Source organism: Aquarana catesbeiana, linkage group LG01, assembly GCF_042186555.1.
Source record: "Aquarana catesbeiana isolate 2022-GZ linkage group LG01, ASM4218655v1, whole genome shotgun sequence".
NCBI classification, from domain to species: domain Eukaryota; kingdom Metazoa; phylum Chordata; class Amphibia; order Anura; family Ranidae; genus Aquarana; species Aquarana catesbeiana.
Window position 1 is genome coordinate 630035138 of NC_133324.1, and position 135052 is coordinate 630170189.

Here is a 135052-nt window from a genome sequence, read left to right on the forward strand (position 1 = left end):
CTCTGTACTGTACATTCCCTATTCTACATCATCTCATTCTGTACTCTGTACTGTACATTCCCTATTCCATATCACTTCATTCTGTACTCTATACTGTACATTCCCCATTACCTCATTCTGTACTGTACATGCCCTATTCCGCATCACCTCATTCTGTACTCTGTACTGTACATTCCCTACTCTGCATCATCTCATTCTGTACTCTGTACTGTACATTCCCTATTCCACATCACCTTGTTCTGTACTCTGTACTGTACATTCCCTATTCCACATCACCTCATTCTGTACTCTGTACTGTACATTCCCTATTCTACATCATCTCATTCTGTACGCTATACTGTACATTAACTATTCCACACCACCCCATTCTGTACTTTGTACTGTACATTCCCTATTCCACATCACTTCATTCTGTATACTGTACTTTGCATCCCCTATTCCATATCACCTAATTCTGTACTCTGTACTGTTCACCCCCTATTCCACATTACCTCATTCAGTACTCTGTACTTTTCATTCCCTGTTCCACAGCACCTAATTCTGTACTCTGTACTGTACATTACCTATTCCACATCACCTAATTCTGTACTCTGAACTTTACTTTCCCTGTTCCACATCTCTCCATTCTTTACTCTGCGCTGTACATTTTCTAGTCTGCATAACCTCATTCTGTACTCTGTACTGTATATTTCCTATTCCACATCACCTCATTCTATGCTCTGTAGTGTACACTCCCTATTCCACATCGCCCCATTCTGTACCTTTTACTGTACATTCCCTATTCTACACCAACTCATTCTGTACTCTGTACTGTACATTCCCTATTCCACATCTCTCTATTCGGTATGCTGTATTGTACATTCCCTATTCCACATCACCTCAATCTGTAATCTGTACTGTACATTCTCTATTCCACACCACCTTATTCTGTACTCTGTACTGTTCACCCCCTATTCCACATTACCTCATTCAGTACTCTGTGCTGTACATTCCCTATGCAACATCACCTCATTCTGTAAACTCTACTGTACATTCCCTGTTCCACATACCTCCAAACTTTAAACTTTCATAAGGAATACAGTGTTCACTTGAGGCTGCTTACCTACCCCTTCACGCCTGTCAAATTACGACATGTGGCTTGTCCGTACAGCCCCTGCATCCCCAAAGAGTAACATAGGTTGCCTGCATTCATCTTGAGGTGGCTTCAGCTGTATAAATAACTGGTGTATTCATGCAGTACAGGTCATACCACCGGTTTGAATTAGACCTAATAATTATGTAACATTGCCCCTTAAATTGTTGGTCAATGGAAATGAATAAATGCCCTGAAGTGAGCCATCAATGGGAAGGAAATGCCTGGTGTTATTGGTCAGTTGAAGGAAAATCACTCTGCCAACAGTGGAAGTGAAGAAATGGCTCAGGTTCAGTGGGAGGAAAATACCTGGTGTTACTGGTCAGTGGGAGGAAAAACCTGCCATCGAGTGGGTGGTCAGAGGAAGGAATAAAAATGCTCTGCTGTTTGTGGTCAATGATAGGAAAATTGTTGGCCAGTGGGAAAAAAATGTCCATGTTCATTGATCAATTGACAAAATATGCAGTGCTTTTATTGTCAGCAAGAGGGTCTGTACTGAGTGGTGTCAGTACTGAGGGGGTCTGTACTGAGGGAGGTATGTACTGAGGGGTGTTGGTACTGGTGGGGCTGTATGAGGGGTTAGGCTTTTCTGTACTGTGGTAGTGGGCTGGGAGGGGAGATTTAGTGTTTTGGAGGAAGATCTCTGCTGGGGGAGATTGGAGCTATTGATTGAAATCTTTGGGGAATATGGGCTTTCGGGGGCATTAGTACTGGCAGGAAGTGGTCTTTCGGCTGTAATCTGTGCAGCGCACTGTGCATTACTCTTCTCTGAGCCCTGTGTTAAAGACTAGGTACAATTACTGTGACATGTGTGTTGTCTATACCATAAGTAGGTTCCGGTTTTATTAACCATGTCCATTTAAGCCCCTCCTACTGTCTTCCTGGATCCCCTTCACTCTTTGTAGCTTCTCCTCTGCCGTTTACTTTGAATTTCCAAGAACTACATACCCCATGGTACCTTGCTGCCTGCAAGCAGTGATTCCTACAATTACCCTGCCTCTTGAAACTCCTCCTCTCAGCTCCTCTGCAGATCAGAAGCGAGGCTCTGTAAATTCTGTTGCACACCAGTAAAAAAAAAAAAAAAAAGATGGCGCTCTATGATGAAAGTATCGATATGCCAATAAACTTTATATACATCAGTGATGATTTGAAAAACATGTAAATCATAAATAAACCACACTTAAAGTCCTTGCATGTCATAAATCTTTTGTCTTTTGATTGTGAAAACTTGTTTTTTCCTGCTGAGTCCAATATAGTGATCTGCTCCACACCACCACAAAGTGATCACCCCGTACTCGCAGGTCCTCACTCAGCAGATATCCATGACCTCTTAGTAAAGAAGGTCAATACACGCTCAAGGTAATTCTTTCTCTTCCCTCACTCTCCCCTTATGCTGATCCTCAAAGAAATTCAAAGAAAAACACTGCCTTTCACTATCTCCTCCTCCTCACAGGTGAACACCAAACATGCATAAACTGTAATAAAATCTCATAATGCAGTATTTATTAGGTTGAGTTAAAACATTACAAACTATACTTTCCCACTCACATTTAATAGTGCTTATTCCGGGCACAGAACGGTCAGGCTTAGTGTGCAAAAAGGAACGCCGCCACTCCACTCTCACCGAAGCCGGCATGCTTTCCAATTAGCTAATAGAACCGAAGGTGACAACTGAAGACTCTGGCTCTTCGCATTTCGCCCACTCTGACTTTCTCATGAAGCTCTCTGACCACCATTTTGCTGGAGGCTTATATTGCTGAGGCTGATTACTGATTGGAGAACGAATTAGTAGTTATAATACCCATGTAAGCTGGCTGCATTGTTGAAGAAATGGGCAAACATTATATAAAAAATTGAATGGTACTGTTAGGTACCTGGTAGGAGAGCCTGACTGTAGGAGAAGACCTCTCATACAACGCTGTTTCAGGAGCCACTGGAGTGGGGACAGTGGTCTCCTGAGCGCAGTGGGGTAGGAGTGCCTGTTGGAGTATAGGCTCTGATGAAGAGGCAGAGATCCCTCCTGGGATGGCAGGACTGCAGGTGAGTGGAGACTGGAACAGCAGCAGACTTGACACACTGGAGGTGAGGGATCACAGGAGCTGAAGCTGAAGGTGCAACAGCAAGTAGAGCGGCAGGCACAAGCAGAGTCAGACAGTCCGGGTCGGCAGGTAACTGGCACAGGTAATCACAGCAGGCAAAGGCAGAGTCGGTGAGCAGGCAGAGGTCGGCAACGGTAGCAGATACAGACAGCAGGATGGTCAGGCAAGCCGGGTCGGGATTGGAGCAGGTCGGATGGTCAAACAAGCCGGGTCAAATCAGGTAGCAGACAATCAGATACAGGTTCAAGCAGAATCACAGAGCTGAGACGAAGCAGCGATGATCCCATGGAACAGGAGAACTTTTATGTGCTAAATGGTGCCAAACCGGCGCTAACGCGAACGCGCGCGCGCCCGTGCGCGCGCACGCCGCCGCGCACCCGCACGCCTGAGCGCCGCGCTGATGCACAGCAACAGCAGCAGCTTGCTGCCGTGTCTGAACAGGGGCGCGCCGACGCATAGGCGCATGCAAGCGCCCCGGTCTGGTGCTGGTAGATCCCTGACATTGCCCCCCCCAAGGGGCAGCCTCCGGATGCCCAACAACCTCTTTTTCTCAGGGTGAGTGGAAAAATAGGCGCGTACTAAACACTTAGCATGCACATTACTTTCCGGTTCCCACGAGTTACTTTCTGGGCCGTAGCCTTTCCACTTGATTAAGAATTGGTTTTGCCCTTGCCTTCTTCTACAATCAAGGATAGCCTCAACTTCAAATTCCTCGCTGCCATTAATTACAACAGGTTCAGGAGGTCTTGTCCCTCTAGCAGGAAAGGGATCAGGTACAACAGGTTTGAGCAGAGATACATGGAATACCGGATGAATTTTAAATGAATCAGGTAAAGTCAGTTCATAAGATACTTCATTGATTTTCCTTCTAACTGGAAAGGGTCCCATGAATCTAGGTGCCAACTTCTTAGAAGGACATGCTAATTTGATATTAACGGTAGAAAGCCATACCTGGTCTCCAATTTGTAAGTTCAGTTCCCCCCTTCTTTTCCGGTCGAAGATTCTCTTACCATCTGCCTGAGCCTTGGACACTGTTTCCTGCAACAACCGGCTGTTGTGACTGAGGAACTCCACTGTACTTTGTACTACTGGAACCGAAGACTCTGAAAGGAAATCAGGTAGAAAGGTTAGGTGAAAGCCGTAATTGGCGAAAAAAGGAGATTGACCGGTAGCAGAATGTTTGGCATTATTGTACGCAAATTCTGCTAAGGGTAGTAGAGATACCCAATCATCTTGCGTGAAGGATGTGAAACATCTGATATATTGTTCCAGGGTCTGATTAGTCCTTTCTGTCTGACCATTCGTTTGAGGATGATAGGCCGAGGACAAGGCCAATTCAATCTTTAGGGTTTCACACAGGGATCTCCAGAAACGAGAGGTGAATTGAACCCCTCTATCAGAAATTATGTTTACAGGTACTCCATGAAGTCTGATGATCTCCTTGATAAATATGCGAGCTGTTTCGGTGGCAGACGGGGTTCCCCTTAACGGTAGAAAATGAGCCATTTTGGTTAGACAGTCCACTACTACAAAGATGGCTGAGCAACCTTCAGAACATGGAAGCTCCACAATAAAATCCATAGAAATCATTTTCCATGGTCTGTCGGGTACAGGTAACGGTTTCAATAGGCCCCAAGCTCGATTCCTGGATGACTTATTCTGAATTCAGATGGAACAGGAACTGACATATCTTTCACAAAAGTCTTTCAGATTGGGCCACCAGAATGTCCGCTGTACTAGGTCCAGGGTCTTACGAACTCCAAAGTGGCCTGCCAATGGATGATCGTGGAGAAGTGTCAAAACCCTGACCCGAATATCTTCAGGAACGAAAATTTGGCTTCCCTTCCAGAACAGACCATCTCTTCTTACTAAAGAAATCCCAGTAGGCCTGGCTGACTCAGAGGATGCTTCCTTAATCAGGGAAAGTAAATCTGTTTGTAGCAGTAAAAAACTGTTTGCGGGTAAGATGGTGTCAGGAGTGGATAAGTCCTTAGGATTGTCATGCATACGTGATAATGCATCCGGTTTAATATTTTTTGAACCTGGGCGGTACGTGATATGGAAAGAGAAACATGAGAAAAACAGAGCCCAGCGGGCTTGACGAGGCTTCAACCGCTTGGCAGATCGTAAGTATTCCAGGTTTTTATGGTCAGTATAAATTAGCACTGGATGCATAGCCCCCTCCAACAGGTACCTCCACTCTTCCAGTGCAGTCTTAATGGCGAGAAGCTCTCGGTCACCAACGTCATAATTCTTCTCTGCAGGGGAGAGTTTACGGGAGAAGAACCCTACAGGATGCATTATCTCTTTGCTACCTTTACGTTGTGAAAGAATCGCACCTACCGCAATCTCGGAGGCATCAACCTCTAAGATAAACGGTAGAGATGGTTCAGGGTGACTGAGGATAGGTGCTGAAGTAAATAATCTTTTGAGATTTTCGAAGGCGTCTTGGGCAGATTGGTTCCAAGAAAAACGGGTATTTTGTTTGGTTAACTGCGTGATGGGTGCAATTATGGCTGAGAACCCCCTGATGAACTTCCTGTAGAAGTTCGCAAACCCCACAAACCGCTGAATTCCCTTCTTGTCCAAGGGTACCGGCCAGTCCAGAACAGCGGAAACTTTTTGTGGGTCCATCTTGATGCCCGTTGCAGAGATAATTAATCCCAGAAATTGAATGCTCTGTTGTTCGAACTCACATTTCTCCGCTTTTGCGTACAGACTGTGTAAGCGGAGACGACCCAACACCCTGCGGACATGTTCTTGATGCAATTCACGGGATTCTAAAAAAAAAAATATCGTCCAAGTATGCGATTACAAACACATCTAAGAAGTCCCTGAGGACATCGTTAATCAGGTGTTGAAAGGTTGCAGGGGCATTGCAGAGTCCAAAGGGCATGACCAGGTATTCACAATGCCCGAATCGGGTTCGGAATGCTGTCTTCCACTCATGCCCAGCCCGGATACGGATCAAATTATACGCCCCTCTCAGGTCAAGTTTAGTGAAAATGACGGCAGTCCTTAATTTTTGGAAGAGTTCAGGTATCAAGGGTAGAGGGTACCGATTTTTGACCGTGATTTTGTTTAGTTCACGATAGTCTATACACGGACGGAGAGACTTGTCCTTCTAGGTGACAAAAAATATTCCGGCACCAGCTGGAGAGGTAGAGTGGCGTATAAAACCCTTGGCCAGGTTCTCATCTATATATGTCTTTAGTACTTCCTGTTCTTTCTCTGACAATGGAAAAATGCGTCCGAATGGTATTTCGGATCCTGGCAGCAATTCAATGGGGCAATCGTAGGGGCGATGTGGTGGAAGAGAGCCTGCCCCCTTCTTGCTGAAGACATCAAGGAATTCATGATACTGTTTAGGTATGACCTGACAAAGTTTCTGGTCGGTGTCCAAACAAAGTAGGGTGGATGAGGAATCCGAATCTTTCTTAAAACAGTGTTCATGACAGTAAGAAGATGAGAATTTCACTTCTCCAGATGTCCAATGAATGTATGGATTGTGGGCCTGCAGCCAAGGAATGCCCAGGATGAGGGGAAACATCGGAGAGGAGATGGCATCAAGAACCAGCAGTTCCTTGTGTTGGGAGGGAGTAGAAGCAGGCAGAGGCAGGGTTTCCTGGGTTACTTGTCCTGATCTGATGCGGGATCCATCAGCTAGAAATACAGCGAGTCCATGGGTCTTGGTTCGTAATGGGATGTTATGCTGGCTGGCAAAGTTTGAATCAATAAAGCAACTGCATGCTCCGGAATCAATGATGGAGTTGATCGTTATTGTCCCTTCTTGCAGCTGCAAAGACAGAGGAATGGCAATGTGGGTAGAATTCGCAGACAGAGCAGAGAGACTGGTATACACAGAAGACGGGCACTTACTTATCTTGACTGGACAGTTCAGGACATAGAGGCACAGATTGAGTTGCCGGCGTCGGGCCCGTTCTTCAGGGGATAAGGCAGGTCGCATCAGTCCTAATTGCATAGGTTCTGCAGAGTCAGGCGTGGCATTAGCTGGATTTGAACTGGATGGGGGTACGTAGCGTGTTGCTGGAAGTGGTGCTCTGGCTGTCATCCAAATCGGGCGGGATTGTAAAGTAGATCGTTCAGATCGACGTTCCCGGATACGTCGGTCGATTTGAAGAGTCAAGTTAATAAAAGCCTCAAGAGTATCTGGTACACCCACTGGGGCAAGTTCGTCCTTTAATCCTTCAGATAGACCCAAGCGGAACTGGTGACGCAGGGCCGCATCATTCCACTGAGTGTCCGCACTCCAACGTCTAAAGTCCATGATATAGTCCTCCGCAGGTCTGCGGCCTTGCTGAAGCATGAACAGAGCTGATTCAGCTGTAGCAGTCTGTTGAGGGTCTTCGTATATTTGCGCCATGGCTTCAAAGAAGGAAGATAAGGACTGGGTTAGTGCTGAGTCCCCCTCAAGTAGACGATGGGCCCAGGTCTGAGGCTCTCCTTGTAGGAGGGAGATCACGAACCCCACCTTAGTGGCTTCCAGTGAGAAAGTCCGGGGCTGTAATGCGAAGAAAAGCTTACAAGCGTTGCGAAAGGCCCGGAACTTGGTCCGATCTCCAGAGAATCTATCAGGAGTGGGAACCTTTGGTTCAGGTGGAAGCATTACAACGGAAGGACCAGGAGTCGTCTGTGCCTGGGTTGCGGCTGAGGAGGAGGCCAGGGGGTTAGGCCCTGCAAGGTTCTGGACCTGTCCCTCCAATCTGTTGTAGTTATCCTGGAGGGCTTGCACGGCTTGAGTGAGGGCCGCAAGGTGGGTGCAAATTTCTTTCAAGGGAGAGGTATCTCCTGCAGGCTCAGTCATGGCTGCTTCGTACTGTTAGGTACTTGGTAGGAGAGCCTGACTGTAGGAGAAGACCTCTCATACAGCGCTGGTTCAGGAGCCACTGGAGTGGGGACAGTGGTCTCCTGAGCGCAGTGGGGTAGGAGTGCCTGTTGGAGTATAGGCTCTGATGAAGAGGCAGAGATCCCTCCTGGGATGGCAGGACTGCAGGTGAGTGGAGACTGGAACAGCAGCAGACTTGACACACTGGAGGTGAGGGATCACAGGAGCTGAAGCTGAAGGTGCAACAGCAAGTAGAGCGGCAGGCACAAGCAGAGTCAGACAGTTCGGGTCGGCAGGTAACTGGCACAGGTAATCACAGCAGGCAAAGGCAGAGTCGGTGAGCAGGCAGAGGTCGGCAACGGTAGCAGATACAGACAGCAGGATGGTCAGGCAAGCCGGGTCGGGATTGGAGCAGGTCGGATGGTCAAACAAGCCGGGTCAAATCAGGTAGCAGACAATCAGATACAGGTTCAAGCAGAATCACAGAGCTGAGACGAAGCAGCGATGATCCCATGGAACAGGAGAACTTTTATGTGCTAAATGGCGCCAAACCGGCGCTAACGCAAACGCGCGCGCGCCTGAGCGCCGCGCTGATGCACAGCAACAGCAGCAGCTTGCTGCCGTGTCTGAACAGGGGCGCGCCGGCGCATAGGCGCATGCAAGCGCCCCGGTCTGGTGCTGGTAGATCCCTGACAGGTACCTCAACGTACCTCCACAACACACCTGCATTGCAGTGCAACAGACCTCAATGTGTGACTTAATATGTGTTAATGCGTATGCATTAACTGAATGCACCAGAATGAACAGGTGTAAAAGGAACCCTTGGAGATGCTGCTTTTCTTTGCTTGAAGCGGTTTTTGCATTCTCATTCAAGTCTATGGGTATGCAAAACCCTCTTGAGGCAGGTCAGAAGATGGTTAAAGTGAGACATTAACTTACAAAAATAAAAATTGGCAGGATTTTAAATGCAGAAGAGCAATGCAATGTCTCTTCTGCATGAAACTTTTATTACCTACCTGTCTGTCTGTACTGTACACTAAGCTGCTCATGCATTGCTCAGTGTAGAATATCGGCAAAGCCAAAATCACATAATCTCAGGCTGGCCAATGGAAACGGCTAGGGATTGATACCTGGAACCTGTCCAGCTGAAGATGACAGTGGCTGGCAAGGAGTTCCACAGCACTGGAGAACAAGTGAGTATATTTCCACTAGGGATGAGCCGAACACCCCCCTGTTCGGTTCACACCAGAACATGCGAACAGGAAAAAAGTTTGTTCGAACACGCGAACACCATTAAAGTCTATGGGACACGAACATGAATAATCAAAAGTGATAATTTTGAAGGCTAATATGCAAGTTATTGTCATAAAAAGTGTTTGGGGACCCGGGTCCTGCCCCAGGGGACATGGATCAATGCAAAAAAAAGTTTTAAAAACGGCCGTTTTTTCAGGAGCAGTGATTTTAATAATGCTTAAAGTCAAACAATAAAAGTGTAATATCCCTTTTAATTTCGTACCTGGGGGGTGTCTATAGTATGCCTGTAAAAGGGCGCATGTTTCCTGTGTTTAGAACAGTCTGACAGCAAAATGACATTTTGAAGGAAAAAACTCATTTAAAACTACCCGCGGCTATTGCATTGCCGACAATACACATATAAGTTCATTGATAAAAACGGCATGGGAATTCCCCAAAGGGGAACCCCGAACCAAAATTAAAAAAAAAAAATGACGTGGGAGTCCCCCTAAATTTCATACCAGGCCCTTCAGGTCTGATATGGATATTAAGGGGAACCCCAGCCAAAATAAAAAAAAAAATGACGTGGGGTTCCCCCTAAATTCCATGCCAGACCCTTCAGGTCTGGTATGGATTTTAAGGGGAACCCCGCGCCAAAAAAAAAACGACGTGGAGTCCCCCCAAAAATCCATACCAGACCCTTATCCGAGCACGCAACCTGGCAGACCGTAGGAAAAGAGGGGGGGATGAGAGTGTGGCCCCCACCCTCCTGAACCGTACCAGGCCACATGCCCTCAACATTGGGAGGGTGCTTTGGGGTAGCCCCCCAAAACACCTTGTCCCCATGTTGATGAGGACAAGGGCCTCATCCCCACAACCCTGGCTGGTGGTTGTGGGGGTCTGCGGGCGGGGGGCTTATCGGAATCTGGAAGCCCCCTTTAACAAGGGGACCCCCAGATCCCGGCCCCCCACCCTGTGTGAAATGGTAAGGGGGTACTTACCCCTACCATTTCACTAAAAAACTGTCAAAAATGTTAAAAATGACAAGAGACAGTTTTTGACAATTCCTTTATTTAAATGCTTCTTTCTTCTATCTTCCTTCATCTTCTGGTTCTTCTGGTTCTTCTGGCTCTTCTGGTTCTTCCTCCGGCGTTCTCGTCCAGCATCACCTCCGCGGCGTCTTCTATCTTCTTCTCCTCGGGCCGCTCCGCACCCATGGCATGGGGGGGAGGCTCCCGCTCTGCTCTTCTCTTCTTCTTTTCTTCTCTTCTTCTCTTCTTCATTTTCTTCTCCAGGCTGCTCCGCACCCATGCTGGCATGGAGGGAGGCTCCTGCTGTGTGACGGCGCTCCTCGTCTGACAGTTCTTAAATAACGGGGGGCGGGGCCACCCGGTGACCCCGCCCCCCTCTGATGCACGGGTCATGACGGGACCTCCCTGTGACGTCACGGGGAATGCCACAGGGAAGTCCCGTCATGTCCCGTGCGTCAGAGGGGGCGGGGTCACCGGGTGGCCCCGCCCCCTGTTATTTAAGAACTGTCAGACGAGGAGCGCCGTCACACAGCGGGAGCCTCCCTCCATGCCAGCATGGATGCGGAGCGGCCCGGAGAAGAAAATGAAGAAGAGAAGAAGGAAGAAGAGAAGAGGATGAAGAAGAGAAGAGCGGGAGCCTCCCCCCCGAGGGAGGCTCGAGGAGATGAAGATAGAAGACGCCGCGGAGGAGATGCTGGACGAGAACGCCGGAGGAAGAACCAGAAGAGCCAGAAGAACCAGAAGATGAAGGAAGATAGAAGAAAGAAGAAGCATTTAAATAAAGGAATTGTCAAAAACTGTCTCTTGTCATTTTTAACATTTTTGACAGTTTTTTAGTGAAACGGTAGGGGTAAGTACCCCCTTACCATTTCACACAGGGGGGGGGGCCGGGATCTGGGGGTCCCCTTGTTAAAGGAGGCTTCCAGATTCCGATAAGCCCCCCCGCCCGCAGACCCCCACAACCACCGGTCAGGGTTGTGGGGATGAGGCCCTTGTCCTCATCAACATGGGGACAAGGTGTTTTGGAGGGCTACCCCAAAGCACCCTCCCAATGTTGAGGGCATGTGGCCTGGTACGGTTCAGGGGGGGGGGCCGCACTCTCGTCCCCCCCTCTTTTCCTGCGGCCTGCCAGGTTGCGTGCTCGGATAAGGGTCTGGTATGGATTTTTGGGGGGACTCCACGCCGTTTTTTTTTGGCGCGGGGTTCCCCTTAAAATCCATACCAGACCTGAAGGGTCTGGTATGGAATTTAGGGGGAACCCCACGTCATTTTTTTTTTATTTTGGTTCGGGGTTCCCCTTTGGGGAATTCCCATGCCGTTTTTATCAATGAACTTCTATGTGTATTGTCGGCAATGCAATAGCCGCGGGTAGTTTTAAATGAGTTTTTTCCTTCAAAATGTCATTTTGCTGTCAGACTGTTCTAAACACGGGAAACATGCGCCCTTTACAGGCATACTATAGACACCCCCCAGGTACGAAATTTAAAGGGATATTACACTTTTATTGTTTGACTTTAAGCATTATTAAAATCACTGCTCCTGAAAAAACTGCCGTTTCTAAAACTTTTTTTTGCATTGATCCATGTCCCCTGGGGCAGGACCCAGGTCCCCAAACACTTTTTATGACAATAACTTGCATATTAGCCTTTAAAATTAGCACTTTTGATTTCTCCCATAGACTTTTAAAGGGTGTTCCGCGGCATTCGAATTTGCCGCGAACACCCCAAATTGTTCGCTGTTCGGCGAACTTGCCATTAGCCAATGTTCGAGTCGAACATGAGTTCGACTCGAACTCGAAGCTCATCCCTAATTTCCACTTTAAAGTAAAATTTAAAGCAGAACTAAACCATCATATCCTTTTCAGCTAAGGAAACTGCTATCTTAGCCTTTTGTTTGATCTGAAACTGCCATGGTGCTGCACATGTGATCAGTTAGGACACCAGCCATTTGATGGTTTGACAGTTTAGTTGAAAGCACAAGTAAATGTGACAGTTGGCATTCCTGGTATGCCAGAAATGTCACTTTTTTTTAACCTGTTTAATTGATGGGTTTAGTTCTACATTAAGTTTTCAGTTTTCTTTAAATGGCTTGTTTGGGCCAAGCTGACTCACATTAACTATTTCCAGTAGATATTGATAGAACCACTGTGTGTGCTGCAATGTACTGTAGTAGCAATGGATAAATACAGTAAACTGTGCCATTTTGCGGCAGCAGTACAGGTCACTTCCAGCCTGCTACCAGAATTAAATAGTGTCAGCCTAAGTGCTTGTCCAGCATTCAAGAGAAGCCTTGTATTTTTATCATTGTAAATTATGTGAATGATGGGGCATGTCTGATGTGACTACGCAAGCCTAATCTGACTAGCAGACCAGTGAACGTTTGACTTTTATGCTGACTTTTATCTGGGTTTCTGTACGTTCTTAGCATCACTTTGTCTTAAATAAATATCATACAGTTTTACATTATGTGGGCAATTTCTTTCTTTCTCATGGGCTGTGAATTGGAGCAATGTACACTGTCAGTCATGACACCATCCGCTTCAGCCTAAAGCAAAGGGAAATGCTCTGAATTGTTGGTTTACCATCTACTGCATGTCTCATCAACCTAAAGAAGAGGGAATTGCTCTGATCGTAGGTTTACCTTCTACTACATGTCTAGACTCTTATAATTTGGAGTCTATTGATCTGGTAAGCAAGCATTTTCTATAATCCACTAAACCAATAATAAGTTTTCTATATTTACATTGCATCTTTTATGGACAGAATTATTACAGTGGAGATTTTGTGATCACTCACTGTATTTATCATTCATTTGCTTGTTTGCTGAAGCCCTAATTTAAATATGGATGTTTTTTAATATAGAGCCTCTCATAATATAAATACAGAGGAGGTCTTTACTACAATGGAAACTGTTGACTCCCAGCTGGAGGGGTTGTTTCTCAGACTCCAAAATCTGATAAGATCGGAATTGGGATATAGCATATCTTGAACAGTACATCAGTGAGCAGATGGTACCCTGAAGTCTTAGAAGGGCAGTCAACCCAAACAAAGGGGAACAAGAACTTGAGTCTTGGTTCATATGATTTAATGAAGCGGGTCTCAAATTTCTAAAATTTCTAACAGATAGAAAAAAGGTCCAACTCATTTCACTAGATAAAGAAATCAAGTAAAAATGGTGCTATTTAGAGATCATGCAAAATACACCTCCCTTTCTTCCAATTTACACAACACCCTCAAGAAAGAGGAACGTTAAGAAAAAAATAAAAAGAAAAGAAAGTATATTCCCGAATGTGGGAGATTATCAGTCGGGTGCCGTTTTTAAATGGAAAAAAAGGAAGATTTAGCTATGGAAACTCAAAATCAAGGGTTTGCCAACCAGGAAAGTGGCACCCATACTTGCTACTATGGTACCATCTATGAGTGCGTCAACAGGAGAGGTCGGTCTCCTGAGAGGGTACACCCCTCCCACCAACCACCTAGGCACAATAGCCATAGAACACCTAGGAATCATCAAACTAGGCCCTATGGTTACGACTCGAAGGAAAGTAACCACCAGACACCAAAATACTACTCTCATAATGGTTAACCTTACTGGGGTCATACCAACTCATATAATAGGGGTCACTCCACGTACCCCAGTAGAGGAACAGGGAGGAACCACGGAAGGAGGGGGGGTGGTGGTTCAGGGGCGCATCCTCCCTCCCCTTCCCCCACCTCTCCTATCTCCATATGGTAGACAACCTAGGCCTAATTACAGAGAACCATATGAACCACCAATGTGTAGACATGTGTCGACTCATAATAGATACTCCCCTATAAGAGATGACGATCTGGGACATTCATCATATCCCTTCATGACACAAGACAGAGACACTTACAACAAACCCCCTTACAATTAAAACTGGGATCATCCACCACAGAATGGGTGGGGTTTTCCCAAGGATTTCAGGGGAAAAAAGGGGCCCCAAACAAAGAGAGGGACAAGAGAGGGGAGGCGAATATGGAGGCAAAATGAGAAGGATGTAAAAGGGAATGGCATTTTCAACCGCAGCAAAACACAGGAGCAGGAGGAAACTCTTGTACTAGATAAGGGTCTGAAATGTGTTCCACCTATCAACATACAAAGATACATCCTGTCCAATCCAATCTCAGTGAAAACAGCTGGTGACATAGAACATTTGAGACATTCAGGTTTTCAAATGTTCCAGGTGGATTAAATCCACCTGGAAATTATCTCCATCGATTAATGTCTTTAGAGATTTAGTTCTAAAGGACCTAGAAAAACTAACAATAACCCCCCCCAATCCATCGGTCGATCTAGGCTTAAAGAAATAATGTGAGACAAAAGACTTTGTTATCATCCAGCAGACAAAGGGGGTGGCATTGTCATTCTAGACAAGTGTGGTTATTTACAAGAAATGTCCAGAATTCTGGGTGACCAGGATACTTACCAATTGCTGAAAAGCAATCCTATATATACATACAAAAAGAAACTTGTTACTCTTAAAGAATGAGGCTTCAGGACTGATATTTTGGACACAAAAGAATAGGTCTTCTTAGTACCCACTGCCCCCCCGTATTCCCACTATGTATTATTTACCCAAGATACATAAGGATACCAGTCATCCACCAGGTCATCCCATTATCAGTGGGATTGAATCCATTACAGCCAGGATTGTGAAATTACATTGACTTCTACTTACAGCCAATAGTGAAAAAAATGCTCACAAAAGACACAAAGGACACTATAAAACTCTTGAATAACACAGTATGGGATGGTGAAAGGTTTGCTGGCAATTGCTGACGTCGCATCACTTTACACTTTATATCCCATACTTTGGGATCTGAAGGTGTTACTTGTCCAAGGAATTGGATATACCACAAAATCTAAAGGATTTTATCATGGACTTGCTTACATTTGCCACAACTCACAACTACTTTTGGTTCAATCATCAATATTAGATTCAAAGGAAGGGTGTGGCCATGGGGGCCAAGTTCACCCCCAGCCTGGCCAACCTGTTCATGGCCAAATGGGAGGAGGATGTCATCTATGCCTGTGCCCAACCAGAGCTCGCTCTTTGGGTCAGGTACATAGACGACGTCTTCCTCCTCTGGAAGGGATGTGGGACTTCCTAAAACAATTCATGAATTTTTTGAACACCAATGATCGAGGCATTTCACTCTCCTATGAGGCTGATAGGGAGACTATTCCATTTCTAGACCTTGAGATCCGAGTAGAGAATAATAAATTGGTCACAAAAATTTGTTTCAAAACCTTGGACCGGAATTCCTACAGATAGTTGCCATCATAGAACTTGGCTTGAATCAGTACCTCAAAGTCAGTTCATCAGACTGAAACGTAACTGCACCATGGTCAGCGACTTTGACACACAAGTACCCCTTTTAAAGAATAGATTTATTGAAAAGGGATACAATTTAGCAATTTTGGACAAGGAAATTACCCAAGTTAGAAGTCTTATTAGGAATTCTATGTTAGCAGTCAAGATAAAAAAACAATGAAACTCAGAAATGTAAATGGTCTTTCATTACAACCTCCTCCAGGCAACATTACCAAATAAAAAATATTTTTAAAAAACATTGGTCCGTATTAAAAAAAATGATCAGATTTTGGGTCCAATACTCCCAGATAAACCAGGTGTTGTCTCTAGGGGACTACCCTCCCTACATGCAAGTATAGCTCCCAACATTATAGACCCCCCTAAATGGATGACTTTTTTTTTACAATTTAGTGGGATACTAACCTTGCAAAAAATGTGCAGTATGTAAAGTCAATAGCAGTGGTAAACATAAAGCATGCATCTTCTCCTCCACTATAACAGCCTCTGTGGGGAGAACAACCAGAACGAACATATCAACAATATCAGAAGAGGAAAAAAGGAACATACGGGGGAACAGGGGAACATCCTTTGTGGCGATGGATAAATACTGTACATGCCACCTTGGAGAGGAGGATCCACCAAAAGGGGTGTGTCTCAGATGGAGGTCAGGTGGATTTATGAGTTAAAGTATTATGTCCCACACAGTATGAATTTGGATTGGGACATAAATGCTTTCATCAATAATTCTTGACAGGTCTCATGTTTGCTTTTCTTCCACATACTACAGAAATGTATCTGCATTGTTTTTTTATATTTGGTTTTGGACTCTATTATCACCAACTATGTGGGGGGCCCTTGCAGAAAGAGGACAGTTAAATCTCTTTGTCTTTTTTAAATATATATTTTTTCACACATTCCTTTTGTATTTTTTATACAACATATTAATATATACAGTTAGGTCCATATATATTTGGACACAGGCACAATTGTCATACTTTTGTCTCTGTATGTCACCAGAATAAAATTAAAACGAAACAATGCAAATGAAGACTGAAGACCAAGTACAGACTTTCAGCTTTAATTCAAGCGGTTGATCATAAAAATCAAGTACAAATTTTAGAAACTGCAACCATTTTTATACACAGCCCCCCCATTTCCAGGGGCTCAAATGTAATTGCACAAATGAAGATAATCATAAATAAAATGTACATTTTTAAATTTTTGTTGAGAATCCTTAACTGGCAATGACTACCTGAAGTCTGGCACCCATGGACATTACCAAAGACTGGGTTTCCTCCTTTCTGATGTTTTGCCAGGCTCTAACTGCAGCTGTCTTCAGTTGTTCTTTGTTTGTGGATCTTTCTGCCTTTAGTTTTGCCTTCAGCAAGAGAAATGTATGCTCTATTGGGTTGAGATCAGGTTATTGACTCAGCCATTGCAGAATAGTCTACTTCTTTTCCTTCAGAAGCTCCTGGGTTGCTTTTGCAGTGTGTTTTGGATCATTGTCCATCTGTACTGTGAAGTGCCGTCCAATCAACTTTCCTGCATTTGGCTGAATCTGGGCTGACAGTATATCTCTAAACACTGCAGAATTTATCCGGTTGCTTCTGTCACATCATCAATAAACACCAAAGACCCAGTGCCACTGGAAGCCATGCATGCCCATGCCATCACACTACCTCCACCATGTTTTAAAGATGAGGTTCTGTGCGTTGGATCATGAGCTGTTCCAAGCCTTCTCCACACTTTTTTCTTCCCGTCATTCTGGTACAGATTAATCTTAGTTTCATCCATCCAAAGAATGCTTTTCCAGAACTGGTCTGGCTTTTTTAGATGTTTTTTGGCAAAGTCTAATCTGGCTTTTCTATTCTTCAGGCTTATGAATGGTTTGCACCTTGTGGTGAACCCTCTGTATTTGCTCTTGTGAAGTCTTCTCTTGATTGTAGACTGGCAATGATACGCCCACCTCCTGGAGAGTGTCCTTCACTTATCTGGATGTTGTGAATGGGTTTTTCTTTATCATAGAGAGGATCCTGCGTCTTCCATGGACGTCCAGGCTTTTTTATGTTGCTGAGCTCACCAGTGCATACTTCTTTCTTTGGAATGTACCAAACTGTTGATTTGGCCACTCCTAATGTTGCTGCTATCTCTCTGATGGATTTGTTTCAATTTGAAGCCTTACAATGGCCTGTTTTACTTGCATTGACAGCTCCTTTGAATGCATGGTGTAGGTTCACAGCAATAGATTCCCAATGCAAATACCACACTTAGAATCAACTCCAGACCTTTTACCTGTTTAATTGTTGAAGAAATAACGAACGACTAGCCCACACCTGGCCATGAAATAGCTTTTTATTTCAATTGTCCAAATACTTTTGGTCCCTTGAAAAGGGGGGATGGCTACTCTTAAGAGCGGTAATTCCTAAAACCTTCCTCCAATTTGGATGCGCATACCCTCAAATTAAACCCGAGTTTGCACTTTCAGTCCATATCTATTATATAACAATAGCTTGAATATGTTTTGGTAAATACCTAAAAAAAAAAAAAAAAATTATGTCTATGTCCAAATATATATGGACCTAACTGTATATATTTTTTGATTACTTCCCATTTTTGTTAACTAACATCATTACCTTATTGGCCATACATACGCATTTCAACCAATCAGTTTATTTACATTTGTTTCTGTCCATTTTGTAGACCGGGATTTGACCGGGATTTGTGTCCCAGGGTGACGTTTTAGTGTCTCCATTCAGAATGAGGTCCAGATGTTTCCATATTTTGACACCGGGGTTTGGTTTTCTATCTCGGTGCATAAGCTGCCATCTTGTTTTCAGAATGAGGCTTGGCTATTTGGCTTGCTATAAAGGCGACCATTTTTAACTTTCAGAATGAGGCTTGGCCATCTATCTGGATATAAAGGCGCCCATCTTGTTTTCAAGATGAGGCTTGGCCATCCATTTCGATATAAAGGCGGCCATTGGCTATTTGGCTTGCTATAATGACAGACATTTTTTACCCTCAGAATAAAGCTTGGCCATCTATTCCAACCTAACGGTGGCCATATTGATTGGCAGCTTGATTGGATTAGTGGTGGCAGCTGGGCTCTTTCTGCTCTGGATAGTATATATCTGCATGGTGACAGACATTAAATCCATGCCCCCGATGACGTCACTTCTGACAAAACATGTAGGACCAGTCCATGTCTAATGTGACCACGCATGCCAAATCTGTTGACTAGCAGATCAGTTCCCGGGAACGTTTGACTTTTATGCTGGCTTTTATCTTGATTTCTGTAAGTTCCTAGTGTCTTAAATAAACATAGTACAGTTTATCACTGTAAATACAAAGCTTCCTCTTCCTGGCCAAGGTGGAGAGGCAGGCAGATGATATCAAGACTTCCACCTCTGCCAATCAGAGGAAACCTTGTATTCATTGATAAAAATACACAGACTCTATTTAGTTTCGGCAGCAGATGGGAAGCCCCATGTTTGGTAAGCAAAAATCGCAATAAGTTTATATTGATTGGTTTGCGCAAAAGTTATAGCATCTACAAATAGGGGATAGATTTATGGACTTTTTTATGTTTTTGCTGGTAATGGCGGCGATCTGCGATTTTTAGCGGGACTGCAACATTGAGGCGGACAAATCTGACCCCAAGTGACACTATTTGGGGACCAGTGACATTATTACAGTGATTAGTGCTAAAAAAATGCACTGATCAATGTATAAATGACACTGGCAGGGAAGGGGTTAACACTAGGGGCCGATCAAGGGGTTAACTGTGTTCCCTTAGTGTGTTCTAACTGTGTGGAGGATGGGCTCACTGGGACAATCGCTGTTCCTGATCACTAGGAACAGCAGATCTCAGTGCCGTCCTCTGTCAGTACAGGGATCCACCTTGTTTACATAGGCAGATCCCTGTTCTACCTCTCTGTACCGTGATCGGGGGTGGCCAGCAGACATCGAGTCCGCCGGACCCGCGGGCGTGTGCCCACAGTATCTATTACACGAATAGATGTACAGGTACGTCGTTTAGCGCAATAGAGCCAACCTGCCGCAGTTTATATACTGTAGATGGGCAGCAAGTGATTAAAGTGGAACTAAATCATCCTATCCTTTACAGCCAAGGAAGCTGCCATCTTGGCCTCTGTTTGATCTGCAGTTGCCTTGGTGGTACACATATGATCAACTACAACACCAGCCATTAGACATTTATGATTCTTTCTGTTACGGATCTAAATTTAGACAAAATCTTTGTTAATGGGAGATTCGGATATATTTGAATCTCCGAGTCACAATAGTAATGAATTTCAACTAATCTAAAATAAATTATAACGAAACAACAAATTAATTCATATTCATTTGTTTCAATTCTGATGACATGATGAAAAAGTTTGGGCCTTTTATTAATGTTTAAAAAACATCCAAAATAAAGTAACGACATAACAAATAACCCAAATTGAATTGGATCCATTTCGTTTTTATTTTGCATCAATATATTTCATTATTATAAAAAATGCACTACATATCAAATGGAAACATATTGCAATAATACAGTGAAGTATAAAAGTGAAATAAGATCATGATTCCTACTTGTGTTTGGGTTGAACGGCGGTGGATCAATCAGCATCTCCAAATCATACTATAACAAATCCAAAATCCAAAATTAATTTAGTTCCATTCGTTCTTTTTTGATGCATTGGACTCCAGTCGATATCATCCATTCCATTTCTCTTTGTGGGTTGGGCTAGCAGGGATGACTCAGAGTGCATAAATAATCTCCCGAAATAACGAATTAAAAAGTTAAAACAAATATAGCCAATCTTTCAAAATAATTTCGAAAAAATACGAATTAATCAGGAACAACGAATATATGAAATCAATCTGAATATACAAAACAAATCCAAATATGCAAAACAAATTCCAAAAATGATCATTCTAAGATGATGAATGTGACGGAATGAAATTATTAACTTAAAGAGGAAGTAAACTTCCTCCGCTGACATTTACCTATAGGTAAGCCTATAATAAGGCTTACCTATAGGTAGTGAAGAAAACGCCTAAACGTGCGCCGTTTAGGAGATATTTACATTAAAAGCAGCCAGTGATATCACTGGCTCATGCGCTCCCTGTTTCGTAAGCGGCAGCTGCTGCGCGCATGAGCAGGAGTGACATCATCGCAGCTGCAGCCAATCACAGCGCCAGAGCCCGCAAACCCAGAAGAAACTTCGGGGGAAAATGTCAGCTGTCTCAGCGGTGTGCAGGCGCCGTTGCAACAGCTTAATTCTAAGGTAAATATTTCATATATTTAAATATTTTTTTTTCTTCGTCAGAGTCTACAACCTCTTTAACGAGTGAATCTGGAAGGAAACAAAACAAATTTTTTACATGTCGTGCATGTCTCCATCAGCCATGTGATAGCTTGATGGTTCAGTTTAGAGCAAATGCGACTGTGACAGTTATCATTCAGGGAATGCCTTTAACCACTTCAGCCCCGGATAGATTTACTCACTTCCTGAGCAGGCCATCTTTCGCGATACGGCACTGCGTTGCTTTACCTGACAATTGCGTGGTCGCGCGGCGCTGTTCCCACAAATAGAGCTTTCTTTTGGTGGTATTTGATCACCTTTATGGTTTTTATTATTTACGCTATAAACAAAAAAACAGCGACAATTTTGGAAAAAAAAACATTAAATTTTTTACTTTCTGCTATAAAACATTTCCAAAAAAAAAAATGTAAAAAAAATAATTTATTCATCATTTTAGGCCGATATGTATTCTGCTACATGTTTTTGGTAAACAAAAATCGCAATAAAAGTATGTTAATTGGTTTGCGCAAAAGTTTTGCGTCTACAAAATAGGGGATAGATTTATGGTATTTTTATTATATATATATTTTTTTTTACTAGTAATGGCAGTGATCTGCAATTTTTAGCGGGACTGTGACGTTGTGGCGGACAGATCAGACACCTAACTGACATTTTTGACAATTTTTTGGGAACCGGTGACATTATTATAGTAATCAGTGCTAAAAATATGAACTGTTATTGTACTAATGACACTGGCAGGGAAGGGGTTAACATCAGGGGTGATCAAGGGGTTAAATGTGTTCCCTGTTTGTGTTTTCTAAGAGCCCTTTCACACTAGGGCGTTGGAGGCGTCGGCGCTGTACCATCATTTTAGCGGCGCTTTTCAGCCGCAATTGGGGCACTTTCAACCCCCGCTAGTGGGCAAAAAGGGTTAAAAACACCCGCAATGCGCTGCTATCGCAGCGCTTTGTCGGCGCTGCCCATTGATTTTACCGCTCCTAAAGCGCCTCAAAGATGCTGCTTGCAGGACTTTTTTTTATGTCCTGCCAGCGCACCGCTCCAGTGTGAAAGCACTCAGGCTTTCACACTGGAGTGACAGGAGAGGCGATTTATAGGCACTTTGCAGGAGCTATTTTTAGCACTATAGCGCCTGTAAAGCGCCTCACTGTGAAAGGGATATAACTGTATGGGGGACTGTGTGACTGAGGAAACACACAGATCCGTCTTCCTACTTAGCAGAAAGACAGGATCTGTGTGATCTACCCTGTCCAAACGGAGATTTGCCTTGTTTACACAGGCAGATCCCTGTTCTGTCACTGCTGGGAACGATCGCGGGAGGCTGGCGGACATCGAGTCCGCTAAAGCCGCTGATTGGCTCCCTCGCTGGCCAATGGGACCAAAATTTAGTTCACCAGCCGACATACACCTACGGCGATTCGCGGGAAGTAGCCAACCTGCCGTATAATGACGGCGGCTAGTCGGCAAGCGGTTAACGTAACTGTTTTGGGGAACAGGTAAATTGATGAGTCTAGTTCCACTTTACCTGCAGGTCAAATACACCTGTCAATGAATTCTGAATGATCCCAGACGTGTTTCAAACAGATGTCAAACTGATGTCATCGACACAAGCCCGTCAGCAAAGGCACGGATTGTTTAATTATATTGTATAGCGCCGCGTAAACTGTTGGCGCTATATAAATCCTGTATAATAATAATTAATAATTGTTTTAACATTGTAATAATCCCCAAATTATTGCATAGATTAGATTTTAGTTCTAGACTTATAAATGAGGGATGCCCCCCCATTCTTGCAAAGACACAATGAAGTATACTTGTGCTTTCCCCCCTTTTTCATTTCTGTGCAGTGCGGTTCTCGTGATAGAACAGGCGTGGCTGGATTCTGCTTAAAATTGCTGTGATGTCATAATGTCACAAGGTACATCTGCTGCTATGTGCTGCCGCTGCTGAAGAGACCCTGTATGCCACCCCCCCATTAGGCTTGCTCAGCACATGTCTGCAGTAGCAATATCTGGAGAGAATGTCACCCTGCAATGTCTGTACGTAAGTCTTGATGCATGTCATTAACAACTAGTGTCTGCCTCTGGCTAGTCATGAATGCAGTACTGTTCCCTGTGTGTATTCCCTGCAGGGGGCAGTTGCTAGGGTGACCAGCATTCCCCCAGCTCAGCCACAATCACACACAAACTGGTTACTATTGCTTCTATTGTATGCAGACTGGAGGTGACGAGAAGGGAAGCCATCCAATACACTCTGAATTCTAACCACATATTACACACCCACCCTCAGCACATGCAAGGGGTTAATCATCCTGTCGTTTCTTTTTCACACCGCAAGCTAAATGAACTTTAAGCAAATGCTTCACCTGAAAGGACATAGTATGACCAAAAAATTCTATTTGCTTTAAGAAGGATGCCAAGGCTATAGAGCTCTCTCTTGGAACAGCCATGAATTCTTCCTTTGTTTTCAGCGTCAGAATGAAGAAGACCTGCGCTAAGTAGCAAGAATTAGGTAGGTGATATAAAGAACGTGACTCTCTTTTGTATGGAAATACTATAGCCTGCTGGGCTGTGTTTTTGGCTGCTAAGCGTATCACTTGTGGTATACATTCCATAGATTGTCTGACTGCATAACCCTTTTTTAAACCGGTTGCTTACATTGCAGAAGATTTGGGAAAAGGGAGGTTATGTACAGAGCAGGATTTTACACTATTTTTTTTATCTCTTTATTCTATAAAAATGTAAATGTAAAAAAAGAATATTGCAATAACGCATACAGGACAGCTTTGAGTTATAGCTATGGTTTTATAGAATTTGACTAATAACTAAGATTTAATCTGGCAACAAATGAACAGCCAATATTAGCAATATAAAGCTACGTATGTGATGTACAGTATATAGCAGCCTTTCTCAACCTTTTTACCCCCCCCCCCCCCTAGAAACCCTTAAAATAATTTTAATATCTGGGGGAACCCTTGCTAAAAATGATTCTATATCCAGCTCATGGTACATTAGCATGATTAGTAAGTTGTAGATGTAAAAATAAATAAAATAATAAGGGATATAAGTTATTTGGTGACTGTGACAACCAGGGCAGATCATGTTTTTACCACCCCAAACCATATACAAAATAGTTTTCAGTAAAAATCATCAAATTAAATATTAATAATATCCAGAGAAGAAACACAGACATTAAAAACTGTAGCGGCCTTTTACATTGGTGGTCAATGAAGAAGTGACCCCTTTAATTCAGTGGTCAGTGTAGGGCTTATTTACAATATAGATCAGTGGGAGAGGTACCCTAGATTAGTGGTCAGTGGGAGAAGGATCCCCTTAAAATTGTTGGTCAGTGAAGTGTCAGGCAGGAGATAAATCCACCAATGTCCCCACTGCTCAAGGAACCCCTAGAAGCTTTTGGAGAAACCCTAGTTGAAAAAGACTGGCATATAGTAACCTAATCAGGTAAGGTTAATCGTTTATAGGAGGAGGGTTTTTAACCTGTAAAGAGCAGTTTTTATACTTGTATGTAATTAAAACTACCTTTTATCTTGTCACGGACTTGAGATGATATCAAGGTATGCCTTGACAAGAGAGCAGTCAGATAAGCCTTTCTTCTCATTATGGAGCACACACGAATACAGAAAAACACGCGCTGTCAATATATCATTTAATGCCATTCTCAAGAAAGATCTACATCCTGTTCCACACTGGATTTCGTGCATATAGAGTATTTGTACAACATGAGCTAAATTCAATATATCTTTATAAAAAAAGATCTCTGCTTGTGAGCAAAAAAACATTTTTTACATAGGTCTGCATTGAGTTCCATAAATCATGGTGAAAGTAAGCCATTCCTTTAAGCTACAGTATGCTCTTCAAACATTAATACAGAAGTTGCGTTACTAGAACACACTAGGGTTCATTTACTAAAACTGGAGAGTGCAAAATCTGGTGCAGCCCTGCATAAAAACCTGGAAACCAGCTTCCAGGTATTTGTCAAAGCTTAATTGAACAAACTGAAGTTAGAAGCTGATTGGCTACCATGGACAGCTGCACCAGATTTTGCACTCTCCAGTTTTACTAAATCAACCTCACTTTATCAATGTGTGTAAATATTTAGCAGATAATTTACCTTCAGATTCCTCCCTGCAGTGACAACATCACAAATGTTACTGCTGGGAGTCAATGGAGGGCTCTTAGCAGTTCCTGAGTATGCAGGGGATTTATTATAAACCACATGCTATTTTTCATCAATTTGGGGAGATTTATTAAAATTAGTGCACTCAGAATCTGGTGCAGCTGTGCATTGTAGCCAATCAGCTTCTAACTTCAGATTGTTCAATGAATCTTTGAAAAAAAAAAAAACCTGGAAGCTGATAGGTTTCCATGCAGAGCTGCACTAGATTTTGCACCATGCAGTTTTAGTAAGTAACCCCCTAGTAGGTTTGGGTTGCTTGAGTTCACGCAGACCAATTTGAAAATAAATGGGCAGTTTAATACTACCATACATTGTCTGCACATAGTAGAGGCAGCACTACGGAAAATCACCAACCTGCACCAAAACCCGCTCGAAGGATGAACCTAAAGTATTCTTGTCACAAATCTGGGCAGTTCTCATGCTAGATCAGCCTTTCTCAACCAGGGTTCCTCCAGAGGTTGTTAGGGGTTCCTTGAAAAATTTGAAACTTCTGCTTTTCAGATGAGTAACCACTGACGAAAATGATCTTTTTTGGCTACCTGTAAGGGGGTTATTCCCAATGACCACAAATGTCACATCACACTAATGTACTATAAGCTGTAAATATAGTAATTATTAGTTTCCTGAAAGACATTTTAAATGGTTCCTCCATGTTAAAAAGGCTATGCTAGGTGTTTCACAAATATAGGGTCACGTTTATATACTTGATTTGCATTTGAGTTGCGTCTGCATTGCTTTGGGTGCATGCGGCCTGGGTTTATTTAGAGAAAGAACATCGTTTGAAAACACTTCAATGAAATCCACACTACAGCATTTAACCAAGTGCACTGAATGCAGCATTGTTCTGTTTAGGTGTGTTCAGCAGCTGACTGTAGTCATTGGTGAATCCTGTAGAAAAGAGCTCTTGATTGGTTTTTAGTGTGGAGAGGATGTGTTCACACTCACTATGCTACTGAGTTAAATTGTTTGTTGGCTTTATTAAACTGTACCAACATCCCACGGAATTGGCTTTATCAAATATGACCATTGGGAGAGCTACATTTAACTTTGCCAACCGCATACAATTTGTTAAAGTGAAGACCCTATGATAACTGGTGGCGTGAATGTCTCTGTGCTTTTAAGAAGTTTGGATGTAAAAGAAGTTATATTCTTCTGTCTTCCAAACCACTTTAAATACTAATCTGAAAACTAAAAAAGCAAGCAAACTGATTAAATCTGTGATTATATTGTGCTTTAGTAAACTATCACTTAAGTAAATAATAGTTGATTAAAGCACACAAATTAAACTTGAAAAGCTGTAAACATGTCACATAAACTTTGGAGGCATTCTTTAGTCTCGAGACCACCAGCAGCAATGACAGATTTATGTAAGCTTTGAGGTTTTACAAGGTACACCCATCAATACTTCTTATTAATTTGACACAACAGGTCAGATGAAATAGAGGATCCTTAGAATAGTGAGTTCTGCCACTGTTACACAGACTGACAAGATGGAGAAATATGAAAACTTGGGTCTGGTAGGAGAAGGTTCTTATGGCATGGTGATGAAGTGCCGACACAAGGAAACTGGAAGGATCGTAGCTGTCAAGAAGTTCCTAGAAAGTGAAGATGACAAGATGGTTAAGAAAATAGCAATGAGAGAAATCAAATTACTGAAGGTAAGCCTGGATTTTCCATGTTTGTAGGATCTCATGCAAATAGCATTGAGAATCTTCAGGAATCCATCAATTTTTACTATTTTCCAGTGTCAATGTGTATAGTATTTACAATGAATGCCTTGTCTTATTACGTAACATATTTCCTGAATGTGTAATTTATAACAGATAATTATTTGGGGATGGATCTTCATTCTAAACTCCACTGCAAAAGCAAACCTGCTCACATGCAGTACTCTTGGTTCTGTTTAATAAACACCCAAGGGAAAACCCTGTGGACTGCTATGGCAGTAATACCATCTCTGGCACATATTGTAGAAAATAGTTGGCTATAATTCATTCTGGGACGTGGTTCTGCTTAATAAAGACCTCAGGGAAGGCATTCTTTCCCTTAAATCCATAATAGTCCTGTAGAATGCTATGGCAGTAGTATCAACTCTGGTACATGTACTGTAGAAAAAAAGGTTGGCTATATAATTAAGTGTAATTCATTATGGGATACGAATTTGTACACTCTATACTTTTTTCAATATAAGTGGACTGAAGCAGCAAGAAACTAATATCTAATAAGTTTTGTGATCAAATATTTCTTGTTGCAGGAAGTTGAACTGGCTTTATTATGTGTACTATCCTCTATTTAAATAGTGGATACCAATAGTTGAAGTGACACTCAACAATATCAATATTTGTCAAAAAATAATCCATACGCAACCCGTACCTAATGGCACTGTAATCTTTTTTTTATGAAATAGTTTTTCTACTTCCTGATAATGTCCTCTGTGAGCTCCTGATCCTCTTCTTTTCCCCTTCACTTTAATTTGGAAAAAGCAGTGTATGTCACTTTTGCTCATGTACAGTACACTGCTCTGCATGCTATGTGGTTGATTTACTAAAACTGGAGAGTGCAAAATCTGGTGCAACTCTGGTGCTGAGCACACGCAAATATGCGGCCTCTCTGTTGCTGAATATTTCCATGCATTAGCGGCGATAGAGCTGTACCAGCAGCTCACGAAAAGCTTCTTACGATCGGGAGTTTTCCGAACATGTAACAGCCAATCACAGGGTCACAAGCCCCGTCCCGCCTCCTGGAATGCCAAACTCCTTAAAGGGCCAGCGCAAAGGGGTCAAGCTTTGACAAAAATAGAAGCTGACTGGTTTATATGCAGTGTTAAACTAGAATTTGCACTCTAGTTTGAGTCAACCCCTTTAAGTCCTATAGTCTATAGTCCCTAGTCCATCTCAGGAGTAAGCAAGAGAGGGAGGTGATATTCCTACATACAGTGGGACCATGGAGAACAAATGTAGCCATCCCGTAATAGAAAGTCAGATCGCAGCAGCAAAAAAAAGAGATTTGGAGATTTCGAGGAGGCAGAGAACAATAGAAGGTACTTTTTTAGTTAAGAATAAATACTTCAATATAATTTTTTGTTTAAATCAGAGTTTTGTGCCACTTTAACTGAATTATCTGGCTTCAATTCACCTTCTAGCAGAGAATCAGTATGAGTGAGTTAGCACCCACTCTTCTTTTGGGTGCTCACATTTAGCAGCACCCCTATCTGACTCAAACTTTTTTAGGTAGTTTTACCTGCAACATGTGCCATTGAGAACAGTGTTGTCCTTCAATTGCTCATCCCACCTATGTATAATGCCTAGATTTTCGGAAGTTTGAAAAGTCTTCCAGAAGCCTGTCCATCTTCTTTGTCCAATCCTGTAGACCTCGAAGTTGGAAATCTCAACCAGAATATCTGAACCAGTGGAACTAATCCATCTGATGCAGCACATTTTCAATATTCCCTGATTTCCACCATTAGACCCCTTTCACACTGGGGCAGTTTGCAGGCGTTATTGCACTTAAAATAGCGCCTGCAAACCGCCCCTAAACAGCCTCCGCTGTTTGTTCAGTGTGAAAGCCCGAGGGCTTTCACACTGAAGCGGTGCGCTGGCAGGAGAAGAAAAAATCTCCTGCGAGCCGCATCTTTGGTGCGGTCAAGGAGCGGTGTATTCACCACTCCTAAACCGCTCCTGCCCATTGAAATCAATGGGACAGCGTGGCTATACCGCGGTAATACCGCAGCTATAGCCGCGCTATACGAGGGCTATACGCTGTTTTAACGCGGTATTCGGCCGCTAGCGGTGCGGTTTTAACCCCCCGCTGGCGGCCGAATACCGCGTTAAAACAGCGCTAAAAATAGCGCTGTTTTACCGCCGACGCCCCTTACCGCCCCAGTGTGAAAGGGGCCTAAGACTCTGACTCGGCTTCATACCTCTTTATCCCAACACATTCATTTCTTTATCACAGAGAGCAGGTGCATTCTTCATAGACTGCAGATTTGGGACTATGTTGCTGTAAAAAAACATAGCAACCTCATTTGTGCTGATACACACAGTTGTAAATAAAAGATTTTTTTTTCAGAAATTTATTCAGTAATGCCAAATAATTATCTTTTAAATTTTTTAGTTAAACAGTTTATATGAACAGCTTGCGAGGCTTCTATAATACAGTCATCAAAACACAGGAATCTTTCTACACATATGGAGATTCATTGCAACATTTTACACACTAATCCTTGTCTTATCAAGTAGATGTGCGTCTGTAAGTGACCATTTCCTCCATTATATCATGCCAATAGCATGGGTCAGGAGCAGAATAAGAAAAAATGTTATGGAACTGAGCTACTTTTTTTCTTGTCTAGTCCTATTTTGCTGTGACATCCTGAAGAGCAAAGACCACATAAAATAACAAACTTGCACATTTCTGTTTATATTTCTATTGGGTTGTTTTTCTGAAAAATAAAGGGTTATATTATGTGTCCATTGTAGATGTCAGTAGTTATCATAATGGTCTATATTATGAAAGAATTATTGGGTAACAGGAAGACTACACACCTGTTTTATTCAAGCTCCAAGTGCCTGCTGTAGAAACCTGCCTGAGATTGATTCCTCTTGATGCATTTCACCCTTAACGGCTTAATCCTAGAAACAGGAACAATCTTAGGGAAGAGTGCTTTAAAACAGTATTTAATTAAGCCTCTTAAGCATCCTTAATTGCATTTTAAGGACCTGTTTACACCAGGTCCAGTAGGACTTCGTTGGGTGACTAATCCAACACAGTCCCACCGCAAAACAAAGCAAAATGCCTTGTCTCCTATCTATTTACCATGGTGTGCGCTGGATTAAAGTAGTGCAAATGCTAAGCTGGACCAATGTAATTATGTAAAAATATCCACACATGAAATTCTTCTTTAAGCATCCAAAATACTTCTCTACTACTCAGAAGGGAAAATTGGTCATCTTCTCTAATGGTGCGACCATCGTTTTCAATGACAATCGCATTCTAAACAACTCCACAGTGGATCTATGTTGTGTCACAAATTGAAATAATTATTATCATAAGGTACTGTAGCTGCTGACTTTTAATAAAAGGACAGGGATCCAGCACTGTCTTCACCGTGTCCGCTTCTTCGCCGGTCTTCTTGTCCCCTGCGCCGGTATGTTTACTGTTGGAGGCCGGCTGTGACTCCTTGCAGCTTCACAGCAGGCTTCCACTGCACATATGCGAGTCACTCTGTGTCTTATGAATGGACCCGCAGCCTCCTGGGACCTGTAACATGTTCCAAGAGGTTGCGGGCGGGGGGGGGGTTAACTTTCGGTGGGAACACCTAGGAGATTCCAGTGGAAGTGGGAGCAGGAACCTGTCAAATCTAGGTACTCACTCTCTAAAAAAAAAAAAATCCAAAAGCGGTTATAGAGTGGGGAAAGAGGACATAAAGCGGAACTTACCTTTTTAGATGCACTTGCACTTTAAAGTAGAACTAAAGGCAAATCTTTTTTTTTTCAGTTTGGATAGGGTTATGACCCCTGACAGTTTTTTTTTGCCATCTGTGTCCCATTGGGAGGATCTTTCCCAATGTAAAACATTTTGTCCCATAGTCAAAACAGGAAGTGAGAGGAAATCCATTCAAAGTGAGAGAATCCTTATTGTTTTGCCCTTTTGTGTAGGCAAACCCTTGTCTTTTTAGGATGGACACCTGATTCAGTTTGACGGTTTATTGTTAAAATTGATACAGACATAGAGCTGTAAGGATTGATGGCTGTAACACATGTATAGATAATACCTTGTTTCCTATACTACGGACACTATGCTTTCTTTATCTATCTTTTACCAAAGATGAATTAAAAAAATCTATGTTTGCATTGCATCTTATGGCTTGTACACACGATCAGAAAATCGTACGAAAAATACTGCTTTCGAAGTAATCGTACGATAATCTAATCATTAGTACACAGCTTTCTAGAGCCGCTCACGACAGTTCATCCGATATTATCCGATAAGAAAGGAAACAAAACTTTCTCTCATATCATACCAGATCGTACAATTTTCATTTAATCAGTACAGTTGTCGTTCGAAAATACAATACATCACTTCCAAATTTTTATTCTGTCGAAAAAACGGACGACCATTCATGCAAAATCACACATATGAAACTAAATGTGTACTTTGCCTATTCTTATCTTCTCGGGTGCAATTTGTATTAATAAAAGTTACTATTCTGTCTCTGATTGTTGTGAAGTGATTTATCCCTTGTGAGACCTCTATGCCTGGCCTGTATAAGATATAATCACTGAGGACAATCCTCATCAGATAGCTTGAACTCACCAAATAACGATTCCATCCACAAAGGTGCTTTTATTCTGAACATCGGGTTACAGCAGATGACAGGATATAAACAGATGAACAGGTTGTAGTATTTATGTGGTCAAAAGATGATATTGTCTGTAGCTTACTATGCAGAATACATCCATGACACAGGAAGTACAATCACAGGAAAAAGGGTGGAGCATTACATACAAAGGAAGTGTGTCATGACATAAGGGAAAAAGAACATGGGAACAAGTGCATTGCCACAAAAGGTCACTAGATGGCAGTATAGGAACTAAATATAAAAAAACGTCCATAGAAAACGGTTAGGGAACAATCTATATAGATTCTATACCCCATTGGGGCAACAAAGTTACCTTTAAAAAAAGTAAGGGCATCCCTGGTTGACACCAGGGTCACCAGAATTAGTGTCCCCAAAGATTTCCCCTCTATTCCCCAAAATTTTTGATTTTTTTTTACATTTTTACTTACAGTGATAACAGTAAACTAGACAGAGCGGAGGAATCTCCCTAACTCTGCCTACTCCATCCAAAACTAAAAAAAATGCTACTAGTTAAAAGAGAAGGAAAAGAAACATTATACTCACCTACCCAAACTCACTAAATCAAACCAGCTGCATCTGTCTCCCGCCGGCTCTGCAATGAGAACTGATCGATCATACACCACTGATCGCTCAGTTCTCCCCCTTCACTCTGAGCAGAGAGCAGTGACTGTCAGTCAATGGCTCTCTGCTCTCCCCTCTGGCACTCACTGAAGAAGTGGGCTGTGGAGGGGGCGGGAGGGACTGGCTCAGGCTCTCAGCGGGTCACTGAGATGCTGAACCAGGTGACGGTTCAGGCTTCTGGGTGGGTTCCAACCATATGGTCAGGATCTTTTCAGAGTATGGACTAGCTCTGTGATGTCAGCTGACAACGGGTCACAGGAGTGCAGAACAAACTACTCCTGTGACCCATAGGAGAAGTATGGCCAAAATAGTTTTGCCCATACTTTTCCTTTAAAGATCTTAAGAAGTAAGTGTGAAACATTGTATGCATGCAGAGAAAACATGTGACTGAATAATACCCAGGAAGCCAACTCTTATATGGGAGTTTTGCTATAACAGCAATTTTGAGTTTGCAGAAGAACCTGCACAGGCAAGATAACAAAACAATATTTCCATCCTCCCCACTGCTCTGTTATTGTGTTGGCATAACAGAAACAGAGAGACTATTAGACAGGCAAGATCACTCAGCGGTATTCACTTAGCACCTCTGGAAATGCTGTGTTGATGAGCTGGGATACTTTGTCTTACTAATTAATTACTTTCTCTTAGAAGGACGGTTGAAAAATGCAAACGTCTTATATTGATCAAACAGTTATTGTGATCCCTAATATATATTACAGAAACCAGACCTGTGACATACATAATGCAGTAAGACTTCAATTGATGAATTCTGTATATGTTGTTTTTCTGTCAACATTACATTTTATGTATATAGGAAAATTTGTCATGAGTGAAAAACAGGGTCTTTATTCTTGACTTTCTTTTGAAAATGCTAGTTGACAGGTTGTTTTGCTGATGCCTTGGTCTCTATTGTTTCTGATAGCCTGGAATAAAATTGTTTACTCTGATGTGTGCAAAAGACACTGCAACAAGTCAGACAGACCCTTTCTTTCCCAGTCTTACGTCCCCAGCCTGCCCCTTTCATTCATTGGATTCCAGTCCTTACAATCTAATTCAGCATTGTCTAGTATAGTCCCCGCTCCACAGTGCTGCTCAATCTGGCTGTAGGGACTGGTCTACTGTCACTTCTGCTGCCCTGCACTTTCTGCCCACATATTAAGCTGTTAAGGACAGTATGCAGCCACAGAGGAAGCTAAAGGAAAGCCCTACGCACTACCCTGGAGCAGTGGTGAAGCTAGACATTCTTCACCTGGGGCTAAGACTCGGTTCTCAGGGGGCAATGGTGCTTAGTGGGGGGACGAGCTGGGGCAGTGGTGCTCACTGGGGGGCAAGGGGGCACTGGTGTTCAGTGTGGGGGGGGGGGGCAGTGGTGCTCAGTGGATGGCCAAAGAGAGCACTGGTGCTCAGTGTGAGAAAAATGGGGCACCCGTGCTCAATCGGGAATCAAGGGGGGCACTGGTGCTCACTGGGGGGAGATGGGGAGTACTGGTGCTCAGTGGAGAGACAAGGGGTCAGTGATGCTCGGGGGGGGGGCAAATAGAGCACTGGTGCTCAGTGGTGAAACAAAGGGGGCACTAGTGCTCCATGGGGGGACAAGGGGCACTGGTGCTCAGTGGGGGGATGGGGGCCATTGATGCTCAGTGGGGGACAAGGAGGGCATTGGTGCTGAGTGAGGGGAGATGGGGTCCTGGTGCTTAGTGGGAGACATAGGGGGCATTGGTGCTTAATGGGGGGATACGGGGGTCCTAGTTGTTTAGTGGGGACAAGGGGGCATTGGTGCTTTGTGTGTGGGGGGGGTAGGGGGGTCTGGTGCTTAGTGGGGGACAAAGGGGGCATTACTGCACTGTGGGAGGGGTATTGGGGGTCCTTGCTTAGTGGGGGACAAGGGGGGGCATTAGTGCTAAGTGGGGGGAGACAGGGGGTGCTGGTGCTTGGTGAAGCACAAGAGGGGCATTGGTGCTCAGTGGGGGGAGGAAGGGGGTCCTAGTGCTTAGTGAGGACAAGGGGGGCATTGATGCTTACTGGGGGAGTCAGGGGGACCTGGTGCTTAGTGGGGGAGAAGGGGGGCATTGGGGGGAGGTGGAGGTCCTGGTGCCTAGTGGGGGGAGTGCCTAGGCTGCTGATCTTTCCTCAGATACAGTGACAGTTCAGATCATCACTGCTGCCACAATGAGGTGGCAGCAAAAGAAGACTTCCTCTACTCACTTATCTGCCGGGCTCTGACTGATGACATCATCCAATGCAAAGCCCAGTAGAGGATGTCAGTCATGGAAGTCTTCCTTCGCTGCAGGTCTTTGTTTAGTTGGCTGAACAGTCACTGAACTGGCATCCCCGGCATCCCTCCAGATGTGTCGGCCACAGGAATAATAACACTGCTGTCACTGCTCCTGTCACTCATGACACCCTTCTCAATGCGGCGCCCTGGGCATAGCACCCCCCCACACACAGTTTTGGCCCTGCTCACAGAGAGAGAGGAAGATGAAACTGAGCTGCTGTGGACTGTGGAAAGGAAAGAGCCTGCTGGGTGCAACTATGATTTGTGGGAGATGTAGTTCCCAGACAGATTGAGCCTGTACAGTTCAGCATGACCTTAAGGAAGATCTGTTCCCAGGTTCAAGGCAGATTTGGTCGGGACATTGTGGGAGACAGGCAGTGCTGAAAGCTGTTAGCACAATGTTGCGCCATCACATCAGGGATGCTGAGAGGCAGAGTAGTGGACATCTGACGTACATGAAAACACCACTGACCAATCGTTGGGGGGACTCCATTGTCGCTGACGAATGCTGCTACCTGATTGTTGGGGAGAACACCACTGTCACTGTCCAGTGATGCCACCTGATAGTCGGGAAGAACTACGCTGCCACTGACTTTGCTATGCTGCCAAAGGAGAACAAAGTGAGAGGTTGTTGACCAAACCCTACTGCACTCCATTGAAGAGGAACAGTATTGTTTGCTTGGGACACAGTGCAGTCGCCTATACCCAGCTTAGTAGGACCTTATCTTGAGCGCTCCAACACTACATCTGGGCCCCAATGTGCTAGTCAGCAGGGAAAGGGTTTAACACAGACTCACAGACTGTTAATGTAACATTGTACCTTATAGAGTTTAGGGGTCATTCTTTAGACCAAGCATCACTAAATGGCAGACCGCGGTCTGGATCCGGACCAAGCCAATGTCTCATCCGGACCCCTGCAGTCCCACCCTTTAGGAGTTGTTCTGCCCACAGCCATCACCACTGCCACTGTCATTCTCACAGAGCTGACAGCTGGAGGCAGGATGGCTCTGGACATAAGGCAGGGGGCTGCCTGAGTTAACAAGCAGGTGATTGGTTGCAAGGATGCACAAACATGCATTCAGACCTCTGCTGGAAGAATATTTTACCGACTGGACTTCCTTGAATTCTAATTCTATACCCCTGCTTTAGACCATTGGTTTGCTGCCAACTTTATACCCTACTGGCTACTGCTTATATATTTGCTTGCCAGTTGTATAACCTGTTTCCCACAGTTTTTTTGTTTTGTATTTTTTTGAGGTGTTGTTGCCATTTCAAATGTTCTGGTTGCTGTATACAGTATATATATATATATATATATACACAGTGGGGACAGAAAGTATTTAGACCCCCTAAAATTTTTCACTCTTTGTTATATTGCAGCCATTTGCTAAAATCATTTAAGTTCATTTTTTTCCTCATTAATGTACACACAGCACCCCATATTGACAGAAAAACACAGAATTGTTGACATTTTTGCAGATTTATTAAAAAAGAAAAACTGAAATATCACATGGTCCTAAGTATTCAGACCCTTTGCTCAGTATTTAGTAGAAGCACCCTTTTGATCTAATAAAGCCATGAGTCTTTTTGGGAAAGATGCAACAAGTTTTTCACACCTGGATTTGGGGATCCTCTGCCATTCCTCCTTGCAGATCCTCTCCAGTTCTGTCAGGTTGGATGGTAAACGTTGATGGCCATTTTTAGGTCTCTCCAGAGATGCTCAATTGGGTTTAAGTCAGGGTTCTGGCTGGGCCATTCAAGAACAGTCACGGAGTTGTTGTGAAGCCACTCCTTCGTTATTTTAGCTGTGTGCTTAGGGTCATTGTCTTGTTGGAATGTAAACCTTCGGCCCAGTCTGAGGTCCTGAGCACTCTGGAGAAGGTTTTCGTCCAGAATATCCCTGTACTTGGCTGCATTCATCTTTCCCTCAATTGCAACCAGTCGTCCTGTCCCTGCAGCTGAAAAACACCCCCACAGCATGATGCTGCCACCACCATGCTTCACTGTTGGGACTGTATTGGACAGGGGATAAGCAGTGACTGGTTTTCTCCACACATACCGCTTAGAATCAAGTCCAAAAAGTTCTATCTTGGTCTCATCAGACCAGAGAATCTTATTTCTTACCACCTTGGAGTCCTTCAGGTGTTTTTTTAGCAAACTCCATGCGGGCTTTCATGTGTCTTGCACTGAGGAGAAGCTTCCATCGGGCCACTCTGCCATAAAGCCCCGACTGGTGAAGGGCTGCAGTGATGGTTGACTTTTTACAACTTTCTCCCATCTCCCGACTGCATCTCTGAAGCTCAACCACAGTGATCTTTGGGTTCTTCTTTACCTCTCTCACCAAGGCTTTTCTCCCCCGATAGCTCAGATTGGCCGGACGGCCAGCTCTAGGAAGGGTTCTGGTTGTCCCAAACGTCTTTCAATTAAGGATTATGGAGGCCACTGTGCTTTTAGGAACCTTAAGTGCAGCAGAAATTTTTTTGTAATCTTGGCCAGATCTGTGCCTTGCCACAATTCTGTCTCTGAGCTCTTCAGGCAGTTCCTTTGACCTCATGATTCTCATTTGCTCTGACATGCACTGTGAGCTGTAAGGTCTTATATAGACAGGTGTGTGGCTTTCCTAACCAAGTCCAATCAGTATAATCAAACACAGCTGGACTCAAATGAAGGTGTAGAACCATCTCAAGGATGATCAGAAGAAATGGACAGCACCTGAGTTAAATATATGAGTGTCACAGCAAAGGGTCTGAATATTTAGGACAATGTGATATTTCAGTTTTTCTTTTTTTAATAAATCTGCAAAAATGTCAACAATTCTGTGTTTTTCTGTCAATATGGAGTGCTGTGTGTAAATTAATGAGGGAAAAAAAATGAACTTAAATTATTTTAGCAAATGGCTGCAATATAACAAAGAGTGACAAATTTAAGGGGATCTGAATACTTCTCGTCCCCACTATATATATATATATATATATATATATATATATATATATATATATATATATATGTGTGTGTGTGTGTGTGTGTGTGTGTAGCCATATTCCCAGACTCTAAAAACAGAGGAACCAAGAAAATAGTGGCTCCTTCAGGGTAAAGTGCTACACAAGGAATGCCCTTTCCTGCAGACTGACATCCAAGCTATATTTATATTTACATAACCCTCCTAAGAGCAAACACACTATTTGCATCACGAGAGTACTTATCTTGAGCGCTCCAACACTAGATCTTGGCCCCAATGTGCTAGTCAGCAGGGAAAGGGTTTAACACAGACTCACAGACTTAAATGTCTGTGCCATGCCATGATGCTTTCAGTAAGCTCTGTATGGCATCTTGCTAGCCCCCTCCCACCAGCCATAATCTGCATGCATAGTGCAGAGAAGTGCAAAGATCAAGTAATGATATCATAGGGTCTAAATTACGGTATGTTATGAAAATAAGTTTTATTCAAAATGTCTTTAGCATGTTTAAAGGACAATCCAGGGAAGATGAAATATAAGAGGATTATACTTCATCTTTAACACAAGCAATAGCCAGATGACCAGCATTTGCAGCCAGACAGATCTGCAATACCTCTCTAAAGAACATTTTTCAAACAGTTGCAACAAGCGCAGTTTTAGGATTCTTCATAAAAAAACTCTACTAACCACTCTTTGTAAAGTGGCCAAATAGCATAACACTATTATAATTTTATATATATATATATATATATATATATATATATATATATATATATATATATTTATTATAAAACCGTATCCTTTTCTGTGACAGGAACAAAATGTTATGGTGTCCTTGTGCCTTGTCTGCCATCTCCAATTACAGGGATTTGAATTTTTGTGTTTGCATGTAGCCTTGGCTCCATCCTAGCAAGGTGTTGCTGAGGGTGTCTGATATGAGAAAAGAAGTTCTCACACAATGAAGGTGTATTTTTAGATTATGCTGCTCTAAAAACAAGTGAATAATGATGATCTGCATCGGCTCACCTCTTTTTTTCACCAACCATGTTGCTAACTTATTACAGGATTACAAACAGAATGTGCTACTGGATGCTTCATGATTTCATGACACAGAACTGCAGAAAAGCAAATAATAAACTGTGTGTTATATGACCTACAGTTCTGCTACCCACAAAAGAAGCTGCTCCTAAGACCTCTGCAATTATGAACTCTCACTTTGGGGTCTTTTTTTCCTCCAAACCATTTAGCAAAGTCCGGGAGCCACACACCACTTCCAAGGGGTAAAATCAACTTTATTGTTCAACATAGGCATTCTATGATTAAAGGAGAAGTCCAGCCTGAGCTTGTTTGGTTGGGCTTCTCCTATGGGTCACAGGAGTGCAATTAGTTTTGCACTCCTGTGACCCATTTTCAGCGAAGAGCGGTTTGAAGTCCGCTCTCTGCTGACATCACACAGATCAGTCCAGGCACTGTGTTATCCCGACTCTGGGAGTCTGGATCCGCCAGGTGCCTGGACTGATGGCCGTCTCAGACTCTCAGCGAGCTGCTGGAGTTACTTCACAGCTCAGCGCTCCAATGAGCGTGGAGGAGCAGAGCAGGAGAGCTGCTGACTGACAGGCAGTAGCTCTCTGCTTGGGGAGCTGAGAGAACCGAGCCATCAGCAGTGTTTGATGGCTCGGTTCTCAGTGCAGAGGCAGCGGGGGGATGGATGCAGCATCGGACCGATGCTGCATCCACTTAGGTAAGTATGATTATGGGAAAAAGAAAATTCCCATACTTCTCTTTTAAGCACCAGTAGAGAGATAAACATGTTAGACAGGGAATCGTGGATGGAGTGTTTTTGCATGTGCTAAACAATAAAGTTGATTTTACCTTTTGGAAGTGGTGTGTGGCTTATTGATATATAAATGAAAAATGTTGCAGAATGTTGATCTAGGGCAGCCTTTCTCATTTTTTTTTTTTAAACATGGAGGAACCATTAAAATAACTTTCTGGTCTCTGGCAGCCCCAACTAATAAGTACTATATCTGCAGCTCACAGTACATTAGCGTGATGTTCACTGGGAAAAATGCTCCTTACATTTGTTGTCATTAGGAAATATACCCCCTTACACATAGCTTAAAAGATAATTGTCATCAGTGGTTACTCATCTGAGAGGCGGAAATTGCTCATTGCTCAAGGAACCCCTAGCAACCTCTGGATAAACCCTAGTTGAGAAAGGATGATCTATGGAGTATCTAAATGCTTATGTGGATCCTGTTCAAACAAATTGGACCATGTTTTATCTTTTTTTTTTGCCTTCTTCTGGATAAACGGTGGTATTTTTGGTTGAACTTGGTGGATATTGATGCAGATGACACATAAGCAATTAAAAAACTCCAGTTTAAAAATTACATTCATTAAAATGTACCAGTATCCATCATGGTGTTGAGCTAACCCCCAAAGCGCTGTTCCAGTTGCCAGCATGCCCTTTCTTTTCAATCTTCATATTTGTAGTGATAACAAATATGGATTTATAGTTAGTGGTATCAAAGGGTATTTTGCCCCCCCCCACCTTTCCCCCAGAGTTCCCTATTATGTTTGGACATTGTTCTGCTGTCTTCCACCTCATTTCTCAACCAAGGCTTGATTGGAGAGGAAATAGAGTTTTTCTCCTGGTTCTGGATCCTAAAATCTGGGGAGATCTACTTTAAAAATGGATTGACACAGCACTGGCTCTTGGAAGGTAAATATTATTGAAACTAAAGGTATTACATTTATTTTTTAAACTTGATAGGGTTTTTTGTGTGTATTGTTCCACACCCACCACCATAGTGAGCTGTTTAGAAGTTTAAAGGACCCCTAAAACAAACTCACTTAGGAGTGCTATTCACCAACTTCCTGCTCATGGGAGTAAGTGACATGTAAGCCCCCATTTGCCAGCAACCTAAACTTATCATATAAGATTCTAAGGAGCATAGAGCCTGGAGCCCATCACTCTCAGACACCACTGCTTTCAGAAGGGGCTCTCCACCTCACTGCGGTGAAAATATGAGCCTGCAAGCCTGGCATTCTGGGCTGGTGCTAACTGGAAAAGAGAGATGGTTTTTTTAAAACTTTTTTTTTACTTTAAACTGAGCCCGATGTCCTTTATATGAAAATACACATTTGCCTTGTTTAGTAATTAGGGTTCTAATTTTAGTATAAATGAAAAACTATTTATTTTTCGATCATCAGAATATTAGAAACTAAAACAGCATAGGCTGAAACAGGAAAGGGATGTGAGGAAACTTTATTTTGTACAAAATGCAGTGTGAAAGCACTGATAGCTAAAAGCTGATAAATAAAAGGAAATTTCAGATAAACTACATGCTCCGATCTAGTAATGGAGAAACTAGGGTACAGATCTCTTGTTCCCGAGAGACTCATCTTGATTCCTATGCTCCCATGACCTCAGTTGTGTACTTGCAATAATAGAGAGTGCGCTCAGTGAATGCGATGTATCTGCCTATGCAGAGCTCTGTTGGTTTGCTGAGATTTCACCACGTGTCCCCTCCACGTGGTCATTTGACATATCAAAGGGTCTAGAACAGGTGATCGGGCCTGTGTTGACTCGGTGGTTTGTAGTGCAGTGCAGTTTGTGGTGAGGGATGCAGCTCATCTATGTCAGAGTTCTCTCCATCAGTGTAAGTACACAGCAGGAAAATGAGGTGTTGGTGGGGGGTGCCTAGCAATTAGGCAAATAGGTATCATGGGAATGTAGGTCGCACTATATATTCATAAATAAGTACACTACAACAGGTTGGTGTTGAAAATGGCCGCGGCACCTTTATTGGTATTAGAATTAAAACAAATAACTTTATTCAAATAAATAATGAAATATCAATAAATATTCTTTCAGATTCAAAACAATTCTAACTCGCTCAGTCATAGGACTCGAGCTGTAAATAAATCATTTCAATAAAAACAAGTCCCCCCTTGATTCAAGGGTGACATAACCACATAATGGTGCCAGCGACAAGGGTGGGAGGGAAGGGAAGCTCAAGCTTAAGCCGCCTCAGGGCAAGTGTGAGCGGGTCTGTCACGCAGAGGCTTATATAGCCTCTCAGTCTGAGGAAAAACGTTTTTCCCGCTCCTTGCCTCGTGACCAGCCCGCCCTTTTTTTTTTTTTTTTTTTTTTTGAAAATAAAAACTTTATAAATAATTTCTTTTCTTTTAGCGACCACAATCCCATCATGCGGGCGCTTTATTGTGCCCACTATTCATGGGAATGTAGGTTGCAATATATATTCATAAATAAGTACACTACAACAGGTTGGTGTTGAAAATGGCCGCGGCACCTTTATTGGTATTAGAATTAAAACAAATAACTTTATTCAAATAAATAATGAAATATCAATAAATATTCTTTCAGATTCAAAACAATTCTAACTCGCTCAGTCATAGGACTCGAGCTGTAAATAAATCATTTCAATAAAAACAAGTCCCCACAAGCTGGGTTTTGAAAACAAAACCAGGCTACCCCAGCACCGCGGCCTGTTCAATGCAATTTTGAAGACCTAAATTGAAAATGTCAAGACCAACATCTGAAAGATGTACGCCATCTTGTCTGTAAAGACCGGGAAAACCTCCTTCCAAATCTATGTGACGGAAGGAAATCCCCCCAATTGATGGTAAAAATTTTTCAATTGAATGATTAATTCTCCGTCTTATCTTTTCCAATGGTCTGCTGTCTTTAGAGTACAACCAATGTAAGCGAGAGACCATCTCTGAGAAAACAACACAAGTATTTGGAAACATTACTCTTAAACGATGCAAATCTTGCTTTATTAGAAACATTAAATCTACCCACATCGTTACCTCCAATGTGTAAAATTATCATAGTTGGATAAGGCCAAGAATGAAACAATTCAGAAATATGAAGAAAAAAATGAGTGCATTGTAAACCACAAATTCCTTTCCATAAAATAAGAAACTTATCGGAAGGTAAAGATAGGTTGGAACCACAACAACGCTGTGAAGCTCTCTTATGAGCCCAATAAATGTATGAATGGCCAAATATCCATATGCAAGATTTGGCACCTAGAATCAAAAAGACAAGTTAGGTCGGATGTAAATGTTAAATCTACTAGACTCCCATCTACCCAATCTCATAATGACCTCATCACTCAAACCCAATCTAGCAGCTTCTGTAGCAGCTCCAATTCTGAAAGAATGAGTAGAAAATTTAAAAAGGGAAAGGCCTAAATGAGAAAAACAACGTCTTAATACTGCTGAAAACTGAAATTTTGTCATAGGAGAGGAATCCATATGAACAAAAAAAAAATGCTGACTTGAACTTGGGCTGACAGCAAGGTATTTTTTTTGGAATTAATAAAGGACAAAGAATGGAGTCCCCAAAAGCAAATAGATTGAGCCATTGACCTTTACCTGATCTATCCATTTTGGATTTTCTGACAAAAACAAGGACCTTATCTTCCGAAAAAGACACTTCTGATAAAAACAAACCCTCTAAACTGTGTTTATTATTTGGTAACAACTCAGATATACGAAAGCCGCAAAAAACATCAAAACAAAAGCAGCATGAAATAATATAGCCTCATACTCTGAGATGCAAACAAAAGGAGTAGCCAAACACAGCTTTGATAATAATTCCACAGTAATTGGCCTGCGCCTATCTGGAGTCAAGTTTTTCTTCCGTAGACCCTTTAAAGCTTGTCTAACAGAAAAGAAACTTACAAACTGGAAAATTATTCAGCTTCAAGAAAAAGGAGACTCCAGCTAATATTTTATTAATGTGGTTAAAGGAAAAATCCGATTGAATTAATGAACATAGAAATGCTAAAATTGAACTCTCAGAAGGTGGTAGACCCTTAAAGCCCAATTCTTTGTTGAATTTTAACCACCTTTCCCATGCAACTGAATAATCAGTCCATGTTTTAGGAGCGATCGAATGCTTAATAACCTGAATTACTGGATTTAAATTAAATCCCAAAGATGACTCGGGCAATGGTGCCCAACCAGATCTGCATGAGGTAATAGCTGTCTGAAGCGAGCCATCTGGAATCGAGATAAGGCATCAGCGATGACATTAAGATTACCTGGTATATGTTTCGCCTTAATCCAAATGTTTAATGTTAAGCATAATAGGACTAAATAACGCAAGAGTTTTATGACTAATACCGATTTTGAAGAAAGGCAGTTTAAAGCATATAATACACCTCTATTATCTGTATTGATAATAATTCTTTTGTTAGCGAGCTGATCACCCCAAATTTCCAAAGCAACTAAAACTGGAAAGAGTTCCAGTAAAACTATGTTCTTTGTAAATTTGTTAGCAATCCAAAGGGGGGGGGGGCCATGAGCCCGAACACCAATGTGAACGAAAAATCGCAGCAAAACCTTGAGAACCAGCAGCGTCTGTGAATAATTCTAAATCTGCTGCGAAAACAAAGTCTTCCTGGAAAAAAGATCTGCCATTAAATTCTTGTAGAATTTGGGACCATACCAGTAAATCCTCTTTAAGAGCACAAGTCAACCTAATGTGGGAAAAAGGGGATTTGAAGCCTGACATAGCCAAAGATAGCCTTCTAGAAAATATTCTTCCCATAGGCATAACGCGGGTAGCAAAAGAACCAGAAAAGATTGAAGCTCTTTTAATAAGATCTTTTTTCTGAGAAGGAAGAATGAGATAAAGGATTGTAACCTATAAATTTTTTGGGCAGGTAATTCAAACTGGAATAAGAGCGTATCAATCTTAATGCCTAAAAATTCAATGATTGGAGAAGGGAAAGTAGTTTTTTTTCAATTGCTAAGGGAATGTTGAAGTATTTTGTTAAACGGAAAAATAACCTGAGGATTAAGGTGCATATTAAAGAATTTGGTGGGCCAATGAACATGAAGTCATCTAAATAATGAATAATTCCAGTATGACCAGATTCAAATTGTAGCACCCACTGGAGAAAGGAAGCAAAAACTTCAAAATAATAGCAAGATAATGAGCAACCCATTGGAAGGCATTTATCATAGAAAAAATAACCTTCAAAACAAAAACCCAATGAATTGTAAGATTCCGGGGCAATGGGCAATAATCTAAAGGCTGATTGGATGTCTGCTTTTGCTAATAAAGCGCCCCGACCAAACTTTTGAATAATTTGTATAGCATCATCGAACGTAGCATACTTGACCGAAGTCAATAAAGGATCAATTTTGTCATTTAGAGATTGACCTGCAGGAAACAATAAATGGTGAATGAGCCTGTAGAAATTTGGCTCTTTTTTGGGTACTAAACCCAACGGGGAAACACGAAAATTAATAAACGGTGGTGAGATAAAGGGGCCAGCAATCCTATTAGCTGCAATTTCCTTTATTAATTTATCCCTAACTATTTCAGTATGGAGGGAAACTGATTTTAGATTGTTCGATAAATGACAGCCTGGACCTGTAAAAATAGGGAGTTTAAAACCTGTTGAAAAACCTTCAATTAGTAATTGAGCTTTCCCCTTGTCGGGGTATTAGCCATGGATGCATTTCGACTAGCCTCACAGGCGTGCAGGCCTTTTGTATGATCCCTGACTTGATTGTTAGATGTTCTTTTAAAGCATCTTGAGACTGGGTGGCTACCAAAACAAAAAGAACATTCATGACGATAACGACATGAATTCAACCATTTGCATTGATTTTCATTAAATGCGTAACATGTTCCTTTTTTATAAACTGTTGCTAACGCATTTGAAGTCAAATTTGACTGGGGCTGTGGTCTTGAATATATCTGCTTCTGTGGGATAATTAAGTTTAACCACAGCCCCACATCTTTATTACCCCATTTTAAATTAGGATATATTGCAATTTTTTGACGGAAAGATTCATCATAACTAAACCATCCTAAACCACCGAAACTTTTATAAGCTTCCAGAATATGTTCCAAATGTTGAAAAAGCCCAGTACATTTCTCTGGATGCTTTTCCCCCATTATTGCAGAGAATATACAAAATGCCTGCAGCCAATTAAAAAAGGATCTAGAAACAGGACGGCGTCTATCTCCTCAGATCTTTTATCCGTTTTTATGAAATCTTTCACAATAGGTAATAAAGATAATAAATCCAAGAATTCGCCTTTCCATATTTTTCTTTTACTGCTAAAGGCAAATGGAAACCTAAAGGAGACATTTCACAAGGAAGTACCTCCTTGAAACATGTCTCTGAAATAGAATTAGGAATGCTTACAGGAATGCTTGAATTTATAGCAACAGGATTAATATTAGCAGAATTACCAAACCAAACATTAACTGGAGAAGGAGATAAATTTGTGGACACAGATGTAGTATTATTATTAGATATATGCTCATTAAATTTATTTAATTAAACTAATTCTTTTTGAGAAAACTCACCGACTGGACTGTATTCAGAATGACTGCATCTGACTGGAATCTGTATACCTGGCGCTGCTTGACTAATATCACCTGTAAGGGAGGAAAGAGACAGAGGGGCTCACACAGCATCCAGCCTGGCTGGCCCAGGGGCGGATCCAGGGGGGGGCAACGGGGCAATTGCCCCCTCCGAGAAATGTGGGTGACTGTGAGAGCAGGGTGTGACTGAGAGAGAGCCCGCCGGCGGGCGGCTCCGTTAGTGAGAGAGCCGCTGGGCGGCTCCGTGAGTGAAAGAGCCGCCGGGCGGCTCCGTGAGAGAAGGAGGAGCCGGGCGGCTCCGTGACTGAGAGAGCCGCTGAGCGGCTCCGTGAGTGAAGGAGGAGCCGGGCGGCTCCGTGACTGAGAGAGCCGCTGAGCGGCTCCGTGAGTGAAGGAGGAGCCGGGCGGCTCCGTGAGTGAAGGAGGAGCCGGGCGGCTCCGTGACTGAGAGAGCCGCTGAGCGGCTCCGTGAGTGAAGGAGGAGCCGGGCGGCTCCGTGAGTGAAGGAGGAGCCGGGCGGCTCCGTGACTGAGAGAGCCGCTGAGCGGCTCCGTGAGTGAAGGAGGAGCCGGGCGGCTCCGTGAGTGAAGGAGGAGCCGGGCGGCTCCGTGAGTGAAGGAGGAGCCGGGCGGCTCTGTGAGTGAAGGAGCCGCCGGGCGGCTCCATAGGTGAGAGAGAGCCGCCGCTGACTGACATGTGCCGCTCAATGTGTTTGTGGGCGGGCCGCTGCGTGCTGGCCAATCAGGGAGCCGGCGGGCGGGGGAGCAGAGAGATGACATCATCTCTCACCGCCCGGCGCCCGCCCTGCATCCCTGCAGTTCCACTTCCCCTCCTCTATGCAGGCAGCTGCGGCAGCAGAGAGATTACATCATCTCTCTGCTGCCTGTCTCTGGGACACAAGAGACCACCTTAGCAGGTGGCAAGTGACAGGCGACGTGGCAAGTGACAATCCGCAACATGTGGCAGGCGACGTGGCAAGTGACAATCTTCATCTGGTGACAGGCGACGTGGCAAATGACAATCTGCATCTGGTGACAGGTGACGTGGCAAGTGACAATCCGCAACATGTGGCAGGCGACGTGGCAAGTGACAATCCGCAACGTGGCAGGCGACGTGGCAAGTGACAATCTGCATCTGGTGACAGGCGACGTGGCAAGTGACAATCCGCAACATGTGGCAGGCGACGTGGCAAGTGACATGGCAAGTGACAATCCGCAACGTGGCAGGCGACGTGGCAAGTGACATGGCAAGTGACAATCCGCAACGTGGCAGGCGACGGCGAAAGTGACATGGCAAGTGACAATCCGCAACGTGGCAGGCGATGTGGCAAGTGACAATCTGCATCTGGTGACAGGCGACGTGGCAAGTGACAATCCGCAACATGTGGCAGGCGACGTGGCAAGTGACAATCTGCATCTAGTGACAGGTAACGTGGCAAGTGACACACTCGGGGCTCCCACTGATTCTGCATTATGGTGAGTTAAACTATTTAATTTTTTATAACAATGTAATTATAGTAATAATGCGCTTCAATCATCCTGACACCATAACAACCATGGTGCCGTGATGATTGAAGCGCCAACACCAGCCATTTCCCCGATAGATGTACCCCAAAAAATATATTTTCTGGCAGTGCCCCTCCCGAGACTAGACTCTGGATCCGCCCCTGGGCTGGCCTGGATGCAAGTGATGCCACATTTGACTGAGGTATCTGCCTGGACTGACCACCAGCATACTGTGGCGACTGCTGTATTGTAGGTGAAGCCAGGCTTGCAGGTGGAGAGTCCGGCGAAACATCTGTTAAACTAGGCAAAGCTGCTTCATTCCTGGGCTGAGTTTCCCTGCATTGTGTTGATGATATGTGTGTTCTGCCCCTGCCTCGGCTATTACGGCTTGGAGAAGGGGATAAAACTCTCCTACTTCTTTTCCCCCGCCTGTTGCTTCTTCTAACCCCTTGCACTGACTCCGCTTGCTCAGTTATGGCTGTAATTCTTTGCTCACTCACCGCTGCTGTTTCTAAAAAAGAACGTTCTGAGGGAAAGCTCCGCTGAACGCTGTGAGTCGGTGAACGCTGTGCTGAGTCAGAGACAGCTGGCCGAGATTCACAGAGCGGCTCCATAGCTCGCTGTTCCGCTAAATTACCCGCAGGAGTGTCCGTTTCTGAGAGAGCTAAACACCGCTGGAGCCATTCATCACCTCCTTCTGCTGCAGCCCTTTCAAGGACTCTTCTTACTAGCGACTTCATGCCCAGAGACAGCCCAAGCCTGCCAGGTTAGCGCAGGGAAGCTCAAGCTTAAGCCGCCTCAGGGCAAGTGTGAGCGGGCCTGTCACGCAGAGGCTTATATAGCCTCTCAGTCTGAGGAAAAACATTTTTCCCGCTCCTTGCCTAGTGACCAGCCCACCCTTTTTTTTTTTTAAATAAAAACTTTATAAATAATTTATTTTCTTTTGGCGACCACAATCCCATGATGCGGGCGCTTTATTGTGCCCACTATTCATTACAGAGGAGGCACTAATTTAATTGCACTAGGGGTCTTATGTCACCACCCTAATGTAATGTCTCCAGAAGCAGCTTCAGCCTCTACTTGTAGTGCTGTAGGCTACACTGTCAATCACAAAACGGCCCTGAAGCCATTTATATCATATGACAATCTGACTCAGTGTATCGATAGTTTGGAGTAAACCTGAAACAGAATCAATGCTTTTACATTCTTCCTGTAGGGTTAGCGTTCCAATGACTTTACTTAGCAAACAAGTTTTTCCAGTATGAAAAAGACAATTACAGAGCAATTTTAACTAGAGATTATTACCTCTTTTGTTGTTCTACGAGCAGAGGACAAAAGGCAGAAATAGTTACCATTGTTTACACTTGTGTTTCCTATGTCAAAGCTTCTCATTGGTATGTGTAGGTATTTTCCATTTGCTTCTATTTCACATTTTTTTCCTGTTATTTTACAATTTCATTGCTCTAATTCATCAAAGAACTCATTAAAGAATTGCATCTCAAATTTTACTTACTTTTGAATATCTGCGCTGACTGTGTTCTATTTAAAACTTTTTTTTTTTGACTGATCATTGATCATTCAGAATATTTAAATCGTTCCTAAAGTATGCATACTTTTTTGTAAGGTGTATCTTTTTCATTCTTGATAGAGAAGTGAAGGGCTTTTATTGCTGTCTGGAGAAATTCATCCTCTCTATTTGTGACCATTACCACTGCAACTGAAAGTTAGGTAAAGTCCACACATTCTGAGATGTCACTAGAACAGGAAAAGAGAAGAAATTTTCCAAACAGGACACTTATTGCTGTAACAACTGGGATTTCCCTCAGTTTAGAGATCTGCAATCTCTTTCTTGTTAAACAAGCAAATGAAATATTAAATACCTTTAATTTTTATTATTTTAACCTTCATAATTATGTTCTTTCTAACCATATCTCCAATTAAACCAATAGATTTAAAAAATGATAATACTTTTAATTTTCTACAGCTACATAAACCTATGCAAGAACAATACAATAGGTATTACAATACCTAATACAATTTAAAGTGAAACTTTAGTCAGAAAGTTAAGTCTTGCTAGATCATTTTATGCAGGCCCCTTTTGCAGGTATTGCTATGTAAAACATTAAAAATAAGTGCCTATACTGTTTAAAACCCAGTGTCTCACCTTGCTGTGCACATGCTCAGTTCTCTATTTTTGTCATTTTTTGGCATTGTGCTGATCACTAGAGGTTGATCTGCTGATAGCAAAATGATTTAATGCTGTTCAGGTGCTCTGGGCTTCAGCAAAATGGCAGCCTCCGGCAAGAAGAAACGGGAGCAATTCTGGAGGCATTGTACAGCACACACTGATTTTGCTTGCCGACTAGAGTTGCCACCTGTGCGGGATTCACCAGGACAGTCCGGGTTTTGAATCATGTGTTTGGGTTTCAGGTGGACTGAAACCCGGACACATTATTCAGACTGGGCTGTGACTACCCAAGTAACCAAGATAGTCACACACAAATCTGTTGCCATCTAGGAGCTGTGGGCAGCTGTCTGGGGGCAGGTTTGGCATCACTTGGGGGCAGGGCGATGATGTCAGCAAGAGCAATTCGGCCACACCTACTGTTCACTGCAGCACGCTATGCACACTGCAATACTGATCTCCTTGGAGCACCCAAAGGTGTACCAGGTTGCTAAAGTGTTCGGGTTTGGCTGGAAGAAAAGGTGGTAACCCTATTGCCGACGGCAACCTATAGCAGTTTTCTGCTACAGGGCACCAGCTGTATTTACATGATCCTGCACTTCCGGGTACGGGGTGTGCGGCGGAAGCCGATGGGCAGGTGTCGGGTGTCGGGTACTCAATGTCTGCTGGCACCAGCCGATCGTCTGACAGAGAAACAGAACTGTAATCTGCCTATGTAAACAAGGCAGATTGCCGTTCTGATAGGTGGGAAGGGCTGGAGTTTGTGTCCCTGCAAATATAAGTCACTGAACATCACTATTACTAGTAAAAAAAAAAAAAAAAAAATGTAAAAATTAAAATAAATAAAAATATCCCATAGATCAGTGGTTCTCAACCTTGGGGTTCGGGACCCCCCGGGGGTCAAATTATGTTTTGCCAGGGGTCACCAAATCCTGGGGTGTTCCTGAAGCCAGCACTGCTGTCCCAGCCTTTTGGCGGCCACCCAGCAGGGCTGTCTCTGGAGCCTGTGGCCGCCCAGCTGGGCTGTTCCTGGAGCCCACGGCCACCCACCCAACCGCCCATTCAGTTCACGGCATGGCTGGGGGGCAGAGAGTAGAGGTCAGGAATGGTGAGGAATGTGAAGTGGGAGGGGCAGGAGGAGACCCTATCTCCTGATTTCGGCATAGGTGTCACTGCTAGGAGACACCACAAAGTTGGAGACACAGTGAGTAACACTACCTGTGATTATAGTAGCCAATAAAAGTCCCCACTACAGTTCTCAGATCAGCAGATGACCTTGATCAAGGCTGAAGTTGGCTGACCGGAACTCCACCCAGCACTGCCAATCATTCCAACTCCCCGCCAACACTGCCACTCATCCCATTCCCTCCCACCAAGGAGTAAGAGAAGGAATAAAAATAGAGAATACATGGAAGGGAGAGGGAAAGAGGGGGAGGAACAAAGAAAAAGGGGGAGAAAGAATAAGAGAAAGAGCAAAAAAGATGGCTAGAGAGAGGAATGGGAGAAAAAAACGAAATTAGGATAGAGGGAGATAAAAGGGAAAGAAAGGAGAAAAAAAGAGAGAGTGGTACATCCTAAAATGTACCATAAGGGGTTTTAATACTGTACGAGTGGAAGCGACTCAGGGAGCGCTAAATTTCCATTGGTTAGGGGCACAAATTACTTGTCTTGCCTTGGGTGCTGAAAACCTACGCTACGAAAATAATTTTACTGTTAGGGGCCCCCACAACTTGGGAAATTTTATCAAGGGGTCACAACACTAATAAGGTTGAGAACCACTGCCATAGATTGTAGACGCTATAACTTTTGCACAAACCAATCAATATACAGTACGCTTACTGGGATTTTTTTACCAAAAATTTGTAGCAGGACACATATTGGGCTAAATTTATGAAGAAATTAGATCTTTTTAATTTTTCGATTTGATATGTTATATAGCAGAAAGTAAAAAATATTGTTTTTTTTTTCAAAATTGTCGGTCTTCCTTTGTTTAAAGCGCAAAAAATAAAAACCGCAGAGGTGATCAAATACCACCAAAAGAAAGCTCTATTTGTGGGGAAAAAAAGACATTAACTTTATTTTGGTACAGTGCCGCACGACTGCGAAATTGTCAGTTAAAGTAACGCAGTGCCGTATCGCAAAAAATGGCCTGGTCATGAAGGGGGGGTAAATTTGACTACTGCTAGCTGTACCATGACTAGGATGAATGGAAACCCTCACAGACAACTTAATAAAGAGTTTATTGTGCCATTGTAATAGGATAATTATTTCCCACCTCAAAAAGCCCCTGGAACAGATGGGCTTTAAATATCTTGAAATCCTTTTTTAAGCATATTTCATGTTAAAACCTTCCAATCTAAAGATAACCAAAACTCTTGTCAGCATCAGTCACTTAAAACCCACGTTTCCATAAACGTAATCTAATTGGGGGGTTAAGGGACCAAATTAATGTGCAAGCTTAAAATTCATTTTATTAATAGTTATTAACCACTTCACATTCTGCCCATATTCATATGACGTCCTCGGCTTCCCGGCCGTACGGGGGGCACGTGCCGCGTCACTCAGGAGCCAGTGCGCGTGCCCGGCGGCTGCGATGTCCGCCGGACACCCGCGATTGCCCAATAACAGGGCAGGACTGTGGATCTGTGTGTGTAAACACACAGATCCACATCCTGTCCAGGTGAGAGGAGACCGATGGTGTGTTCCCAGTACAGAGGAACACCGATCGGTCTCCTCCCCTTGTGAGTCCCCTCCCCCTACAGTTAGAATCACTCCCTAGGTAACACATTTAACCCCTTTATCACCCCCTAGTGTTAACCCCTTCCCTGCCAGTCACATTTATACAGTAATCAGTGCATTTTTATAGCACTCATTGCTGTATAAATGTGAATGGTCCCAAAATAGTGTCAAAAGTGTCCGATGTGTCCACCGCAATGTCACAGTCACGATAAAAATCGAAGATCGTTTCCATTACTAGTAAAAAAAAAATTTTTAAAAATGCCATAAAACTATCCCCTATTTTGTAGACATTATAACTTTTGCGCAAACCAATCAACATACGCTTATTGTGATTTTTTTTTTTTTTTTACCAAAAATATGTAAAAGAATACATATTGGCCTATATATTTTATTTATTTTATTTTTATTTCAGGTACTTATATAGCGCTGTCAATTTACGCAGCGCTTTACATATATATATATTATACATTCACATCAGTCCCTATACCCTCAAGGAGCTTACAATCTAAGGTCCCTAACTCACATTCATACCTATACTAGGGCCAATTTAGACAGGATCCAATTAACCTACCAGCATAGCAAAAAGTTTTAAAAAATTGTGTTTTTTTTTCAAACTTGACGCTCTTCTTTTGTTTATAGCGCAAAAAATAAAAATGGCAGAGATGATCAAATACCACCAAAAGAAAGCTCTATTTTTGGGGAAAAATGATAAAAATGTAATCTGGGTACAGTGTTGCATGACCGCGCAATTGTCATTCAAAGTGCGACAGTGCTGAAAACTGAAAATTGGCCTGGGCAGGAAGGGGGTGAAAATGCCCTGTATTGAAATGGTTAAGGTTAAAATATTGGCAACATTGCACACAGTAAGTACTATAAATTTGATTCTGATAAAACTACACTTTTAATGATAGCCCTAAAATGTTTTTTTTTTTTTTTTTTTTTAATGATTGCAAACATGAACGCCTACAATTTCTGGAGTTCTACTTTAACTACTTCAATACCAGGCACTTACACCCCCTTCCTGCCCAAGCCAATTTTTAGCTTTCAGTGATGTAGCTGTTTAAATGACAATTGCGCGGTCATGCAACACTGTACCCAATCAGAATTTTTATCATTTTGTTCCCACAAATAGAGCTTTCTTTTGGTGGTATTTGATCACTTCTGTGTTTTTTTTACATTTTGTTAAACAAATAAAAAAAGACCTAAAATTTTGAAAAAAAGTTTTTCTTTTGTTTCTGTTATAAAATTTTGTAAATAAGTAAGTTTTCTCCTTCACTGATGGGCACTGATAAGGCGTCACTGACGGGCACTGATAAGGCGGCACCGATGAGGTGGCACCAATGAGGTGGCACTGACGATGGGCACTGATATGTGGCACTGATGGGCACTGGTAGGCGGCACTGATATGCAGCACTGATGGGCATTGATAGGCGGCACTGATGGGCACTCATGGGTGGCATTGGTGGGCACTGATGGGTACTGATAGGCGACACTGATGGGCACTGAAAGGCTGCACTGATGGGTACTTATGGGTGGCACTGATAGGCGGAACTGCTGGGCACTGATAGGCAGCACTGATGGGTTAAAGAAAAACAAAAGAATATCTTTCTTTGCAATTTAAAAATTAAAGCTGAACTCCAGGAAGATATTAAAAGACACAAATTAATGTAGTTCAGTATTAAGTAATAAATCATTAAAGAGGAGGTCCAGCCAAAAAAATAAAATAAAATGTAAAAGTCAGCAGCTACAAATACACGCAGTGTCATTAATCATTGAATGTCTTTTTTAATGGTTTTGAAAGACTAAAAAAATTGCATAGTTGAAGCTGTCTCCAGAAGTCTAGAGGAATATGACAATGATTTCTGAATGCACTGTAGGTCTCCATTTGAGTGATTTACCCTCATTTTCTTGCTAGGAAAATTTTGGCAGGACAGAAAGTGATTGTAAATCTCTCAAACGGAGCCCCAGGGGTCTGTAATACTTGCCAGGGGTTCTAACCTTTCTCCACTTGTCTGAACTTGTCTGGACATTGATTCTAATATATTTAAAGCATACCTAAAACAAAAACGTTGTATATTTCAGCTGAGCAGTCCTTGTATGTGGTGGCTTCATTACTTTTCACTTTTCAAGCTAGAGTAAGACCATTTTCAGCAAGCATAGAACATGCTTGTTGATCTAGAGCCAGAAATGCAGTGTCCTTGTCACTGCCTGTAAGATAAAAAGAAAGCACAACCTTTTCTTTCTTGTGTCAACTACTAGTCTTCTTAATCCTCCATGTAATCGAGAGCAGCAGAGGCAGGCAAAGTCTAGCTTGTGGGCCAGCCATGAAAAAGCATGAGCATAAGGGAACAAGAAGTGTTTTATTGCAGGAAAATAAAAAAAATGCATCAAAAAGGAAACTTTTGCAGGCGTTACATCTAAGGAGTAGTAAACAGCAAAGCATTCATTTTTTTGTTCTTGGGTTTAGATACACGTTAAAGGTTACTTTTCTATGTGTTTTCCTGCTGCTTTCCTACACTGTTTCTTCATTTTGCATCTGTTTGAAATTAACAGCTCCAAAGTGATATTTATCACTGAATGTGATCTGTCTCACTAAAATACATTGAAAAGGGTTAAAAGGTGGCTGTTATCGAAGATTATGCATTTAATTGAGTTCCTCAGTACTTTAAGGAAAATTACTATTAGGAATTAAAAATCTTTCAATTCTCTGAATGTGCTACAGTGCCTTGAAAAAGTATTCACACCCCTTGAAATTTTCCACATTTTGTCATGTTACAAGCAAAAAGGTGAGCATATTTTATTGGGAAGTTATGTGATAGACCAACACAAAGTGGCACATAATTGTGAAGTGGAAGGAAAATGATAAATGGTTTTCAATAATTTGTATAAATAAATATGTGAAGCGTGTGGCGTGCGTTTGTATTCATCCCCCTTTACTCTGATACCCCTACCTAAAATCTAGTGGAACCAATTGTCACCTAATTAGTAAATAGAGTCCACCTGTGTGTAATTTAATCTCAGTAAAAAATACAACTGTTCTCTGAAGCCCTCAGATTTGTGTTAGAGAACCGTAGTGAACAAATAGCATCATGAAAGCCAATGAACACACCAGACAGGTCAGGGATAACATTGTGGAGAATATTATAGCAGGGTTAGGTAATAAAAGAATATCCCAAGCTTTGAACATCTCATGGAGCACTGTTCAATCCATCATCCAAAAATGCCATAAGAAGTCCCGTTTGCAGTTTGCGAGAAGCCATGTGGGGACAAACACATGTGGAAGAAAGTGCTCTGGTCAGGTGAGACCAAAATTAAATTTTTTGGCCTAAAAGTAAAACGCTAGGTGTGGCGGAAAACAAGCACTGCACATCACCCTGAACACACCATCCCCACCGTGAAACATGCTGGTGGCAGCATCATGTTGTGGGGTGGCAGCATCTTCAGCAGAGACAGATAAGCTGGTCAGAGTTACTCAGAAGAGCCAAACACAGGGCAATCTTAGAAGAAAACCTGTTAGAGTCTGCAAAAGACTTGGGACTGGGGCAGAGATTCACCTTTCAGCAGGACAATGACCCTAAACATACAGCCAGAGCTACAATGGAATGGTTTAGGTCAGGGGTAGGCAGCCTCGGCCCTCCAGCTGTGGTGAAACTACAAATCCCATCATGCCTCTGCCTCTAGGAATAATGCCTGTGATTGTCAGGTTCTTGCAATGTCTCATGGGACGTAGTTTGCTGGAGGGCCGAGGTTGCCTACCCTTGGTTTAGATCAAAGCATATTCATGTGTTAGAATGGCCCAGTCAAAGTCCAGACCTAAATCAAATTGAGAATCTGTGGCAAGACTTAAAAATTGCTGTTCACAGACGCTCGCCATTCAGTCTGACAGAGCTCAAGCTATTTTGCAAAGAAGAATGGGCAAAAATGTCACTCTCTAGATGTGCAAAGCTGGTAGAGACATCCCCAAAAAGACTTGCAGCTGTAATTTCAGTGAAAGGTGGTTCTACAAAGTATTGACTCAGGGGAGCTGAATACAAATGCACGCCACACTTTTCGCATATGTATTTGTAAAAAAAAAATTGAAAACCATTTATCATTTTCCTTCCACTTCACAATTATGTGCCACTTTCTGTTGGTCTGTCACGTAAAATCCCAATAAAATACATTTACATTTTTGGTTGTAACATGACAAAATGTGGAAAATTTCAAGGGGTATGAATACTTTTTCAAGACACTGTATGTTGTGAATATATAACTGGGTCGACTTTGCTACACATATTATATATTTAAGTCACTCTAAAGGATATCATTATTTTACAAAAATAATGCATACAGATCCAATACTTAATGGCCCTCGTAATCTGTTTTTGGTTCAATCTGATTTTCTGCTTCCTTGTAATGTCCTCATTGAGCTTCCAAAACTCTCCTTTTACCTCTTACTTCCATTTGTTTGGAACAAGCAGTTGGGGTTGCTACAATCCTCCATACAGTGGGACCATAAGAAACAAACTTAGCCACCATCTGGCAGGACTTCAGATCACATTATAGTGCTTAGTATAATCCATTCTAGCATTATCCCTCTACCTTGTTATTTACCACAGGAAGCTCAGGGCAAAATGCAGCCTTAGCTTGTCCATATGACATTGGTTTAAAAAAAAAATAGAGCCTTTTTATTACTAAAACACAAAACTCCCTGCAGGAGACTAGAATATGTGTGGTTTTATACAATCAGCTACTAGACTGTCCTTTCTATTTATTTTCAGCTAGGTGGTATGCACGGGTAATACGCGGGTATTATTTTCTGTTACAAAAGTATTTTATGTTTTACGTTTACCGACTATGCAACTCAAAAACAACACTTGTCTATATAAAGGCTGCTACTAGGTTTTCCATATATCTTTATTTTCAGGTAAACAGATTCCAGTTTTCTTTGCAATGTGTGTCTGTGTTTTTTACATAACTGTGTTTACTGAGCATAGTACTCAAGTACGGCTCTAGTCTTGTTATGTAAGTGAAAATCAATCATTTCTCTGGTTTGCGTTTCTTGCCCTTTGCTGCCCTGTCTATTTTCTCTGTTAAACATCTAGTGAATAACACCTTGGCAACAAGCTTGAAATACACTACATGAAGCATGACGACAGTGGCTGTGCTTGGATGAATCTGGCACAAGTATTCTCCAAACTATGTGGCTTATATTGCCTTCTGCTTTGTATCAATAGAGGGGCACAATGAAGTGCATTTTGGGATTAGACTACTTAAACTAAAGGTAATCAAGAATGACTGCAAGGGGAATATGTGGCAATTAGAAATAATAGTAATCATCAGCCCATATATGCCTTCATTAACGCTCTGGGAGGCTCATAAGCCTGTGTTGCGTGGTGTATTTCAGAGACAATTTGCCTTATTTAAACGTAAACGCAAAATTCTTGCTCGAAAGCTGGAATCTGAATTTGACACCGCTTTCACATGCTTTCAAGATAACCCCTCCTCAGTAATGAAATCTCAATTAGATAAAGCCCACCTGGCATATGATCTATTTCTCACAGAATCTGTTGATAAATCCTTCAGATGCTCTAGACATACCTTTGTTATGAAATCTAACAATTCAGGTACATACCTGGCTCGCGCTCTCAATTCATTCAACAAACTATTCAAACCAATTCGTTTGAAACTATCCAAAGATGTATACACTAGCAACTCTATTAAAATTGTTCACAAATTTCACTCCAGTCTAGCTCCTTTGTATGCAGCAACAAACAAATTTAACTCTACCGAGGCTGACACATTCTTTTCTAATACAAACCTACCAGAATTATTCCATGCCCAAAAAAAACAATTTGAGGAACCCATTACAGCAGAAGACATAGCTTTAAAGAACTAAAAATGAATAAAAGACCAGGTCCTGATGGATATTCGGTCTTATATTATCGATCATTTACAGAAATTCTCTCTCCCATCTTAGCCGAAGCTTTTAATGTACTACTGGATGGACACTCCTTTAGGCAACTGTTTGTATGATCCCCAAGCCCCTCACTGATGACACTTCTTGTACAAATTATCATCCTATTTCCCTTTTAAACTTAGATATTAAAATCCTGGCAAAAATCTTAGCAAAGCGCCTTAACAGAATCATAAGCAGTCTGGTTCACAGGGACCAGGTAGGCTTCAAGCCAACTTGCCAAGCTGGGGGCAATGTACGTTGGCCAGTTCTTTTAGCCCATACCGCTAAAACTCGTCATATCCCCTCTTGCTTTCTCTCCCTTGATATTAAGAAGGCCTTTGATTCTGTATCCTGGCCCTACTTACATTACACTTTACAGAAATGGGGTTTTGGCCCACATATTATGAAATGGATCGCAGCACTATATGATAATCCTAGAGCATACATAAAAATGCAGGTTATAAATCCAACTCTTTCAATATAGAAAGGGGTACGCGTCAGGGATGCCCACTTTCCCCTCTGTTATTCACCCTCTTAATAGAACCCTTAGCCCAACAAATCAGAATAGACCCAACAATCACTGGTATAGAGACAGGGTATATATAGAGATATCAGCACAAGCTTTGTCTGTTTGCAGATGACATTTTGCTGTTCTTATCATCTCCACAAGTCTCAGGCCGTAACCTCCTGTCCATTCTCAGCAGGTTTGCAGCCTTTTCTGGCCTCTCAATCAATCTCAAGAAATGGTTGGCTCTTTATATTTCCCTTTCCAAGTTGGAATTAGATTCAGAAAAGTTGCGCTTCCCTTTACGTGGGCTGAGAAATCAGTTCCTTATCTCGGAATTCATTTGACAGCCTCTATTGCGGACCTCTTCTCAGCCAACTACCCCCCAATCTTAAAACAGATTACAAATCTACTGAAACAATGGGCTCATCTTCCATTATCATGGATAGGCAAGATTAATGCAACAAAAATTATGATTCTGCCGAAACTATTGTACCTGTTTAGAGTCTTACCATTCCCAATTCCTTCCTACTACTTAAGACTAGTTCAGAAAAGGTCAACGACATTTGTTTTGGGTTCCTCCAAACCACGTATTCCCTTACAGACATTGCATCTCCTTAAAACAATTGGAGGCCTAGGTTTCCCCAATTTGCAATCTACTATAAAGCTGCTCATATTGCCAGTCTTTCCAAGTACCATGCAACACAGGAAATCCGTTTATGGGTCATCATAGAAGCGTCAGAATGCGACCCACTATCAATCTCAAACTTATTATGGCTTTACCCCAAAGACTGCATAGGTTTGTGTAACCCCATCACTAAACATTATATATCCCTATGGGATGAACTCAAATTTAAACATCATTTATAGTCTTTACACAACCCCCTCCTATCCTTCCTTAAAAACCCTGCTTTCTACCCGGCATGGGTCTCTCCCAAATCATTTAAAATTTGGACCTCCTTAGATATCCTTAGACTACATAAACTTATCACTCCCACGTCTTTTTTTCCCTTCCCAACTCACTGTTAGATTTATAAATTACCACATTCTGACATTACCTTTTATAAACATTGACACCTCCTTGTCCCAGACTACTAACTTTGAATCTGTATGTATGAAGGACCCCCACTCTAGAGAATTGATTTCATCCCTCTACACCCAACTTTTAGTTAATCCCGACCTAGACAAACCATCCTACGCCCAGAAATGGGAGGAGATTGGTCAGATTGGTCTGAGATCTGGTCTGTAACTATATCATCTTCACCTAACATTCTGGTGGTGGAAGCTAATTATAAAGTTTTAACCAGGTGGTATCTTGTGCCTTCTAGAGTGGCCAAAGTTGCACCTACTCATTCAGCTCATTGCTTTCGTGGCTGCTCTGACTTAGGTACACACCTACATATTTGGTGGACCTGTCCGATAGCCCAAACTTATTGGAAAGAAATGTTTTACCTTGCCTCCAGAATGTTTGAACCAATGATAAAGCCAGATCCGACCACTGCACTGCTTAATCTAAAACCAGAATGTTTAACACATATCCAATTCCAACTCTTTGTTCAACTCCTTACAGCCGTAAAACAAACGATTGCAAGGGCATGGAAGTCCCCTGCTTTGGTGATGGCTGAGACAAAACATAGACTGAATGTGTCCATGTCTCACGCCAAAATGGTGGCGATCAAACAAGATCAACTCTCCAAATTTGAACAAACATGGTACCCCTGGATAAAATACCACCTTCTGACAGCATTTGAAAAAATCTTCCCTTCTGCCATGGTAACTGATTTAAATATTTAGATATTTAGATGTTTATTCATCTGGATATTTAATTGTTTGGGAGTTTATATGTTTGAATACTTAGATATTTGAATATATTTATAAAGTCATACCGTAACATACACTGGTATCTGGGCCGACCCTGTAGACTTCTCTTGTCTCCCTACCCTTCACTCTCCCTCTTTATTCTTTACCTTATTTTGTTTTCACAACTCAGTATCCTACTATATACAACCTGCTCCTCCAATATTACCGCAACATTTCCAATGGGTCTGGTTAAACAATTCAACATTAAATATATTACTACACAACTCTACACCAAACCCTTAGGTTGTATTTGATTATAACCTAATTGTACGATATTACATGCTTTCCTTTTACATATACAAATTTGTATATTGATGAGCTTCATTATTTCATTACTGTATTACCTCTTTTCTTATGTGTGTTTTTGACATACCTGTTATTACCTGTATAATCAATAAAACTTTTGACAAGAAATAATAGTAATCACCTATTGTATATCTGCAGGATGAAATGCTTGTCCTGGTGCTAAGATCATGCTTATCAACTGCTCTGAGTCAGGATTGGAAATTGGACCTTATAAATGTCACAGATTTTGGACGTTGATCAGCTTTTCTTTTTAATTTGTTCATTCTTAGCCATAATGTATTACCTTCACTTTCTATTCTTCAGCATTATTAGTTACCAGACTTTGTAAATTATTATTATTATACAGGATTTATATATTTATATAGCACCAACAGTTTATGCGGCGCTTTACAATGTAGAGGGGGGACAGTACAATTACAGCACAATTCAATACAGAAGGAATAGGAGGGCCCTGCTCATGAAGCTTACAATCTAAACAGAGGGGGAGCTGGTACAAAAGGCAATAGCTGTTGAGAACAAAAGGTAATAGCTGCGGGGGGGGGGGGGGGGGTGTGTAAATGTAGTGTAGGGCTGTGCCATTCTCTCGATCGCCTTCTGTACAACCAGCCTGTTGGAAAATCTTCCCTCAATCAGTGTTGCTGACTATAGCTGGTGGTGCTGATGTGTGTATTCTGACAGTGGAGATGTCCCCCTGCTGTCAGAATACAATAGCTCCGTGGAAGAGATTCCTCTATTCACCTTGAATGTGTGGATGGGGGGATCAATTAATTTAAAAATGAATCATGTATGGCAGGGATATGCAATTAGCGGACCTCCAGCTGTTGCAGACCTACAAGTCCCATGAGGCATAGCAAGACTCTGACAGCCATAAGTATGACACCCAGAGGCAGAAGCATGATGGGGCTTGTAGTTTTGCAACAGCTGGAGGTCCGCTAATTGCATATCATTGATATATGGGTTGTCTTACTTCCATGCCCTCAATCCGGTGATCATCAGGCAATAAGTTCTGCAGTCCCAATGCTTTGGCTGCTAGCATGCCACTCTGTACCCAGATGGAATAATTTATTACCTCCCAATCCCTTTATGACTATGTTGACAAGTGGCTGCATACAGTGCCATCTTAAGAACATTATAGGCCCCCGGGCAATACAGTGCACTGGGGCCCTGTCTACACAATCACGCACGAGAATAAAAATGCAAATTATCAATAAGGCTAATGGTGTGTGAGAGAGAGAGGGGCTGCAATGGTGTGAGAGAGAGAGGGGCTGCAATGGTGAGAGAGAGAGAGGGGCTGCAATGGTGAGTGAGAGAGAGGGGCTGCAATGGTGTATGGACCAGTGCAGCCTCACCAGTGCACATCTATGCAGCCTGACCAGTGCAGCCTCACCAGTGTACATCTATGCAGCCTGACCAGTGCAGCCTCACCAGTGCACATCTATGCAGCCTGACCAGTGCAGCCTCCCCAGTGTACATCTATGCAGCCTGACCAGTGCAGCCTCAACAGTGTGCAGCTATGCATCCTGACCAGTGCAGCGTCACCAGTGCACATCTATGCAGCCTGACCAGTGTGCAGCCTCAACAGTGTGCATCAATGCAACCTGACCAGTGTGCAGACTCAACAGTGTGCATCAATGCAGTTTGACCAGTGTGCAGCCTCAGCAGTGTATGTTAATGCAGCCTGACCAGTGTGCAGCTATGCAAGCTGACCAGTGCCCATCAGTGAGAGAAAAAAAATCCAGCACCTTAATTCTTCTGTTGTTCTCCCTCTGCATTTCCCTTCGTACTGGCCGCAGGCGGGAGTTTAGTGGGCGGTGCCACGCCGGAACGAAAGAGGAATCCAGCGATCGTTCTACCACTGCCCCATAGGCATATCACCCCGCAAAGCAGGAACCTGTTCAGTGGGCGGTGCCGTGATCGGAAGGAGGAGCATCGCTTTGTGGCTGCCGCCGCCGATTCTTTTCAGGTGGCAACAGCAAGCGCCTAGCCCAAAGCGGCCCCAAGGCACTGAGAGCAGCCGGCCTACTGGGAAATTTCTCGCTATCCCGGTGGGCCAGTCCGGCCCTGGCACTGAGTGCAGGCGGCCTTGGCTGGGGTCGCTGGGCAGGTGGGGCCACCCAGGCAAGTGGGGCCCCCGGGCAACTGTCCAGCGTGCCCATGCGAAAAGACGGCCCTGGCTGCATACAAAGCAAAGAAAATATTGTGAATTACTAGTTCAGGAACATTGAGTCTGCAGTAGTCTTAACAACACGTTGACAACAATAGCTAGTAGTGCTGAGTGTTTAGTGGGAACTCATTAAAGTAAAAAACCTTACATAGATGATTTGGCAAGCCCTTTCTGTTGCTTTTGTTGTAAATGACTTAAAGCCTTTGTTACCCCAACACTATATTCCTGATATTTGCCTGCTGTACTATGCACTCGTATGAAAAAGTATCCTGTTCTCTTTGTATTGCTTCCTTTATGTGAAATCTCTGGCGTTCCTGCTAGTCCCCTTGCTTTCCATTAAAAAGTGACCACACTAAGCAGGAGAGCACACCGTTGTCTGTTCTCTAGCCATGATAGGAACTAAGCCTGCTCTCCTCCAATGATCAGACTGGTCCTGACATGTCCCCGTTGCACAGCCATTTACTGGGAAGCTCAGTGTGCTGCTGTTTCTCCTCCCCAGCTCTTATGCAGCTGAGAACAGAGGGAATGTAATCATATATAAAAAGAAAAAAAAGGTATTTTTAATGTTTTTTTATATCTATACAAAAATGTTTTGCCTTTCATTTCTATCTTAAACTGAGTGGGTTGTTTTCCAAGGTTATCATTTACAATCACTTGAAACAATATTGTAAGCCTCATGGTTATGAAGTGTTATTGTGAGGTACATTGGTATGATTTGTTAAAAGTGGCTGAAAATAGAGCCCTTGGCAATAGTCAGGAAATAATGTGCACTGTTTATATGAAAAAATGGGGTCTATGCATAATTGCAGCTATTAAAAGACTTTACCTTGATATAACATGTACAATCCAAGCATTGTGTTTGAATAGTGACAAAATATTAATGTCCTGCTAACTTGGCAAAAGTATTTTTGTACAGGTCTTCCAATAAATCTCACCGTCTCTCTGCTTTTCAGTGGTCTGCACAATTAACAGGATTAGGTTTTTAGACATCACTAGCCATATGCTTCAGTGTGCTGTTGTAAGATCTCATCTTTTTAAATGGATATATGCAAAAAGGATTACAATATTTTACTTCTGGAATTTATATAACACCTATATATTACTGAAATGTTTCCTTTTTCAACAATGGATCCGATCATGTCATTGCAGTAGTCATACCCTCCAACTTAAAGGGTAAGTGCCCCCCCCCACCCCCACCTCCCGCTCAGCCGCACACGTACCTATTTCTGATACCCAATCCAGCCTCACCCAGCTGCAAAGTCTACATCCGGCCAGCCGCTCCTCTTCTTCCAGCTGCCTACAAGTACATGAACATCAGGAAGATATTGCCCCCCCCCCTCCTCCCTTGCCCAGGTAGACACCAAGGCAGGGTGCGCAAGAACTCTACAACAAAGCATGGAGCTTTGGGGGGTGCCTAGTTGAGCTCATGATGGTGGGGACAAAATGATATGGAATCTTTGTTTGAAATTTCCCTAGCCTTTTAAATTTACTTTCACCAATATGGTTTATCTCAGTAACTTTTTGGAACCTGTATCACTGCACTTAAGTAGACTAGGTGATATGCAACAAGACTTATCATGCCAAAAGCATGTTTCCACCTTAATTCAGTGCCAAAAATGAATACCGGTGCTTTATATTGTAGTATTTTAGAGCCAAACTGTTTGTAAAAGTCATCACATAAAACCCAGTAGTGCATACATTTTGGCTGGGTTCACACCTTTGCGAATTGGATGCAGCTATCCCCGCATCCAATTCGCATAGCAGGAGAATGTGACCGGCTCTATATGGAACCGGTTCACATATCTCCGTTGCGGCTGCGGAGCGCACTACACAGAAACACTGTGCATCTTTGGCTCCGTGTCAGGGCCGAATTCAGGCATAGATTTGGCCCTGATTTGTCCCTAAAATGGAGAACATTGACAGACAGCGTTCCTGTGCGATCTGCAGCTGGTTCCAGTGTAAACTGAGCCTTAAGCAAATAGCTGTTTAACTTTGCTTGCCTTTGCTTCTGCCATAGGTCACAAAACCAGATTTTATGGATGTTAACTTTTTATGTTCACTGCAGTTCTTATTTTCTTATTTCAGTAACTGCATATTTAATACCTGTTGTAATCAAAATGAAAATATGTTAAAATATAATTAAAATAATGACTTAAGCCCCGTACACACAAGCCGAATGTCAGGAGACAAAAAAAAAGGTTAAAAAAAAAAAAGCCAACATTCAGTCCGTTTGTATGCTACCCTGTCCAACAGAAGCCAGACGTTTGGTCGGCTTCTGCCGGATGAGCATGCTGGAAAACCAGCAGCCAATCGACTCCTGATCAGTGAATGGTGGAGAGCATTGATCGGAGTGTTCTGGTGGGGTGGGTCGTCCCCCTGTCAGAACACAACAGCTCAGCAGGAAAGATCGCTGTACTAACTTTGCATAGTTAGTACAGCGGCTCTGATCGGAGCTGACAGTTTTTTTACGGGTTGAACGGGGAAAAACAACCTCATAGTGTGTACCAGTTATAAGACTATCCCAATGTGTTGAAGCAGGTTGTTGACAAGCACAACGCATGGCACTTATGACTAGCAGTTTTATTTATAAACGACTTCCATGGGGATGGCGGAAAATCCTCTTGTTCAGTGTCTGAGTGCACGTAGAATTTCACTTTAGGGCTGGATGACTGAGCAGATGCCAGAAATGCCAGTTATCTGATACCAGGCAGAGTGACAAAATGAGCAAACTGCCAGCATCCTGCCTGATGAAAGTGTGACCTACACTTGAACTAGTTGAGCATGTTCCTTATTCCTGTGTTCTTTTTCTATAGCTTGTGAAAATCACGGTAACTGTACATTCAAATTAATCTGCAATTGCAATTCCAATAAAATATATATATATATATGTTCTACAAAAAAATCACTCTGCTAAAATAAATACTTAAAGGGCCTGGTAAAGTTAGTTTTTTTTGTTTTTTTTTTGCGGGGGGGTATACGCCACAACATTTTTTTTTTTTTCACACATTTATCCCTGCTGATTGTTTACATTCACCTGTCAATCAGGATTTCTGTCTGATAGCTGAATGTGTCAGGTGGAGTTCAATCACTGGTTGTTAGGATGGGTTCTGGCTACCTAACAACCAGGAGGAGGCTGTCACATTTAGCAGTGATAATAAGGCTCCATGCACACAGGATGTTCAAAAAAGTAGTTCTGGACGTTGGATTGCTGGCCCTGCGCCCCCCACCCCAAAGTACCTTGTCCCCATGTTGATGAGGACAAGGGCCTCTTCCCGACAACCCTGGCTGATGGTTGTCGGGGTCTAGCTCTTCTCCCTTCTCCGGTGATGTCTTCTCCCTCTGCTGGTCCTTCTCCTTCTCTGGTTCTTCTCCCCTCTCCGGGTTCTTCTTCTTTCTGAGCTGTCTTCTCCCTCTTCTCTCGTGTCTTCTCTCTCCGGAGTCTTTTGCCGGGTCTTCTCTGCTGTCTTCTCCCTCTGTTCTTCTCCTGATGTTGACTCGACGCAAACTGTCAGTGTAATGCTGGGTCTGCCGTATGCAATGACTTATATTTGCATGAGGCGGGGGCCACCTGCTGACATCATTTGAAGGCCCCACCTCCTTATGACATCACCATCTGGGGCATGATGGGACGATGACATCACAAGGGGACGGGCCTCCGAATGATGTCGGCGGGTGGCCCCGCCCCATGCCAATATAAGTCATTGCACGCGGTGGACCCAGCATTACACCGGGAGATCGCATCGAGTCAACACCATACTCATTCACATAGGGTGGGTGGCCAGGATCTGGGGGCCCCCTTCCTAAATGGTTCTTCCAGATTCCAATAAGCCCCCGCCCGCAGACTCCGATAACCACTGACCAGGGTTGTCGGGAAGAGGCCCTTGTCCTCATCAACATGGTGATGCCCCAAAGCACCTATTCAAATCAATAAGCTCCCATAAGGAAACATTGATTTGAATAGAGGCAGAGAAATGCCCGACGAGGCTTAACGCTCTGTATACAGTGTTAAACTGCATTTAACAGCTTTTAACGGCATCTGGTGTTTTTAGGACTGCTCTTGAATGCGATTTCAGGAAGTTCAGACAGCTCATAAACTCCCCTGCTGATAAACGTCCAAAAACATCCATGTGTGCATGGACACAAAGGAAAACATAGAGGGGAGTTTATGGGCTGTTAAAAAAACGCCCAAACTTCCAAAAAGATCAGTTTATGAGCTTCAGTATGCATGGAGCCTTATACTACTGTCACTTCACTTCACTCTACAGCTGAAGATTAGCACAGTGAACTCCTATTTGTTCGACTGTTTGCACAAGATTCTCTATAGACTGCACATATTTCATCATTTCCCCTGCTGGTCAAATGTCCTTAGCCTATAGTTGCCATATTTTCTCTATTGGTGAATGTTAACTTTCATTGTGAAATGTTCTTATGGGTATTTTTCTTTACTTATCACTAAATGCAATGTAACTTGCATGGAAACATTACAGATGTTCATCAATGCCAAGGGTCACATTAAATAACTAAAAAATTACATTAAGTGAACAATGTTATATGTAATATTGTAATATATATTTCATTTACAGAAGTACAGCAGAAAAACAGAATGAGAAAAATTGGTATAATGTCTAAATTGTGACACGAAAGCTATTGATGTTCATAGACATGACATTTATTTAATTTGGAAGTTTTCGCAACTATTTTTCTCCTGTGGGTCTGGTAGACACCCACTAAATGATGGATCTCTGGAACAGCCTTTCTCAACCTTTTTAACACAGAGGAACTCTTGAAATAATTTCCAGGCCTCAGAGAACCCTGCTAATAATTACTATGTCTACATATCATGGTGGGGGGCGTGGCCTAAAGCTGCATGGCGTAGGACATAGTTGAGCAGAGCTCCGTCTGCAGTGTCCTTTCTCTTTTATCCTGCTACCTATCCTGTGATCCTATTCACCTGAAAAACACTCACTAAACTTATGCCAACAGCTGAGCCATGTCTCCCCCTCACAAAACGGAATGCAGTCGTAAAACTAGAAAAATTCCACTGTCAAGACAAGAACTCGCAGGGAGAAAATGGCGACTCCTCTTGTTCTTCAAAGTGCTGGCAGCAATCTCTACCTGCCAAGTGACATTAACATCTAAGGTTGAGGAATTCAAGGTAGACATCTCCTTGATCCACCAGGATTTTCACAAGCTGTGGGACTGGGTCTCTGAGACGCAACACCGCCTGAGCCACGTGGATAATGTAATTCCTCCTCTACAGGCCTTTTCTGACCCAGCAAGCTGTCCCTTTACATCCACTGCCCTTCAGATGATTTTTGCCCCCCCCCCCCCCCCCCAGTGGACTACTACAGACAAAGGGGATTTTTCTTTTTCTTCAAGTATGCTGCATCTGTTTATGGTTGTTCTGTTTACTACACAGTTTGGGACTCACTTGCTCACACAAGTTGGGGTGTGTGTAGAACGGGGTGGAATAGGGTGACACTTATTTATGCGCAACACAGCTCTCCGAGCCATGATGATTATGTGCTAGTTCACACACTTGTCTTAATGACCTGTAACGTTTTATTTTTTGTTAGATATATGTTGACAAAACCTGGGGATTCCATCTCCACCATGCCCACATATTTTCCCTTATCCCCCACATGGTCCCCTTGAAATGTTTAACCTGGAATTTCTGCGGTCTCAGAGATAAACTAAAACACACTGCTGTTCTGTCATTTTTGAAAGATCAATGTGCAGATGTCATAGTGTTGGTGGAAACTAATGTCATTGACTCTTTGCAGTTTGTTTTGAAGAAACCCTGGATGGCTGGGTGTTCCATGCCACTCCTACCACTCATACTACCTACTCCAGGGGTGTATCCATACTCATTGCCAAATCAGTCCCCTCTGAAATAAGATCGTTGGAGCTGGATCCCCAGGGTAGATGTATTTTCTTACTAGCCAATATTTCTGGTAATCCCCTGTTGATTTTAGCCTGCTATGTACCTCCCTGTTACACTTTAAGCGAGGGCATTGCCTTTATGTCCTGATACTCATCTGTACCAGCTATTTGGCTGGGCGATTTTAATATGGTAGCCAACCCTAGCCTGGATAGAATGGGCCAGGAACCAAGAGTACCACAGCCAGATCAGGTGACCAGGTTTAGTCGCAAAACCAAGGACCAGAGATAAAGAGATGTCTCCCTGAAGATAGCAGTAACGAGGGTCAACCACGGTATATCAAAGATACAATTATAGAATAACAACCTTTATAATTTAATAATTCAATTATGAAAACAGTAACACTAGGGGTGGGATTCCACCATGCTAGTGGAATGCCCCCCCCAGGATATTCTATTAAAAACAGTCTACTAATAAAATGTTGACAACTTTGTCACACTAAGGCGCCAAATACTGGGCCCCACACATACACTCATGCACGCAAAACCAAGTGGAGTGACTGGAGCAGTTGGAGTGATCTAGTTTAATAGTCCACACAGAGCTTATCCCAGTAAGGACTACTGCAGTAATTGTGTAGGGAAATTCAAATGAACCGCTGTATTAATCTCTCAAACTAACATGGTACACTTATCAGGAACCAGTGATACTGACTTGCATTGATCAGCGTATAGCTCAAAACTGAAGTATGCTTATACCAGATACCATGTAAAAGCCAGATAGATGTCCCTCAATGTATGGGGATAGTAGAAGCCAAGCGTATGTAGGCAATAGCAGTCAAATAGCATTAAGCGCCTTAAAAGTGTTAGCAGTCCAGCATGGATATGGTATAGCGTATCGCTAAGAACTTGTCTAGCAAAATCGTTCTTCAGTCAGAAGAATGTTCCTTATATTGGTGGTCAGTGGGAAGAATTTTTCCTTACAATGAAAATCAGTGAGAAGAATGTTGCCCTTACAGGTAGTTAAAACAATCCTTGGTGTATTTGGTTACAGTACATATGTAAGAAGCAGAAATTTCTCTCTTCTCAAGCAACCTCTGGAGGAACCCCTGGATTCCAATAAACCCTGCTGAGAAAGACTGCTCTAGAGCTAGCCAACTGTCCTTTTAAATCTAGGAGCACTTTATTGCAGTAAACATTGTTTATCACTATGTTTATTGGTTTAAACTGGCCATAGACATTGGAGGGTGGTTGAATTGTGTCTGGATGTCAGACATATCTTTTGAATGGCTTGCATATAAACATGAATGGTCAAATATGCAGCGTCAGGGTCTAGGTCCCAATGTACAAAAGAACAGCAGGTCTTAGACATTAGCTTTCATGGGTGTCAAAGCCTTCCTTCTAGCCTTTTCCCTCTGACATAAAGCATTAAGAGATTCCAAATCAAGACACAGCTGAGTTGTCAAAATCATGCAATCAGGCAACTAGCAATTTTTCAGAGGAAGAATAAGAAATGGCAGCCTTCATGTTCCTCTCATGGTAGGTTTCTGTAGAACCTGGCACAAAATCCACAAAGCATTATATATATTTACACTAAATACACTTTGTAGACCAGGCATCACTAAATGGCGGACTGCAGGCCACATGCGGACTTACCCGCTGCTCCATCCGGAGCCTTTCTTTCTCCTGTCATCCACCACTGTCATTCTCAAGGCAGCGCGGAGAACGGGAGGCAGGGGATAGCAAGGAGAGAGTCGGGAGGCACAGTTGCACTGGATGGAGGGCGGGAGCTGCATAAGTTAAATTTTTCTATTAACTAGCAGGTGATTGAATGCTAGGACTCAAGCAACCAATCACCAGCTTGTTAAAAAAAAAAAAGTTAACCCCGGCAGCCCCCGCTGTTCATCCAGTGCTGCTGTGCCTCCCGGCTGCTCTCCACTCTGTGTAATGTAGGCAAAAGGACATGGCTGTGGATGGAAAGGCAGGGGTGATATGAAGGCGGCAGTGTTGTGTGTGTGTGTGTGTGGGGGGGGGGGGGTGATTTGAAGGTGGTGGCAGATGTGAAGGGGGCAGAGCACATTATTGTGATACAAGGCAGGGATGTGAAAGGAGAGCAGTGCTGTGGGGGGAGGGGTGCAATACTGTTTTAATAAAGTTAATATCATGCAAACTGAACTTCACTATGGGAACTGTTTTGTTTGTTTTTATGTCGGCTGCTATATGAGATCTGGCCATGAACCGTTGCTCCTGAGGGAGAAATAGGATCCAGGATACACATATTGAGACTCTGTGATCAGAGAACCTTGTGAATCTTATACTGATCTAATGTGGGTCTGACCACTATTTGGTGGTCATATATTTCTGGTAAGCCTCCAACTGCTGCACAAGGGTGGTGTGCTTTTTCTATCTGGGATCTTTAGATGGTCTTGAACCCTTCCTGCTGACACGTCTGAGTTGAATAGCTATAAGGACCTATTTCCCCTATAAACTAACATCCATATTAATTGGTTTTAGTGACTCTTACATCCTAGCCACATGGTTTAATTATTCCCTGAATTCAATAGCATTTTTTTTTTTTTGCACTTATTTTGATTGCTGCAAGTGAAGGTTGCTTATGCAGTTAATACAAACAAGCCAAGTCACATTGCATGTATAGTATCTCACGTTTAATGTTACAGAAGCCCTGCGCATTTATCTCTCTATATTGATATATTTTGTACCTAAGTATTGTGCTACCAGCTTCTTTTTATACCATTATACTAGCCATAGCACAGGAAGTATTTTTTTTTTTTTTTATTTTAAGTGGGGGGGATGTAAAGGAAGCAGTGCTGGTAGGTAGATTTCTAAGGGGGCAGTTCTGTGTGTTGTGGGGGGTGAAGTAAAAGGGGCAGAGCTCTGGGGGGAAGATGTAAAGGGGAGCAATGCTGTGGGGGGAGATGTAAAGGGGGGCAGTTCTGTGTGTTGTGGGGGGTTAAGTAAAAGGGGCAGAGCTCTGGGGGGAAGATGTAAAGGGGAGCAATGCTGTGGGGGGGGGGATGTAAAGGAGGGCAGTTCTGTGGTGGGGGATGTGAAGGGGGCAGTGCTGTGGGGGAAAGATGTGATGTAAAGTGGGGGCAATGCTGCAGGGGTAGGGGATTTGAAGCAGGTCAGTGCTGTGGGCAAGGAAATGTGATGTAAAGGGAGACAAGTGTTGTTGGGGGATGAGGGGGCAGTGCTGTGTGTGTGTTTGTTATGTGAAGGGGACAGTGGATACTAATATAAAGGAGAAACTGATGTAAAGTGGGTGACTGAGGACACTGATGTGAGAATGGGATTGGGATATAAAATGAGGGAAATGTGATAGGAAGGATCTGAGACATCGCAGAAATATGCAAAATCGGACCTCTGCGGGAAGAACATTTTACTGTTTGGACCTCCACAAATTTTAATTCAATACCTCTGTTATAGACCATTCCAACTACCAGTATATGAATATCACTTGTTGGGTAATATTTTTTAGCATAGTTAACATGTGATAGCAATATATTTAACAAGTTTGCATTCTATTCTCAATTCATTTGAATTCCTTTTTCTTTTCTACTCAGCAATTGCGCCATGAAAACCTAGTAAACCTATTAGAAGTTTGCAAGAAAAAGAAACGGTGGTATTTAGTCTTTGAATTTGTGGATCGGACAGTGCTTGATGACCTTGAACAGTTTCCCAGCGGATTGGACTTCAACCGAGTTCGAAAGTATTTGTTTCAGATTATCAGAGGAATTGGATTTTGCCACAGTCACAATGTGAGTAGCACAATAGCACAAGTTGTTGCCAGCAAGTAATATTTATTGATGTGTTGCAAATTGTTTCCACTTCAGTGTACCTTATAATACCTCATTTGAAGCCTGATAAAAGCCTAGATTAACATTTACCTGTCATAAGGTAAAAACAGGTTAACACCACATTCTGTATAGAAGATAAGATAGTAGTGGTGACTTAAAGGATTAGCAGGATTGGACCTGAGTGTAAATCCATACTTGGCTATTTTGCCATAGGGAAAGTGTCCTACCCAGATGCTTTCCACTGCACTAAGCAATGCTGTCATATGCAGATATACAATCCCGGATTGCTGGTCATACAGCTACTGTACATGGAACCAAATACGTGGTTGGTAATGGAATGCTGGAGCTCCCTTTTAGGCTGCTATAAACTATGTTAATGGCATGCAGGTCTTGGATAGTTTCCAAAGGCCTGTGTGCAGCAAGTCCAATGAGTGCATCAATGTAAAACCTCTGTTTAAGGTAAACCTGATTTAAAGGAAACCTGTATAAGGCTTGGTTCACACTGGTGCGACATACCTCCTGACATTGAGAGCACGTGTTGCATGATGTGTACAGATCAATGATTCCCTATGAGAGCCGTCTTAACTGGTCCGACTTTGGAAAAGGATTCCTGCACTACTTTGGTCAGATTTGGTCCAATTGCAGCCCATTGAATATCATTGAAGTCGTATCCAAGTTGGATCAGCATCTTAACTAATCCAATTTGTGACATGTGACTTGTGCTCAGAGGCATGTTAGCAGTGCAAAATGTATTGAAAAAACAAAACAAAATCAATACCAGACCTAAGTTGTACTCATCTCAAGTCGGATCCCCTTCATTGAAGTCTGACCGATGTTTGACAGATGTTGCAGGGCAAAGTCAGATTGGAAGTCATGAGACTTTAATGTTGGAGTAGTGTGAACCCGGCCTAAAGCAAACTAAGAATGGTGCAATACAGAAAGCACCACAGGGTGTCTGTTCCTATTTTGGCAACACCACATACCTCCCAATCTACAGCTGGAGAAAAACCCTATATAAATACTCTTTTTTTGAAAACCTGTTCTCTCGAGACAATGTTTGGGCTTCGAGATTAGCATCACTTAGACACTAATCACTGCATTGTGGGAGACTATATATGTATGCCCCAAAACTGTACAATGTTTTCAAGGGCTCCAGCAGTGCATCAGAGAGGCAGGGGTGGCTTTGACGAAGAAGGGGCAGATACTGGCATGTGTTGTATTGTGTTAGTCAGAGTTTGCTATATACAACTTTGATACAAATTAACCAGTTCCCGACTGCCTCATGTCTATATATGGGGGCCGAATGGCTCTCCTGCGCGAAACCCCGTACAGGTAAACACACAAATCCCTGTGCTGTCAGAGGAGAGGAGACATGTCGTTTGTTCCTACTATGTAGAAACAGCGAAATGTCACCTCTCCTGCTCAGTCCTATCCCCATACAGTTAGAACACACTGAGGGAACACACAATTAACCCCTAGTGTTAACCCCTTCCCTACCAGTGTCATTTACACAGTAATCAGTGCATTTTTATAGCACTGACCACTGTATAAATGTCAATAGTCCCAAAAATGTGTCAAAAGTGTCCGATCTGTCCGTTGCAATGTCACAATACTGCTAGAAATCACAGATCTCCGCCATTACTAGTAAAAAAAATTAAAATGCATTAAAAATTTCATAAATCTTTCCCATAGTTTGTAGACGCTATAACTTTTGCGCAAACCAATCAATATAAGCTTATTACGATTTTTTTTTTTTTTTTTACCAAAAATATGTAGAAGAATATATATTAGCCTAAACTGATGAAGAAATTAGTTTTTTTTTTTAATTTGGGGGATATTTATTATAGCAAAAAGTAAAAAATATTTTTTTTTTCAAAATTGCCGTTTTCTTTTTTGTTTATAGCGCAAAAAATAAAAATGCAGAGGTGATCAAATACCACTAAAAGAAAGCTCTATTTGTGGGAAAAAAAGGGACGCAAATTTTGTTTGTGTGCAGCCTCGAATGACTGCGCAATTGTCAGTTAAAGCGAAGCAGTGCCAAATTGTAGAAAGTGCTCTGGTCAGGAAGGGGGGTAAAATCTTTCGGGGCTGAAGCGGTTAACTTTAATTAAGGTGCATTTATATAGTAACAGAAGAGTATTCAGCTCCAGCACACCTCTTGTAATGAAAAGCTTAGCTTGTGTCTCGATGATGTTTAGATATATTTGCAGACTGGGACAAAATCGGTGAAATGCAGTTGTTAATTATATGTAGCCAATCATTATTTTCTCCTCTGGTTGTGCTACTAATACTAAATTTCAAAACAAGGTGGCACAGCATAAAAAATGTATACAGTGCAGTATCCTAATAAATTAAGCTTCCTTATGCCTTTAGTTTATTATGATTATTACTAATTTGAATAAATTAGGAAGAGCACAGTAGACTGTGCACTTGGATGTTCACATACATTTCTTTTTTTCGGGTCACATACATTGCATTATTGGTTTTACCAGGCTGTTACCATTGTACATCTATGCTCATGAACAAGCATGTATGTTTGATTGGAGGGGAGTTGCTTACAGATGTTAATCACTGAGAATTAACATGTGCATACTACCCAGTGGTCATTATCTAACAATGGCTTTATAAAGATCAATGTGCAGCATTGCGTGGCCACTTGTAATGACTGATAATTTGAACTTACAATACGTTTTATACAGTGCTATTTTTTTTTAAAACCCCATACCCTCCTGGATGGAGATGTATGTATACATTCTAAAAAGGCTCCACCATGGCTGCAGAAATCATCCTAAAAAAATGTTCATAGGCAACTCTAAACTCGACTTGTCTATTAAAGAACCTGAAAAGAGTTCCCACTAGCCCACAAACTCTGAAAGTCCAGTATTTTTGCCACATGCCAGAACTGCAAAATTGCCACTAAAGGCCTGCCACATCATTCTGCATGAGGATCCTTAAATAGAAACCCTAGATTAGTTTTCCTTAGGGCCAGTTCTTGTGCGTTCCCCTGCAATACAATTTGGCAGCGAATGGGCTGCCAATCGCACCGGAAAGCACAAAAAGTAATGCATGTGGTACCATGCAATCTGGTGCCTGCAAACTCACTGTGTTTACAATCTATGTTTGGGGTGTCATTAACAATGTAAACAACAACACATCCAATCGCAAAAGTTTTTTTAATACGGTGTGGGAAATGTGCACGGAACGCGCCTATCCCGCAGTAGGTTCTGGTGTGAACCGGCACCTAGGGAGAAACTGTCTGTCTATGTATATATCTCCATTATTACATACGTATTTGCAAAACAGGTATGCCTGGTCTGTTTAAGGGTAAAAAAAACATTGTATAACAAATAACAACAGTAGGGTTTAGACTTGATATACAGTACGTGGGTTGCATAACATCCATAAGCCTGCCACTGCACTGGCCACACTTGACTGCATCTGCAGGTAGCAACTTTTTACTCACCAAACCAGTGTTTTGTAAGCTGACAACATGCTGTATTCAAGAATAGGCAGGAGCTGCCAGAACAGTGACAACACCCAGGACATGGTAAGACTTCATACTATCATAACTTATCCTAATCTATCTTATCCTTTCATTATTGTAAAAGAGAAATACAGGAAGTAGTATGGAGTTTTGGTTAACTCCTTTATGTTGGCCATACGTTACTTAAATTGTTGCCAATTCCTGATGAATTGTCTGAGATTTGAGCACCTTACGTCACCACCTGGCTCTGCAGATTTCCATCTGAAAATCAAAGGAGCCTGGTGCAAACTTCTAAGTTGAATAGCCAATCAGATGCATTCACTTTTCAGGAGCAGCGGCTATCAGAATACAATAGCCAACAGAGAAGATTCTTTCATCCACAGGAATTACCTTTGTTAAGGGAATCTACTGATTTCTCGCATTCAACCTCCCCCGAGTTAAATGAGAGAAATCATGACATGTGTGGCTAGACTAAAGCCTATACATGGGTCTAAATTTTGATCCATGCATGGCCACTGTGGTTGTACAAAAGTTGATCTACTGATCGACTTCTATACAACCGCCCTGCTGGATTTTCCCCACTCAATCAGCACTGCAAGCTATAGCCCACAATGCTAAACTGTGTATTCTGGCAACTGTCAGAATACAATTTTGCAGCAGAGAGGATTCCCTCATCCACCTCATATGTGTGGATGGGGGGAATCTTTTCAGTTTTTTTAGCTAAACCCACTGGTTGAAATGGATTATTTCTATTATGTTTTATAAACTTTAAACTTTGCCTCTTTATCTAGATCATCCATCGAGACATAAAGCCAGAAAACATATTGGTTTCCCATTCTGGTGTGGTAAAATTGTGTGATTTTGGTTTCGCTCGTACATTGGCTGCCCCAGGGGAGGTTTACACAGATTATGTGGCCACGCGATGGTACAGAGCTCCAGAGCTTTTGGTTGGGGACATCAAGTACGGCAAGTAAGATGATTTTGCAATAATGTACAATAGTATAAGTTTCTTGATTGTGAAAGTTTTTCAGTAACTAATACTGTTGTCATTTGCTTACCAGAGCTGTTGATATATGGGCAATTGGCTGCTTGGTAACAGAAATGCTTACTGGGGAACCACTTTTTCCTGGGGACTCCGATATTGATCAATTATACCATATCATTAAATGCCAAGGTATATTTCATTTCATTATTAAATGCGTGTAAAACATAAATAACAGCAATTACAGTATTTCAACAATTGGTGTGCATGGCATTCATTTGTTATACAGTATGTACAGCTACTAATACTATCTAGTCCGAGCTGGATTTCCAACACTGAAGTCTGTAGGCACTCAACCAAAGTATCATCTCTTTGCTAGGATCACCTCTTTTACATAGAACACTTCTTTGCTTTAGTGGTCCTAGCCTGTTTCAGAATATTGTGAAAAATGTAAATAGGCTTATAAGGGTTGGCTGTATTTTTTACTGATCACGGTAAACCATTTGAGAACAATAATTATACAAGGAAAAGTCACCTCTTTGTCTCTACCGACACAGGCCTTCACTTCCTAAATCTGGCCATGTGCCCTGCAAACAAAGCAAATCTGCCTAAAGTGATTCTGTAGTTGAGTTTAATGTCAAAAAGTGCAACCTGCAAAAGAGGTTTATACTGAGTCTTTTGCAAAGCAACAGCCTGTTTACATCCAACACACTTCCAGGAGTGTGGCAGAGGATGCAAACATCTGACACTTCCAGAAGTGTCAAATGTAAAGATAAATGGAGTTGGATTTAACTCTCGTACAGACCTAAGATTGCAGGAATGGGTGGTAACTGCTTTAAATGAGAAAGTTCATGTAATTTTCCTTGAGACAGTGAGGATAAGGTTGCAAAACAACCAGTGGGTGCATTGCCGGTTCACAGAGTTAGGATGAAGAACTGAACTAGTTAGGAGATAGCCTCAGCTTCCTATGTGCATCTCAAAGTTAAACTGGAAACCAGTAAAGCAAGAAAGTTTAGAGGATAGAGAATCAGAAGACTGAGGGCTATGGAAAGATAGCAAGTCAAATGCTTATTGTGTTATGAATACATATAATCCATTGGTGTTGCACATTTTGAAAAGCTGGGAAATTAGATATTTATAGTAAAAATTATTACAATGATTAGATCTGCAGTCTTTAAATTTAGAGTAGTTTCACAATAGGACTTCTCCTTCTGTATTTGGTTAAGATGGTTGGGTCACTACTAACCTTCTGGACAGCATATTGAGATAATTGAGTGTATGCATCATGTGTTGAAGTTTTGGGACTCTTGGAAGTGTATTCAATATTTTTATTGTCCTTTATATCTGCCTAATGTGGTTTTGTGTCAATGTGCAAAAACAATCATGCTGATTTACTAAAGGAGTAACTTTACTCAATAAACTGAGCTCAGATTCACTTAATTTATCCAATCGTGTGAAAAACAAATCACATGTTTTTTGCACATGCTTGGGTATTCAAAGTATACACAGCTAACATTAATTGAGAGATTTTCATCTGTTTTAGTAAATCAGCCTCACCATATCAACTGTTAACAAAAGAAAATGTCATTGAGGATAGTAGGCCTGTTTATATGAGAAAATGTACACTTTTCTACAGCTATATTCACAAAAGAGTAAAAGCAAACAGGGTCACTTATCCAGCGCTCAAGATAAGAAGTAAATTAAACTAAGCAGCTGCTATAATCAAATATAACATTAAGGAGAACGCAAAAAAGTTCCAAAGAAATAGGTTCTTTCCATCTTAAGCAGCGCTGCTTAAGCTGGAAAGAATCTATTTCTTTGGAACTTTTTTGCTTTCTCCTTAATATAATATTTACATTATTATTATTATTATTATTATATGATATTAATCTTTTCTGTAACAGAAACATATTGGCTAGGGATGAGCTCAAGTGTGTTCGGATCCTAGTCTGAACCTGCCTGAGCTATCCCACCAGGAAGCTGTCACGGGACCCAGCCAATCATAAGCAGCTGAGGTTATCCCCGCCCTGCAGCCGCATGTATATAAGGAGCATGGAATCCCTGTTACAGTGACAGCTGTAACTATGGGAATTCCTCTCATATTAATCATTAATACGAGCAGAAAAAATATAATAAAAGTCAAGCAGTTTTTTGAATAATTTATAAAATTTCAAATGCATGCTTTGCAGGCTACTTACAGTAGATCACTGTCCATCATGGAATGTCAAAATAGTGAAGTTAATATTTTTGTCAGTTACAAGATAACACTATAAAATGACATAAACCCTGCTGTCCTGTGTCAGATTAATAAACACAATGGATAATGTGAGTTTGTATACAAATGTTTCATTAAGCGAGCACCACAGAAGACTTGGCTGATAATGATATGTCTGTCAATGAAATCATTTCACAATAAACATACTGTCATTACATTTACAAATTACAGATCACTTAACTGTATATTGTAGGTAACCTAACACCACGACTTCAGGATCTCTTCTATAAGAACCCACTATTCGCCGGAGTGACCTTGCCAGAAATTAAAGAGGTTGAACCTCTTGAAAGACGATATCCTAAGCTTTCTTCTCTCATATTAGATTTAGCCAAGGTATTACATAATAATATACAAATAACAATTATATGTTCATTATGATCAATGTTGTATATCTTATTCTATGTTTGGCTCACCTTTAAAATCCAGTGCAGAGTGAAGTGACTGTTATTCATAGTAAATAAACTGATTCTATCTATCATTTTAGTACAGATTATAGTATAAAAGTTAATACCCGATATGTTATTTAGGCAACACTACTGTTCACTCACAGCCATAGCTGGGGCCTAAAGGGCTGATTGTAATCATCTTTTGATTCCTGATATTTGGACAAGCTTTTCACTAAAAATTATAAACTAATGTCAGCATTCAACAGCAATGGAATCTACAAGTTTATGTCTACCAAAGTTCTTTCTTCAACATAATGTATTAGATTAACATTCAACATTGTGTAGGATTCTCAAAAATCTTTAATTGATTAAAATAAATATAATATCCCAGAAGTTGGCTCTGATGAAGAAGTGCTGTCTCAAATTGTGTTAGCCAGTATATTAGAGGCTGATCTTTAAATGAAGCACTAATGGATGTATGAGTCCATTTGCTGGTCGATGAGATGTTCCTTATGGAAATGAAAGGAGCATGTCTTTTTATAACTTTCGTGAGAATATATTTATTTAAACCAACTAAAGATTTTTTTGAGGATCTTACACTATGCCAGTGCACTATCAGTTTTATTTACGGTCAAGGTTTTGTCTCTTTTGGTAACGGACACCACCAGTGTGCAATACACCGCCTAATATAAACTATTCTAATTTCCCTTTAGAACTTCAGAATAAAATCATTTGTTTGCTAGTTGACATCTGTTTGTTTTTTCCTATTCAAAATTTTTTGAGCTTTTTGGAATCCTATGCTGGGAGAACCTTTTGATAGCGATCAGTGGGGCTTATTAACTAAACCTGGAGAGTGCAAAATCTGGTGCAACTCTACAAGGAAAACAGGTTTTAGCCCTCTTTTACACTGAGGGCGGGATTGAAATCGTACGAGTTCACCTGAACTCACACAATTTCAAACCCGCATTTCAGTGCGACTTCGGGGCGATTTGAAAGACATCTGTGCGGGTTCATGCACAGATGTCTATTGAAATCCCCCCAAAGTCACCAAAAGGAGTCCAGGAACTACTTTTGGGAATCGTTGTGGCGCCGCAAAGTCTGCATCGCACCGATTCAGACAGTGCCGTTGCTGGCAATAGGCTCCGATTTAGCATGCGATTGGACATGTCAAATCGCATATCAATTTGACCCAATGTGAACGAGGGCTTATTGCCAAAGCTTAATTGGACAAGCTAAAGTTAGAAGCTGATTCACTACCATGCACAGTTAGACCAGATTCTGAGTGCTCCAGTTTTAGCAAATATCCCCCACTGTTCATCAAATACACACTAAAAACAGGATCCTTCTAACTGGTATAGACATTTATACACATTGTGGAACATTTTGTTCTTTGTTAGGGGTAATGCTCATAGGTATACAATTTGCCAAGTACTGATCTGTATTTATCTGGATCTGAATGCGACAGTAATGCATGGAATAGAGAATCTTCGGATCGGCAGCACACCCACATAGAAGGTAAAGTATAAAGTCTTTTATTGACGCATACATATTAAAAGCACTGGATGGTTACAGGCAGGGGAAATGCAGGTAGGTTGATGCGTTTCACACTATAGAAGTGCTTTGTCAAAACCAGGTAGTTTTGACAAAGCACTTCTATAGTGTAAAACGCGTCAACCTATCTGCATTTCCCCTGCCTGTGACCATCCAGTGCTTTTAATATGTATGCTTCAATAAAAACTTTATACTTTACTTTCTGTGTGGGTGTGCTGCTGATCCAAAGATTCTCTGTACCATGTTTTCTGCTGCAGGGCATGCACCCCACCTAACAGAAACAACATTGGAGTTTTACCGATTGCATCACCTGTGAGCAGCGATCTCTTTTTCTCTACCCGTGCGGCAGTATTGCATGTTATGGGCTTATACACACTGCTCCATTTTTGATCCATTTTGGTCTGCTTTTATTTTTCATTTACAGGCAGACAAAGTTGGTTAAAAAAGTGACAGTGACAGATGTTGGGGTTTGTCTTAAATCCTGTCGCTGTCACTCTTTCTGGACAGCTTAAGCCAGCCATACCTGGATCGAGATTTGGCTGGTTTAGAAGGGACCAGTCAAGTCTACTGATCGACTTCTGTACAACCACCCTGCTGGCTTTTACTCGATCGATCAATGTATTCTAATGGCGGGGAAGTCTCCCTGCTGTCAGAATACAAGAACTCAGCGGTAGTGAATCGGATCTGTTTTTTTTTCGTTCAAGCTGCTAGTTTAAAAAAAAAGAAAATTAGGTATGTATGGGCTGCCTTAGTCTGCATGTAAATTTAGAACAGGTAGAAAGAAATGCAGCATTTGTTCCGGATACTATAATTACATGTTTTAACTGCATATTGATATCAGACTACAGTATTTTTTGGTAGTTGGCTTTGATTTAAATTAGGCCATTTTACACTACTGAAACACTTAAAACACCATGGTTAAAATACTAATGGGAACACTTTAAATAACTCATTATCTTGTGTTGCAGAATTGCTTACAAATTGACCCAGACAAGAGGCCACCCTGTGTGACTTTGCTGCAGCATGACCTGTTTAAGAAGGATGGATTTTCTGAGAGGTGTGTATGAATCAGAAATTGTGTCATAAAAATGCTCTTAGTTCCGAGCTGCCACATATTCTTTATTTTTTCCTCTTAAAGAAAATCTCTTTAGCACACAATACTCTTGCAAATGCATGATTGTTGACTAATCAACCTAAAGGAAACCTGTAGCCATTTTTAAGTTGTGGATGAAGTAGGGAATAATTTAAAACCCTTACCAACATATTTTTTCTGTCTGGCTTCCATTGACAAGATTTCCCTGCACTTGCTGTCTCTTGACACAACAGGAACTGAAAGTAGATCTCTCCAAAAAGAGGTGAATTTCTCTTCCTTTTTTCGGGGACAACACCAAATTTTCGATTTTTCCTTACATTCGGTGGGGTTGGGGGGGTTGGGGGTTGATTTACTTAAGGCAAAAAGACTGTGCACTTTGCAAATTGCAGTTGCACTCTGAAAGTGCAGTTACTCCAGGGCTTAGTAAATGAGGTAAAGGTTCACTTTGCAAAGAATATCCAATCATGAGCAAGGAAAATGAAAAAAAAAATGTAATTTTTGCCTGCACATAATTGGATGATGGAAGTTGGCAGAGCTTCTGCTCATTTATTAAGTTCTGGAGCAACTGCTCTTGCAGAGTGCAACTGCACTTTGCAAAGCGCACAATCTTTTTGCCTTTAGTAACTACACCCCATTGTTCTTTGGGAGCAATAAAGAGGGTGAATCTCTTGTGCAGTGGCACAGATAGGAATATAAGCCTGACAGAAATTCTAATCCCAAACGCAGATAAAAATCTCCTTTAGGTCATCGCAAAATCACATTCCATGATGTTACTTTTTAATGTCAACTGCAGAAAAATGGATGCAAATCACTTTCTAGCAGCTCAGAGCAGATTGCCAAAGTATTGGTTCTATTGATGGGTGGGAATATTTGTGGATTGAACTGATTGCTTGCAATGCTTAGTTTTGCTCTAAATATGCAAAAGCAGTAATACGTCACAAGAAGGCTGTATTTCCCACTACAGCACCAAGACTGTGCAGCTCTGCATTTTTTTTTCAAAAGAAGTAGCCACAAGGAAAATCCAGACAGGGGTAAACAAATATATAAATATGGGTAATTAGACAAAAGCTTGTTTAGTTTAGGGGTGCAGGGACAGGGGTTATACATACATACTTAATTCCTGGCTCCAGAAGTCTCTCTTCATCAATGCAACTGGTCCAGCGCTGCTGCCTCTCTAAGGTGCTTAGGGCTGTGGTCTCATGCCCACCTTCAACGCTTACAATACAGGGTTATTTGAAATGCAGTTCAAGGAGGGGGGCATCGCAAGAGTAGATTTTGTCTAATTCCAAGAGTTCAGCTTTAACAATGTATATTGCCTATGGGAAATAAATAACAATCTATGCAATTTATAGTGCTATACAAACAGTGAATGGGGAGAATTGTTCTACTAACCGAGGAAGTCATAATAATTAAAGTGAACCTGTAATCCATTTTAAACTATTAAAGGCCTGCCTAAGATTAAGTGCCACAAGATGCCTTATATTGCTTTCTATAAGCCCTGTTCTGATTCAGTTTCATGTTGTCATTGGGGCCCAATTTTCCCTGATTATGTGGCTAAATCTTTCTTCTGTCCAATGAGACTGCTCCATTAGCTTGCAAGGGCTTTTTCATTGGACATAGTAATGGTTGTTGCCAGCACCCCCAGGTATAGGAACATGTGTGGCTGCCACCTTGTGACCTTTTATTGTTCTGCTATGGCATCATTGTTATATACAATAAAAAAAAACATATAATGACTATGCATAATTATGTATCCTTCTGTTTCATTGTAAAGGTTCTCCCAGGAAGTCAGTGCAAAAGTGCAGAAGCTTTCCAAAGATATTCAACCACAACCTAAGAAAACAAAGAATGTTAAGAAAGAAAAAGATGATTATCCAGGTGAAAAGAAAGCCCTGGCACTACAGGTAAAATATAGTTATTTGATAACACATCACCAAAATATAAGCTTGCAGTAATTCCTGAGAACTAATCAGCACCCGGTGAATAGTCAATTAGATTATGTCTGGTGGAGATTTTCCTTCACTTCCATCTTTAAAGTGTAACTAAAGGCAAAACCTTTTTTTTTGGATAGAGTGGAGAGGGATTAGAACACTTGTCAGTTTCTATTGCTGTTTGTGCCCCCATTAGGAAGATTCACCCTCTCTATTTGCCCTGTTTATCATTATCATGGAAAATGGAAGTAAAAAGAAAATCTCAAATTTTGGGTTGTCCCCAAAAAACTAATAGGAGGGAAATCATCCATTGGGGACACTTGTTCTTTTGACCTGGGGGTCCCCAAAGATTGTTTTTAATTTGCAGAGATTTCCTCTCACTTCCTGTTTGGCTAACGAACAGGAAGTGAATGGAAAGCTTTGTAATGGGACACAGATGGCAAAAAAAAAAAAAAAAATCTGATAGGGGTTATAATCCTCCCCAACTCTATCCAAAATGAAAAAAAAAAGTTTTGCCCTTTGTTCTACTTTATTAAAACTGTTGTCATCAAGACAGGAAAAAAAGTGGAAATCTCTCTAATGGACATTGTATGCAAGATATATTTTTTCAGCACATTAGTCACTCCTATTTAAATGCACAAGTGACACCAGAAATGGCTGATATCTTGCAGATATCAAAAATGGTGACATGCATCCCAAAGCCTGGTACACACTACACGTCCCTGCCAGAACACTCTGATAAGCGCTCCCTGCCATTGACTGAGAGCGCTGATCGGGAGACGATTGGATGCTGGTACTCCAGCATGCACATCCAACAAAAGCCGGTCAAACGGACAAACTGACATACACACAGACCGAATGTCGAACGTTTTTTTTTTTTTAACCCGCCAGTGTCTTCCAACATTCGGCCTGTGTGTACCTGGCTTAAGACATTGAATTCAAGATTAGGCTATTAATATTTATTTGTTGGAAAGAAGCCTCCAGTATAAAGCGATACAGTAAGTGGTGACTAGGTTAGAATGTATTAAGTAGGTTGAGCCAATGCTGCAAATTGATAAATGTTATAGGCATTTTCACAATTCTGAACAGGCCATGTGGAGACCTATTATGAAAAAGAAATAAAGATAATCTGTCATTAAAGAAACACAGAGGCTCCAAAGGTCAGTCTCTTATGCGTTGTTACTGAAAAAATGGGATATCAGCATCATGTATTTTTCTACAGAACAGTTCTTAGAAACACATAATCTATCCAATATTTTTATTTTGTATGCAGGATTTTAATATCGATCACAAAGTAAAGGAGACTAAACCTTTAAAGGTGAAAATCATTAAAATGGATTCCGAAAAGGCTGAGAAGACTGATGGGGCATCTAATGCCAGTGGTTTATTTACTGGTACCAGTAATCAGGGAAGGACAGTACCTTACGTCACACTAAAAGAGTCAAGCAACAGCCTAGATCACCATAAAACCCCAGCTGGGATGATTCCTCCAATAAGCTACAACCTCACTGCCATTTCTCCGCATTTATCTTCCAATGCCACTGCATCATCTGGCTCCAGCCATGTTAGTTTCAGGTATTTGGAGCTCTGTTTTTTGTTAGTTTTTTGTATAAAACATTAGTGACCCTATTCCCTTTTGCTTTTATCCAAGGGTGAATCAAAAATAGCCATATAGATGGGACTTTATAGATGCCAAAAACAACATTGAACAAAAAAGCATGTTTTTAATACAAAAAAAAAATCATATTTGCAACAGATACACTGTATTGCACAATTCGAATATACCTCTGAATCAGCACCCCTTACTATATAAGTTACCATTTATCTTCACATGGATTAAATGACACAGGACAGAGTAGTCCTGTTAAATAATACCATTCTAATTACAAGTACTGCATAAGACTTCTCCAATCACAGGGTGGAGGTGTTGCAGTTCTGACATGTTTCGCTATCAGCTTCATCAGGTAGACAAAGGTATCCCAAGTCCATAGCTAAAAAACCCTTCTCTTTGAAACCTATAAAGTCCCATCTATATGACTATTTCTGATTTAGGCTACTCTCACACTGCAGTGACAGGGCAGCTCCTGGCCGTTAGCGCTAAAGCGCAGCTCATTTCTGCAGCACTTTAGCGACCGTTAGTGGGGCGCTTTTAACCCAAATGAATGGGTTAAAAGCGCCCGTGTTGGGACGCTATCGAAGCACTTTTCAGGCGATTTGAAAGCGCTGTCTAATCATTTCAATCGGCAGGGTGTTTTGGGAGGTATACAGCGTTCCCATACCGCCCCAAAGATGCTGCTTGCAGGACTTCTCCTAACGTCCCGCAAGAGCACCGCCCCAGTGTGAAAAGTCACACTGAAATGAATGGGAGGCGGTTTTCAGGCGTTATTTAGAGGCTATTTCTAGCGCTAAAATGCCTGAAAAATGCCTCAGTATGAAAGCGGTCTTATACTAACAAGGGAGGTGATGTCTTCAAGTCAAGTGTGGTCAATTAATTTACTACACTATATGGCCAAAAGTATGTGGGCACCTTACTGTTACACCTACTTTAACTTATTGAGTTCAGGTGTTCCAGTGAAGGAGTTTGGAAAAGGCCCTTTTATGTTCCAGCATGATTGTACCCCATGCACAAAGCCAAAACGATACAGACATGGTCTGACCAGTTTGATGTGGAAAAACTCAAATGACCTACACAGAGCTCTGACTTTAACCTTATCGAACACCCTTGAGATAAAGTGGAATGGTGATTGTGAGCCATGTCTTCTTGCGCAACATCAGTACCTGACCTTACTAATGCTCTTTTGACTGAATGGACACAAATTCAGACAGACACACACTCTACAATCTTGTGGGAAAAGTGGAGGCTGGTATGGTCCCAAGGAATGGGGGGGGGGGGGACACAGCAACTCTCTTAATTCTCATGGCTTTAGAATGGGAAATCCATCAAGCTCATATAGGTGCGATGGTCAAACTTTTGGCCATATAGGGGTACATTTATAAAGCAGTAATTATGTCCTTCATTAAACATTTACTGCTTTAAAAAAAACATAGTGTATATTAAAAATACATTTTGTAAGTAAAATATTATTTAAAAACCCCGTAAATAATATATTTGGACAGAAATTATTAATTACATTTCTTTTATCATTTTTGAAATGTACAGAAACATGTCATGTTTGGATATTAACTTTAGGCAATTCTATAAAATATATAATGTTTAAAATTATGTGACCCATTTTGAAAGTTTCACTGGCATGTAGCATGCTTCAAGCATGAAGCAAGGAAGCAAGGAATACAGTTAAACAATCTTTATTAGCTCTTCATACACAAATATAAATAGTAGTTGTGAGACACTTTTACGGGCATATCAATAAAAAGTTAAAGTAGAACTATAGACAAAACTTATTTTTTTTGGATAGAGCAAGTCAGGGTTTTAACCGCTGTCTCCATCTGTGTGCCATTGCGGAGATTTCTCTTCACTTTCTGTCCCATAGCCAAACAAGAAGGAGAACAGCAAGGAGAAATCCCTGCAAATTAGGGAATCCCCTGGGGACCCCCAGATCATCAGAACTATTTTTTTTTTTTTTAAAGAACTATAAATCTCTTTAGTTTCACTTACTTTAAGATCAGCTTTGGGCAGCTTGTCTGCTCAGTTTGTGATAATTCAGGAATAGACTTTTTACCTGATTTACTAGATTTTTAATAGATTTTGCAGGCATTGAAATCCAGGAGCGAGCAGATGGATATAAGTTTTGGCTATTGTAAATGTTGAACCATTACATTTGGCAACTTCTCTAATTACAGTCTTTTCTTATATTCAAATCATGACTATTCTTACAGAGCACCGCTAACTGTAGCCACTAGTCTTCCTCCAGGAACCCTACCAGCTGCAGCCATCATTCTTCTACCTCCACCAGTTTTAACCACTTGTCTTAAGCTGGCCAAACACCATACAATTTTCTTATTCAATTTTCTTTAGATTTACTTTCAACTATGTAGTGCAAGGGCCTGCCTGTTTGTATACAAATTGAAAGTGTTTAGGTTTGACCTTCTATTATATGGTTTTGGTAAATCAAAGAACAGTCATACACGAAAATTGTATAATGTATGGCCAGCCTTATTCAAGGGCCATAGTTCTTTTACCCTTCCAGCCATGTCCAGCTGTATGTCTCCAGGGGGTCTTCTGGGCCTTGTATTCATGACCACTGGTAGGCGTTAATGCTACATGACTACAGTATATTGCACCCATGCAATTTGTAAACTGTATTTGCCCTGCAGTTGACCTCCACCTGACTTGTTTCAAGATGATTTTGCATTGCCATAGACTTCTATGAGAGGGGCCCATCAACCCAGGCCTTAATAATATAAATATGCAATGAAGCCTTAATAGAATCAAAATGCTGCTTGTTCTTTTTAAGATCAGAAGATGGCAGTTTAGAATATTTTTTTAGGAATCTTCTGCATGCCTCATGGGTATTTACCCAATATATAACTAACTGCAGTCTGCGAAAGGCCACAAGCAAAACATGGAGGATAACATGAAGGTGGGCATGATCCCTTGTGCATGTTTCTACGCCATGACATTTGACTGGTGCGGCTACCACACCCTGCCGAGGCCAGACAAACAGAGGAGCAAGGAGAACGCACATGTTTTCAAATCCCGTAAATATACCTTTTAGCATGTGACTGGGTGCATCACAGGCACATAGAAAATTCTGTGGGGATATGATTTTGTTTGTAAGGTGTGTACACAATATGATGGTGTACTGTATGTGAATATCCTTCAGTAAATCAATCCCTTTTGCTGCCCCCATGTACCAGTGTTTAACTTCTGCTCAGTGTGTACAGTATGTTTATTCTTGAAAAAGACGGGACTTACCTAACAGGTTTAAATATATCCAAGGTTAATATTGACACCTAACAAATTTAAGTGATAGCTCAAGGATTATAGAAAGGACAAACTTCATGAGTGTTGCCTGTAACCTTGAATCTGCTTTTATGTCCATGTGTATCAGGCCTAAAGCCCACTGTGCGTTTTCTGTATAAGATACTTTTTTTAATTACATTGCTACCTACCTAATTTGCTAATTGCTAATTACCTTAGAGGTTCTGAACTGTATGAAACCACTTAACCTATTGCATGTTCTTGCAAAATGTTCTAAAATTGACCTAAGATTTTAATATTTTATTTGTTACAATATACTATATTACTATGCCATTTGTTAAGGACTGCATATTTTTTATTATTGCAGGGGGGAAGAAAAGAGTAAAATATATGTAAGCAGTTTCAAAATAAATGGAGGAAGACCTTCCCAAGGAAATTCTTATAATCCAAATGTTTCAAGTCTGGTAAGGTCATGCATTTTTTTTTTCATAAACGAACATTTTGGGGTCTAGATAATGCAGTAACCCATTGCAACTAATCATCTACTCTCTTTCTTTGTTCTTATTGATAAAAGGCAAAATTTGATTGCTATGGACTACTGTATTTTACATGCTATTATTCCTTTTTTTGTATTGTGTAATTCAGCAAATAAATTCAAATGCCTCTTTTTTCCACCCAGCATTTAAGTACAGTTGGATAGCCCAGAAGACCTCAATTGCTGAAAGCTTGATAAATGAAGTACAGGATGTTTCCCCAGAACATGATTTTTTTTTTTTGATAGGCTCCTATTTAACCTTTTTTTATTGCTTAGCCAAGACTATCTCAACTTCTAGTGCATAGCCTCATGCATAACAAAGATTGCCCAGGCCACTGAGCCTTCCCTCCTATTCCTCAGAGGTTAACAAACTGTATACTGTAATACTATATGTAAATCCTGTAAGTGCCAACTTGTGGGCTTATCCCTTCGCTGGTATATGTATTTCTCTGAACTCTCATGCTAGTTACATTTTTACAGAGCTTAAGAGAATGCAGCTACCACTATACGATGCTGGGCCTTCGAGTGTAAGATACAGAAGCAGCAGATTAATTTGCAGCTGCTTTGCTTGCCCCTCCTGCCCAGTCATGGAAGGCTTTGTATGATGTGAGCCCATTCACAAAAGTCTTTTGTAAATGGACAGTGGAGGGGAGGGACGGGCAGTCGTCACACAGCAGGCACATAGCGATAGCTGTACTCCCAGTGCTTAAGTTAGTAAATAGTAAATAAAAGAGAGGTGGCATACATCTCACTGGACCCAACCCCCCCTAAGCCAGCAAATTCTCAAAATTGATCCATTTCCTGGAGTCTTTTTTTTTAAAAAAACAATCAATTCTGGGGAATATATCATATTGCAAATGTGGTGAAACAGAGAGGCTGAGTAAATGCCATGAAAGAGCTACCTATACATGCTGATTTTCTGTGTTTAATAAATATGATATAAGTACAATTATTAACAGTTGCCTCAAAAATGACTCTAAAGGCATTATAAACTGATCATGTGTTTTCATGATGTCATTTGTTGGCCTGTACACTCAGCTATAGTAGAGTAAGTTTTCACATTCCTGTGTCAGAAGTTTCTGTTCGTGTTTAACCCCTTCCCACCCCCACACTTTAGTCGAAAGACAGCTACAGCGCAGCTCCCCAGTTCCAGTTCTGGGAGGGTGTCCATGGGCATCATCCCAGCACTGCCCTTCCCACAGGGCCCTTTACCATGTCATCAGCTGTGTCCAATCACAGCTGGTCACATGTAAACAGACTTGCCAGCTTTTGGCAATCCTTTCCTCACACAGTGTTGCATGACTGCGCAATTGTCATTCAAAGTGAAAGCACTGAAAGCTGAAAATTGGCTGGGGCAGGAAGAGGGTGAAAGTGCCTGCAATTGAAGTGGTTAAACATGAGGCATGCTGTGTGGCACAGCACAGGTTAATGCATAACCTGTGTCTGTAGTGTGAGAACTGAGCTCGCTATTACTATATACAGTAAAATCTTGGATTGAGAGTAACTTGGTTTGAGCGCGTTTTGCAAGACAAGCAAAATTTTTAAATAAATTTTGACTTGATATACAAGCGATGTCTTGATATACAAGTAGCATTATGTCACAACTGAGTATAAAAGAGAAGAGAGGCGCCTCTAAGTGTAGCAATATGGTTACATTTAATGAAGGTACAATATTTAGCAACTCACATGGTTGATGATTAAAACAGGCACATCTAAGTATGTAGGCATCCGGGGTAAAGCTGTCCACATAGACAGTCCTCCGCACCGTCATCGACGTCATCTCTTCCACTCTGCGCTCCATGAGCTGTTCAAGCCTCGCTTTCAGATCGTTCTACTGCAAGGTAGACTTCTCAGTCACGATTACAGACTGACAGTGGTGACAGCCGGCGGTGCGGAGGAAGGTCTATGGGGACAGCTTTACTCCGGATGCCTGAATACTTAGACGTGCCTCTTTTAATCATCAACCATGTGAGTTGCTAAATGTTGTACCTTCATTTAATGTAACCATAGTGCTACACTTAGAGGCACCTCTCTACTCTTTTATACTCTGTATCTACTGCTGGATTTTGCTTCTAATCCCCTCGTAGAGGCTTCCATTTGTGGATGGACATTTTATGGTTACACAACCTGGTAACATTGCTATAATCTTTTTATATGGACTATAAACTGAAGCAACCTGGTCACATTGCTATAATCTTTTTTATATGGACTATAAACTGAAGGACTTATGAATAAATGGTTGTGGAACAAATCATCTGAGTTTCCATTATTTCTTATGGGGAAATTCGCTTTGATATGAGTGCTTTGGATTACAAGCATGTTTCCGGAATGAATTATGCTCGCAATCCAAGGTTTTACTGTATATCCCAAAATTCCTGTGTTTCTCTGTCTAGCGCTCTGCAGGTGAGCACTACATAGTAATTAGATCTGATACAGACACAAAAAGGCAGAGTAGTAACAGAGATTTCACCTTGCTGGAAGAGATGTGTTTTTGTCACATTAACACTTCCAAATTTGTGATGTAACACAGAGGAAAGGGCTACGCATGCACTGGACGCCGTGTGACATGGAACAAGAAGTTGTATTCTCCCTCTGGTGAACAGAGATATGCTACCTTGTCAAACTGCAGTCACAACAAGTGAGCCAATCATTACAAGGTAAAGCAAACAGCATAGGGAATATAGCTACAATAATACCTAGGTAAAACAACAAACACATTTGGAAGTGCACAATGCCTTTAACAAGGCTTTGTTATCAATGGGTTTTCAGTGTGCAACTGTGACAAGCCAGAATAATTCAATCAAGCAAAGTAAAGTACATGTACTTTTTAGAAGTCTATGTTACACTTAGTAACTCATAGATGCTTTTGACAACAGGTTGCCAATGAAAAGAGCCTTCTTCAACTCAACAAGAAAAAATGGGAGTTTTCAAGAGCCGACATGAGGCTGCCAGAGTTGAGCTATGGTCATTTACCAGAACTTAAAGGCACAGAGGGATATAATTTCTATAGTGGTATGCCTTTATTTTTTTTTCCTTACCTCATGCTTTTCTAAAACTTTTTCCCAATAATATTAGTATTGGTATTGATATACACTCACTGGACACTATTAGGCACACTTGTTCAATTGCTTGGTAACACAAATTGCTAATCAGCTAATTACATGGCAGCAACTCAATGCATTTAGGCATCTAGACTTGGTGAAGGCGACTTTCTGAAGTTTAAACCGAGCATCAGAATGGGGAATAAAAGTGATTTGTGTGACTTTGATCATGGCATGGTTGTTGGTGCCAGATGGGCTAGTCTGAGTAATTTGAAAACTGCTGATCTACTGGGATTTTCATGCACAACCATCTTTAGGGTTTACAGAAAATTTACCGAAAAAGAGAAAATATCCAGTGAGCAAGTTGTGTGGACGAAAATGCCTTGTTGATGTTAGAGGCCACAGGAGAATGGGGAGACTGGTTTGAGATGATAGAAAGACAACAGTAACTCAACTACTTCTTACAACCAAGGTATGCAGAATATAATTTCTGAATGCACAACACATTAGACCTTGAAGAAGATGGGCTACAGCAGCAGAAGACCACACAGGTGCCACCCCTGTCAGCTAAAAGCAGGAAACTGAGGCTACAATTTGCACAAACTCACCAAAATGGACAATAGAAGATTAGAAAAAACATTGCCTGGTCTGATGAGTCTCAATTTCAGCTGTGACAATTAGATAGTAGGGTCAGAATTTGGCATAAACAACATGAAAACATGGATTTATCCTGCCTTGTATCAACAGTTCAGGCTGGTGGTGATGGTGTAATGATGTGGGGGATATTTTCTTGGTACGCTTTGGGCCCCTTAGTACCAATTCGTTTACGGCCTACCTGAGTATTGCTGCTGACCATGTCCATCCCTTTATGACTACAGTGTATCCATCTTCTTGTACAAAGGTTTTTATTGAACAAATAAGTCAACATATCAGTACAAAGAGATAATGACACATTTTGTGTACATATTCCAGAAAATGGTAAGCTGACATTTGTAATGATCTAGAAAATTAGAGTCTGTGACAGGACATCAAATTACAATTGGCTATATATGAAATCAGCATACACTGGCACCCGAAGTACCAGGGTCTGCCACAGTTCAAACATAATGGTAGCTATAAATGTAATGTATGTAATACCAACTGAAATAAAAAGATGAATGTATAGAATAGCTCATTAATGCAAAAAATAAACAAAACAAAAAAAAATAACAAGTGTTCATGAAAGAGTTCACAACATGTGTCTGAGCCCGGTAGGACAAAGCCTGTGGGCTATAAAAACTCAAAAAGGAGAGAGTAAAGAGAGAGAAATTACAGAAAATAGAATCCGAAAAAGGGACAAGACAAAAATATAGAATATAGGAAGTGGGGGAAGTATCAGAAAAGGGAGAAAGAAAAAGAAAAGAAAAAGGGGGAAACGGGTAGTCCACGCAGTGGGGAGGATGGAGCCATACTAAAGGGAGAGTAAAGTCTAATCAAACCGGGAGGGGTGGGAATATGTTACCCATGGTTGCCAAACTCGAAGGAATTTATCATGCGTGTCTGATGCCACTGCCGTCAGTTTTTCTTTGACCATAATATCATTTATGCGGTTTTTAACTGCCTCAAAGCTGAGAGACGGAGATTTCCAGGCCTTTGCTATAGTTAATTTAGTTGCAGTAAAAATATGGGATGCCAATTGGCGTTCTGGTCTTAGCAGTTCCACAATCGGTTTCCCTAAGATCGCTTCAAAAGGATCCCTTTTTATATTGGTATGGAAGAGGTAGCGAAGCAATGCATAAAATCTAACCCACAATCTGCAGACCCTGGGGCACTGCCACCAAATGTGTGCCATCGTACCCTCCCGGGAACACCCGCGGAAGCATAAAGGGGAATAAGTTGGGATGAAACTGGCCAATCTGGCTGGAGTGTAATACCATCTATACAATACCTTGTAAGCATTTTCCAAAAAAAGTATGTTTCTGGAACATTTGGACAGTGTGATAGTCATGACCTGCCAGTCCTCAGGGTCCAATCTCTTCCCCAATTCCGCCTCCCACTGAAGGTGGTAAGGTCGCAGGGGTGGTCTTTTGGAGCATATTATAGCCGCATATATTAAGGAAATCAAGCTTGAGGACTGGGCTTGCGATCTGCAAAGACTTTCGAAGGGAGTTAACATGTAGGGGGTGGGTTGAGCTTTTATAAGGGTGTGGAGGAAATGGGAAATTTGTACATAGCTGTAGTGTTCCCTAAGGGGGATATTGTGGGAGGAGCGCAAGGCTGCAAATGGGATTAGCTTAGTGGGAGTAAGCATAGAGTGGACATCGATTAAATCATTCTCAATCCACCACGAAAATTGCAATACATTATCTCGGCCTGGGGGAAATAGTGGACAATGAGAAAGGCGCAACAAGGGAAGGTGCGGAGAAATCAAGCCCGCCGAATATTTAACTGAGTCCCATAAGCGAAGAGAGTGGGTTAGGCATGGGCCGATAGTGGTTGGGCGATGGGCTGGAGGGAGCCAAGGAAGGGAGGCTAGTGGTATCGGATATGTATCCACCAGATCAATAGTGGCCCATAGTGGAAATTGCTGCTTTTCATGAAGGTGAGATAGTGGGGCAATAGCCGCTGCCGTATAATAGGCATGCAGATTGGGTACCGAAAGGCCACCATTGATCCTGTGAGCATATAACACCTGCCGATTAATCCTAGGTTTTAGGGAGCCCCAAATAAATTGCATGATTTTGCGTTGATGTACACGGAGGACATATGAAGGGACCTGGACCGGCAAGACCCAAAAGTAGTATAATAGCTTCGGAAGATATGTCATACGAATGGTCGCAATCCTCCCGAACCAGGATATTGGAAGGGTGGACCAGGAGTCAAGCATGGCCGTCAGTTTGCGAAACAGTGATGGGTAGTTGGCTTGGTATAGATCAGTGTATTTTGGAGTGAGCCAGATCCCAAGATAGGGTAGCGCTTCCAACCATTGGAAGGGGAATATGGATTGCAGAGTCCCTAACACAGAGGGGGATAGGTTGATAGACATTGCTCTAGACTTAGTAGAGTTAACTGATAGGCCCGAAAAGGTAGCAAAAGTATCTAAGAGTGAAAGCAAATTCCGGAGGGAAATTAATGGTTTAGTGATGGTCAGCAGGATGTCAGCCACAAATAGTGATAACTTATGCGGAGTGCCTGCCACCTCCACCCTCGCTATGTCAGGGTGGGATCAGATGGCCTCCGCTAAGGGTTCCAATGCCAGGATAAATAAAAGTGGGGAAAGTGGGCAGCCTTGGCGGGTACCCGGTGTTATGGGGAAGATAGTTGATTCAAACCTGTAATATTTCACCTTGGCTTGAGGAGAATCATAAATTGCAGAAACCCACCGCATAAAGGAGGTACCAAATCCATAACATGTAAGTACCTGTGTCAAATAAGGCCATGACAGTGTGTCAAAAGCTTTGTTGATGTTTAATGACAAAAACATTGTTTCTAGGGACCTGTTATGCTGTATTTGAAGCAGGCGTCTTATAGCGTCTCCAGCTTGTCGTCTTGGGACAAAGCCCACTTGATCTTTTTTTATTAAACGTGGTAGGAAGGAGTTGAGGCGGTTGGCCAGGATTTTGGTTAAAATTTTCATATCAATGTTGATTAGCGAAATTGGCCAGAAGTTAGCCCACGATGAATGATCCCTGTCAGGTTTAGGAATCATTACCACGTTGGCAGTCAGCATATTAGATGTAAATGATTGACCGTTCTTAACTGAATTATACATAGTAGTTAGATAAGGGGCAATGACATCTGCTAGTTTCCTGTAATAAAGTGCCGTAAAGCCATCTGGGCCGGGTCTTTTACCCACCTTCAGTTCCTGGATACATTGGAGGACTTCCGAGACTTGTATGTCTCGATCCATCAGAGATGTGTGGGTTTCAGACAGAGAAGGTAATGATAGGTTTTTTAGAAAGGCATCAAGGCCTTGAGGGGAAGAACGCTCGGGTGCTGAATACAGCTTAGTAAGGCGATACCGGAATTCTTCCAGAACTCGTTGGGGATTGCCAGTAAGAATATTATGATGGGTACGTAATGTAATAGGAGCAAACTTGGGTGCAAAGGTTCGCAATCTATTAGCCAACATTGCATTTGGTTTGTTAGCCTTAACATACCACTTTTGTCGAGCCCAGCGCAAAGTGCGTTCCGCCTCGTCAGTCAAGCATAAATCAAGCTCTGTACGTGCCTTGTCTAGAAGTTTGCGATTAGCAGGGGTAGGGAATTGTTTGAATGTCGCTATCAGAGCCTCCCATTTTGACTCCAATTCAAGACTTGCCTGTGCCCTCTCTCTTTTGCGTTTGGATGCTAGGCGAATAACCTGGCCCCGTAGCACTGCCTTATACGCTTCCAGGGCACAACAGGAGATGCAGAGCCTGAGTTGAGGTCAAAATATTCTACCGAGGCCTTATGGATATCTGCTAGGATTTCTTTGTAGGACAACAGTGAGTCATTCATCACCCAGGGTGAGAATTGTGGTTTACTGAGTAAAGAATTACAGACCGTGAGAACTGGGTCATGGTCCGACCATGGGGCCGCCAATATAGAGGTTGATCTTATTAGGGGAAGGTGTTTGCGAAGAACGAACATGTGGTCTATCCTAGACTGTGAATGATGAGGGTGGGAGTAGTGTGTGTAATCCCTGCCCAAGGGATGGAGTTCCCTCCAAACATCAACTAATTCGTTATTTTGTAGCGAGTGCGAAAATTGTTTAGCTGCTGGGTGGGGGATTTATGATCCGAAGGGTAATTATCAAGGGAGGGATTCAATGACACATTAGAATCTCCTGCTAGAAGTAGTGTTCCTTTTAGGTGCGGCCTTAACAGGGCGCAGACATGGGTCAGAAAAGGGCCCGGGTTTTTATTCGGGGCATAATACGTCATAATCGTAACCTCGGAATCTTGGATAGTTCAATTTTTTGTTGTTTGAGGTATTTAAAAATCTTGACTCGTTTCTGGGGGGAGTTCATGCCCTGAACATTCAGGGGCAACCAATTAAGGGTCATTTGTACAAAGGGAGGTTCGTAGCATTACTCCAACCAAACACCCCGTGGACTAAGGGAAAAGAAAAGAAAAAAGGGGAGAGAAAAGCAGGGGAGAGAGAGAGCAAAACAGAAAAAAAAGATAATTGCACTTTGGAGAGCTCGGATGAGAGCAAACCATAAGATTGTAGATGCAACTTTTCGTGGGTTGTATATCCCACAAGTGGGCGGGACATTGGCCGAGATTGCCATCTCAGCCAAGTGCCAACACATGGGGGGGAGCAGTGATCCTAGTATGCAACAATGTAAACATTAAAGATATATTGTGCACAGAGCCTAAGAAATGGCTGGTAAAACAATAAGCTAAATCCAGCATGAACAATGAAAAAACAAAAAAAGGAAACTCTCAAAATAAAACATTTAAAGATAACTTTATATAAAGCTCTCAGGCATCCGGAGACGACAGGCAGTCTGCCTCCGACTCCGGGCAGCCAAGGAATCTTGCACGACTCCGCTACTCCAGCAGCCCCCTCCAGCCCACAAACAGAGCTGGGGAGCCACCGCGCGGAAACCAAAGCCATCACCAGATTAGTAGACTTATATTTTATCCCCTACTAACATAAATACATGACCCCCTTCCCCCTCACTTATAAGAAAAAACATTCACAAAAAGAGGAAAAAAAATAACATAACTTAAAAAGTCAATTAGAAAACTTCAGGTCATCTTTAGTGTGGAGGGGGGGGGGGTCAAACAGATCCGCCAGTAATCCAAACGTCTTATTCAATACGTCTTAGAAATAACCATATACACCCTCCACCGCCATCTCTCAATTGGGGAGGCCTATTGTAGGGTGGTTAATACTTCCTCCTGGGCGAGGGACTGGATACAGATCAAGGTGCCAATAAAGGAAGGGGGGGCAATCCAAGTGTTCCCAAATGGTTAGGGTGGTAGGCTAACAGGTAGGTTTTAAGCCTCGGCTGAGGCCTATGGGTGGGCAGAGAAAGAATTCCAGAGTAACACAATTATAAGCCAAGTACCTTCAACCATTATTGGACTTTTTAAAGCGTTGAGCCTGTAGGTCCCTCAATGCCTGGGATCCTGGCTGAGAGCGCTGTGAAGATGGTCGTGGAGGCCTGGATGGTCCTGGCTTGGAAGAGAAGGCTGTCGCTTCCATCTGGGACATGGGGAGGTCCAGCTGGAGGTCCTGGAAATGTCAAGTCAGATGAGGAGGTAGCATGGAACTGGCGACCCAAGTGGGAAAAAGACAACTTAAAGGGGAATCCCCATCTATATTTAATCTCCTGGGACTGAAGAACTTGAAGATAAGGTTTAAGTCCTCACCGTCTGGCTATGGTGACCGGAGATAAATCAGCAAATAGCTGTAGAGAGTTGCCTTGGAAGGAGAGGCTTTGTTGGTTTCTTGCAGCTTGAAATAATTTCTCTTTGGTGCGGTAATAATGAAACTTTATAATGACATCACGCGGGGGGCCATCTGAGGGTTTGGGCGCCAAGGACCTGTGAATACGGTCAAATTTGAGCCTCTCCACTGGGATCTCGGGGGCCAATTCTTGAAAGAAGACAGTGGCTGTGCCCTGTAGATCCGTGATATTCTCTGGGATACCACGTATGTGCAAGTTGTCCCTGCGGGCTCTATTCTCAGCGTCCTCGAGTTTATCTTTTAGGGCCTCTATCTCGGCTGACATTTTATCCACCTCCTCCTCAAGCCCTTCCAGCACTGTAGTAGTAAGGTCCATGCGTTGCTCTAATTGATTGGTGCGGTGACTTATCTCTTTAAGGCCCCTCACCAGGTCTGAGGAGAGCTTACGAGAAGCTGCAGTTATTTCATCCCTCACTATTCTGCGGAACATGTTTTCTGAGTCCGTGGGGTATGAACTCCGCAGATCCGTGGAGAATTGATGTAAGCTATCCGCCGGGGACGCTGGATCCTCAGCTGAAAGCTGAGTAGCCTCGTTCGACTCCGGAGGCCCTGATGCCATCTTGGATCTCCCTTTATTAGGGCCTGAGGGGAGCCTTTGGGGCTGCCGGCTTTTAGGCTTGTTTTTAACCGATCGGTACATTACCAACTGCTGCCTGAGGAATTCCGGATCCCGGGGAGGTCTGTAAAGTGCGTCCCCTCTGGGTCTGTGCAGCGTTCGGCCGGTCTTAGGTTTCGTCGGCGCGGAGCGAGTGGATTAAGCAGCCATCTCCGTCGCTCACGCGCATGCGCCCCCCCAGTGTATCCATCTTCTAATGGCTACATCCAGCAGGATAATGCACCATGTCACAAAGCTCAAATCATCTCAAACTGGTTTCTCAAATATGACAATGAGTTCACTGTACTGCAATGGCCTCCACAGTCATCAGATCTCAACCCAATAGAGCACCTTTGTTGAATCTATGCCACAAAGAATTAAGGCAGTTCTGAAGGCAAAAGTGTGTCTAACTCGGTACTAGCAAGGTTTACCTAACAAAGTGGCCAGTGAGTGTATAAACCCCTTCATAGCAGCTACTGTTTCCTTAGAACCCCCTGGGTTAGGTCACTTTACTTAAGCAATTGTGTGTTATTTCAAACCATGTTATGTTTTAAAAGCTGAATCCCAGGCACAAAAACTTTAATTGAAATATATTCCTCAACAGCTGCAAAGAATATAAATCTACTTTGTGTACACTAAGGCTGGGTTCACACTGGTCCGATAAACGCTCCGACATTGGGAGCTAATGTCGCAAGACGTGTGAAATTCAATGTTTCCCTATGGGAGCCGTCCTAACTGGTCCGACACAAGTCGTTCCAACTTTAGAAATACTCCCTGTACTACTTTGGTCCGACTTTGATCCTACTTCAGCCCATTGACTATTATTGAAGTCGGATCAAAGTCGGATCGCCGTCTCGCATGATCCGACTTCAGCATGCGACTTGTGCTCAGATGATCTTGAGGGGGAACTCCGTGCCAAATTTTAAATAAAAACCCGGCATCAGTTCCCCCTCCAAGAGCCTATCAGGCCCTTGGGTCTGGTATGGACCTTAAGGGGAACCCCCCTACGCCGAAAAAAACGGCGTGGGGGTCCCCCCCAGATCCATACCAGACCCTTATTCGAGCACGCAGCCCGGCCGGTCAGGAATGGGGGTGGGGACGAGCGAGCGCCCCCCCCCCCGAACCGTACCAAGCCGCATGCCCTCAACATGGGGAGGTGGGTGCTTTGGGTGGGAGGGCGCCCTGCGGCCCCCCCACCCCAAAGCACCTTGTCCCCATGTTGATGAGGACAAGGGCCTCTTCCCAACAACCCTGGCCGTTGGTTGTCGGGGTCTGCGGGCGGGGGGCTTATCGGAATCCGGGAGCCCCCTTTAATAAGGGGGCCCTCAGATCCCGGCCCCCCACCCTTTGTGAATGAGTATGGGGTACATCGTACCCTAACCCATTCATCTAGGGAAAAAAGTGTCAATGAAAAAACACAGTACACAGGTTTTTACAGTAATTTATTAGGCAGCTCCGGGGTCTTCTTCCGACTTCGGGGGTCTTCTTCCAACTTTGGGGGTCTTCTTCCGACTTCGGGGGTCTCTCGGCGTCTCCTCCCGGTGTCCTGATCTTCTGCCGGCTCCTCCGCTATCTTCTGCAGCTCTTTTGCTAGCGGTGGCCCAGACTTCTGCCTTCTGCTCTTCTTGTCTTCTTCCCTCTTCTTCTAATGTTGACACGACGCTCTCTCCAGCTGGAATTCTCTCTGAGCGCTCCGCAATGGACTTAAATAGGCGGTGACCCCACCCCCTTATGAGGTCACTGTCCCAAGGCATGCTGGGACTGTGCCTTCATAAGGGGGCGTGGTCAACATCACCCGGTGACCACGCCCCCTAAAATGTCACAGTCCCAGCATGCCCAGGGACTGTGACGGCAAAGGGGGCGGGGTCACCGCCTACATAAGTCACATCGGAGCGCTCAGAGAGCATTCCAGCCGGAGAGAGCGTCGTGTCAACATGGGAAGAAGACAAGAAGAGCAGAAGGCAGAAGTCCAGGCCACCGCTAGAAAAAGAGCTGCAGAAGATAGCGGAAGAGCCGGCAGAAGATCAGGACACCAGGAGGAGATGCCAGAGAGACCCCCGAAGTCAGAAGAAGACCCCCGGAGTCGGAAAAAGACCCTGGAGCTGCCTAATAAATTACTATAAAAACCTGTGTACTGTGTTTTTTCATTGACACTTTTTTCCCTAGGTGAATGGGTAGGGGTACGATTTACCCTATACTCATTCACAAAGAGTGGGGGGCCAGGATCTGGGGGCCCCCTTATTAAAGGGGGCTCCCGGATTCCGATAAGCCCCCCCTCCCGCAGACCCCGACAACCAACGGCCAGGGTTGAAGGGAAGAGGCCCTTGTCCTCATCAACATGGGGACAAGGTGCTTTCGGGTGGGGTGGCCGTAGGGCGCCCCCCTGCCCCAAAGCACCCACCTCCCCATGTTGAGGGCATGCGGCCTGGTACGGTTCAGGAGGGGGGGCGCTCGCTCGTCTCCACCCCCATTCCTGACCGGCCGGGCTGCGTGCTCGGATAAGGGTCTGGTATGGATTGGGGGGGACCCCCACGCCATTTTTTCAGCGTAGGGGGGTTCCGCTTAAGGTCCATACCAGACCTAAGGGCATGATATGCCCTTGGAGGGGGAACCCATGCCGGTTTTTTATTTAAAATGTGGAGCGGAGTTCACCTTCAAGATTCATACCAAACACATTGCCTGGCGTCCAAGTTGGATCCCCGTTCATTGAAAGTCGGACGCATGCCGGCTTCATGTCGCAGGGCAAAGTCAGATCCAAAGTAGGACAGCTGTCGTGTCGCACCAGTGTGAACCCTGCCTAAAAGCCATTGCAAACACGATTATTATCTTGTAAAGCAATTGTAACTTCCTCACTGGGCTGTACATATCCCATGCAGAGATTAGAGCTGTGGGATGGACCCAGCAGGCCCCACCCACTACAGGTTGCCTGCAAAAATCTACAGGAGGGGTAGAAACAAGACCAGTCACCATATACAGGGAGAGAGAACAGCAGTGACTGGTCTTTATTACAGACAACCTTTCATACTGGATTACTGCAATGATCTGAAAGAAATACAAAAATCAAAATTTCAATAAGGAATACCCATGTCTCTTATACTATGCTATTTGTTTGTTTATCCTGGAGTGCAGTTTTAAAGCTTTAGGTTATATATATATATATATATATATATATATATATATATACAGTGGGGACGGAAAGTATTCAGAACTCCTTAAATTTTTCACTCTTTGTTATATTGCAGACATTTGCTAAAATCCTTTAAGTTCATTTTTTTCCCTCATTAATATACACACAGCACCCCATATTGACAGAAAAACACAGAATTGTTGACATTTTTGCAGATTTATTAAAAAAGAAAAACTGAAATATCACATGGTCCTAAGTATTCAGACCCTTTGCTCAGTATTTAGTAGAAGCACCCTTTTGATCTAATACAGCCATGAGTCGTTTTGGGAAAAATGCAACAAGATTTTCACACCTGGATTTGGGGATCCTCTGCCACTCCTCCTTGCAGAGCCTCTCCAGTTCTGTCAGGTTGGATGGTAAACGTTGGTGGACAGCCATTTTTAGGTCTCTCCAGAGATGCTTAATTGGGTTTAAGTCAGGGCTCTGGCTGGGCCATTCAAGAACAGTCACGGATTTGTTGTGAAGCCACTCCTTTCGTTATTTTAGATGTGTGCTTAGGGTCATTGTCTTGTTGGAAGGTAAACCTTCGGCCCAGTCTGAGGTCCTGATGAGCATGGAGTTCTATAAAATGATCTGTTCTACTTCCATTATAGACTCCATTAAAGAGGAAGTAAACCCTGATGAGTTTACTTCCTCTTTGTTTCCCTACAAAGGTAAAGCATAATGAGCTACTATGCATCGCATAGTAGCCCATTATGTGTCACTTACCTGACAAGGGAGCCTGTGATGGCACCGCTGTCCCTTCTCCTACAAAGCGCCCAGCTTCTTTCCGGGAATTGCGGCTCCGGCCCTGTGATTGTCCGGAGCCGCGATGACGTCACTCCAGCACATGCGCGCTGGTGCCTGTCTTTTGGAAATATCTCCTAAACCATATAGGTTTAGGAGATATTTCTTGCACCTACAGGTAAGCCTTAATCTAGGCTTACCTGTAGGTAAAAGTGGTCTGTAAGGGTTTACAACCACTTTAAAATGATAATGCAGAGTGGTTTTACAGAGAAAGTTAGACAACTCTACACTCAGATTTTAGATAGAGAAAAAAAAATAGGTTGCAATTTAGCAATGAACTTATGCAATATCCAAAAATGGCTTATGTTTTAGCTTATATACCTCTTTAGTATTTGGTAATTAGAACTGTAAAGCATCTCTAAATCCAAGTACAAAAATGTAATATAGTGCAGCAGTCCATAGATGTGGTTGGCTACAATAGTTTTTTTTTTCTCAGGCTTTTTTCCCTTTTTTTTGTCTGGTGATCCTGTGAAAAACATACTTTCCTTCCTTTGTCGATTACACTCACTAATTCCCTGTACACATGATTCGAAAAACTGGACGACAGATCCGCAGTTGCAAGTAGAACTTGAATAGGTTGCTAAAGTTATGAAAATTCTCATACGACAGAGTACAAATTCAGAAGTAATGTAATGTAATGTGTTGTAGTGTATTTGTATTTTTTCAGGCGACAACGGTACTGATTAAACGAAAATCGTATGATCTGGTATCGTACAAAAAAAAAAAATTGTGCTTGTCCGATCGGATAATATCGGGTAAACTGTCGTGACCGGCAATCGAAAGCTGTGTACTGGCGGTATTTTTCATACGGTTTTCGGATCGTGTGTACAGGTTATTAGGCTCTGTTTACATTTTGTGCATGCTTGCACATGCACATCAAGGGTAGAGCAGCCTTACTGGTGAGTTAAGCAGAGGAGAAAGACCCCAAGCTTTTTCTGAAATTGTGCCACACTGAATCGCAATGGTGCTGCAGTGCGTTTCTCTGCAGGTTGGGAATGCACATGACTTTATGCCTGTTCCCCAGCCACAGAGATGTTAACCTAGCCTTACTCTGTTCAATGCCATTATATGGGAGGTGGGAGAATTAGAAACGTTTTAAGCTTCAGGTCAGTACACAAGAAGTCACAAGGATACTGCATTTTTGGCAAGAATAACCAATATTTTCTGTACTTGCTAAATACAAATTGACATGGAGATGGTAAAAAAGCTTAATTTTATTTTTTTTTGTTATTGTAATTAACTACTGTCAGATGAGTAATAAATTATTTTGTAGTTCGCAGTTCAAAGTTGGGAAAGAAAGAGAACAAGACAATCCCAGACTCCCGCATCCCTTCTCTTGCTACAGTTGATACTCATAATTCAAACACAGCCTTACCACAGGTGAGACTATTGTTTTATACAATCTGCTGTGAATAAAAGCAAAAAAAAAATCTGTTTGCCAAAATGAATTAGCGCTAGGTGTCAATACATATCCATACACTTCACATTAATAATAAAAATAGTGCAATAAACAATATGTTAAAATACCAATAAAGTGCCAATAGTAATAATGTGCAATAAGACATAAAAGCCCATTAGTGTCCTAAAATGATAATTAATAAATGTGCTTGGGAATCCTATTTGACCTGCTCCACACAATTCACGCAGAATTTCCACTAGTAGTAATGTGCAATAAGACATACAAGTTTATAAGTTGAACATCTTAGTGCAATTGGCACTAGATAGTGGGAAGGCCTGCAGGGGTACTCAATTAAAAGTTTTCAAAGGTGAATCTGTGGCGCAGTGTTTTAAATAATATTTAATAAAAATCTGTTATTGTAGTGTACTGAAGATACTTTGTTCATATATCTGCAAGAAATTTAAAATGAGTACTTGTACTCTATGTACAGAGAAATTAGTCCTATGGGCCCTCTTACCCTCCCACTTCCTGGTTTCTCTAAGGCACTGGTGACATAGCCAGGGCCTTACGGATGCACCCTGGGAAGGCTATGTCACCAGTGCCTTCCAGGGAGATCTTGTTCTAAACTATGGGATCTTGGGGGGGGGGGCTTTTTTTTGTTTTCAAGCGATAAGTGTAAAGTCATATGGTGCATTTTTGAGATGAGGTGCTTGATGCTATACTCATTGGGCGAAAAACCTCCAGTATCTCGCAATACTTCACAGTGGTCAGGTTTATTAAAGGGGGGAATGAAGGTTCCCTTACTAGCCACTATCAAAAGGTGGGTTGAAGCCTAGTCTGAAAGCTAAAAACAATCTCAGAAAGCTACTTTCCTGGACAAGCGAGGTGCAAGTAGTACTTGGAAATATTCAGAAAAGATGTCAAGTTAACTTTAGAAAAATAATAACTCATTTGTGTCATATTTATTAGGTACATTAAAAATAACTTCTTTATTTTTTTTTTTCCCTTGCAGTTTTCAGGGAATCTATTACCTGACACCCTGGATATTTCAGAAGCAAATTTCCCACCAGTAGAACATTAAAGGATCATTTAAAATAGGTTCACTTGACTAAAACAGTTTGGATCCTTCCAATTTACATTAACCGCAGTAATGTAAAATCAGTGTTCCTAAATAATGATCATTATGAAACATCTGGGACCTTATCTTGGATACAAAATGCTAATTCAGCATAACATCAAAATTTATTTTAAAAGACGTTATGTTACTGAATGCTGCATGAAGGATGACATTGATTTGAATGCCTCTGATTAAAGACAACATTTTTTTTTTTTTTTTTACTTTTGTATATTTAAATTTGTATATCGGGGAAAAAAAGCTTGCAGCTAAAAGAAAATTGTATTGAATGACTTATTATTCTTGGACCTCTGCGGACTAAGGAATCAGATAAGTCTCAATCTCCACTACATTCTGAAATCAAGTGTGTATATTAATGTAATATGCACTCTTTCCTTCAAATGTATTCATTCTAAGTATGAACTCACTGTCAGACAACATTTAATCTCTTTTATTTCATCACATGATGATAAAGAACTAAATATGCAGACACAATAATATATTCAAAATAAAGTGCAAGAAGCAATGATGGTGTATGTAGTGCAATAACACAGTATATTTATAAAGGTCAAATTGTATTTAATTGTTTTCTCACAGAATACAAGGTTTCCAGTCTTTTCTGCCATATAGGAGAAAAAAATTCTGAGAATTGCACAGAGAATTTATATCACACTAATGTAATATTATCAGTTTTTTATTTTTATTGCACCTTGTTTTTTTCTATATTCTTTTCATTAATTTTAACATGTCTTCCTTTCATTTTGCATACTCTACTTTAACTTTCCATCTCCATTTAGAACTTTTATATGATGACAAAAAGGTTAATGGCAAAAGATTACATACACGGCGGCAAGGTGTCACTGCTGCACCGGATCACATACCTAGTATGTGATCTGACCAGTCAGCGGCCCGTTCCGACTGTGAATATACAAAGCGGGAGCTGATCTGCGGGTACCGCAGACTCAATGTCCACCGGCACCCGCCGATCATCCAGCACAGAGGCAGAACGACGGTCTGCCTATGTAAACAAGGCAGGACAGGAGGGAAGGCATGGATCCTGTGTTCCTGCAAAGCAGGGACTAGGATCAATGTCTTTCCCTAGTAAAAGCACCTCCCACAGTACACTAAAACACTGGCTAGGCACACAATTAACATTTGATCGCCCCTGATGTTTAACCCCTTCCCAGACAGTGTCATTAGTACAGTGACAATGCATATTTTTAGCAATGATCATTGTTCCCAAAAAGTGTAAATTAGTGTCCGACTGTCCGCCGCAATATCGCAGTTCCGCTACAAGTCACTAATCGCCGCCATTACTAGTAAAAAAAAAAATAAAAAATATATATCCCATAGTTTGTAGACACTATAACCTTTGCGCAAACCAATCCATATACGCTTATTAGGATTTTACTAAAAATATGTAGCAGAATACATACTGGTCTAAATTGATGAATAAATTAGATTTTTTCATTTTTTTTATTGGATATGTTTTATAGCAGAAAGTAAAAAAACATTGTTTTTTTTTTCAAAATTGTTGGTCTTTTTTTGTTTATAGCTCAAAAAATAAAAACCACAGAGGTGATCAAATACCACCAAAAGAAAGCTCTATTTGTGGGGAAAAAAGAAAATCAATTTTATTTGGGTACAGTGATACATGACCACGCAATTGTCAGTTAAATTAACGCAGTGCCGTATCGCAAAAAATGGTCTGGTCAGAAATGGGGGTAAATCTTCCACAGGTCAAGTGGTTAAGAAAAGCTTTCTAGTTGGTTACCATCAAATGTTTTTGTAAATTCATCAATCTTCCTTATGCTGCTTTACTAATTAAGTGATCCACACATTTTTACATTTATGCTGTATTTTTTATATACTGTCATCTAATCACTTTTACAGCGCTCAGAAGCCCCACCCCTTCCGCCGAAATCACAGTGGTTCCTAGGGCTCTCACTTGGCAGCCTTGGACCACAATAAGTGGTCAGGACAGCTGCCCACAGAGAAGATAAAGGGATTTTGTTCCCCCATCTCCTCTGTGATAAATGCTGTTGTAGCAGGGAAGCTGATGAAACACAATCTGTGTTTGACCATCTGCTTTGAAGAGTGCCTGCCACTGCATAAAGCTATTACAAAGGGACTTCTTAATTCTCTTGTAATAGCAATAAAGTTAAAGAAGTATTAAACACAAAAGCAAACATTTATTATATTGCAGGTTACCAATTCTTAGATGTGAGGACTGCATGTTTCCTTTTTTAAGGTTTTATTTCCTTTATTTTCACCAAGTGATCTAGCCAGTAAGTCTGTAAATGCATAGGATTAAGTCCCTATAACGCTGGGTTCAATTGAAAATAATTGCTTCCAATTCTTTACCAACTTGGTCTTCACATTGCTTGATGTAGAGAAAAAAGTTACTCATTCTTTCACATACTTTTTTTGTTCTTTGACATTTGACTCAAAAGTCTTGACAACTTCAGGACCATCATGTTACAGCCCCTTCCCGTTTAGGCAATTTTTCAGTTTCCAGTACTGTAATAGTTTGATGGACAATTACTTGGCCATGCAATACTGTACCCAAATTAATTTTATTTTTTGCCTTAATTGTTTGGAAATAAAAAAAAAACTGCTGGTATTGAGGTGTTTAAAATATAAATTAAGGTGCACTTAAAATGTGTTAACAAAAATGTATTGAAAAAACAATTCCACAATCCTTGGTGGTCCATGGCACTATATAAGAAAAATCCCCAAAATTCCAGAATCATTGTTTGTCAGTGGCACTTTACAGTTATGTTCATAAGTTTCCATACCCTGACAGAATGTATGATTTCTTGGCCATTTTTTAGAGAATATGAATGATAACACAAAAACTTTTCTTTCACTCATGGTTAGTGTTTGGCTGAAGCCATTTGTTATCAATCAACAGTGTTTACTCTTTTTAAATCATAATCACAACAGAAACTACCCAAATGACCCTGATCAAAAGTTTACCTACCCCAGTTCTTAATACCGTGTATTGCCCCCTTTGCCCCCCCTATGTGGTATTTGTGGATGAGGAGCTTTATCTTTTCAGATGGAAAAGCTGCCCATTCCTCTTGGCAAAAAGCCTCCAGTTCCTGTAAATTCTTGGGCTGTCTTGCATGAACTGCACATTTGAGATGTCCCCAGAGTGGCTCAATGATATTGAGGTCAGGAGACAGATGGCCACTCCAGAACCTTCACTTTATTCTACTGTAGCCAATGACAGGTCGACTTGGCCTTGTGTTTTGGATCATTGTCATGTTGGAATGTCCAAGTACCTCCCATGCGCAGCTTCCTGGCTCATGAATGCAAATGTTCATCCAGTATTTTTTGAGAACATACTGCATTCAGCTTGCCATCAATTTTTACCAAATTTCCTGTGCCTTTGTAGCTCACACATCCTAAGAACATCAGTGATTCACCTCCGTGTTTTACAGTAGGAATGGTGTACCTTTCATCATAGGCCTTGTTGACTCCTCTTCAAATGAAGTGTTTATGGTTGTGGCCAAAAAGCTGAATTTTGGTCTTATCACTCCAAATGACTTTGTGCCAGAACATTTGAGGCTTGTCTCTGTGCTGTTTGGCGTATTGTAAGCGGGATACTTTGTGGCATTTGCGTAGTAATGGCTTTCTTCCGGCGACTCGACCATGCAGCCCATCTTTCTTCAAGTGTCTCCTTATTGTGCATTTTGAAACAGCCACACCACATGTTTTTAGAGAGTCCTGTATTTCACCTGAAGTTATTTGTGGGTTTCATTTTGCATCCCGAACAATTTTCCTGGCAGTAGTGGCTGAAATGTTAATTGGTCTACCCGACCGTGGTTTGGTATCAACAGAACCCCTCATTTTACACTTCTTTAACACTGCTGATTGGCATTCTCAATTCCTTGGATATCTTTTTATATCCCCTTCCTGTTTTATACAGTTCATCTACCTTTTCCTGCAGATCCTTTGACAATTATTTTGCTTTCCCGTTGACTCAGAATCCAGAAACATCAGTGCAGCTCTGGATAAAAGATGCAAGGGTCTGTCAGACCCAGAATCTCATTGACTTTTTATACACACACACTAATTACAAGCAAACAGATCACAGGTGAGGATGGTTACCTTTCAATAGCTATTCAACCCCCTTTGTGTCAACTTGTGTGCATGTTATCAGGCCCAAATCACCAGGGTATGTAAACTTTTGATCAGGGTCATTTGGGTAGTTTCTGTTGTGATTATGATTTTAAAAAGAGTAAACACAGTTGATTGATAATAAATGGCTTCAGCCAAACACTAACCATGAGTGAAAGAAAAGTTTTTGTGTTATGGAGTAGCGGAAAGATTAAGAGCCACGCAAGCTCTTTACCACTGGTTTAATAATGCAAATTACATAAATCCTATTTAACATTTTGACTGTTTCAATAAACAATGAGACAGTTCTATCTCCTTTTCTAAAAATTATTAAAACAAATGTTTCCCTTCTTTATTTAGTATATGTAAGGATTTTACTGTAGTTTTAGACCACATGATTTTTGCAGGGCCCAGCAGGTCAGGGGGCCCAGTGCGATCTGTCTGCACAATTATATTTAGAGACAGCACTAGCATTGGTCATATACTTAAAAAAAAAAAATTATGTATATATTGTACTGAAACATGTAACATGTAAAGTAGTACACTGCGATATTAGCTATTGTTTGAAAATGACAGGGATCTCAACAACAGTATCGCTTTTAGGGCTCATTCACACCATATGTACATGAAAACAAATGGGAAAACTTGCAGAGACAAAAGTTTACATCAGTTTTCATACGCGTTTCAGTGAATTTTTCATGCATTAGTTGTGTTCCCCCAGTCATGCCACAGTGTTGATGTCATGTCAGTTTTTGTTCCGCACACAAAACTGCAAACATGTTGCAGATTCCTGCACAGAAATAATCTGCGTGTGATACCAGTGTTGTGTGTGTGAACAGGGCATATGGAGAACAATTGTTTTTTTGTGCTCTTGCAGAATGTGTGCAGAAAAACTGATATCTCTGCACCATGGTGTGAACGAGGCGTTAAAGTTGAAGTAAATCCATCAATTTGACTGTTTCCCAAAACAGTTACATGCAAGGCATGCCATGAGTGATAACTAGAAAAAAACAATAAAAACCCCTAGCGCAACCAGAGAGTAGCTGAATACTCTAATTTCCCTAAAGTCTGTCAGGAGAAAGTTTGATGAATATCTGCACACTTGGAAAGGCTGCAGCTCTTCTTAAGAGAATATTGGATTGCTCTTGTATACTGAAAATGAGATAAGAAGGAGAAGGTGTGGCCATCTAAGTGTATCGAATTTATTATTAGGGTGTAAAATCAAGTAAAAAGAATGCACCCACAGGATGATGGGGGGTTACATGGGCACATCATGTATCCCAGCTAACGATGTCCGGGTGTCCCGATGGAGATTGAGAGGAGTGGAAAAAAAAAAAGGCCCCCCTTGTTCCTTGGGGTGGATGGAACAGGCAGGGGCCGCTACAGACTCGGCCCATAAGCACACTGGAATGCAAGCCAGTGTTCTGTCAAAATAGCCAATTCATCAATATCTCCAATTACATCACATTCGGTTACTGTAAAGCATCAGTAAATGGAAATTTCGATGACTTGCCATTTTGACACAACACCGGCACATGCTGTTTTGACACAATAGTGGGTAACAAGGAAAAAGTTGACGCCGCGGTGGCGGCCATTTTATTGGTTAGTATTGGAGCGGACTAACAATATCCGCTCATAATACCATGCACCGGAGTCATTGAAATCTTAATTTACTGACGGTTTACAGTAACCGAAAGTGACGTACTTGGAGATCTTGATGAATTGGCTATTTTGACGGAACACCGGTGTCAGGCTGGAGCCAGGGTAAACATGTTACCACCCATTGACTGACATCACTTCCACCCTGACGTTCCCCTGGCTCCAGCCTGACAGTGGCTTGCTTTCAGCATAGTTATGGGCCGAAACTGCAGCAGCCCTTGCCTGTTCCATCCACTCAACGATACGACTGATGGGAGACTCTTTTTTCCACTCCTCTCCATCTCCAGCGGGACACCACACATTGTAACACATTGCTACCATCGGAATCTCCTCTCTGCTGCCAGTGTACCTACATCGTGCTTTGGGAGCCAGACAGCTGGAATACATGATGTGCCCGTATAACCCCCCCCCCCCCAATCCTGTGAGTGCATTCTTTTTACTTGACTTTACACCCTAATAATAAATAAGATACACTTAGATGGCCTCGCCTTCTCCTTCTTATCTCATGAATGATAACTGTCACAATTGCTTATAATCTTAACAGAACTGTCAAGTCAATCAAATGGCTGGTGTCATAACTGATCACATGTGCAGCACCATGACAACTACAAATCAGACAGCTTCCTTGGCTGTGAAGAAGAAGGTTTAGTTTCACTTTAAGATGGATATTAAAAAGCCAGGGGCCTTATTTATTTCTATAGGGATTTATCACATATAGTTACACTCCTAAGTACAATGTTGGTTATAGAAAATATTATTGCAGATGTTAAATGTAAATGTTTCTGTATTGAACAAATTCATCTATGTAAGTTCTTATTTAATAAGATGTAATGTAAACTTTTCTATGCCAACTAAATATTTGCATCCAGAAAAGTAAGAATATTTATTTATTGTGTTCATTTCTATGGCTTTACAGAAACAACTGAGCTATTTACTTTAGTTTTCTCCTGAAGGACCCTAAACTACAATGATCCTGCCACAGACATACAGATATACAAAATGCTATACAGTTTTGTACATCTAGAGAAAATAAAATGAGAACAAAAATTGAGCTGTTACCTAGTGTCTAACGTTTCCATAAAATTAAATGTTGGTTATTTTACTGACAGCAATTCCATTTGTGCTAAAAGACTGCACCAGAGAGTCAGAAAAAGAGAGACAAACCTGGAGAGAGCCTGAAGTATGGAGAGAGAATTTAGCTACTGCTTGCGGTGCTCTCATTTTGGCAGGGAGCTGTGGTCTGACCCTCTCAGAATTAATTCTTGCTGTGCCACCCTAAGGATATGTAGCTCACCCCTGTAGGGGCGGCTGTTTTCCCAAGGTTCTTTCCCAAGCTAGAGTATCTGCAGCCAGGCACACAGTCTTATTCACTATTCTGGCTCAGTTAATAGTCTAGGAGTATCCTTTTTTATGCTTTATTATAACTTAGCTGGGATGTAGGGTAACTGGGATACTCCAGTAACGTTCAGTAGTAACTTAAGGACACTTTTCTCCTTCTCAAAGCTTCCTAGCACAGTCCTTGCAGCAGCAAATGATGGATTGAGCTACATATGGACATCATAAGGAATGTTAACTTTTAAACAGAGGATGACACTGATGCAAGAGGGACACTAGCAGCACACAGTCACTGGGATCTCACACATCGGTCTGTGTTTACAAATGTCCTTGGATATTTGGATGTCTCCTTCTAATATCAGCCAGACATTTCTCCCACAAACACGCCAGGCCAGATCACCAAAAGTAAACCCTTCAATCAGCTTCAGCAAATTTCTGTAGAATAGGCCCCCCAGCTTGCACAGCTGGGACCTCGATGAGCAAATAAACAAACACAGCTGGACTGCCCAGAAGGGTAGCAGCCATCCAAGCTGGGATCTTCTCCTCCTGGACAAAGACCCCACAGCTCCAGGCTTCAGACTATTTATGCTTGCTACCAGCCACCATCTGCACCCTCTCCCAGGGATTGGCTGAGACAACATAAATATTCAGCTGCTGATTTGCTTTGCCAAAACTATCCAGAAGGCAGAGGAAGCAGCAGACCCACAACCTGTGCAAACAAGAGCAAACCAGAGCAATCGCCAACAGCTCCACTGATTACAGGAGAGCTAAGAAATAGATTTACTTAACCAAGCACCTATCTAAGAGGGTGCGACAGATGTATTCTCTGCAAAAAATTCCTGTGGTGCATTTCCTGTTTCCCACTGCATTTCAGCTCCCTCTGCATTCTGTCTACCAGCAGGAATGTGGCCAATTTTAACGTAAACAAAATGGTGCCACTTGTGTTCAATTACTACCAGTGTTACTGGATGTGGCCAAGTTTTCTTGCATGTAGAATATCAATTTGACCCCACTAACAATTAGGATATTGAAAGAATGCTCTGAAAATGAAAGCTTTCAAACACAAATTTTACTTTTGTATGGCCAGCGTTAGTTTTCTTGTGGGTGTGACCCCTCTTTGTCCTTTGGATAGACCAAACTGTGTGGAATGAACAAGACAATCCAACATTTTACAGTACACTCTGTACTTCAACCTGCTCTTTACAGAGACTGGAATACTCCAGATAGACTATTTACTCCACTCAAATGCTTTTCAAACCAGTGTTAATTTGTTAAGCTTTAGGAAGTGGGCCGTTCCTGCTATGGATTTGGCTATATCGTGCTTTAATAAAACACTGACTACCACTTGAATATACTCTGGTAACAGAGAAAGCTGCCTAGGTTGTAGCACTGCCTTGCGGTCAAGCAGGGCTGTGGAATGGAGGACATTGCGGACCTAGGCAAAGAAGAAGGTATACAATGCCTGTGATAAGTTTTATATCATTCACAATCACAACTGACTTGTTTCACACTGAAATGGATGCTTTTGACTCATACTCATTCATTGTTACCATTGCTGATCAGCTTTAAATGTCAGACTTCCATTAGTATTCATACTTAGGGATGAGTAACCGAGGGCTCATTTATATTTGTATGTTGCGACAATGTGTGTTACCACAACACATGACAATATACCTGCTCTACTGTATGTCTAGTGCCATTTATTGTGAATTGCATTGTATTGTACAGTACAGGCTAGCACTCAACAGCACAACGTAACACATATACCATACATTGTTATGTGCCAGTGCCATGTTGTAAAAATAGGGTGGAATGCCTTGAAGACTGCAGTCCACAAACGGTCACCATCAAATTTAACTGCACTTGAGCAGTTCTGCAAAGAAGAGTGGGCAAATATTGCAAAGTCTAGATGTGCAAAGTTAGTGGAGACATATCCTAACAGACTAAAGGCTGTAATTAAAGAAAAATGTGGTCCAACAAAATACTGACATAAGGGGGTGAGCCTTTTTCCAACTCCATTCAGTTTTTGAATTTTGTTTCTTTTTCTGACATGTTGGTGTTATATCTTTTACTTGGATGTTATAAGTTGCACCACAACACAGAGCTCTCTTCCGTGAATGATGGAGCAAATCAGTCCCGGTGATCAATCATTGGCTAAGACTCGCTGATCAGTCTGTGCTGTAACAAATCACAGCGCAGCCAGGGAGGTGTGCGCGCCTTACCTGGAAGCACTGATCACATACCAGATATGTGATCCATCGCACAGTGGCCACCCTGTAGTATTTTTACACCTGGAAAGCACAGGTGCTATGTACAGCCACCCCATAAACATGAATTACTGCATGCAGGTATACAGTGGTATTTGCATAAACACTATCATAGCTTACAGGTGTATTCCTTGAATGCAGAAAGGCCGTGATTGGGGAATACACCAATACTCATGTTTAGGTGAGTACCAGCGTATTCTCATGCACAACCATTCATGTTTATGGGGTAAAATAATCTTACTCTCAACTAAATGTATTCAAAATATTCATCACCTGGGATTCCTGGGCATGGAAATACACCTGATTTAAATAACTTCAGCTTTTCCTCCCCAAAACAACAGATGCATGTAAATGAATCACAACCCCACTCAGGTCAGTTTGTGTGTAACTTACCTCCTTTAGCTGTATAGAGCAAGTTTTTGTGTTTGTGATGTCATTCCTCCTCTTGGCTGAATTTCAAAGTTCTCTGACTTCCTGTTTCCTTCCTTTTCCAGTCCTGATACTACATGTCCCATGATCCTTTGAGCCTCTGTAGTTTCAAGGTCAGGTTATGGGAGTCACTTGTACCAGTTCTGGGAGTTGATGTGGGTGGATCCTAGGGTTACTGTGGGTGTATCTCAATGACAAACAATGTGTGCAAGTAAATGACTTCTCCCACTCTTCTGTTCCAATTTGAATATTAAGATAACGTGCCCAATTATTTGTGAATTCTGGGGGCTCAGGGTGATTTTTTAAGATTAGAATCTTGTATATTGCTGATAGAACATGTTTTGGTCTATTACTTTGCAATAGGATAGACGCAAACAAATTTAAGTCTCTATTGAAGGATTGGTTTAAAGAAATAGAGGATAGGAAAGACAATAATTGTTGATATTCCATTCATTGCATAAGTGAAGGCTGGTGCGTTGATATTAGGTTCAATATAGGTGGTAATTTACCCTGACAAAGAATCTGGCTCACTCTTCGGTGAGATTCCTTATTCCATATAAGGAAATGAGTCCGATCTACTGCAGGTGGGAATTGTGGATTGCCAAATAAAGGTGTCATTGGTCCTATCTGTGAAGAGAGCCCTAGCCGCAAGATCATTTTGGACCACAAGCTCAATAGGTGAGATGTAAGAAAGGGTGGAGAAAAGGACGTGTCTCGGTGAGTTTCCTGAAACTGTAAATCTAACCAAGGAAGAGCCTGGAGGTCGAACTGATTCAGCCCCTGTTCTATTGATACCCATTGTTTGGTATCCGAGTGATGGAACCAGCTCACTAATCTGGTCAGAACTGCCGCCACATAATAAAAATAGAGATTCGTTGTGCCTGCTCCTCCTTTCGTTTTTGGTAATGTTAGCGTTTTCCAATTTAATCTAGATCTCTTAATGCCCCAGATGAACTTAACAAAAGCGGATTGTAACGTAGAAAAAAAGGATCTAGGAATAGTAACAGGGATATTTTGCAAGAGATACAAAAAGTGCGGTATTATGTCCATTTTCAATATGTTGATCCTCCCAAACCATGAGTATTGGTTTGAATCATATTTTTTTAGATCTTGTAGAGTATGTTGCATTAGGGGAATAAAATTTGTCGAGTAAAGCTGGGTCAAATCTGATGGAATATTAATTCCTAAGTACTTTAATGCAGAAGAGCAAAATCTGAATGAAAAGTTATTTTTCAGCATCATCACTTAATGTGGTAGAAGTGACACATTGAGAATTTCTGATTTCAAATTTTTTTTTAAAGGTGTGGCTATACCATCAATGTATGTTTGAAATGTTTATTTGTAAAATTTAATAAAAATTGAGATACAAATAAAGCAGCGCATCTTCCGCGTATAAAGAGAGCTTCTCTTCAAATGGGCCCACCCTGAGTCCTCTAACCTGAACAGACTCCCTGATGAGTATCGCCAGGGGCTCCAAGGCCAGGGCAAAAAGGGAAGGGGAAAGCGGGCAACCCTGCCTTGTGCCCCTCTGTAATGGGAAGGATGCCAATAACCTATCATTGGTTCGTATTCTGGCCCTGGGGGAGCTGTATAGCATTTTAAGCCAATGAAGGAAGTGGGGACCAAATCTGAACCTCTCCATCACCTCCCATAGGAATTCCCACTCAACCGAGTCAAAGGCCTTCTCGGTGTCAAGGGAGGCTATGACTCTGCTTCCACTGTTGGTGTGGGTAGGTTCAGAAAGAGGTGTCGGAGATTAATGTTGGTGCCCTTGCCCGGAATGAAGCCAGTTTGATTGACATGAATTATGTCTTCCAAAACTGCCGAAACTCGATTAGCCAGTATCTTGGCCAAGATCTTGGCATCGACGTTGAGAAGAGAAATTGGTCTATACGAGGAGCAGTCCTCAGGGTTCCGACCAGGTTTGGGCACCAACACCTCTACGGCCTCTGACATAGAGTCCAGCAGCTCCCCCAGAAGCAAGAACTGTTTGAACAGAGCGGTAAGCCTAGGTATTGCGTGTAGAACGCTACGGGTATACCATCAACTCCAGGCGTTTTGCCCGGCTTTAGTTGGGTGATTGCCTTCTGAACCTCTTCCAGAGTTATTTCCTGGTCCAGGTCAGTACGAGTCTTGTCGTCAATCCTAGGGAAGCTAACTCTGTCAAAGTAGGAGTGTAGGTCTGAGGTGGTATATGATACTTTGGTGGAATAGAGCTGCTTATAGTAGATAAGAAACCGGTCATTAATTTCAGAGGGTGTGCGTAATACAGTGCCAGTATGGTCTCTAACCCCACTGTTAGTAGTCACTGCAAATTGATCCTTTGCCAGCCAGGCCAGCATCTTACTATTTTTATTTCCGAATTCAAAGATTCTCTGGGTTAGATGTAGACGGGATTTGTGTGTCATGTCTATCCTTAACATGGATAGCTGCTGCAGAGCAAATTGCCAGGCCCCATAAGCAACGGGGTTCGGGTTGGCCACGTATGCTGCTTCTTTGAGGTCAACTTCCCTCTCCAGCTCAGTTAACGGCTGTGCAGAGGCTTTGCGAGTAGCAGCTATGTGGGATATGTAAGCTCCATGCGCCCAGGCTTTAAAAGCATCCCAAGCAATCTCAGGGGTGGTAGAGTCTGCGTTAGCAAGCCAATAGTGGCAAACACCCTCCTGAATGTGCTCCTGTATGGCGGGATTTTCTATCCAGAATCTGGACAGACGCCATATCCGCACCCCCGGCCCCCCTCTGGAGCATGCTGGCCTTGGATATCCGGCGCATTATGGAGCAGGAGGGCAGGGCCAGATCAATGTGCAAGAATGACCTGAAGGATGCTGAGTGACAGGAGAAACCTCTGTCTTTAGGATGATAGTGACGCCAGACACACACTGGGCCGAACACGCCCATCCATAGGGCCAGACCAGGGGCCCACGAGAGGTGTAGGGGAGTCTATCCAGATCAGGGGACGGGGTCATATTAAAGTCTCCTATAAACAAAACATCATCAACACCATAAGTAAGCACATGCTGCATAACTGTATTAAACACTGAGATATCGGCAGGAGGGGGCAGATAGAGTCCCACCAGGACCAATGGAGCATTAGAAACAAGAGCATGCATTATTATAAAGCGACCCTCAGAGTCTGTTTTAAGATCAATGAGCGGGAAAGGGAGCTTCTTGTGCACTAGGATACTGACCCCTCTGGAGTAGCTGGAGTATGTGGCATGATAGTGGGCCCCAACCCATGCTTTCTTTAAGCCCAGGATCCAAGAACCCACCAGATGGGTCTCTTGAAGCACAACTAGCTGAGGGGAGTATTTTTTAAGGTAGTTAAAGACCAAGGAGCGTTTAATAGTGGATTTGAGGCCCCGCACGTTCCAGGAAATTACGTATATTGTGCATAGACATCGTGTTAAGGTTAAAAAGTTTTCACTCCGGAGGACAGGACAGGCCTGGACTCCAGCACTCCAGGGGACAGCAGGAGAAGGCGCATCGCCTCTAAGGGATATGTCATATCGATCTGCACAGCCTCCTCTCAACATTTCCACATGTGACTGATCATGAGCAGATCCTTCATATCGTAAAAGAACAATGTTCATCATAAAAAAAACAATAACTCAAATAACAAAACTTATAATCTCTAAATGACCATGTGTGGTCGACAACAACCGACCTTCCCATCCCCCCTCCCCGCAGATCCCTCAAGTGAGGTTCTGCTTGGTTCCCCAAAACCTGCCCGGAGGCAACTAAAAACTTGGGAGACGTGTAGTAAGCGTGGAGTAACAGTCAATCCATAGTAGCAACTCTTGCACCGTTGTCCTGGAAAGAAATCAGCAGATTTTACAGCATATAGTTCCCATCAGGAGGTGCTGAAAGCAGGATAACAAAGTACCTGAGTCAAGTAATTCACCTGGTAAAAACCAGGGGCACAATGCTTAGGGTGGCTCCTCACCATCAACGGTTGGTAAAACTGAAATCGTCCTGGGTTATCATAAGAACCCTCCCCCATTTGTTGGCAGATAACAGGATTGGGTAACGGTCAGGCTCCACAAATGCAGGAAGGTTTCTCCTAACATCCATTCCATAAACTAATGGGGTTTGCATGTGAAACGGAGGCCCGCCGGTCCAAAAGAAATACTCACATAGATAGAGCCTGAATCAAAATGTAGTCCTAGTCAGAAGAATCATCCATGTGGCAGCAAGGATTCCAGCCAGTGTGTTGCCTCTCTAGGGGAGGTAAAGAACCTCACAGTCTCACCATTCACAACTCGCAGCTTGGCTGGGAAGAGCATACTGTATTTAATTTTCCTTTCTCTGAGAGCAGCTTTAACTGCATCAAAAGACCTGCAGAGCTTTTGCGTCTCCATAGAATAATCTGGAAACAACATGAGCCGGTTGTTTTTGTATTGTAAGTCCCCTGCCAGTCTGGCGGCTCTGAGCAATTCATCCCGGTCTCTGAAATTCAGCAGCCACAGGATAAATGTGTGGGGGGGGCTCTCTGCGGGCCAGGCTGTGGCGGCATACGGTGGACCCTCTCCACCATAAAGTATGGGGACAGCTGAGCTGCAGGCAGGAGGGAGCGCAGAAGCTCTTCAGTAAAAACCGTGGGGTTCTTCCCCTCAGCCCCCTCTGCTACCCCTATGATGTGGATGTTGTTGCGGCGGCAACAATTTTCGGCATCTTCTGCTCTATATTCCAAAGTTTTTAGCTTGGACTGCAGTGTGTGGAGGGCCCCATCGTGCTCCACAACCATGTCCTCCATGTGGCTCACTCTCCCCTCCGCGTTAGTCAGGCGGGACCGGACTTTGTCCATATTCTGACGGATAAGTCCCATGTCCAGCTGCACTGCCTCTATCTTGCTGGTGGCTATGGTTGTTTGGCAGGTGGCTATGGCAGTGTGGCAGGATGCAATAGACTCCATAACCTCAGGTATCTCTGGGGGATTAGCTGGGGCCTGTGCGGAGGACTCAATCTACGACGCCATGCTAACACGTGCTATGGATGCAGGCCGCAGCTCAGGGCCACTATTATCCAGAGTGTCAGGGGGAAAACGGATCTTCTTACCACCCTTGCCTCGGCCCGGTGTTCTGGACGGCATCCGCTGGCTATCGGTGCTGTATTAGGCTGCGCTTCTCAGAGGTACACGGAAGATAAGGAGAACTTTCTAGCAGAGCTCCGGGATGTGCGTCTGATCACTCCGCCAACTTGGACACGCCCTGGGATCCAATTTAAGAGAGAGATTCCATATTCTATTAATAGATCCTACCACTTCTGTCCAATATCTTATCAACCTTGGGCACTACCAAAGCACCTTGGACATAGGGGGGTATCTCTTTTGTGCCACTTATGTAGATTGTAGGGAGTGCGATATGTATTATAAAAATTTTAGTGAGTTTCTCAGCCGATGATAGTGACACTTTAAGTACATTGTCAAGTAAACTGAACCATTCCTCATCAGAAATATGACATATGTCCTCTGACCATCCGGCTCTGCATTTGAAAGACATGGCTTTGGAAACCTGGCATATGAAGGAGCCATAGAGAGAGGAGATATGTCCCTTCCTGGACGATGACGATACCAGTTGTGTGAGTATAGTTGGGTTATCCTAGCTCCCAGTAAGATTAGCTTGGGAAGAAATAGCTTGTCTAAGTTGCAGATATTGGTAAAACAAAGTATTTGGTATGCTAAATTCTGAAAAATCTTTCAATAGGTTACTACGATATAGTTGTGGAATATTAATTGGTCCACACCGAGCCCAGGTAGTAAAGCCTCTTAACTTGCAAAGTTCAGAGTAATTACTATTGTTAAAGATGCGGATATAGTTGGTATAGCCCAGATATTGAAAGTGTTGTTTGGGGGAACAGGAGGCGGAGCCTAGCGGAGCAGACATGCATTGTTAGAGCTCCGCACCGCTGAGGAGAGAAGAGAAGGACAAAGCGGAGCCTGCAGGCTCAAAAGGTATCCATTTGAACCTTTTTGCCCCAGGGAACAAACTGTGAAAGTTTGGGCAGGAAATATGGTACTGGGAGGAAGCCGTGGCAGAAATAAAAATCACCTCACAAAGAGCTCACAGGCACTCACTGCAACTAAAGCAGCTCCAGTCACCTCACAATATACAGCATCAGGGCGCTCTCACAGACAGAAAATGTCACAGCAAGACTCTCCATTTGAGTCAGATACAGAACAAATCCTCTCACAAACTTCTCCACAAGCCTCCTCAGCATCCCCAGTAATATTATTACAATTTGAAAAGATGCTTCATAAGGCTTTAAAACAAACCTCAGACCAAATAACAAAAAGCCTAACCAAAGAAATAAGAGAGCTGGGAAACCGCACCGCAGCCTTAGAAATAAAAATTGATGAAATTGAAATTACAACCCAAGAAAATATAACAGAATTGGAACAATTAAAAGAAGAGAATTTAATACTTCAAACTAAGCTCGAAGATTACGAAAATAGAGCCAGACGTTCAAACTTGCGCATAAGGGGAATACCTGAAACTGTGACAGACCTGCAATCTACTATTACTGCTCTATTACAAGAACTAAAGCCAGATATCCCTATTGAACGTTTAGAACTGGACAGAGTACACAGAGCCCTCACAGCCAAAAAGAAAGACGGACCCCCACGTGATATAATCACAAAATTTCATTATTACAGAACGAAAGAACAAATACTAATTGCTGCAAGAGAAAAAAAGGAACTTAATTTTCAAGGACACAATTATCAAATTTTTGCTGACCTATCCCAACTTACTATTACTAAAAGACGATCCATGAAACCCCAACTAATGGAACTGCAACGCCACAACATTACGTATCAATGGGGCTTCCCCTTTTCAGTCAGATTTAACTACCAAGGTACAATTTACAGAAGCAGATCAGCAGATGAACTACAACAAACCCTTTTAAAATTAAATCTGACGGAACCCACAAGCAGCAACACCCCCACACGCAGAAGAATGGCATCATCTTCACCTTCAGGCAGCACCCAGAAAATTTCAGAACAAAATGGGAATCATCATTCTCACAAAAGAGGCCGTTATGCCACATCATCCATGGACCAAGAAGATTCAATGGACTGACATCCTAATTCCTGATATCTCTTCATTTATTATACTAAGAGATGGTTCTCTATAAAAAACCTGTATTTATAACTGAATGTAACTGCATTCTGAAAGTCACACACTGTATGGGATCAAGTTACATTCCAGTTATATTTCTTATTACTTCTGATTCATATAGCCTTAGAATATATAAGTGAAATAAGGAAATTCTTGTTCAGTTATATATTTTCAGGTAATAACAATAGATTTATTACTTTTTAGGACAAATATGTTCAATAATCCAGAAGTAATGGAAGCTTTTTCTTTCTTTTCTTAAAACAAATATATTAGTACCTAACTAGTTCCTAGAACTATGTTTTTGTTTATTCTAATCTGAAGCAATACAACCTCAATTTTATGAGTTAACATATCTAAACAGTTACATATGAATAAAATATGTAATTGTTTACTCTAAAAGGGTTAAAATCCCAAAATAATTCAAATTATCTTCATCAATACCAAAGTTATTAACAGTACCTTTCTAACTGAATTATTTAGCCTAGGGCAAGACTAACCATATACAACCACCCTGGAATAAATAATTTCAACAAAAACTATATTCTGCACTCCAATTAATGAATCATCATTTTGATATCTTTAGACATAGCACTTCTCTCCTGTAAGCGGAAGATCCGTGTACCCCCATTAGCCCTCCTCATTCTCCCAACCATATTATGTGGGAGTGTGACGAAGGCACTTATTCCCCTGAGAGAGATATTTATTCTCTTTCACGGGTAAATTGTGATTACTTGCAAAAAATAATTTATACAATGTATCATCTAATCTCATATGTTTTTTGTTTACTCTTTACTCCAGAATTCACTGGTTTCTTTTCTATCTTTTCATCTCTTCAGTCCACACAGGTTGATCTGCGCAGTCAGCTCTGCATAACAAAAAGTAAGTCAAAACTATTTGATCTGTTGCCATGGCACCACTGAATATACTTTCCCTGAATGTTCAGGGAATAAACGTCCCTCAAAAAAGGACCAAAGCCTTCCGTACTTTCCATAACAAGAAGGCTCACATAGTATGCCTCCAAGAAACATACTTCACCAAAGATTCTACTCCAAAATATATTTCTCCTTTTTATCAACAAATTTACACGGCTTCTGCCTGTACCAAACAAAGGGGTACTCTAATTGCATTTCACCGATCCACACCATTCACCTTATCATCAGAAATTAAAGACCCAGAAGGTAGATACCTGATACTCATGGGTTATATAATGGATACAGCAATCACGGTGATTTCCTACTACGCTCCTAACAAACAACCTACACCATTCCTCTCACATATATTACAAGTGATTAATACACACAAAATAGGAACAGTGATAATGTGCGGGGATTCGAACCAGGTCCTCCTCCTCAAACCTTCACCAGAATAGATCATATTTTTCTAACAATAGGAATGATACCAGAAATTATTGCATCAGATATAATTCCGATTCCGTGGTCTGACCATAATGCAGTATACACTACTATAGCCTCAGCCATACCAAAAGCGCATGACCCAACGTGGTACTTACCGGACATAATGCTCAAACACCCATACATCAGATGGCCATTGAACAAGCTTTAAAGGAATACATATTAATTAATAATACAACAGACATTTCCCCAATAACACTGTGGGAAGCTCATAAGCCTGTCTTGCGTGGTACAATACAAAGACAAATGGCACTATTTAAACGGGAACGCAAAAATCTAGCAAAAAAACTAGAACTCAATTTTAATCCAGCCTACATATCATTCCAAGATAATCCATCTCAGAGTACAAAATCTCATCTGGAAAAATCTAGATTGGAATACGATCTATTTCTCACTGAGTCAGTTGATAAATCCCTCAAACGCTCCAAACACAATTTCTACATGAATACAAACAAACCAGGTACATATTTGGCTCGGGCATTAAATTCAACTAACAAATCTTTCAAACCAATACGTTCGAAATTATCAAAAAATGTTTATACTTGTAATCCAGTTAAAATAGTCCATAAATTTCACTCACATCTCGCAACTTTATACAAAACAAACAATGAATTTATTCCTACAGAGGCTGAATCCTTCTTCTCAAAAATAACCTTACCTGAGTTGTCTTGAATCAAAAAAGCAGTTTGGATGAGCCTATAACTATAGATGAAGTTGCTAACGCCATAAAAGACCTAAAACTTAAAAAAGACCAGGCCCAGACGGCTACTCGGCTTTATACTATAAAACATTCTCAGAAATACTCTCTCCCATTCTCACTGAAACTTTTAACAAACTTCTAGAAGGACATTCTTTTCGGCAAGAAACACTAATGGCAATTGTTTGTATGATCCCAAAACCCCTTTCTGATGATACTTTCTGTGTGAATTATCGGCCTATCTCTCTGTTAAACCTTGATATTAAATTATTAGCAAAAATAATAGCAAAACGCCTCAATAGCATTATAGGAAAATTAATACATAGAGATCAAGTAGGCTTCATGCCAAATAGACAGGCAGGCGATAATATACGCAGGGCAGTGTTATTGGCACATATTGCTAAAAAACGGAAAATCCCTTTATGTTTTCTATCTCTCGATATTAAGAGGGCATTTGACACAGTATCCTGGCAATATATGCAATATTCATTACAAAAATGGGGTTTTGGACCCCACTTTTTAACATGGATCAAAGCATTATATAATAAACCCAAAGCCTATATAAAATACGCTGGATACAAATCTGATGCCTTTAATATCGAAAGAGGTACCCGACAGGGTTGCCCATTATCTCCCTTATTATTTGCCCTTATACTCGAACCCATGGCCCAATACATCAGAACAAACCAAACTATAACTGGCATTGAAGTAGGAGGTATTACACACAAATTATGTATATTTGCAGACGATATATTACTTTTTCTATCATCACCACAGGTCTCTGGTCCTAACTTAATAACAGCTCTTGATGGATTTGCAGCCCTATCCGGCCTTATGATTAATCCTAAGAAATGCCTAGTGCTTAATATTTCGCTCACAAACATGGAATTGATCCCGGCTAGGGCTGCACTCCCATTCACATGGGCAGAAAAATCAATCCCATATCTTGGAATTCATTTAACAGCATCTCATTCTGACTTATTCTCAACCAATTATCCTCCTGTATTAAGACAGATCACAAATCTAATAAAACAATGGTCGCAACTTCCTTTATCCTGGATAGGGAAGATTAATGCAATCAAAATGATTATTCTACCCAAATTGCTTTATCTATTCAGAGTCCTCCCTATTCCAATTCCTTCCTATTTTTTGAGAATAGTACAAAAAAGAGCAACTTCGTTTATATGGGGCTCTTCTAAACCACGTATACCTATACACACACTACATCTTCCCAAAAATAAAGGAGGCCTGGTATACCCTAATTTTACTAACTACTACAGAGCAGCACATTTGGCCAGTCTGTCCAAATACCAGGCAAAACAGGAAATCCCATTATGGGTATTTATAGAGGCTTCAGAAAATGACCCTCTATTAATATCAAACTTGTTATGGCTTGATCCTAAAGACCGCTTTAAAATTCATAATCCCATAACTAAACACTTCTTATCTCTCTGGGATAAACTAAAAACCAAATATCAGTTACAATCTCCACACAATCCTCTCCTTTCTTTTATCAGAAATCCGGCCTTTTATCCGGCATGGATCTACCCAAATTCTTTTAAAGCTTGGACAACATCGGGCATTCAGACACTAAATGACTTCATAGCATCTAAATCATTCCTTTCATTCCCATCGCTTAGAGAAAAATATGATCTACCAAACTCTGAGATATTTAGATATCTCCAAATCAAAAATTTCTATACACCATTCCTAAAGGGGGATACACCATTATCCCAATTATCCATTTTTGAATCAATCTGTACAAAAGATCCATTTGCTAAAGGTACAATTTCAACACTTTATAATCAATTATATGGAGTAGTAAATCTTAATAGACCCTCTTACGTTTACGTTTATTCCTGCAAAGCAGGAATAAGAAACAAAGATATCTGTTAGTAAAAGCAGCACAGATTACACATAGTTAGGCACACATTTAACCCCTTGATCACACTAGATGTTAACCCCTTCCCAGCCAGTACAGTGACAGGGTATATTATAAGCACTGATCACTGTATTAATGTCACTGGTGATGTTGGTGGCAGTCAGTTCCCCCCAGCTTCGGTTAGTGTCAGATTACTTGCTGCACTATCGCAGTCCCATTACAAGTTGATCACCGCCATTACTAGTATATAAAAAAATGGCTACACATTGTGAGGACAGCTGTATATATCTGAGCAGGTTTTAAAGACCCTCCATTGTTTATACATCATTTCCTGCCAGGGCCTTAATAACAGGCCTCCCGATTTGGGACATCTGCCATATCTTTACGGTGTAGATGCTGTTTTGTCCTCCACAATTTGGAGAACTCTCTCTATCTATCTGATACTTTGTTGTAGCATCTCAGGGTCACAAATTTACGCTCTTGGTACCTTGCTTTTTGACGGCTTATGCCGTACTCTATGATAATCTATCTTTATTGATGGCCTGGACTCTGACTTTGCTACATTGAGATCTATGTAATTAATATATGTCAGGTACTTGCATGATTGAACTGTATCTCACAGTGGCCTATAGTCCTTTTTCCTATCCGGTGGGTCTCCTACAGACAACGTATCATGTATGTGCATCGTTCTGACTGACATATATATTGATCAGATTTGAAGTCCTGATATTTTGGATGTTTGTCTAGTTTTGTGGGGTGTTCCTATACCTAATATCTAGTGAAACACGTCGACAAGCAAGTGTGGAAGCGATATCGGATCAAATTCTCCTTACTAGACATATTATAAAGTCAGTCTTTACATATTATATCCAACCTTCATAACTGCATTATTGAGTAACTATGTCCATATAGGGTGGTGATTGTATGTTTTCTATGTTTTTAACCTTGTTGTAATAAAGTTTATAATTTTTTAATAAGTTCTCCTCTCATTATGTGCCCACAATGTCCATCTATTTTTTGAGTTTCTCAATCCTTACATACAGTATCTCACAAAAGTGAGTACACCCCTCACATTTTTGTAAATATTTTATTATATCTTTTCATGTGACAACACTGAAGAAATTACACTTTGCTAAAATGTAAAGTAGTGAGTCTACAGCTTGTATAACAGTGTAAATTTGCTGTCCCCTCAAAATAACTCAACACACATCCATTAATGTCTAAACCGCTGGCAACAAAAGTGAGTACACCCCTAAGTGAAAATGTTCAAATTGGGCCCAATTAGCCATTTTCCCTCCCCGATGTCATGTAACTCGTTAGTGTTACAAGGTCTTAGGTGTGAATGGGGAGCAGGTGTGTTAAATTTGGTGTTATCGCTCTCACTCTCTCATACTGGTCACTGGTAGTTCAACATGGAACCTCATGGTAAAGAACTCCCTGAGGATCTGAAAAAAAGAATTGTTTCTCTACAAAAAGATGGCCTAGGCTATAAGAAGATTGCCAAGACCCTAAAACTGAGCTGCAGCACGGTGACCAACACCATACAGCAGTTTAACAGGACAGGTTCCACTCAGAACAGGCCTCGCCATGGTCGACTAAAGAAGTTGAGTGCACATGCTCTGTGTCATATATAGAGGTTGCCTTTGGAAAATAGACGTATGAGTGCTGCCAGCATTGCTGCAGAGGTTGAAGAGGTGGGGGGGTCAGCCTGTCAGTGCTCAGACCATATGCCGCACACTGCATCAAATTGGTTTGCATGGCTGTCGTCCCAGAAGGAAGCCTCTTCTAAAGATGATGCACAAGAAAGCCTGCAAACACTTTGCTGAAGACAAGCAGACTAAGGACATGGATTACTGGAATCATTTCCTGTGGTCTGATGAGACCGAGGTAAACTTATTTGGTTCAGATGGTGTCAAGCGTGTGTGGCGGCAACCAGGTGAGGAGTACAAAGACAAGTGTGTCTTGCCTATAGTCAAGCATTGTGGTGGGAATGTCATGATCTGAGTGCTGCCGGCACTGGCAAGCTACAGTTCATTGTGGGAACCATGAATGCCAACATGTACTGGGACATACTGAAGCAAAGCATGATTCCCTTCCTTCGGAGACTGGGCAGCAGGGCAATATTCCAACATGATAATGACCCCAAACACACCTCTAAGACAACCACTGCCTTGCTAAAGAAGCTAAGGGTAAAGGTGATGGACTGGTCAAGCATGTCTCCAGACCTAAACCCTATTGAGCATCTGTGGGGCATCCTCAAATGGAAGGTGGAGGAGCGCAAGGTCTCTAACCTCCACCAGCTCCATGATATCGTCATGGAAGAGGACTCCAGTGGCAACCTGTAAATCTCTGGTGAGCTCCATGCCCAAGAGGGTTAAAACAGTGCTGGAAAATAATGGTGGCCACACAAATTATTGACACTTTGTGCCCTATTTGGACATTTTCACTTAGGGGTGTACTCACTTTTGTTACCAGCAGTTTAGACATTAATGGCTGTATGCTGCATTATTTTGAGGGGACAGCAAATTTACACTGTTATACAAGCTGTACACTCACTAGTTTACATTGTAGCAAAGTGTCATTTCTTCAGTGTTGTCACATGAAAAGATAAAATAAAAAAATTACAAAAATGCGAGGGCTGTACTCACTTTTGTGAGATACTGTATATATTTGGATGTTGGCATGGTGAGGGTCCTCCCTTCCTATGACTTGCTAAGCTATTGCTAGACTTGCCCGGCTTCACAGCAAGTCCGCATTGCATAACTCCAGATCAACTGTCTTTACAAATATGTGTCAACTAGAACTTGTGCTTCAAGTGGTCTGCAAGTGTACAACTTGTCAGTGAAAATGTGCAGCAAGTTAACAGACTTATGCCCTGTACACACGGTCGGATTTTCCGACGGAAAATGTGTGATAGGACCTTGTTGTCGGAAATTCCGACCGTGTGTGGGCTTCATCACACATTTTCCATCGGAATTTCCGACACACAAAGTTTGAGAGCTTGCTATAAATTTTTCCGACAACAAAATCCGTTGTCGGAAATTCCGATCATGTGTACACAAATCCGACGCACAAAGTGCCACGCATGCTTAGAGTAGATTAAGAGACGAAAGCTATTGGCTACTGTCCCGTTTATAGTCCCAACATACGTGTTTTACGTCACCGCGTTCAGAACGATCGGATTTTCCGACAACTTTGTGTGACCGTGTGTATGCAAGACAAGTTTGAGCCAACATTTGTCGGAAAAAATCCATGGATTTTGTTGTCGGAATGTCCGATCAATGTCCGACCATGTGTACAGGGCATAACAATTCAACACTGCCATTTGTGGCAAGTTATCCTTGCTATCTGGGTTACTTACTATATTGCAAATAAAATAAGAAATATGTTTTTTGCATTAACATCTACCTTATGCTCTTGTTCACACTGATGTGGCTTTGAAATTGCGCTACTTCAGGGTGATTTTAAAGCCTCAGATCAGTGCGAAGTAGAGCATGACATACGTCAACCCTTAACAGATGGTTTTCCATCCCCTGAACCCTTTGGGAGTAGTATGTGGCTGAAAACAGGCAGTTCCAGATACTGTAATCTTCAGTGACCCCAAGGAGTCTGTTTCTTATGCCTCCGCAAACTTACGGTGCATGGGCTCATTCTTCAAAGCTTGCGAAAAGGACCCGAAAATATGTGGCATCAAGGAGAAGCATCACTATTGATTGGCAACCTTCCTTGACCACCGTCACAAAGGGAAAGTCTTGGAACTCATCCCATCCCAACCAGAGGGAGCAGAAGATGAAATCAAATGAAAAAAAATTGCTGCACACCCACATCTGTCCAACAGGTTTATTGAATGACTGCCACCAGGACTAAAACAACGGACCAAGGAGATGACGTTTCACACATACATTGTGCTTCTTCAAAACCCATAGATGACTCACTTGAGGACACCTTAAAGAGGAGTTTATTGAACACCTTTCCTGATTCTGGTAAGTTACAGTCTGGTGGAAAACGTCGTTTTGAGGATTCTGTTGGTCAAGAGAGGAGCGGTGGAAAAAGGGGGCCTCCTCAGTGATGCCTTTCAAAACATTTTTAGTCCTTGGCGCCCAGGGCTGTCAGCTTCCACATCCCATCTGCAGCGTCTGCATCATATGGTGGGAGATTATCTAGGGGCCAAAAACAGATATGAAGAGCTTTCCAGTTGGTGATTCACTGGGTTACTGGGTCATGAGACTAGACCACTGTCCAGAACTTGCCCAGTATGCAATAGAGATGCTGGGCTGCCCTGCATCCAGCGTGCTTTCCAAATGGGCATTCAGCGCTGCGGGAGGTTCAGACTCCGTGGACCGGGTGACATTTATCAAAATGAATTAGTCCTAGGTTAGCAGCAGCTATCAAGCCCCTGATGCCGATGTCGCTGATTAAGTGCTTTCTGGCTCTCGCATCTCTGAAAGACTGTCTAGGCTGCCTAGCTTTGTGGGTGTTGATTTCATCTGGAATAAATTTTTGGTACAGATTTCATGGGCACAATTAACACCCAAGGACCAATTTTTCCACACCTGTTTGACAGGTACACATCTTTGCAATTTTTGACAACAAGCCCAATTCTTGCTTTCATCAAGAGTACCTCTATAGCAGTGGTCTCCAAACTGCAGCCTGGGGGCCAGATGTGGCCCTTTGCTTGCTTTTTTCTGGCCCTCTGCACTATTTCATCCACTGATACCAATCATGGAGTATAATTCCCCTCTCTGACACCAACGATGGGGAAGTTTCTCCCAATAATGGGACACAATTCTTCCCAATGATGAGACACAATTCCTTCCAACGAAACTAATAATGAGGCCCAATAACACCAATAACAGGACACAATTCCTGCTTTCGTCAAGAGTACCTGGATAGGGTTATGGTGTGAAGACACCACCGACACCCAAACATCAATTTATGAACACCTGTTTGACAGTTGCATATCATTACAATTTTTGACAAGGCCAATTCTTGCTTTCATCAAGAGTACCTCTATAGCACTGATGGCGAACCTTGGCACTCCAGATGTTTTGGAACTATATTTCCCATGATGCTAAACTACACTACAGAGTACACAAGCATCATGGGAAATGTAGTTCCAAAACATCTGGGGTGCCAAGCTTCGCCATCACTGCTCTATAGGGTTATGGTGCAAAGGCGCTACCGACACCCAAAGACCAAATTTTCTGCACCTGTTACTTCTATCCAAAGTCTGCAAAAGATACACCAGAATTTATCCAAAAAATCTCTAATCTTTTTCTTTTTCTGCACTAAATTGTGGCCTTATTATACAGACCCCGGCTCCCCAAGCTGTTGTTTATAAAATAAAGAAAGCTTGAATGGAAAATTTCATTTTTTTTTGCTTTATAAATGTCATTATTGCTGCAGTTGGTTCTATACACAGTACAGATGTGCCACTTTTCAGGTAGACTAAGGGGACCACTCAGGCACTATATTTACTTCTCATTTTGATGGTTTCACTTTAAGCATCAATAAATCACTGCTCATTTACAAATGATGATTTTTTACTACATTTTTAATTAAAGCATGTCCCCCAGGGCAGTACCCAGACCTCCATACCCTTTGTATGCCCAATTACTTGCATATAAGCCTTCAAAATAGTCACGCTTGATTTTTCCAATTCGGGTCCCATAGACTTCAATGGGGTTTGTTATTCGGTTCCGAACTTTTCAGCCCATGTCTAATTGCACTTGTTTGTAGCCTAAATACTGAAAATTACACTTAAGCCTAGGTTCACATATGTGCAATCTCAGACATTGCATGTGATTCGCACCCGCACCGCAGGTGCCGATCACATGCGATGTCTGTGCAGTGCGAGTTCAGCTATACAGTTGTATGGCTGAACTCGCTTTGGATTTGCCTAAAAAAAGTGCAGGGACTTTTTTTTCCCACACTGGAATCAGATTTGCATGGGTGTTCTCACCCATGCAATCTGATTCATGTGCAACTTTACAGTTTGCACTGTGATCTGTGAACCGATCTGGAGGTGTCACTAACAATGTATTGATACCCACATCGGTTTGTAGAGGGCTGTATGAACTGCCTGCGGGAGAGATGCGATGTGGGAACCGGCACTGTAATCACGCTGGTTCCTGCATCGCACATATGTGAACCTATGCTAAAACTGTAATTTTGTAACTTTTGTCAATGTCAGTAAAAAAATTGTCTGTCAGTAAAGTTTGGGTGTCATGTCAGTAAATTTCAATCTGGTAGGTTGGCAACACTTGAAGGGGGGTCAAAATCTTTTGGTGTCCTGTCAGAATACTGCTACCCAGCAGAAAATGCAACGGAAGTGATGTTGCAAACAAAATTGCTTCTTGCGCTATGCGTTCCAGCATGGCCGCTATGCGTTTTAATAGGTTTCCTAAAGTGACAGAACATGAAACCAGCAGCGGATATCTTCAGGCAAGTCTTAAATTTCACACTTATTTTAGCAGTTAACTCACCTTATATACTGAAATAGACTATTTCACAGTGACAGAGTGAAATGGTCTATTTCAGTATATAATCAGTTTGCTGCTGAGCAGTGCGGGGTGTACCAAGATGGCTGTTCCACCTTCTGCCTGTGTTTCGTCAGATTAGGCAACCCGTCTGATTTTGTATCAGGTGGGATGGTCTGTCACCGCCATCTTGCTGCACCCCACATTCGTCCACAGTAGGGTGACCACATTTCCAAACTGCCATTTAGGGACACCCCCCTTTCTAAAAATCAGCTTGTGCTATAACAATTAATGGCACAGCTGGGGCGGCGGATGCGCGCTTTACCTAGATGGACTGATCACGCCACTCAAAAATGTTTACCGCATCGCCACATTACTCACTGACAGTACTTGTCCTGACGGCCGAGACCCGTTTAACCTTGTTCCAACGCTGGCTCTACAGTGATTACACGCAAGAGGCGGGATTTATGATTTCTCCAGTCACAAGCAGGGGGTGGGGATTGTGCCTCTCTAGACATTCCCGGCTAGGACAAGTACTGTCAGTGAGTAAAGCCGCGATGTGGCGGCCTTTTTTTGGGGGGCATCAGATCAGACCTGGGGGTGGGTGGCAGTGTCAGTTTCATTCCGGGACACTGTATTGTCCTGGAATGAAGGTGCCCGGGACAGAACCTGCAAAATGCGGGACTGTCCCGGGCAATCCGGGACGTGTGGTCACCCTAGTCCACAGTAACCCGGAGTCATGCATTTCACACTTAATTTTAACAGTAAACTGAGCTTCTATAGTGAAATACAGTATTTAAAAATCCATCTGACTGTTTAGATGTTAAATTTTAAAAGCAGTGGCAAGCCTGCTGATCTCATAGGTTTGTTAATATGACAGAACACCGCTGCTTTGAAAAAATCAACATCAAAACAGTCTGACAGATTTCAAAATACTGTATTTCACTATATAAGCTGAGTTTACTGTTAAAAATACCTGTGGGATGCAAGACTCTGGTGGGTGTAACAAGATATCCGTATGCCACCTTCTCACTGTATCCTTACTTTGGACGAGTGCGGAGTGTAGCAAGATGGCGGCGACGGAACATCACTTCCGTTACAAAGTCTGACGGGTCACCTAATCTGACGACTAAGGATGAGCTCCGGCGTGTTCGCATGCTGCACGTGCCGAGCCCACCAGGAACTCGGCACTGCACAGCGCTAATCACAGGCAGTGAGACATTTCCTGATGTGCAGCTGCAGAGATCGGGAAATGTCTCACTGCCTGTGT

General features: G+C 42.1%; 1 protein-coding gene across 2 annotated transcripts; it reads left to right on the top strand.

The window, feature by feature from the left end:
• Nucleotides 1–22888: 22888 nt before the first annotated feature.
• On the top strand, nucleotides 22889–111022 carry CDKL2 (cyclin dependent kinase like 2). 2 transcript variants are annotated; one of them, XM_073601020.1, is made up of 13 exons: nucleotides 22889–23048; nucleotides 26635–26864; nucleotides 72467–72661; nucleotides 76976–77154; nucleotides 77246–77358; nucleotides 79635–79774; nucleotides 82347–82435; nucleotides 84246–84375; nucleotides 85676–85977; nucleotides 89652–89748; nucleotides 92696–92831; nucleotides 105143–105249; nucleotides 106281–111022. In XM_073601020.1, the coding sequence occupies exons 2-13, from the start codon at nucleotides 26697–26699 to the stop codon at nucleotides 106347–106349; spliced, it is 1725 nt and encodes a 574-aa protein (XP_073457121.1). In that variant the 5' UTR covers nucleotides 22889–23048; nucleotides 26635–26696; the 3' UTR covers nucleotides 106350–111022. The 2 variants fall into 2 exon arrangements, with proteins under 2 accessions (XP_073457121.1, XP_073457120.1); XM_073601019.1 differs by having other exon boundaries at nucleotides 22890–23520.
• Nucleotides 111023–135052: the final 24030 nt, after the last annotated feature.

Excerpts from the sequence above, each read along its gene's own strand:
- CDKL2 (XM_073601020.1), top strand. The coding sequence starts at position 26,697 with ATGGAGAAATATGAAAACTTGGGTCTGGTAGGAGAAGGTTCTTATGGC. Across the intron at positions 77,155-77,245 it reads GGGGACATCAAGTACGGCAA|AGCTGTTGATATATGGGCAA; the intron begins GTAAGATGATTT and ends TTTGCTTACCAG. Across the intron at positions 85,978-89,651 it reads TCCAGCCATGTTAGTTTCAG|GGGGGAAGAAAAGAGTAAAA; the intron begins GTATTTGGAGCT and ends TTATTATTGCAG.